Source organism: Thermobia domestica, chromosome 5 (assembly GCF_964235325.1).
Source record: "Thermobia domestica chromosome 5, izTheDome1.hap1.1, whole genome shotgun sequence".
Taxonomy (NCBI): domain Eukaryota; kingdom Metazoa; phylum Arthropoda; class Insecta; order Zygentoma; family Lepismatidae; genus Thermobia; species Thermobia domestica.
The window spans coordinates 92,955,831-93,100,009 of NC_137458.1; positions in this window are offsets into that span (position 1 = coordinate 92,955,831).

Here is a 144,179-nt window from a genome sequence, read left to right on the forward strand (position 1 = left end):
ATTACTTTGCTTGCTTTTAAAGTTTAAGAAATTCCCAAAAAAGTTTAATTTTGATAATGAAATAAATACTTTTTACCATAAAGAGTTGTTAAGAATTTTACGGTTTCATATTATTTATATAATTTTATTGACTTAATAATCAATTTGAAGTTTATTATGAACTTATTTTGGGTCTTCTAAATCTATTTCTAACATATATCCAACTTCGGAATCATCTTCTGTTTGTAATATTTTGCTTATCCAACTATTCTAATTTTTCTTGTTGAGCTTTCCCGTGGCTATGTGGAAAGCGTACGCGTTTTTGACATTGAAGACTTGGGTTAGGTTTCAGGCCCCTTGTTCTTGTGGTTCACATTCCACTATAAGCGGTTGGTCCAGGTAAACTCACTGTTAAAATAATTACTCAAAAATTAGTAAAATTGACTTAAATGTGAGAACATTTCGTTTCCCGGAATAGCTCCGAACACATTATTCTCAAACGTGATAAAGTGTGGATGTTCAAAATATAAGAACAATATTCAATCAATTTGAGTAAATTTTAATCATTTTTGAGCAGAGATTCTCTTAAAAGCGAGATAGAACATTCTTAAATACTAAAATGAGAAACAGCTATTTCTTAAAAAAAAATAATGAGGACATTTATTCTTAAAAATCAGAAAGTTCACCGTAAAATGAAATGAATGCTGTCAACAATGACAAATCTCTGTTCAGAAAAGAGTAATGATCTCCTCACAATTGAAGACATGTATACTCAAAAGTGAGTAGAAAGTATTCGAAATGTTTAGATAGCCAAAAAAATGAGAAACATAGTTTGTCAGAAATTGAGAATATTTCCCCTCAAATTTAAGAAAATCTCTTCTCAAAAATGAGAAGGATTGTGTTTTAGAAATGAGTAAAATAGCACTCAAAAATGATATTACATTAGTATTCAAAAATATGAAAGGAAATATTTATTATACTGTCTTGCTGCCACAGGGAAAATTCTTCGGAACTAGAAAGGCAGTTCTTCTCACATTGCACTAAACAACTTATGGTGAGTACTCCTTTACACATTAATATTGAAGTTACACAATTTTCCTCTTAGAAATTGGAAAATAAAAATCATTTTTTGAAAACTACTAGTACTACAAAAATTACTTCTATTTTACAGCTTTTAAAATGAAAATATCATCATCAATTTTAATGTGTAAAATGAGTACTTACCATGAATTGTTTTTAGTGCAATGTGAAATTAATCTACTTTTGTAATTCCAAGGGATTTTCCCTTAGCCAGCAAGATAGCAGAACAAATACTTTCTTTGGTATTTTTCAATACTAATAAAATCAAATTGTTAAAAGTACTTTTTTTTACTTAAATTTGAATCTGCAAACTTACATTTTTATGCAGAGATATCTTTGTTTCCTTAAATAGCATAGATGATAATTTTATTTAATTAACAAACAAGCTCCCCGTAACTTCAAGTTTTCATTATGTTGATTTGCATAGTAAAAACCAAGTGGGTCTAGATGTGGTTGACAAACTCCATGTGCATGGGTTTCTCGATACATTCTCGTTTTCCCCTACTTTCATCATGGCATTTTTGCAATTGCCTTTTCTTTTATCCTTGAAACATAAACGTGCTACGTTACACTGAAAATAACTTAAATGTATATATATTTGTTTCATTTTGATTAAAAGAAAATATGTTTGTACATTTATTTTTTATTTGTCAAAAAATAAACTAAGTCTATACATTATATACTTCATACACACACACACACACATATGTATATATATATATTCGATTATTTACATTCTTTGGAGAAATTCCTATGTGACTTCGAAACAAATGTATTTGATATTTATAATTAAAAGATTTGCTAAATACTTGACAACAACTTTTATCCTTATTGCATAAAACAATAAGGATACATGAACGTTCCGAATATGCCTACAAAGTACTATGAAAATGCATGTCCACAAACTGTACATAACATGACTACTACTAAATAATTACAGGAATAAAATTGTGTATTCATTACTGTGAAAGCTACAGCCTTGCAAGTTCGTGAAAAACCTAAATTTGAATTCTTGAGTAACAGAATATAGGTGTGCTGTGATGTAATTTTTTTTAAAAAAAGCATTCGTTGGAAAACAATGTGTGGATTGCCAATGGACAATATAAATGGCTGTGTTCGAGATCCTCCCAGAAACGTTTTTTTCTATAAATATGACGTTGACTTGACCTTCCTGGAATCAAAGAGATTATGTAATTAATGACAATATAAATAAAAACAAAATGAAAGACTTGTAAATCTGATTCTTCTATGGCGGTGTGTCGAATAATATTACTATTGCTACGTTCTAATACGAATTAGTATCAATTGAAATAAGAAGATATAAACTCTAATAAAGACAGTAAAGACAATCAAACAATATTTCTTCAATTAGTATTGCAAGCAGAAATTGTACTAGATCTACCACTTAGTGTTTAGCAGTATGATTAGAGTGGAGATGAAATATATTCTAGGAGCTCTTAATTGATTTATACACACACACACACACACATATATATATATATATATATATATATATATATATATATATATATATATATATATATATATATATATATATAATGTGACATTATTGTTTTTGCTCTATAGTGATCAACGTTGAAACCAGAAATGGTTTATTTCTATCACTTCAGGTAGGTGGATCACACCTATTAACGAACTTCTCCATCATAATTATCTTGCCAAGCTATTGATTGCTGAAAACAATTTCAAAATTATCTTTTGTTGAAGGGTTGTTGTGCGGGGTAACAGACGTATTAAGCCAGAGATGTTTACCTTCGCGAGGGAGCCCTCTCGAGGGCATCCTCACCCTCAAATTCTCTAGCCCAGGGCGATGACAAGCTCCGACAGCGAGGGCGAGAGCCAACATTCACTGCGAGGGCGAGAACGAGGAAACATTCCCAACACGATATCGAGGCCGATGAAGAACTCTCTTTGCGAGGATAAGCGTGAATGAGGGCGAGGGCCAACTTAACTGCGAAGATGCGGGTGAGTGATGTCAGAGTAAATTGAACACCTATGGTACTAACATTACAATAGTATATATCGTACTTACGTGACCCTAATAAAAGTCAAATTAAAGACTTGAATACGTGACTCATCTATTGCGATCTTTCGAATAATATTAGTATTGTCACGTCCTGGAACGAATAATGTCAATTGAAATAAGATTATAAAATTGAAACGTAACCAAAAACATTTCGACTTGTTTCATCTATACAAGACAAGGAAACAATAATCCTGGAAATTAGTCATTTCTGCTTATGTGTGTAGGGGAAAAATGAGTGGCGTCTTTTAGGGGACCTCTGAATCAATGCTTGTTCTGCCACACTTATTTCATTTACTCAAAGTCGAACAGTTTTAATAAATCCTATGAGTCACGAACATATGTAAAATCCTCTCGCCAGTTTCCTTCACTGTTTCTCTTAAAGAAAAAAATGAATCACACCTCAAATTGTAACTCCTATAAAATTTCACTGTTATACGGTATCTTCTTTTTAAGCAATTGTTAAACAAAGAATTATTGGAATGATCTAAGAACTGTTGTGTAACAGTTGCCCTCTCCACCGGCGAAAATGTCAAATGGGCTTTTCCTCTTTCCATGTTCATGACACACGTACAGTTTATACAGCAGTAGGATTACTTTCCTATCTAGACAGACACTACTTGCTCATATACAAAAATTGCACACTATTATTATTATTATTATTATTATTATTATTATTATTATTATTATTATTATTATTATTATTATTATTATTATTATTATTATTATTATTAAATAATTACATGGAACTAAACAGTTTCTTAAAAGAAAAATCTAGGAATTAGGAATTGTATTCCTGGGCTGTCGGCATCTAAGGCCATTTAACCCGTCAGATATATGAGGGATGATCTCCCTCGGCGAGCACACTATCCGTTGAAAGGGAAGGAAGTGACCTGGGGCCATTATATTACGTACCATCCCTTCATTTCTCTGGAAAGAATGAGGGAAACTCAGGAAAGACCCCACTCAAGATTGCTGTCCTGAGAATGTTTTATACATTTTCGACCGAGTGTACCCACCGGGAATCGAACCCGGAATCACTCAAACCAAAGGAGGGAGCAGATTTAATTTCTTACAAATGTTCACTAACATATGGAAACTTGTCTAAACGTTTGGAACTCGCACACATATTTCCAACGCGCGTCTATTTTTTCGGAGAGGAATCCGCTGACTACTTTTTCAATATCTACCTGGTGACATTCGTCCCTTTCAGTGCTTAGGATTGGCAAAGGGCTCAACCAGTGCAGTACCCTTTGAAGGGGAATGGGGCAACAGCCCTCCCAATTAAGCTTTCAGTTGTTTGAGAGGACCCATTTGACTTAAAACGTTCTCACTCTTTATGATAGGATATGAACAGGAACGTACAAATAAAGCTTCGAATAGCTTTACCGCATCCCAGAAGGAAAAGAAACTTAAGTGAAACGAAAATGTGTTCTGAGCCTCAGTCAGTAAGACGTGTTCTGTTAGAGCTACCAGATATAACACATATTTAGTAAGGTTTTGAACTGGGTGAAATATTATGTCAATTATTTCACTTGTGAAGCACCATACTATTTCCAAAAGTAATGAAAATAACTTAAGGTGTTCCTGCTCCCCCACTATCTGAACAACATACATTCCTTTAAGATGAAGCAAAAACTTAGTCTGCGTCCTAATTATTAAAACATCATCTGGCGCTCCTAGAAGTACAGAACACGTTTATTAAGGATTTCACTTCAAGGGGCTTCCAAAGAAATCCAAGTTACGGAGCTAAGCTCAATTTCATCTTTGACATTGTGCTACGAATATAGATTTTGATGCTTTTAGTGTACTGAATAATCCCTTAGGATTGGTTTCATCACAGGCAAAGAGAGATACATTTGCAAAGGAGTACACAAATACAGAACACTACTAACATTGGCAGTTCTCTACAACTAAATATTAGGATAATTGATTCCAAGTAAAAATTTATCTAAAAGTTTTGTTTTCACTACTCGTGTTAAACTTGCAAGTCGTAGCAACAAAAGGTGATCAATATTCTGAGTAGAATTCACAAAATCTATTGCAGATCGTTCCGTGATTTCTTTTTCATCTAAGGTACGGAGTACTCTTGGCTGAAGCAGTGAGAATTTTGGGAATTGAGAAGAAAGTATGCAGTAATATAAAACCGGCAAAGTGATTGCAATATTCAAGCATTATAAAGGTATACTCCGAAACCTAAACGCCTACCTTTAGCGGGGATCTGTTAGTTACGCCACTGCTTGAGAATACAGATCATTTATTCATATAAAGCAAATTTTATGACTACGTATACAGATGACGTTAGAAACATCTATTAGTATGCAAACCAAATTATTAAAAAAAGTGTCTTTTATTAAGATATTTCCAAAACTTATAACGTGAAACTTGAATGATTTAACTCTGTAATAACGAAACCATGACTACATTCGAACGATAATGGACATATTCTAATTAGGTAACTATAGCAAACAAATTATATATCTAATGAAATGCATGATACCTCTTACCCCTAGCACTGCAATGAAATGATCGTGGCTTGTGTGAGATATCGGCCTCTCTCTTACTATTTTAGCTCCTTTTGTTACGTGTAATTACAACTTGTGGCAGTAGAAATGGATGGAAATGTAGTGATCAATTTCTATAAATAAAAAGTATGACTAAGTCAGTATATGATAACTTTTGGATTTAGTATATAATGCTATTGTCTACCAAAATCTATTTTTAAGTACAACGTGGATCTTGCTCATCACTCCTTAAGACATAAAGATAATAAGCCTAAGATGTGCGATTTTAATTTCATATACTTTTATCTAAAAGAGATTACAAGTTTCAAAATACTGATTATTGTTTTTACTTCTCAAAGTAAAGCATTATTTGTTGCGAATAAATTATAACAACAAAACACTGTCTGTGAAAAGGCTCTGTAAATAAAAAATATAAAAAATATGGGTGCTTTGCCAGAAGTAGGATTGTGTCGATGACAAGTGTACTGTACATGTTTACTCACGTAACCTGAGATTTGATAAATATACACGAACACTTGAACTTACTTACCAAGAACGTTCTCTAGTAAAAGCCTAAAAGCAGTTGCACTGAAAATTACTTAGGTAGATGACATCGAATACAGATTGATACGTTGAAAGTGCTGATTCTCAAGAAGGAAACTAACTTTCAGTAGCTCTTTTTCAACTTGAAGTACATTATATTATGTTCTGCCCGCCGGTCCAGTACTTAGCACGCGCGCCTTTAGTGTAAACGTTCACGTCTTCGAGTCCCGGGAGAGCGTTGAAAGGGTGGTTCGGATTCGATTTTAAACTGCAGCTTCACATCTCACATAGTCTCGATGCTGAAAAGGAACGCTAAACGGCTCTGTAAACAAAAATAAAACAACACGGGTGCTTTGCCAGAAGTAGGATTGTGTCGATGACAAGTGTACTCTACTTATTTACACATGTAACCTGAAATACATTACTCAAACAATCAATAAACATTATGTTATGGGGAGAAAGACGCACAATGCGAACTAACAGTAAATTGCAAAAAAGTGGAGAAAACACAAAGCTCTCTGCAGATCATATTAATTTTGTTATTCACGTAAAATGTTTCTAAACAGTAGAAACTTATCTTTACCGCATGACTATATACATTAGCATAGCAGACGACCCGTTGCTTGATTTTGAGTTTAATGTTCCTTTTCAGTACTGTGGTGTGGACTTACAGCTTAACTTGGAATGCGATCCACAAGAACTCCTAAACGTAATTGAGGTCGAATCTGTCAAACCAAAGTCTCATACGCTAACCATAATCCCGAAACTCTAAGCATCATAATGTGAAGTATATAACCGATCTTTTTACTAAGAAGATACTTCAATATGTAAGATTAATGTTTCCTGACCGTGCTCCGACAACAGTGATAGTAAAGAATGAAAAATGAATAGAAACACTAAGGAATGAAGGAAGAGGAAATCAGAGAATACATAATACTCTGTGCAAATGTCAATTGCTTATTACAGAAGATAAAATGCTGAAAAACACACACCAGAGATGAGTGTTTTCAACTTAATATCTTGTTGTATTTCTTTCTTTTTAAATAGTGTTTACCAATCAACTTAAATATGTTACTGGCAACGCGCTACTAAATAAAACCCTTTCAAAAGACAAATCATATGGATTAAATGTTACTTTCCATACTACATGTATAATATACTTACTTGCTGCCATAATTTTCTGTGTCAAAGCATGCTTCTGAAGGAAATCTTTAACTGAATCTTCTGCACATTTTCTGCCGCAGTTCCTTGCTTGTAGTAAAATGTAGTCAACTATGAGACCGAACTTTGAACACAAATAGTCCCATGTTGCGCCCAACAACTTTTCAATTCAGCATCGAACTGAAATATAAATATTTAATTGTTATACAAATATATTCTATTAAAATGTATAATTTACCTTCTACTAGTCATGAATTTCTAAAATAGTTCGTCACCATAATGTTTACTGTAATGTTAGAAATGCGTATACATGAAGAATGTGAAGTAGCAATTATACTCTTGTTCAAGCAAATGAAAGTATGATAATTCCAAGGATATCGTTCTATGTTACGGATTGTAAATACAAGTAATAAGGCAGATGTTCTCGAAATTAGTATGGCAAATTTTCACTTAACAATATTTATTTTATATGAATTGGGTATCTGATAAATACTGACATAAGATTCAACTTTCGAGCCAAACGGTTAAACCTTTTCTTCAAAAACTCGGGAAAATTTCAGTTTACTTCGTGTTCTTTAGTATTAAATATTATATTCTTGACATGTAACGTGTATTACTGTCACCACAGCATGGTGTGTCCTCATATTGCGGAACGAGCAGAAGGCCTCTACATATAGAGGTTAGCTGCGAATATACTGAATAAGCAGTAGTGCACAGACAACTAGGAGTGATCCTCCAGCTTGAGGGTTCGGGTAAGGCTAAAAAACTCATCCTGTAAAAAAAGGTACTTGTTCAGAAACATTCACAAAAGCCTCGGACAAGGACTGATTACTTGGCACGACCTCAGCAAAAGAAAATGGACATGAGATTTGAAAGTGTTTATAGGGCAGGCACGTAAAATCCGTAAGGAGTGAGTTAGAGAAATACAGGATGGACCTAGTAGGAGTTCAGGAAGTTAGGTGGGAAGGAAATGGATCTGAGAATTCCGGAAATTTTAAGTTCTTTTACGTAGAAGGAAATTAAAACTACCCATTAGGAACAGGGTTTTCGTCCACAAAAGAATATTACCAGCAATTAAGCAGGTTCAATTTGTTACTGACAGACTTACTTTTTTACTTTTAAGGGTTGGTGGTGAGATATTATTGTTATAAATGTGCATGAACCATCAGAAGATAAGGATGACGATATAAAGACGAAGAAGTGGAAGAAGTTTTTACGAACAAGTGGAACGTATACTTGACCAACTCCCGCGATACCATATGAAAATTATATTAGGGGATTTCAATGCGAAGATAGGACGAGAGGATATTTTCAAACCAATTATAGGGAACGAAAGTCTGCTTAAGAAAAGTAATGAAAACGGTGTTAGACTTGCGAACTTTGGAACATCCAAAAACCTAATCGTGAAGAGTACAAAATTCGCAAATCGTAAAGTTCATAAATACACTTGGCCTCACCAGACGGAGAAACACAAAATCAAATTGATCACGTTTTAGTAGATAGAAGAAGACAATCTAGCATGATTGATGTCCAGTCATTTAGAGGATCTGATTGTGACACTGACCACTACCTGGTACCAGTGATAACTCGAGAGAGATTATCGTCAAATAAAGGAAATATTCAATGTCCGGAAAAGGAGAGATCTAATTTAAAGATAATAGAAGAGAGCCAGGTAAGAGAGGAATACCAGATTGAAGTTCCGAATAGATTCTCTGTTTTAGAAGATTCGGGCTGCACTAGTGTTAAGGATAATTGGATTGAAATTAGAGATAGCATTAGAATTTCAGCAAAAGAGAAACTGGGACACGCGGAAATATGTAGAAACAAACCATGGATCGACCAGGAATGCATTAAACTTGCAGAGAAGAAAAAACAGGCAAAATCATGGTGGCTAAAAATCCGAATGAAATAACTACACAAAATTTCACAGATACTTTCAAAACTTTCAAAACTTTCAAAACTTTTAGAACAAAGCAATGCGATTTTTGAAAGCTGAACCTAAGGTACTTGAAGATAATAGTCAAAATAAAAACATTCGTGACAGGTATAAGAGGATCAACGAATTTAAGAAAGGCTATCAACCCCGTGCTTATATATTAAAGAAAGCTGACGGAACAGTTCTCACTGATACGAATAGCATCTGAAATAGATGGAAAGATTTCTTTGAAGATTTGCTGAACACGCAGCCAAATAGTAATGTGCGTGGTGTTACGTGTCGTAACTTTATATATGTTTAAATAAAAAAAGTAATGAGAATAGTATTAGAGTTGCGTCTTAGTTTCTTTTGTTAAAGGGTTAATCAGCACCGCCAAGTGGTTGGTAGACGAACTATATCAACAGGTATGTGAAATATGTGTGACGCCGCTTCATACTGAAGTTGGTGATAGCAAGGGTAAAATATATCTAGTGCTGAATTGGATTCTAAGTGAAATCTACTTGTTACGACGAGTTTGAGAAGATCTTGTAAAGGAGTTGTGATATTTCGCTCTTCTTGTTAATAGAAACTTGATTATAACATTGATACAAGGTTGTGCAACGAATTGTTAATACTTAATAGGAGGATTTTCAGAAAATTTAATAGATTTTCTGTGACTTTGTGGACGTTTAAATTGAAGGCAGTAACGTTTATTAGAAGCATATGTTTGTGGTGGATAAAGACTCCATTGTTCAAGATTTGTCAAGTTATTGTACATTCGTTGGTTTATTTAATTCCTATAAAGATATTTTCGTTCATAAGAGCTTATCATTTAACCCGAATGTAAAACTTAGTGGTATATTTCTTAGTGATCAGTTTTTTAATCTGCTATTTTGCGGCAAGTAAGTAATTTTCCAAGTGAAAAAAGCTTTATGTTATATATTCTGATAAATTTAGTGAACTATTGTTTGTCTCTCTGCTTCAGTTTCGGTAAGGTCACATGAGCACAGCGTAACAGTAGTGAAAAGGCGATACACACCGCAGAACAGTACAAACCAGAACACAACCGAATGGAAGTAGAAACCGCTATAAAGAAATTAAAGAAACATAAATCACCGGGTGTAGACGAAATTCCGGCTGAGTTAATTTTAACTGGATTCGAAAAATTGTGGAACAAGATACACAAACTCATTCTCCTTATCTTGCACAAGAAACAAATGACACAACAGTGGAAAGAATAGATCATTGTTCCAATTCACAAGAAAGACGACAAAACTGACTGCAATAATTATCGAGGCATTTCTCTTCTGTCAATATCCTATAAAATCATTTCAAATATTCTACTAGCAAGATTGATCTCATGCGCAGGTGAAATTATTGGAGATTATCACTGCGAACTTAGACGAAATCGATCAACTATCGATCAAATATTTACCATTCGACAAATACTCGAAAAGAAGTGAGAATAGAATATTCCGGTACATCAACTGTTTATTGACTTTAGGAAAGCCTGCGACTCGGTTAGGAGAGAAACATTATACAACTTTCTTGCAGAACTTGGGATACAGAGAAAGCTAATTAGATTAATTAATGTTTAAACGAATCCCATAGTAAAGTCCGGATAGGAAAATTTTGGTGTACTAGCTTTCACGTCGAAAATGGTCTGAAACAAGGAGATGCGTTGTCGCCATTGTTATTCAACTTTGTTCTGGAATACGCTATAAGGAAAATCAAAGATAGCAACCAGGGCCTAGTGTTGAACGCTATTCACCAGGTTATGACATATGCTGATGATGTAAATTTAATAGGAGATGATAGGCGAACAATATAAAGAAATACAGGGACATGGGCTTAAAACTAAATTCAGAGAAAACTAAATACATGGAAGTGCGTCGGGACCGTAATACAGCAAAGTATGGATTCCTTAAAATATTAAATAATATTTTTGATAAAAGTGGATACTTTCAAATATCTAGGATCAATATTAACAGACGAAAATAATATTCAGGAAGAAATTAAATGTTGACTAAACGTAGGGAATTCGTTTACTATTCGGTTCAAAATCATTTGTCGACGCGAATTCTGTCGAGGAATTTGAAGCTTAAAATATATAAAACAATAATCATGCCTGTTGTTCTGTATGGTTGCGAAACATGGTCGCTTACTCTGAGGGAAGAACATAGACTGAAAGTATTTGGGAACATGATCCTGAGACGAATATTCTGACCCAAGAGGAAACGGCATGGGGAATGGCGGAAACTTCAAAACAAGGAACTACATAATTTATATGATTTACCCAACAATGTTAGGGTCGTCAAGTGTAGGAGGCTTAGGTGGGCAGGTCATGTAGCTAGAATGGAAGAAAGTAGAAACGCTATCAATGTCTTGACTGGAAGACCAATCGGGGAAAGACCGTTAGCTAGACCTAGGCGCAGATGGGAGGAGAATATTAAGATGGATCTCGCAGAGATATGTATACAAAGTAGAAACTGGCTCCAATTGGCTAAGGATAGAAGTAAGCGGAAAGAGCTTTTGTCAACGCGGCATTGAACCTCACGGTTCCATAGGACATAGAGTTAGTTAGTTTTTTTGTTCTTGACATTTCGGTAAAGTTTCCAACCTTCTAAACTGCACGAGTAAGTCACATGTAAAATATTGCACCTCTCACCATGTCATCGTACAGGTTTACATATATGCTTTGCTTGTAAATTACCTAACTCTACTGAGGAAGGTAGCAGAGGGTCGCGAAACTGCTTGGATTAGGATACTCAATACCATAAGTGATGGAATAAAAGTAAATGCTAGACCTACTTCGTTGCTATTACAAACCTTGCAAAATCATATGGTTGCACAACACTCAAATGAAACTAATGAAATGAAAGTTTCAACATTATGGCCCACATTTATCTCTGTATGCTACAGAGGCGGAAATTCCGAAACAATTGGGTTGTGTGTTTCTAACGCCGTACATGAGAATGTGGTTATTTCGTATTTTGAAGAGAAAGAATGTTAGAAGTTTATTGGCTTCTTCATACTACTCATAAGTATTTAATTTTTTTCAAGGCAGTTTTTAAATTGTAGATTACATTATAGGGAAAACGAAGGTGCTGCTTGTGTAAGAAAATGAAAAAGAAAACTTGAGAAGTTCCAGCACATAATCAAGGTGCCTTTCTACCATTTGTACTCAGAAATAACAACAAAGAATTTGAGAGGTGAATTTGTCACTTGAGAAAAGAAGGAAATAGAAGAATGAAGAATATATGACGAAACGGGAGAACACCCTTAAAACCAACGCACACCGTGTTTGTCCACTACAATGCTCACTTGGCGGAAGCTGAGATGGAACGAAGGACACAATTCAGCACCGCAGCCCCTGAGACGGACTCAAAAGTCGTGTGTTGAAAGATTCGTATCCTGACTGAAATCTACCGGTATGAAATCCCAGTATTGTACGGACAAGACATGAAGCAGGTTGAACAGCACAAAGGCTAAGAATCTAAACACACGGTAAAAACAGACAGTGATGGGTGACACAAATGAATAATAATACAAAAGTAGATAGAATGAAGGAATTGAAATGAATCCTGAAAAAAAACTAACTTTCTGTTCAACTCGCCACTAGGTTCGTCGTGCTCTTACTAGGTTAGATAGTTTTCCTGTTTTTTTGTAGTCACAAAGCACAAGTTGGTTTGGTTTTGGGTTCACTCGAGCAGACAGTTCTACCAAATAGAAAACCTGTAGTAAACTACGACGTGAAACATTCTTTTGTGAAGAAACGAGAGTGCGAATATAAGTGGTTACTGTCAGTGAACAATATATTGAAATGATGTTTGAGTAATAGTGGAAGGATTGAATGTGTATGCTCTCCTTTTTCATGCGTATACTCCCATCTCCTACGCGCCGGGTTTCTACGGACGCACCACCTCGATAACTACTCGAAGCTCCATGCTCCGCTCCTGCCCTGAATCGGTTAGATAGTACTAGTTCTTTATGTCCACCTGGCACAAGTCGATTCGTGTTTTATGCATAGTAGTTTTTATACGATAGGTCAACACAGTATTTACTAGTATGTTTAGCAGAAAAGGTCAACAAGCACATAAAAGATACTACATTTACAGAAGAAATAAATGATGCAAGGACTTAGACGTAACATAGCGTTACCAAATCTAACCTAAACTAACCTAATATTATTAGAAATAAGTGAAATTTTACCATTTTTCGGACAATTATGCTGGACCCCTACACTAACAATATAACATACATACTCTAACCTAATGGGAACAGAAATTACCAAAATTGTAGGCCTAATACTTTTCTGACAATAGAGCTGGACCACTTCTGCTAAACATGGGCCACTAAAAGAAATACAAAGCTTTAACTAACCTGAAAATATAAGAAATGTGTGAAAACTTGATAGAACCGTCTGCTCAAGTAATGCCTGTGTTTTTTGTCATTTTAGCATTTATGCCACAGCCTCGAAAATCGTTTTTATATGGAAATCGTAAAAGAATCGCAAATTTCTGCTAATAGTACTGGTGGTCCCTTTGAAGTTTATATGTGCAAGTGAGTAATTTTCATGTCACCCACCGCAAATCTTTTAGGTGTCAATAAGTAGGAAATTAGTAAAAAGAATGTATTTATCCAACAATTATTTCGAGTTCTGCGCCAGAAGTAAACATCCACGCCCAATTTAGCTAGAAAAAAACGACAATTGTCCAATTCACATATTATATTGGAAAGTCACATATCACTAACAGAGAAATTTGTCTAACATATAGAATGCCCAGAAACACACATTATGTCTCCTGGGCATTTTGTCTGAAAATTAGTGCCTAGAAGCATTACTCATAATTTTCGAAGGAAAATAATGTACTGTTATTCTTATCCGTCAATCAAACACAATGATCGTACATAAATAATGTTGCATCCACTCTTAAAATTACGCACGTATTCCATTATACAAATATTAAAATCAAATTATAAGTAATACTTACTTGCGAAATCTTCTATGTTGTCAGTAACTCGTCTATCTTCTTGTTTTACACATATTACTGATAAACAAACGACAGTATTTTCTATTGCAACCATCTTGCCTTATAGCTGTACCTTTCACTATATCTATCCACTAAGTAGTTCCTACATCAGTCTGAATGAGAACATATAGTTCCAGTATTATGGAGAGTTTCGTGCTCTTATGTTGGCTCGTTCGTACTTGTTATCCATCAGATTGGATTTGCAAACTGTGTCTTATATCTCATGATATTCAATGATATATACATGTCATAAAACAATATTTCTAAGAATAGACTAGCTGAACCTCCGCTCTCTACACAACGCATCATTCATATATGCGCATGAATCTCCTTGTTATTTCTCACATCTGTACACGTCCCTTTGCAAACACAACTAAAAAAACATCTTGATAAAAATCGGCAAGAAATACCGTAAAAGGGAGATCTTTTCGATCACTCTTTCAATATCTCCGTTGGCACCGTTTCGATCACCGTTTGCAAGATTTGAGCCTACTCCAAGTTGGAGTTTTTAATTCATGTTTGATGAGTGTTTTCTTTCTTCTTGCATACATTATGTAATAAGCAAATACACAAATTAACTAACTCTATGGCCTATGGAACCCGGAGGTTCAATGCCGCGTTCACAAAAGGTCTCCACTGACTTCTATCCTTACCCAATTGGATTCAATTTCTACTTTGTATTCCTATCTCTGCGAGATCCATCTTAATATTGTCCTCCCATATGCGCCGTCTTCCAAATGGTCGTTTTCCGATTGGTCTTTCAGTTAAGATCTTAAAAGCGTCCATTCAATCTTCCATCCTGGCTACATGACCTGCCACATGAACCACCTAGATTTGATGAACCTAACAATGTTGGGTAAATCGTATAAATTATATAGTTCTTCGTTATGAAGTTTCCGTAATCCCCTATTCCCGTTTCGCTTGTGTCCGAATATTCGTCTCAGGATCTTGTTCTCAAATACTTTCAACCTATGTTCTTTCTTCCGAGTAAGCTACCATATTTCGCAACCATACAAAACAACAGTCATGATTCTCGTTTTATATATTTTAAAATAAGCTAATACCTTACACATACAATCAATTAAAATGTCTATGATGTATGGTGTTCTTTGGCAAAACACTCGAAACAATAAACATTTAACTTATACTGGAGAATTTGTTATCCTTTAATTTGTTTTCAATTTAATTTGGCCCTGAAACAAACGCTTGAGGTATATGCAGCCCCTATATACAATTATGTGGTGTTGTAATGTATAATGAATAGGGTATGATGTTTTTTTTTTTTCAAAATTTCAACATTTCCAGCGTACCCGTAAAAATGTGATAAAAATAATGCCCATGTTTTTTTTAAAAAAAATATTGAGTTACAACTGGACAATCTACGCAAAAATTGCAATCGATCAGTGGAAACGTCATCTTTCTATAGTCTGGTGTTTCCGAGATCTTACTGTCGAAGGGATTTGCCACAAACATCTAAACGTCCACAAACTTATAGTTTAAAAATTACCAAAGATGGTAGCATGGTTCATTTGCATATATTTTGCAGAACGCTTATTAAAATGCAAATGCTTTGAACAATAATTTAAAAGGATAAACTTCATGGAAAAGACCTTGCTTAAGTAATTTATTTAAAGTACGCATACTTTAAAATATTTGTCTTTGTTACAAACGTTAAATCACAAATAACCATAAATCAAACGGATGAAATTAAAAGTTATAGGTTGGAGCTCGCGCGCTTTTCTTCAGAACTGGCGACATGGAGTTCTCACTAGGTTAAAAAATAGGGTATCCGTAGCTGGCGGAGAAAATAAGCGAGCTTTTTAGGCATTCCATCCCCATTGGTTGAATTTAGTCGCTAACTTCTTATACAGTTGGATTACTTACCTCATCGAGGTGAAGGAACCAATCGTCGAATTATTTTTACACTTGCAAGGAGGTTGGCACACAACATTGATATTATCTGTTGAAGACCTTTTATTTCTCTTGGCTAAACCATTTATTATGTTACTCTCCTTTTCGGAGGGTAGCTTATATTTTTGACATATCATCTTCACTCATCATATCAGCTCCTATGATGGTTATCTCTCATCTCAAGAAAGGATTTACTAGACTTCGGGAAGCCGCGGATCTTGCGTCCAAGGATGCTGTCGTCATAGAGGCATTTGCTGACATGATTCCTGATGGCTGCTTCTAACCAACCACTCATTCGAAACACCATAACTGTTGTAACGTGGAAAGCAGATGGTCTCCTAATTCGTTTTCTAGATGAACATCAGATAGATATCATGCTTATACAAGAAACTCATTTCACTGTCCCGGTTACACACTGGAGACTGCCCAACTACCAATTATTCCGCCTCGATCGAGTTCAAAGACGGATAGGAGGATTACTGATTGCCCTGAAACGAAGTTTCAAGGCTAGACAACTCCTTTTACCCCCGTTACACACAATATAAGCCCTTGCTATAGAAGTCTTCCACCCCGGGATTCCTCTCATATTGGTCACGGGCTATCGTTCTCCACCACATGACTTGGATCCCAATGATTTCGACGCCATCTCGACTTTGGGCCGCAAAATCAGATTGGCAGGGAACTTCAATGCAAAACATGGGGAATGGCACTCCAGACGTTCCAATGAAAACGGACGAATATTACACCGGTATCTGCACACATCTCCATTCATCGCCTATGGACCACCTGATCCAACTCACCATCCTAAAGCAGGCGGAGAACCGGATGTGCAGGACATAGTTCTAAGCAAAGATACCATCTTAGCTACACGTCCGTACGTGATCTCAGCACTGGACACCGATCATGGTCCGGTCGTTTTCAAAATTTCGCATCGTCATATCTTCCGTCCTGCACCCGCTCATATCTCCCGAACTACGAACTGGGATGTCTATAAGCACGAATTAAATTCTTTGCTCGACATAGCCGCTCGTCCAAATTCTCCTGCGGAAATTGATCAAGCAGTCGCCCATCTTACACTTGTTCTACGTGGGGCTGACTCCCTCAGCACATCAATAATTCCTGACTCGCAGTCCGATCCACACTGGGACTCTCCATTACTTCGTCTTTATTTCCATCTCAAACGCTGGGCTCGAAGTACTTGGCAGCGTACCAGACATCCACTCTACAAAACGCTATGGAACACCTTAAGCCGCAAAATCAAGACCATCACTCGACGACAAACCGAGTAGTACTGGAAGACACTTTGTCGTGGAGTCACACTTAATGACACAAAAATTTGGCAGTATTCCCGCTTTTTCCAGCGCCGAGAGACTTCTCGTCACACTCAAATACTGCAAGGTCTGCATGGAGTCATACATGACGACCAAGGGCAAGCAGACTTATTTGATGCATCTCTAGACCGCCAGTTTACACCTAATGCGACTCCTGTCGTTCCTCACATTCGGCAGGACGTTCTGGCCACTATGTGCAGGCTCCATTTTCAACCAATAATTTCCCTGCCTGAGGTCATAACACCAAGGCAAGTTGAGTGTCAGATTTGTCACTTGCCCAACAACAAAGCGCGTGGAATTGATCAGATCCGCCCGGAACTACTGAAACATGGTACACGGAAGCTACTCCTCTATCTTGCTGCTTTATTTACAGGCATCCTTCAGGTTTGTTATTTCCCCGTGCTTGGAAAGGAGCGAAAGTCATTCTTCTCCCTAAACCAGGTAAAAATCCGACTCTCACAGAAAACTATAGACCAATTTGCCTGTTATCTCATTGAGCAAACTCTTCGAACGAGTACTTCTCGCCCGACTTCACGAGCACGTCACCACTTTTGATATACTCCCCCACCAACAATTTGGTTTTCGTGCTAACCACAGCACAACAAGCCAATTAGTAAGGGTAAACAACCACAGGACTACCTCTTTTAATCGACGACTATATGTTCTGGGTGTATACCTTGATATCTCGAAGGCGTTTGATGAAGTGTGGTTACCAGGCCTCATTTATAAACTTCGCTTACAATGCTTCTCTTTACCTTATCTCAAACTCCTCACTTCATAACTCTTTCATCGCTTTTTCCATGTCTCTGTGGGACAGGCCAAGTCTGCTCAGAAACCAATTCAAGCTGGTGTACCTCAAGGCGCGGTTCTTTCACCTCTGCTTTACACCTTATACACCGCAGACTTACCCATTGTACCACACTGTTTTCCTGCAACATACGCCGATGACACTGCTTTCTTCACGAACAGCAGCAATCTTCGTCTTTCCTACCACTACATGCAGCGCCAACTCAATGTCTTTCAACGTTGGGCTACCATCTGGCGCCTAAAAATAACGTGGATAAGAGCGCTGCAGTCTGTTATAGCAAAAGACGCACCAGAGCCATCCATCGTTTATACTATGACAACATTGAACTTCCACAGCGTCTGCATGCAAAATACTTGGGAGTTATCTTAGATCGAGGCCTTACTTTTGGTCTTCATATCAGGGACATTAAACACCGAGCCCTTCGAAAATTGTCTGCCCTCTATACTATTCTGCGTTGCAGTGCCTTATGTCATGAAACAAGACTCCACGACTTTAAATGGTAATTTTGTCCACAATCGCCTACGCATGTCCACCATGGCAACATGCAGCACTCAGTCACTTGGTCACGGTCGAGAGTGTGCACTTAGGGCAGCTAGTATCATAACAGGCCATGACCGATATACGCGTAATCGTCAACTTTTAGAGGACTTAAACATATATCCTATCCGGGACGTGTTACATCAACACCATACTCGTTTTTGGGCCAACCTCCCCCGCCATGTCAACCCCGCTATTGCAGCCATTGACACAGCGCACACACACCGACGAACGTACAGGACGCCACGGTTGTAGCATAACATTTTACCCACAGTCTCCCCCTCACTGCGACAGTTGCAGCTGAAGACCACATGAAGTCGTCGTATCTCATATTCTAACTCACCCACCCCCAAAGTTAATCATTTTCTTTTCTATAGCTGCCATCGAGTCAGGGACTTTCGTTCGATACTCGACACAAAACCACATTTCAATCTGAGCTAGGCTGAGCTTTTCTTCATACCTTACCGAGAAACCTAGCCTCTCTTTTGTCTGTTATTGTGTCAGCGAGGACTAGGTATTGCAAAACGTACTGTACTTGTGAGTATAACACAAATACTACACTTAGAGGATTTTCGAAAGTTAGCGCTTTCGAAGGGTTCCTTGATTTTTGAACTTCATCTAATCATCTTTTCATCTTCTTTAATCCTCGTTTGGGTTTCAGCCCTAGTACTCTTCATCCTTATGACGGACTGAGGCAATGCTCCCGGACAGTCGGATCTGGTTCAAACATCTCCATTAAATATCGGGCCACATGGTCGGCAGAAAACGTAATCGTGTATTGTTACCGGCACTACACGTCTAGTAGAAGCTACCACCACTGTTCCAGCAACTTATGCAACCTGTCTAACTAACGGACAAAGAATTCGTTCGAGACCTCTTTCTGATGATGAGCAAACATTGGATCCGAAGAAACAAGGTCTTATACCAATCGCAGATCCTATTGCTTCTAATAATACGAGCAGGAATATGGATTGGTCATCCACTTCTGCTGAAAATCAAATATTGCTTCACCAAGAAACCATTTATAACTTCTTGTTAACTGATTATGATCCAAAATACGACATAGTGCGCGCTGTCTTTCACCTACTTGTAAAGTACGTTTCTCGTCCAGACACACGTGCAATCATCAAGACGCTTCAGGGTATAATCCTGAAATCGGCCAATTAAAACTTCGCCACTCACGTCCGCAACAAGGCTACTTTCGAAATTTTTGGGTCGAAAGCAAAAATATCTAATTTAAGCTCGAGCGGACGAAAAACACCACCACCACCATGGTCACCCCTAATATTATCAGTTGTCATTCGTGGCGTAGAATCAGACTTCACCGATGAGGAAATCTACTCTGAATTACATCAAGATGGACTACCTGTCAAGCGGTATATAGTATCAGGAACAACCAGGGTCCAACTTACTTAGTTCGCGTTCTTACTGATCAACAACAATTGTTCGACCAACTTCATGGTGCATACATATACCGGCGTCATTACAAAGTGGAACCATCTCGCACACCAGCACATCTACCTGTTAGATGCGAGAAATTTCAACAATACAATTCTCATCCGACATCTCAGTGTCCAAATAACATCAAATGTAGCTACTATTCTCTTGAACATTCTACAAACATTGTTCAAATCTTGAGGAACCACCACACTGTGACTAATGTTCCGAAGGACATCCTACTTATAGCTACAAGTGTAAAGCTAAGCCAAAACCCGACCCAGCTAAGACAGAGCTTGTTTTACCTATACCTTCCGTTGACTCTCCAACCCCTCCAGCAAATTCGTTACGCCATCCAATAATGGTTGAAGACCTATTACACTTCCTTACTATTCTTTTTACAGTATATTCATCCTTTTGATCGCAACAACATCCTGAGCATAATGTCACGACTATTTATTTTCGAGGCCGCACTGCCACTTTTGTCACCATATTTTTTTTTCAGGTAAAGCACTCAACTAAGACTTCTTTCGATACATCGATTTTATTTTAGGCTCTATATTATCATGACAGATCTAAACATTCATAGCCAAAAATAACTTTCTCGTCTTTCTGCATACTGAAACAGTTGCTGAGTTCCATGTTCTACCGAAGCGTGCACGCACCCCATTAGCAACACTTCTTCTGATGTCATCACATCAACATCTCTCTCTCGCAGAGCATTCATATCAATGTGCTTGATTCAATTGGTAGTGATCATGTGCCTATCAAACTTATACTTCCTGCTCTCCTCGCTCTCAATCTAAACTACCTCATCAGAAAGTATTCTGCTACAAACGAGCTAATTAGGAACAATATTGCTCCGATCCGGACACTGCTGTTAATAAATTGCTCATGCCTACTACACAATACGATCTTGATTACACAATTGCTAATCTTACTGAATCTATTCAAGAAGCAGCACAACGTTCTATTCCAACAACAGAATACAACTGCATAAAACAAAATTGCCTCCTCATTATTTACCCCGCTTCCGGTAGAGCGCATCGCGAGTATCTCACTACAGGTAATTTTGAAGCCCTTTGCCATCATTGCCAATATCTTCGGATTACGCATAATTATATTGTTTCATATAAGAAACGCCATTGGATTCAAGCTTGTAACACACTTGCAAGTGAATTCCACCCTAGTAAATATTGGCGCAACTTCCATCAACTCACAGGGGCAGTTACCCTCACACGATACCCCATTGTTCAAAATAATCAGGCAGTTATCTCTGATATTGATAAAGCTAATACATTTGCTTCATTTTTCCTAGATATTTTTACACCTCTTCCAGGTTGCCATACACCGCAAAGCGTACAAAAGTCAATAAACTGAATTACAAATTAATCTTCTACTTTTCTGCGCCCATCTTTCAATCACTCTTTGGAACCCAAAAATACACTTACCCCTCCTATCCAACCAGACGATATTCACCGAACATTATTCCGTAAACACAACACTGCTCCAGGATTTGGTTCTGTTACGTATGTTCTCATCAGGCAAGCTCCACCTTCTTTTTTTCTGTTTCTCAGCACGACATATACTTTTATACTCCGAAATGGATTTTTTCCAATCGACTGGAAATACTCAAAAGTTCTTCTCTTCGAAAAACCTAAGAAACCTCCGTCTAACGTCCAGTCTTATCCATCTATTTACCATACTATTTGCCTCTGTATAATTTTGGAACGAATTCTAGTCCACCGCATGCACGCTCACCTTGCAACTCATAACCTAATCCTATTCACCAAGCCGGTATTCGACCTCATTTTAGTACGCTGGATCATTTATTACGACTATCTATAGCTATTTCTAATCAATACAATACAGGTTTTCCTTCTTGTCTGGTAGCCTTTGATCTAGAGAAAGCTTTCGACAAGACTGGCACCCTGGTTTACTTTACAACGCCATAACTATCTACTACCATCATTATATATCAGGTTCATACATTCGTTCTTATTAGGGAGACTAGGATATATCTCTATTAACGGAACACTCTCTCATCCGATCTTCCTTCAATCTGGTGCTCCTCAAGGTTCGTCACTGTTTCCTCTATTATAGTTATTGTATGTTGCCGACCCTTTTGTCCCACACAACATAAGCATATTTTAGTTTGCTGACAACACCACCTTTTTCACGACGACCCTCACAGTGTAATCAATCAGTAAACATTGCAAACTGCAATTGATGCATTCGTTCACTGGTGTAATATATGGCGGTTAAGTATTAATTCTACGAAAACTCAGGCTATTTTTTCCTGCCACTTAGACCCCGTTCACGAATATACAGGAACCCAAGTCGATTAAACCTTCAAGTATATCATACACCTGTCCTGGCGTCAAATACTCTGACTTATCTTGTTGTCATATTTGACTCCAAACTTACCTGGTATCCACACCTCACCAAGATACGCCAAGCACGAAATCGGCTCATTCTACTCAAGCGCTTAGTCGGTAAAACCTGGGGCTAAAAACGTTAACAGTACTTAACTCTTGCAAAGCCTTTTTGCGTAGTACATTAACATATGGGCACACTGCCTGTACATCTGCACAACCAAAATTATATCAGAAATTGGCTATCCTAGAGCGTCATGCTCTACGCCTAGCATATCGCATCAGCTTACCACACACGACACGGTTACTTTAGGAGCTAATTGATTTTCCATTTTTATTGCATCATCTCGAATAGCTTAGTACTCGATACGTTTGCAAGCGAATTGGCCAGCAGCATCCAATGTTACTTGATATTCTACGGTACGCTCGTATCACGACGCTCGTATCACGACCTTCAACTTACGTCGATACTCCTCTCTAGCACTTCATGACCTTCTATCATTTACAACTAGATGATGCTGTAGTGGATCCTGAAATCTTTCACATCTATGAACAACGTCAGCTTTCATCATTCATCTACCCATCATATGCACCGTAGCTACCTATTAACATGGGCTTCCTCTGTCTTCATCAGTTCTAACAAACCCCTGTGATGTGGCATTCAGAGCACTGTATTCCTTCCTCATCTACTACTCTGTACACTGCATACGCCATAATTCGCCATTTCAGTTTTACATTCGCCATAATTCAGCACGGCATGCTAATAAATGCATTATTTTCTACAATACTATTGTATCACACTTGGCCTCCCATCATATTATGTTTGATCCTCATTACAAGTTCTTTTTCACCCTTCAATCATCTCTCTGTATGTATGTGTACTCAATAAATGAATAAATTAATAAATATTAAATATGTACACCACTTAGACCAACCACATCAACTTTTCTATATATGAAGCACTTACCCGAAGAAAAGGAAAAACCCTGTAAAAGGGACGACGGACAAAAAGGGCGCTTTTGTCCCTATTGTAGCATTTTAACATATAGATAGAGTGTTACTCGTTTTTGAGAACCAGTCTCTGACTCAAATAAGCAACTAAATTTCCTCATTCTCATTTTATGAGTTCCTCAAAATTGAGACAAATTTACTATTTTTCTAGTAGTAAAACGTATTCATTTTTGAATAAATCCTTTTTAACGGCGAGGTTCATGTCTCATATACCTTCACTGCTGATCAGGCTGCTAAACTCAACTTCAATCCACACCTCCTGTGCTTGGGGTCCCGGGTTCAATCCCAACTCGCGCCGTGTGGTTTTTGTGCTGCACAAACGCCGTGCTCATGGGTTTTCTCTGGATTCTTCCACTTTCTTCATACTACCATTTCATTCATTTCTCATAATCAGCGTCTTCTTTATCCTAAGAGGCATACTGTGGGACGTAAAACTTAAAGATTTCATTTTTTCAACTTCAATTCAATCACTATTATTATTAATTTATTTCATCTAGTAATATATATACGGCATATAATAATTCATATCTAAACCATATCTGTTACTCACAGCTACGAATATTATCAGGATTGTAATTTTAGAAATACTAATTATTTTGTACACCATATCCACTTTAATATTAACTAAGTTCTTTTTTTTATAACTTTTTCGATAAAGACTAATTATCATAATAAGTTAATTCTATTTTTTATTTATTTTTGAAATTACATCCAAAAAAACCCGCTCTCGTGAAATACCATGCAAAATTTTACTTATATGTGTTAAGAGCTGTATCTCTAAAATTTTGATAGTCGCGTTAATTGAAGAATATCTGTTTTGTTATAAAATAGTTAATATTTTCTTCAGTCTTTGAAAGTTGAATGTTTTATAAATGCTTATATAATGATTATAATCTTCATCTTCTCTTTCTTCTCTTCGTAGTCTGTTTTTAAACTTGCCTCTGGATAATAAAAAAGCAGTTTCTTCTAACTTAGAAGAGGGAATTAATACATAAATAGAATCTAAGGATAAAAGTAATTACTAAATTTTTATTTATCCCAGTTTCACCCAACACTTCGTCTTAATCTTTTACCAAATTTCCCGATAGTTTACAGTTAGAAATCAACTCATGTCTGCACCTGTAATAGTCTATAATTTCATTTTCACATTTCCGTGTAACGAATAATTTCCTAAATGTCCTTGGTGTTATATCCGAACACTCTATCCTGTATTGCTGAACTAAAAAAGTGCGGACACTATTTATATTGAGGAATTAGCCATTATATTGCCTATCGTAAATGGGATGATCCTTAGTTTTTGAGTTAGGTTAGGTAGAATACACAAGGAATTACTTGGTGGTTTTGGAATCCACCATTGCGCCGCCCCAACATCACGTTCAATTCCACATTAATGATATATATGACTAAAACTAATGATTGCTTCTTAATATCCGACTTCCATTTGACATCTCGTTCTCGAGCTTGCCTGCTTATGCATTTTCCCTATAAAATTTCAACTGGATATAGGCCCAAAAGAAGACATTTCTGCAAGAAGTTTGATCTATATTTTTTTTTAGTTTGTTGTCAGAAATCGTAGCGCCAAAATTCTGTAAAACTTGTTTATCTTCAGAATAATGTTGTTACTTTATTAATATAACAAACATAGGAGTGTGATGACTGAAAGAAATAAATAAAAGTAGGTCCTATGAACATATAGCATATTGCGAATATTGGAAAAGTTAGCAATGACCGAAAAAATGAGAACATAAGGTTCGAAATGGTAGATATCGTGGTGCAGAGAAACACGAACGTACTCTTTGACACATCGCAGGAATGGTTAAAATGTCTAACATGGACAGTAACTCATGCATGACAAAGCCGGATCATGGTTGGGCGAACTTTTTCGAAGACACCTCGGTCATGGCGAACAGTTGCACAGGCATTGTGAATACGCTGTTTCAGCCCTTTGACGTCGTTGTCAGAAGCAACGTACGCCTAAATCTTAACATGTCTCCACAGACAAAAATGCAGTGGATTCATATCCGGAGACCGGGTAGGCCAATGCACTGGACAGCCACGTCCAATCTATTATCTTGGGAAGTTTTTATTTAATCCCCGGCAGACATTCACACTATTGTGTGCAGAAGCTTAATCATGCATGTACCACATATTGCAGTAGATCGTTAGGAGATCATAGTCTAATAATTTTGGCAGTGTATCCTGCAGGAAGGTGAAATATTGTGTTCCATTTAATCTTCGCGGTAGCATATATGAGCTGATCAGTTCATCATAGAGAATACCAGCGATACAATGAGTTCAAATTAGTTTTGAGATGAGTAGCAAACGTACAATAGGGATGTGCATATTTGGACTTGTGTAAGTTATACAAGGTTTGTGAGAAAAGTAATGAGACTGTTAACACTGCAGGCGATCTGCCAACATTGTGTCCACCGGCCTGTAATAGACCGGTTTGCTTATCCCTTCCACTTCTACAGTCCGAGTTACAACTCCGTAAAGCTAACACATTATTTTTTCGAGCTCTATCAGTGAACTTGTGTTTTTGTTGTGTGTTACAGAAATGGAGCATCGGAATTTAGAGCACGTTACGCAATAAAGTTTTGTGTTAAACTTGGTAATCCGCGAGTGTGAGTTTGGAAATGTCGAAACAGGTCTATGGGGGGCATTTATTATCAAGAGCACAAGTTTTCCGCTGCCACGAATTATTTTAGGAAGATCAAGAACACGTTGAAGATTACCTCGCTCAGGCAGATCTTCAACTTTTAAAAACTGACCAAAACGTTGAACGTGAACAGTTAAATATAAGCACTTTCACCGTACATCAAATTTGCCAGACGATTTGAACATGCGAAAGATTTGTGCCAAAATGGTGCCGATAAAAGGTGTCACACGGCCATTTCCATAAGTGAATTTTGACCTCAAGCCGCATTACTGTTGATCCTCAACTCCCTATTCAACTAATTTTAGAACTTGTGAGTTTTTTCCTTTTCCCGAAATTGAAGCATGTCCTAAAAGGACGACATTTTGGAACTATAGACAACATTCACAAGACTGTGACCGACCAGTTAAAAGCCATACCTGTTGAAGACCTCCAGTGCTGCTATCAAGAGTAGAAACAACGACTTAACCGGGGTATAACTCCCCAAGGAATTTACTTTGAATAGGATAACATTGTTCTTTGAAAAACACAAAGACTTTAATTTGCTATAAAATCAGTCTCATTATTTTCCCAACAAAACTCGTACTTGTTAAGATACCATCCCTTCCAAATGTTGCTTCGTTAGTGAACAGTACTCACGACTGAAATACCATGAATGTAGCTGACTGTTGAATGAATCACTGTCAGATTTCTTCATGGGTCTGACTTTCGTTTGTATCAGTAATTGTACTCCTTGCAGGTGATATAGGTACATGTATTTTCATGCAATTCATATCACACAGTAATGTAACTAACACGCATTTTATTGCAAAATTATCTAGTACTCGTATTTGGATCATTGTCCACAGCTTCTAACACTCTTACGTCCGTAACAGGTTTTTGTACACTCCGCATGAAAACAATTGCGACAGCTAACGCCGTGTAGCGAGGCCACTCAATACACAACTTCTTATTCCATAATCGTGTTTGAAAAAGAGGCCCCCTCTCTCTCCTTCTTTCTTCTCTCCCATACTAAAATCAGCTAACAACATGAACGCAATCCTAATTTCAAACTACACATGCAGTAGTGTCAGTGAAATGAAATAACAAAAGCGAGACGAAACAAGATTGATAAGTTGATTTAGGAAGAAACTGAAACACACACAATGAAAAATTTAAACCAATGGATGTCTATTACACAGAGGTTCAGAAATGAGGCAGAGAGAAAGAGAGAGAGAGAAAGTGAGAGGAGAAGAAAAGAAAAGGGAGAAAAAATAAAAATGTGGAATTTTATTCCTAGTAAGAAAACAACGTAACATTATAAATTTCGTTACCAGAAATTCAACAGTAATATAGAAATAACGTTTCTTTTATATATTTTTTCAGGACTATCCGAATGTATAGAGGATGCTTGAAATATCCATTAATTCACTTTCAAAAAGGATATCATACTCAATTTCTAGTAGAACTGTAGATATCACAGACAAAGTTAATATAATGGCAAAAGTTTAACACGCATGCTTTATTTCCGCGTGGATAGGTTGTAAATTCGGTAGTGTTCACTGGACGTACTGATGTAAACCACACTCTAATAAATCCAGTAGGTAGCGTAGGACATATCTTCCATTTCAGACTACTAATGCAAAGTGAACAAAAAAAAAGAAAAAAAGCGAAAAGAAAATGGAAGAATGAAAGAAAGAAAGAAAGAAAGAAAGATAAAATTGAATGAAACAAATTTGTGTTGAAATAGTATAAATAAAATTTTGTTTTCAAATAACCAAAGAAGTTGCCATTTTCTAGTCTCTTCTTAAGATTTATCCGTTCCGAACATCCAGTATCACTTTCATCTCTTGCAGATATAACGTTGTAATTTGCACAGACAGAATGTACACGCTAGAGCTCAAATGGACCATAGTGTCAGTCGGATGATGTTTTTTGGCTTATGGACCACCACTTGGTCGAGGAGTCAAAGCCGTAGTGACCCGGTAATTCGACTGAGACTCGGTAATCCACATTACAAAAAATATATTTTACTTATTCCCTTGCGTTTAAACGGTCCTTTTTCAGAGATGACCAGGACTGGAGATGATATCCCCAGAGCACAAAATACCCACGCTTGAGTTGCCAGTTAATTACATTATCCAGACCAGGTCTATGGGTCTCTTGCTCCGTTTTAACTTTGAAACATGCACACACACATGAAGTGTGTGTGTGAGAGAGAGAGTGGGGAGAAGTGAAAGATGCAAACACAGGATAGCGAAACGTCAAGAAAGAGAAAGAGAGACAGAGGGAGAGAGACGAATATAAATATGAAACATACTTATAATTACAGTGTATGATAAAGAACACACACACTGATTATTCGAATTCTCGCCTGTGATGCTTTGTAAGTTCTACAACAGAAGATAAATCTTTGTTTGCAGCCATTCTTTTATGCAAAAATGTTGTAATTCCAGACGGGGAATCGAACCCAGATTTTCCGCTTGGAAGTCTGGTGCTTTACCACTACACCACCGATTGATTTACCCAAACTTCGTCAAACAATGTTGTAATATTTCTTTCTGAGAACGATAACACAAAAAGTGTTTACTGCAGATCAATGAAGTGTTTCGAATGTCTGGTAAATACCTTGTCCTTTCCCAACCAACTTTCGTAAATCGTCTCTATCATGAAAAAAGTGTTTGCTTCCACATGCTTAAGCATTGCATGTCTAATATGAGAAATCGATTCATCACTATCATTTTGTAAAAAAAATACAACATCGGCGTGAACAGAATTCGAACTTATGTTTGACAGCTCTATTAGTGGTACCTCCATTACGTTAGCGCTACACTGTCATGTAACCTGAAACTAGAACCGAAATATTACTTACTTAGTGTTGATCATTGGAACGATCAAGCTTCTTGTAAGGTTATTTGCACCTAAGTGCACAACGCAATTTATTTATTCGACGACCTAGAGAGAAAGTAATGCCCTCTACTAAAGGAAACCACATTCAATCAAGGAAAAAACATACAGAAATAAAAACATATTATGCAGTAATTTCAACATGCAGATTAAAAAGGACGCGAATAATAATAATAATAATAATAATAATAATAATAATAATAATAATAATAATAATAATAATAATAATAATAATAATAACCTATATTATAAAATTAAAGTGAGTGTGACTTATAGTCTCTTTAACCACCCGACTGATCTCGATCAAATATCCAACTTTGATAACGTTCGGTCCTTGGAGTATTAATATCTACTCGTTTTGATGGTGTTACTTAGGGCAGGGGGAGAATCGAACATATAAAAAATAAAGGAAACTTAATAAGTTTTGAATCAAACGACCAATCTGGATGAAATTTGCATCATAGATTACGTTTGTGCATTGAATGATTTTAACCATTTCACTTTGATGGAGGAATGTAGGGAAGGGAGAAGACGGAGAAATATACAAAAATAATACAAATAAAAATAAATGTGACTATGTTAATAAGTTAATAAGTCTTGAACCACCGGACAGATCTGCATCAAATTTTCAACATGGATGAAGTTCGAGCCTATAATGCTTTTCATCATGTCACTTTGGCGGTAAAACTTAGGGGAGTAGAGGGGATTGTAAAGATATTTAAAAATAAATAAAACTTAGTAACTCTTGAACCACGCGACCTATTCTTGATCAAATTTCTAACATAGATGAGGTTCGGGCCTGATATGGTTTTTATTATTTCACTTTGACGCTAGAAGTTAGAGAAGGGGAATGGGACTTATTAAGTTATATATATATATATTAAGTTATATATATGTGTATAACTTAATAAGTCTTTAACCACCATACCAATCTCGATAAAACTTTCAACCTACATGAAGTTCGAACCAGAGATGGTTTTCCTCATATCATTTTGATGGTGTAACTAAAGGAATGGAGAAGGATAGTAATATTTAAAAGAGAACGAAAAATGACCGATATTAGTATCGAAGCTATAATTTTTGGAGTCACTGAGATGAACAGTGACACATCTGATGCCGTTTAAATCCAAATTCCGTCCCCAACATGGAGGAGGGGCAGACATATAAAAGTGATCAAAATAACCAATATCATTGTCGAGTTCATAGTTTTCCGGGTGGCTGAGATGAACAATGACACAGAAGATGCCGTATTCCGCAACGTGGGAAATATAAAACTCATCGAAAATGAACGGTATCAAAGAGCGCTTTAGTAATAGAAAAAGTGTTGGAATAACTGATCATATTATTGTTTTTTCTCAATTTAGCCCAGCAAAGCTGCCAATTGATGCTAGTAATAATAATAATAATAATAATAATAATAATAATAATAATAATAATAATAATAATAATAATAATAATTATTATTATTATTATTATTATTGTTGTTATTATTATTATTATTCCTGTACTTCTGCACTTGATGGGCGAAATTAATTAATAATATGTTTCTATTTCTGTAATTTTTCCCACATTGTATGTTGTTTCCTTTACCAGTAGGCACTAATTTCTCTCTAGGTCATGAAATTCGTTGTGCACTTATGTGCAAATAACCTTAAAAGAAGCTTGATCGTTAGAATGATCAAGGCTAAGTAAAGAATATTTCGGTTCTAGTTTCAACTGGCATGATAGTTAAGTACTGGCGTAAAATGCAACGTTATTTTCCAACGGATGTTGCGTGGTGGATTACTTATTGTGAACCCAAATTCCGTCGTTTCTTTCAATGGAGAGGGAAATTGTCCCAACAGCACGATCGTCAGCTATATGAGTTTTATTATAGAGCACTATGTGACCTCTGGGCTGCACAGCCTTCTCTACTTAATCTGGCTTGAATTAACGACATTAAACGTAGAATGCGTCAAATCGATTCTCGAGTATCGTTGCAGGCGTATTTTTCAGAAGATATATATAATTGTTTTCCGGAAGAATTGTCTTCCTTGTATCATGTGGATCCCCTGTTTCGACAGCGACGAGCTACATGCATTGAATCGTTAGTATTGGCCAACGGCGATACCATTTCCGACCCTTTACAGATCTTACAAGAATTTACGCAACACTATCGCCTTTACGAGCGCATCGAATTCGGATTTTCTTTTTGCTCCCGAGTTTCTACCAGCCCTTCCCCAGCTACTGCCTGCAGACGCTTGTCAGGATTTATTGCGCCCAATTACTGCTGACGACAACTTTGCGGTTCTCAATAAGTCTAAGGGACGTAGCTCTCCCGGTATAGATCTTTTTACCGTCATTACTGGCCTATTCTTCGTATTACCCTTGTGACACTTTTTTAATTCCTGGTTGTCTAATGTGCCCTTTCATTCTATTACTGCGGTTGTTGCACTTATACCCAAATCGTCCAAGGCGAAGGTTGTGGCGGATTATCGCCCTATCTCTTTATTGCCAGTTGATTTGAAATTATTTACTAAAGTTCTTACAGCCCGATTGCGACCTATCATACAGAAACTTATCAGTCCGTATCAAGCAGCCCTGCACGAATCGAATAACATTCAATTTACCCTTCGTACTCTTCGAGATCTCTTTGCATACTTTCAGTCTCGCAGTGTCCCAGCAGGAGCGTTAGCAGTAGACCTAGAGAAGGCTTATGATAGTGTCGATCACAATTTCCTTCGCCTAACCCTCGACGCTTGGGGTTTTTGCGCAGCTTTCTGTGAAGTAATTTCGAATTTATACACCACGGCCACGTTTCGTCTCCAAATTAATGGGCATCTATCTGACCTCATTCCCTTAAAGCGAGGTTTGCGCCAGGGCTGTAGTTTAAGCTCTATTTTGTTTTCTTTTGTTATAGACCCTCTCCTCTATCGTTTGGCGCTTGTGTCTCCCCCAGGCCCTACCCTCTTTACTTGTCAAAACATCGATTGTTTCGCTGATGATCTGACTATCACAGGGGTCGACGCGGTTGCTCTTCAGTGTGTCTTTCCTGTTCTCAACCGATTCTCGCGTTGCTCTGGCCTTCAGTTTATTGGAAAGAAAACTCAAGTGTTACAATTTCACGGATTTCAGTTACCCTCTCCTACCCCACGTACGCAGCCTATACAGCATATTACATCCTTAACTATTTTAGGCATTCCATTCACGTCACTTTCCACTCCCCATTATGAAGAAGTTTGGCAACCTCTCCTTAAGCAAATTCGTGGGTTGTTCTTCATCCTCCGCTTTCGTCGACTTCATTTATGGCATCGCATTCAATTTATCAATATCTACGTGGCATCTAAGTTGTGCTATAGGGCTTGGGTATTTCCCCTCCCTGAGATTTACGCCAAAAGATTTGAATCTCTGTTCCTTTGGCATATATGGCGGGGTACTATTTTCGCATTCCCAGAAGTGCCATTTACCTCCCACGTTCCCGCGGTGGTCTAGGTTTAGTTCATATCCGTCTCAAATGACAAACTCCCATCATGGCAGATTCCTACGTGGGTCTTTCATCCGACGACTCTATTACGAACCATTGTTTTAGTTGTTTTTGGCCGGAGTACGCTCACCCTGTCAATCCCCCTTTTATTCAATTTGCCGATCAGTGTCCGAAATATGTTTTGATCTTTATTTGATATTGGATTTATGCCGGGGTGCCGTTGGTCCCTCAGCAGCACAATGCTCGCTCATTATATTCTGTTCTCTTCACATTGTCCTCTCAGCCGACTCAGTTACGAGTAGTACAACAGTTTCCACATATAGAGTGGCAGCAAGTGTGGACTCACATTTGGAACCCAATCTTTCCTTCCTATATGCAAGTGTTATGGTTTCAAGTAGTTCATCTACTTATCCCTACACGTGCGCGTCTTTATGTAATACAACGAGCACCAGATGCTTTGTGTACTATATGTCGTTCTGAGGACACTTTGCCTCAACGGTTTACAACATGTGAGGGAGCGCCAGTGATACGGAACGCCTTGCAAGTGATGGTGGGTCGTATCACTCGTCGCCCGAGTGCACAGTTTCACATTGATCATATGCTCCTGCCGGACTTTCATTCTTCCTTTCCACTAAGCATCGTACAGTGCTCTTCCTGCTAGCCAGCACTTTACTATATTTCCAGCGGCATATCACGTTACTGAATGCACGCACTTATTTTGATTTTCTCTGAACGTACACGCCGGAAATGTTATTCTCCGCAGCAGGAAAGGATTTCTTTTAGTATGATTTTGGAAGTACTTTTGTCATGAACTAAAGTTCCTCTCTCGTTTTTTTTTAAATATGCATTTATTTATTTTTAGTTCTCTGCATTTATAGTTGTAGACCCAGAATTGGTGATTTTTACTTTTATGTCTAGTGCTTTTCTTGTATAAACTCAACTAGTTGAGTCCATTTTGTATTTTTGAAGAAGGTAATAATAAAACTGATAGTGTAGCGGTAATGTACTGGAGTTACTATTAATAAAGCTGTCAGGCATAGGTTCAAATCCTGTTCACACCGAAGTTGATTTTTTTTACAAATTGATAGTGAAGAAACGATTTCTCATATTAGAATGCTTAAGAATGTGTAAGAAAACAGCTTTATCACGATAGAAACGATTTACGAATGTTGTTTGGGTAAGGGCAAGGGATTTACCAGACATTCGAAACACTTCATTGATCTTCAGTAAACACTTTTCGTGTTATCGTTCTCAGAAAGATATATTACAGCATTTGCTGCACAAAAACGTGGTGTAGTAAAGCATTCGGTGGTGTAGTGGTAAAGTATAAGACTTCCAAGTGAAAAGTCTGGATTCGATTCCCCGTCAGGAAGTGTTACTTTTTCGCAATAAAATAATGGCTGCAAACAGAGATTTATGTTCTGTTGGAGGAGTTACAAAGCATCACTGGCGAGAATTCGAATAAACTGTGTGTGGGTTCCTCATCATACACTTTAATTTTAAGTATGTTTCATATTTATATTCGTCTCCCCCCTCTCTCTCTCTCTCTTCCTCTTTTTCTCGACGTTTCCCTATCCTGTGTTTGCATCTTTTACTTCTCCCCCTCTCTCTCTGAAACACACGCCCGCACTTCATTTGCGTGTGCATGTTCCAAAGTTAAAACGGAGCAAGAGACTGATGGACCTGGTCTGGAAAATGTAATTAACTGGCAACTTCAGCGTCGAGTTTTTGTGCTCTGGGGATAACATCTCCAGTCCTGGTCATCTCTGGAAGAAATACTGTTTAAATGCAAGTGAATAAGCAAAATATCTTTTTTATCATCTGGGTTACCGAGTCTCACAAGGGAAGTACGATTGAGCTCATATCGAAACCTACTGTAAAATTTCATTCAGAGGAAGGAAGTCTCACAGAAAGTCCACATACAAAAAATCAGCTGCGTTTTCGAAGTGGAATAACCAAAATGGCAGATTGAAATGTCGCGTATCTATGTCGACAATTGCGCAAATTTTCAGTACCAACCCTTGTAAACGGCTTGTTAATAATAAAAAGTAAATAACAACATTTTGGGTACATACTATACCTAAGGGGAGGTCGTACGGTAAGGTGAACCTTGACAGCAGCCATCTTGAAATCCGCCATCTTGAATTCAGGTCGAGTTTTGTAAATAGGAATAGGTAAATTTGATACATGATTTTGGAGTAGAATTTAAGCAGAAAAACAATGGTAGCAATAGTTTTAAGATACGTGCATTTGGTAAAAAGTTACAGTCATATTTATCATGTTTGTTTCCATGTGAACAACACCCGAATGAAACAGCTGTCCAAAAATAAGTTGTTGCTTTTGAAGTGTACTTCCTTCTTGATAGTTCCACAATACATTTCAATGAGGGTAGAAATAAAAGCAGAAATGAGACAGATCGTAGAAAATTGCACATACAGCATTTAATATAAGTATTTTGGTATCAATTGTTTTGCCTAAATTTTCCGCCGCTATTCATCCAATTAGAACCAAATTTGCAGACTAATTTCCTAAGGTATGTAGCTTTGCTCAACAACATCTGGAACAAGTTAGGAAAATATAGAGGGTGTTTCCTATATTTTTGTATTTTACAAATTGTTGGACAGCTGCTTCATTCGGGAGTTGTTCACATGGAAACATACATAATAAATATGCCTGTTAACTTTTTACCAATTACACATATCTTAGTACTATTGTTACCATTGTTTTTCAGCTTAAATTCTACCCCAAAATCATGTATCATATTGCCCTATTCCTATTTACAAACCTTGACCTAAATTCAAGATGGCGGATTTCAAGATGGCTGCTGTCAAGGTTCACCTTACCGTACGACTTCCCCTTACGTATAGTATGTACCCAAATTGTTGTTATTTACTTTTTATTATTAACAGGCGGTCTACAAGGGGTGGTACTGAAGGTATTGTGCAATTGTCGACATGGATACGCGACATTTCAATCTACCATTTTGGTTAATTCCACTTCGAAAACGCAGCTGCTTTTTTGTGTGTGGTCTTTCTGTGGGACTTCGTTCCTCTGAATTAACTTTTACGGTATGTTTCGATATGAGCTCATTCATACTTCCCTTGTCAGTCGAATTACTGGGTCACTACGGCTTTGACTCAGCGACCAAGTGGTGGTCCATAAGGTAACCTACATCATCCGACTGACACTATGGTCCGTTTGAGCTCTAGTGTGTTCATTCTATGTCTATCTGTGCAAATTACAACGTTATATCCGCAAGAGATAAGAGTGATGCTGGATGTTCGGAACGGATAAATCTTCGGAAAAGACTAGGAAATGGCAACATCTTTGGTTATTTGAAAACAAAATTTTATTTATACTAGTTGGACACAAATTTGTTTCCATCCTATAATTCAATGTGATTTATTCATATTGAAATTTGAAAAAAAACTGCAAGGCCTGCAAGGTCTGCTACATCTATAAGGACCATCCATTTTTCCATTTGAACATTTGTAACTTTTCATTACGATACCGTTTGGATTTTAAATATAGGATATTTCTGATAAAAATTTACCAGTAAAATAATACTCATTCAATTTTATCTTTCTTTCTTTCTTTCTTCCTTTTTCTTTTCGTTTTTTTTTGTTCACTTTGCATTAGTAGTCTGGAATGGAAGATATGTCCTACGCTATCCGTCGTTTGCATCGGAACGTCCAATGAACACAATCGAATTTACAACCGAACCACGCGGAAACAAAGCATGTGTGTTAGACTTTTGACATTATCTTAGATGCGTCTGTGGGATCTACACTTCTACTGGAAATTGAGTATGCTATCCTTTATGAAAAAATCTTAATGAATGTTTCAAGCATCCTCTATATATTCGAATAGTCCTGAAGAAATATATAAAAAAACATTATTTCTATATTACTGTTGAATTTTTGCTAGGGGAACTTTATAATGTTACGTTGCTTTGTTACTAAATTTAAACATCCACCTTTTTTTCTGTTCTCCGTTTTCTTTTTCTTCTTCTCTCGCCTTCTCTCTCTCTCTCTCTTTCTCTCTGCCTCATTTCTGAACATCTGTGTAATATACATCCAGTTTTTCAATTTTTCATTGTGTGTGTTTCAGTTTCTCCCTAAATCAACTTATGAATCTTGTTTCGTCTCCGTTTCTTTTAATTTCATTTTATCGATACTAATACATGTGTAGTTTGAAATTAGAATTGTGTTCATGTTGTTAGCTAAATTTAGTATGGGAGAGAAGAAAAGAGGAGAGAGACGGAGTCTCTTTACCAGACCCGATTATGGGATAAGAAGGTGTGTATTGGGTGGCCTAGCTGCACGGTGTTTGCTGTGGCAATTTTTTTTATGCGGAATGTACACGAGGGTATGTTTATCATCTACATGGGCAACTAGCACCGTCCCTGTTTCATACACACACACACACACACACAGAGAGAGAGAGAGAGAGAGATCATTCCTGACAAAGTCTAGCTGCTTCATGACCACTGCGATCACTATGCCCGTATATCAATAGCATGTCGGCCTGTTCGTGGCCTGAGTAACGCATTATGCTTTAAACGAACGTTGTTACTTGCCTCATGCGTAAATGATGTTAAGTAAGCGTAAATGATGTTAATTACACCTATAGAAGGAACAATAACACAATCATAGTATGAATTGTTAATTATTGTAACAGAGATCATGCATTCTTTAATTTAATAACAAGAGAAGGAATAAACGATTTTGAAATCAAACAAAATGCATGCAAAACATTACTGCAAAATATTAATAACATTTACGAACGAGGAATTATTTATGGATTTCCAGTTCGAACAGAAGCTGTTATGGACTGTAGTATTTCATGGATATTTTTGGACCCTTTACGTATGGCTTTCAAGGGGAAACATAGACGATATCGTTATAAAATTAGTGTGAATTATTTAAGCAAGATACGATAGTAGATAAACTACGTCAAAGAGAAATCGCATATATTTTCTTATTCGAATCATGGACCTACATCTGCTAGAAGAAATGAGCAACAGAAATGAAACAAAAGTTAAATGAACATAAACAAGAAATTCATGTGATCTCTTAGACATTCAAAAATTATTTTCCACTCTGTCGAACATTACATCCCGCTGCCAGAGTATTGATAGCTGCATATATTGCTGAACATAAAATGGTAAATAATTCTCTAAACTTTGTATGGTGTGAGTATTCAGAGACTGATGGCAATATAATACATATGTTTTTTTTTCTAAAATTAACTAACATGAAAATTGATGCGCTTTCAAAATTACTTTCACTTTATTTTATTTCTTTAACCTAAATAAATACGTTAGGATCATTAGCCATGAGAAAGGATATTATATTAACAAAGTTTTAATGCACATAAAGAGATGTTCATAGTTCGCTTATTAGAAATAACGCACTTACCCTACATTTCTCACAGCTATGACACTATTTTGCAGACAGTTTCGGTAACAGTTACATTTCAAACCTTCTGTCGAATCCTTATTGTATATTCTGAGTTTATCTGTAAGTAGAAAGAAAGGTAACAACACCTCTCAAAGAGTTCAATCTGAATGTTTTAATGTCTGAATTACCATGCTAATTTGCAGTAGTACTGTTTCTCATATTATTTATATACAATTTTTAATTATCTTTTGTTCTACTTTTGTTTAATGTCTTCCTCTGATTTTTAAAATATTTCCATGTTTACCGCACTTTGTTTCACTTTTAAATTATCAAGTACGATTTTCACTCGTATAATATCATAACGTTTTGATCGGAAACTTCAAACTTTCGGCCAGTAACAATATGAAAATAAATTTGAGTTTATCGCTAAAATATTATCAAGTACACAAGTACGAAATTTAACATACGAGTACTACCCACACATCTACAGTAATTTTGATTATCTGGATTGTTTATCTGTATTTATACAAACGAGTAAATACAGACTGATTCACATCTTCAGTTATGAACAAATCTCAGAAATTATTGCGGCTAGGAAATTAAAATTTAGTATAAATGTCCTCCTTGCACCGTAGGATGTAGATGGGACAGAGTTTTATGAAATATAATCCTTAAGAGGAAATAATGAGCCTAAATTACACTAGTCAACAAGGCTTTTGCCACATGAAAGAAGAATGCTGATCTTCAAGGAACTTCGGCCGCTGAATTCGAATCTGCAATTCGTTTTTCTCTATCACGCACAGTTTTCCCGTGACAGAGGGATTTTTGGGAAATTTCCCCCAAAATTTCCCTTTTTCTACATTTTTGTACCCTTATTCATATAAACATACAAATTATATTCTAGGTTAGCTTGATTTATACTTAGTAAACCCTGAGAGTTTCACCTGAGTCGTATCATTCTTCATTGAGAAATAAATATATTTCTATAAATATATGCTATGTGTAGTGTCCATTTTACTTATTACAATAGGTGCAGAAAAATCACATGTAACTTCCACGGGAATTACAATATAAGCAAGGTTTATACTTCATTGGATTTGTAATGAAACATACTTTACAATGATGTATACACCATGTCCGTCATTTTTATTAGAGGAAAATTCTAGAGGGATTTTTCCGGAAATTCCCTAAAAAAGTAGATTTTTTTGTCTCATGTCACTGTTCATATAGTGATACAGAAACGGGAATTGCGCCAGATTAATCCTATTGAAAAACTGATCTTTAACTCCAAAAGTATACAACAAAATTCTTAGTTTCCACGCCTTTTGAACGTTATTCAAGAAAGTAAACAAAAAATATTATTGACCTACAAAAACAAATATCAATAACTCACAATGGATCAAATGCACAACTGCTTTACAAAGCATGAAAACAAAACATTTGTACTTACAACTAATTCTTTCTTTTGTAGTGCCAGTCAGCTTCTCTAACTAAAAACAAGCAGTAGTCGCCCATCATATGAGGATCCCATTTACCTTGATAACGTTGCTCCATTTTTTGAATGTCCTGATGAAATCGTTCCCCTTGTTCGTCACTTACAGCTCCTAAATTCTCGGGGAAAAATTCCAAGTGGGAATGAAGAAAGTGAATTTTCAGGGACATTCTACATCCTAACCTTTGATAGCTATCCAAAAGCTCTTGAACCAATTGACGGTAATTTTCTGCCTTATGATTTCCCAAAATATCCATACACCACTTTACTGAAAGCTCTCCAGGCGGATAGTTCATCATTATTTAACTTTGTCTCAAAGATGTTGTCCTTTAATAGTTTCCAAATTTGGGGCCCGACGAATATCCATTCTTTTACTTTCGCGTCACTAACTTTTGGAGACTGACTTCTAAGGTACGCAAAACCTTCTCCATTCTTGTCCATGGCCTTAACAAAGTTTTTCATTAAGTCTAATTTTATATGTAAAGGCGGCAGCAGAATTTTTTCTGAATTAACTAAGGGAGATAACTTAACATTGTGTTTCCCTGGCATATATGCTTCTCTTGGGGACCATTCGTTTTGAATGTAGTGTGATTCAGTTGCCCTACTGTCTCACAAGCAAAGAAAACAACAGTATTTTGTAAATCCTCCCTGAAGCCCCAGTAATATAGCAATGACCTTTAAATCACCACAGATTTGCCAACAGTACTTGTTATAATGTATCACAGCTAACATCACAAACTTTCATAAGTTTCCTTCATCTCTATGGAATATGCCATTGGAATTGATGGTTTAGTGTTCCCATTATGTAGCAAAACAGCCTTAAGGCTTGTTTTAGAGGAGTCGATAAACAACCTCCATTCTTCAGGGATGTGTTGGAAACCTAGTACATCCATTAAACCATCTATATTTGTACATGCACAGAGGGAATTTTGCATTATATAGTAACCTGAAAATTGTTCATGTCGGTTTCTGAAAATTGAAATTCTGGTGGTAGGGGCCAGTAAATTCCATTCTTGAAGTCTCGATCCGAGCAACTCAGCTTGTTGCTTACTCAGATTTAGATCCCTTACTAAGTCATTCAGTCTGGACTGGTTAACAAGAAGAGGTGTGTTTTTGTTTGAGCTATAGTTTGGATCAAAGGAGGTTGATGGTTCGGGCAACTCATCTACTTGCTCTTCTGTTGGAGAAGATTCTTCTTACTGTACGTATGGATCATGGATTGGGAGTTCAGGTCCATGTGGTATGGGTTTAGAGCGGATGGAACATTTGGTTACTCAATATTGGATTTTGTTCGTTTAGAATGACCCCAAATTTTTGTTAGACAGAAATAACTGTCTTCAGCATGACTGGTTGGTTCTCGCCAGACCATTGGCACCGCAAAGGCATAGCTCGAGTTTTATCGCCACTTTTCCTCTTAATAAGGGTAGAATAGCATGCTACACAGCACACATCGGGAGCCCACACTTTGTCTTGATCACCCACATGACACCTAAAATAGCTATAATAAGCTTGTTTTAACGTTTCTGTTAATGCACGGCGCTGACTCTTCACAGTATATTTTCCACACACGTAACAGAAAGTGTTCGGTGAGTTTATACACGCACGCTGCGATCTCTTCATAGCGGAGAAAGAAAACAAACACGCACACGCATTTACGATCCCTTGTCACAGGTAAATCCAAATTAAAACTAAACCTACAATATACAACACTTCCTTATCTATTTGCCATGGACCTGACAATTTATCAGTAGAGTTCGATTTTCGCAGCTTTATTGCATCAGCTAAACACGTGTTGTTGTACAGCTGGATCAATGCAATCACATGCCAGGTGGTAGAAAACCACAGACCTCTTACTCCATGTCGTATACTCTCATTTTTCGTATTTGTGCCTCTATGGGTAAATGAAATTGCGTTTTTCTTTCGGTGCAAAGAACGCAACATCACGTCTTAAAATAAGTAGTACAAACAACATACATGCAGCTATATTTATTTCTCTAGAAATAATAATGCGATTGTTCTGAAACTTGCGAGGTTTCTTAACTATAAATCAAAGTTTTATATGGTGTCATTTTTGTATTTATATTTCAATGGTCAGTGGTACGAAAATTTGAAAAAAAAAGGGTATATTTGGGAAAATTTCTCAGCCCCCTCCCCTTGTCACGCAACAAACTGTGGGTGATGGAGAAAAACGGATTGCACTTTCGAATTCAGCGACTAAAGTTCCTTTAGGATCAGATGTTTTCTTTCATGTGGCAAAAACCTTGTTTACTAGTGAGCTATTGATTTATTGAGGTGATTTTGAGTTTTACGTCCCGTTCAGCAGCGAGGCTATATGAGACGTGGACCTACTGATTAACGTGGAATCCGAACCACATGAGCTCCCGCCGGTATTGATTTATTGAATTGATATAAGTCTATATTCTGGCACAATTCCCGCTTCTGTATCACTATATGAACAGTGACTTAAAAATATCACTATAAGAGAAAAACTATAGTTTTTTTAGGGAATTTCCCGAAAAATCCTCTAGAATTTCCCTCTTATAAAAATGGCGGACACGGTGTATACATCATTGTAAAGTATGTTTTATTACAAATCCAATGAAGTATAAACCTTGCTTATATTGTAATTCCCGTGGAAGTTACATGTGATTTTTCTGCACCTATTGTATATGGTAAAATGGACAGTACACATAGCATATATTTATAGAAATATATTTATTTCTCAATGCAGAATGATGCGACTCAGATGAAACTTACAAGGTTTACTAAGTATAAATCAAGCTAATCTAGAATATAATTTGCATGTTTATATACTAAAGGGTAGCGGAGCTAGAGGTACAAAAATGAAGAAAAAGGGAAATTTTGGGAGAAATTTTCCGAAAATCCCTCTGTCCTGGGAAAACTGTGCGTGATAGAGAAAAACCGATTACAGATTCGAATTCAGCGGCCAACGTTCCTTTAAGATCAGGTATTTTCTCTTATGTTGCAGAAGAAAAAGTTAAAATTTGTTGACTAGTTTTATTATAGACTTTTTCATATGTTATCAGGCTCAAACCCTTGAAATGTTGAAGTAACATTCTCCTTGGACCCTAGATTGCAGATAAGACAGGATTTTGCTAGTAGAGGTGATAGGCTGATTTCTTGCTCTTCGCAGTTTTCCGAAATTTCCACGTGAAGATCCACGAAATTTTGGATAAATGCTTTTTTTTTATTCTAGGCACCAAATTTGATGGCATTTGGAAAAATGCGACTACTAAGGGAGAATTACAGTTTTTTTTATTTTTCTAGGTTTCCAGGTATCCGTTAATGTTCAGCCTATAACTGTGAAATTTTGAGTTATTCATGTACTCGCAATTAATACCAAAGATGAATAGGAATTGGACTTATGCAGAGGAAGGGGTGTAAATATAGTCCGGAATAACACGCGGAAGTATAGGATATCATTTTTATAGTTGCTGGAAGAAGAAATAAAGTTTAAGTTATAACATTCCATCCATAATAAAATATTGTAGTTCAAAAAATGTTAGGATTCAATCAAAATACAGGTTGTTTCAAATCAACACCGACAGCGTTTGAGAGGTGATTCCTGACACCAAAATAAGACCGAAAGTACAGACAAACGTGGTACCCAAATGCTTCCTTCCGTAGTTAAAACTACAGAAAACATTTTAAAAAACTGAAGTTTAAAGGTCTATAGATCCGAAACGTGGGGACATAACGCAGTCGGGTCAAGACTTTAATTAGGAACTATCTGCCATATCCAAAAATACATGTTTCAGAATCCTGAGGTACTGGAACAACAATTTTTATAGAGACAGTTTAGCTATGGGCACATAATTTGAAGTACTCACCAACTACCTCTATAAAAATTGTTGTGGAAGTATCGCAAGATTCTGAAACATGGATATTTGGATATAGCACTTGCTAGTTCCTAAATAAAGTCCTGACCCGACTACGCTAGGTCCCGTAATATTGGAGCTATGGACCTTCAAAGTTCATTTTCCCATATTTTCGGCAGCCTATAACTCCGAAGCAAGCATTTGTGCTCCCAGGTTGGTCCATACTTTTCGTCCTATCTTGGTGTCAACGAATAATCTCCCAAACGTTGTCGGTGTTGTTTTGAAGCACCCGGTATATATTACACTTATTAAAAGTAAGGGATCATAACTCGGTTCATACTTATACGTTACCGTATTACACCTGTATTTATTTTTAATGCGTGGAATACTTAAAAATCGTGAAGTATTACTTTCGATTCCTGATGGAATATTCTCTCGTCAGATATACCCAAGTTCCAAGGACTATGGCACGATATACAGTATTATTTGAAAAACTCTAAAAAATTATGAAATCATATATCAATAGTAGTTCTAATGATCTGTGCTGTTCTTTAAACTCTTGTTGTTCAGTGTAGTGTCTCCAGATATAAAGTTACCCTAGCAATAGTAGTATGTGGTGTCTGTCTAAGGTAACAGATCTTTTCAACTGTAATATTTTATTGAAGGTATGACAAATAACGAGATGAAATACATATCCATTAGAATAGACAAAAAGACAAGACTCAAAAACTTAATGTAGCAAGAATTCTCTTTTCGAGTTTTCAATCAATGTTCTTAACATGTATTTGCGAAACTTTTCCACGGCGATACTATAGTTATGTCGACAGAATCACTGGACATCTCAAACGTTATCTATTGTCGATATTCATTAATGAGTTGAGTGCAGTGGCGATATCTATAGTACATTGGATCCCATTATTCGCATGGAAGCGGACTTGTTCGGGCTTTACATTTGTCTGTGCGTGAACGAAAACCTACATGGATTAATGTGGCTTCATATGTCTCGGAAAATAACGCCAAGGTTTATGGTTAGGTAGAACCTCTTTACCTGCGTTTCGGACAGAGGTCGAAACAATGTTCATTACATACTAAAGTAAAATAATTTCTGTTTTCTTATGACAAGGTCTGCAGGCTGGGATCTTTCACCTGTTTCGATATATGACTTTGCAGAATTTGAACAATTTTCCATATTATCAAACAGAATTAGGAGAGAAAAAACTTAGCAGGTGAATCTCACATATTATGCATACATTAACAGCATCGATAGTCTTAACCCAGTTACTTATGAGGGATGACGTTTCTTAACTAATATACTACTCGGGGAAAAGGAATGGAAGGAAGAGACTTGGGATCTTACTTTAGGTACAATTACAGCATTTGACTGCGCAGGGCCACTAAATGATTTTCGATACTTGACTAGTTTTATTAGTTATAATATGGAGTGCGACAATTGTGAAATAAATCATGAATAGGAATGTTGAAACACCTATTTACCAGTAGTAGGTGGAATAATATATTTTGCGGAGAGTTAAGGAAATGATTCATACAACATTTGATGTTGAGTATTGTACTATATAGAACAGAATTATGCACATTATGCACAAGGGATTGAAAAGACTAGAATTCGAATATGCGGTGGAGAATAAAGCAGATAATTAGCTTGGGCGATCGGAAAATAAATGAGAAGATTTTAGAAATTTTGAGCGATGAAAGGGCAATTTTCAATGTAATTGAAAACAGAAAGAAAAACTGGTTGGGCCATTATTTTAGAAGAGTTTGTATCATAAAGGACGTGCTACAAAAAAAATCGTACGTGAAGACAAAAAAGGTTAGCTTAATGCCCTGTTGAATGGAAACTTCTGAGTTGAAGCAAGTGACCTGCGAATGATCATAATATTATCATCGATTTGCGGAGCTTCCAAGTTGGGATTGGGTAAATGATCCGTGTCTGAAACAAGTAGTGAGATTGCGAACTTTTAGAAATACTGAATTAAGTTTTTTCCATATTATGCGAATACCTATCTAGAAACGAAGAAGAAACATTTTACAAGCTTACTGTTCAGATTGATATTTTTTGTATACTACAAAAATTATTTCAGAAGACACAATTTTCTTTATTCAAGGTACGAAAACGTTCCGAAAAAATAGTTATTCGTACTTGATGCTGAGAAAAACTTGCACAAAGCACTTTTATAACATAACTTTGATGATTTATTTATAGTTCGTTCAATATGTAAATTATAACTAACTAAAAACGGTAACATAATACAGAAGTACAGAACATCAATGTATGAATTGAGAATAGTGAAAACAATAGCATGTCATAATAATAATTTTATACTCTTATGATTTAAATCATAATTGTATGTGGTTACGTATTAAAAGAGTTGTCCGTACTTTTTATTAATTAATGTACAGTTATACTGTATCACATAGTGTCTGATGAAGCCAAAGAGTTAGTTGGCGAAACTGTAACATGTGTTTAATTTTAATGAAAATATATAGTTTTGCTCAGCAAATAATTAGTTTATAATTAATTATTGGTATATTAAGGAATTTATTAACAAAGATGTATTCAATGTTTCATTACAATTTCAACTTACGGGACCGGATAGTTTATTTTTAGGGGTAGAATTTGACATTTCCAATATTGGACAAATTAAAAACATGGATATATACTGCTAAAAGTTACTCAACGTTAGTGTGTATAATAGGAAAAGTAATTGGTACTGTACTAATATTTCTTTGGGATATTACTATCAACGTAAACATTTACAATATTTTATATTATAGTGTTTCTGAAATATTAAACCATCCGTTTAAAATTATTACCTCTTCTTTCTTTTCTGCTTCGTTTATAAATTGTGAATCAGTGAAGAGAAACTTACCACCTAGATATAACTTTTAATGTCGTAAGAAAATTTAAAATTCTTAGTTTACATGAGAAGTACACAATCGTAAGTCCCACCTTGATTATCTTTAACACATTGCAATCCTTCAGTATCACACAGTCTTTGCCTATCTGGAATATAAAACAAAATAACTATTATCACTAGAATGCTGAATATACTGTATAGGGTGTTTGAAAAATAACTACCTAGTTTTAAGTATACATTTAATTGGGAAATGAATGAAAACTTACATCAATGAGTACGTGTCATAAAAGAGAATTCCTTCAAGTTTTGTTTAATGTTAGTAGACTTCAACGTGGGATATATTTGTCGCCCTGCGCAAGTGGAGACGATATTCCACTTCTTGCCACGTATTCACCAACAGTTCAGGTGTAACTGTCCCAACCGCCGCGGCGATTTTTCCCGTAAATGATTGATGTCTCTGATCTTTTCACTGTACACAACATTTTTATGTGGCCCCAAAAGAAAAAAAGTCCAGTGGGGTTAAGTCTGGGCTTCGTGTTGACCAAGGTATTGTTCCAACCCTGCCTATCCACCTTCCAGGAAAGTGAGTGTCAAGAGCCTCACTCACATGATTACTGTAATGAGGTGGAGCGCCATCTTGTTGGGAAAATAAAGCCCCTTTTTCGCCTCAATATCGTCCATTTCTATCAAACCGCATCAGATATTAAGTTTGGGAGAGTCACGTTGATGCTGAATAACTTCATGTGGATGCTCTGCCCCCAAAATTCTGCAGTTATGACGATTAACTATTCCACTGACATGAAATGTAGCCTCATCAGAAAAGAGAATCGTTTTTGTTTTAAAATTGACATAATCATCAATTCAGCGTAGAAATCAGCAGCAAACTCATACCTTTCGATTTTATGACTAGGTTTAATTTAATGTAGCTGTTGCAATTTGTAGGCGTGCAACTTAAGTTATTTACGCACAACATAATACACAGTACCTTTAGGCACTCCAAATTGTAGACTACGTCTGGCGAATGACTTCTTCGCGCTACGAACACAAGAAAAACGAGACTGTTCAACAACATCTTCAGAAATGCTTGGTTTACCTGGTGATTTTGCTTTTAAAACACTGCCAGTTTCCTTTAAAGACTTTAGCAAATGACGGATAGTTTTTGCTGTTGGTGGTTCACCATCATAGTGACGTCTAAAATTAAGTGGCACTGTTATAACTGACTTACTTTTCAGAAGCCAAATAACACACTGCGCATTCTGTTGTGGACTACACATTGTTGCTGAGTAGCTCTGCATTGCACGCCTGCCTGGACTGAACTGAGGAAACAGAAAAAAAGTACTAGTGCCTTCTCAAGGTCAAGCACACCTGCCAACTGCAGGGGAGCCAAACTTGGAGAGTGGGTGAATCAAACACCACAAACTAGAATAGTGTATGTCAGTTTGTACAGATTCTAGGATATATTAAAACTAGGTTGTCCGGAAAGTAATGAGACTCGGTAAAAACAATAAAATGTATTGATCCGATTAAGTACAACTTGTTAAAATTCTTCCAAGTATTCTCCTTAGCTATCGATACAATGCAATCAGCACGCAGCGCACCCCTCCTGAAAGTCAGCTTCTGTAAACCCCTTCAGTTCGCTCGCTTCTTTGCTGTTTGGATGGTCTAAACATTGTCAAAATGGCCACATTTTAAGCGTCTGTTCAGCTTAGGAAATATAAAAGTAAGCACTGGGTTCATGTCCGGACTGTACACTAGCGCCTTAAAAATCTTGACATCGTTATTAAACACAATTCGCATGATAAACGACCCTTATTCTACCAAAATTCAGAAGAGAGTCGTCCGGGGAGGGTTCGTGAACTAAGACAAATCACTACCACCAAAAGCCTCTAGTGGCGGAAGCACTGTTGACTACTGGGGTGGCCAATATCATCACTTTCTCAACAAATTCTGTATATAGATAGTTGTTAGAATAATCTTTTTACGATATTTATTAAGTAAATAATCTGTACTTATCTTATTCATCGGTTATATTTTAATACGGAAGATAAACTATGTTATGTAAAATTCTGTATTTACACGAACACACTCACTTTACAATCTGCGTTCTAATGAGCAGACATTTAGCGGTATATTCTTTGGCTGAACTGAGGTATGTTCTTGAAGTTCACTTTTTTTTAAACATGTAAGTGTATATCACTAAGACTATATGAAATGGGGTAAATACATTTCATGATTCGAAAGATATGTGTTTATTGATTGAGGAACATTCGTTATTCGGAAGCGATATATTGTACAAGTATACATATTCCGTAGGTTTATTACTGAAATAGGTACGGAACATACGCTAAGCATATGCTACATACGTACTGATGTATTTTCCGATTATATGTTACATCATGCGCTGCAGGATGTCTTACATCTAACAGTCTTCTGTATACTACATACGTATAGGTATGTTACATATGTCAGCTATATGTAATACGTATATACATTTATCTGGATGTGAGATGCTGACCGTCTTTATACAGTGCTTCTTTTCCTACGAAAAGTGCGTATAGGTGGAACACCTATACAGAAACTATTATAAAACATGCGTTCTCAGTTATACATTTCTTGCACGATGTTACCTATAGTAGTACGTTAAGTCCAAAAAATACAGGATTTACGCATGTAACCTACGATTTAGGTACGTCGCATACGTTTTTTGGCTGTGTGTTCTATTATATTGTTCATTATGCTGTTGGTTGTAACTAAAATTCTGCGTATTAAGCACCGATTGTATATGAGAACACATTTACAGTTTGGACGGGAATTCAAAGATTATTGTGATTCGTATCCCGATCCCATACCTAACCCACAGAGGATACCGAACTAGTCATCACGAGCATTAATACAAGTGTACTATCAATTCAGCAAATAAGGAATATAAACCATATCTTAGATAGAATAGCCATCCCATGAATTAATAGTGAATTTTCCAAAGCCATTAGAGATGCATAAACAAACGTCCAACGTAATTAATTTTTATCATGATATAAATTGTTTCAGAGCACGGCCATTATAATCCGATTTGATGTGTTACAGTATAAATCTTTGCCGATGATAAGTCTTGCTGCAAGGGATTAAATACCATTTTAATGTTCAACTACTGCAGTGGGGTCTCATAGACATCAACTATCAAATGTTCCTTTAAACTTAATTGTGCAGAATAAATTAGTTTTCTTACTTTGGTGTGAACTATTATTGTACAAATTATTGTCCAATACAACTATTATTGTGCAATATTGTACAATATCTTTACAAATATTATTGTACAAATAGAAACAAGTGCAGTGTCGTTTTACCAATATGACTTGCATGGTTCTGAAGTACTGGAAATGATTATAAATGCAAATATTTTTCATTGAATGTTACACTCAATGCACCTATGTACATTTTGAGCTTTTGCTTTTGTAAATTTTGTGTTTTACACAAATACCTTTCATCTCACTGTCCCTCGATAACGTGTTACATTATGTTGCTAGGCCATTATCAAAGGGTGATGAAATTGCATATTTCGATAAAATGGATGAAACTATACAAATATTTGTTGCAGTGTGTGTTTGAGATTTACTTCAAAACACCAAGGCAAGGACTAAATATAAAGATTAATATCCAAGCAGCTGTAAGAGGAAAAAAACGAAGGAAAGAGCTGGAAGTGAAGGTCATTTGGAAGACTGGACATTCAGTCACTAGTGACAAAACTTGTCTTGAAGAAATACATGAGAATGACAATGTGGAGGTAGGAGGTGACAGTTATTTTTCTGCAGATTCGTATTAAAAAAATTGAAAATAAGAATGAGAAAAAACACATAAATACATTCATTGTTTAACTTTTAAACCAATTAAATCGTTCAACAAGTTCATATTTCTTGATAACTTTCCCATATTGGAAACAAAGACAAGAACTCTAACTTAGTCGTGCAATTGAAAAAAAGAACACGCTACAAACTCAACAATCCAGAAAGAATGAATTTTTGTCTGTCAGACTACACCACAGTAATCAAGGAGTGATTGCATAGAAATGACAGATTCAGGAATCTTTTGCTAAATAATTACATTACTCAAAACTACTAAAATATTTCTGCTTAGGTAGATGGCAGATATTTTTCATGTGCTGATGGATTCTCATGTGCATTGATCAATACACGAAGTCCGATTTTTTCTAATAAAGGGAAGAACTTTTAAGATACATCCCACAAGACCGATATTTAAAAAAATGTAAAGAATCGTAGAAGAGTTACATGGCTAACAGAGTTACCCTGCTGGCCATCAATTGCAATAGTCCTAGTCAAAGCAATGGAAAGAAGGGCAGAAAGCTACAGTTGCGAAGCTGATCATTTCTTGATACAATTTAAACGTAAGTTTTACCATATGTTTTCTTGTCGAGTGTGAAGTCATATGATAGTATTTCCCCCCTTTGACCACATAAATATTCTCGTGTATCAAAGATGTGGTATAAATGGTCAAAGGGGGTATTTATGTGGTATGGCACAAGTATAAATATAACATTGTTTTGAAACAATAAATGAGAGGGCCGTTTTCCAGTCTTCTCCGAATATTTGTCTGTTCCGAACATCCGGTGACGATTATATTGACGACTATTGAAGATATAACGTAATTCGCACAGATAGAATGAACACGCTAGAGCTCAAACGGACCATCACAACAGTTTGATATTTATTAGCTTATGGGCAACCACTGGGACGAGGATTCGAATCCTTAGTTACGCGGTGATTCGATTGAGAATTGGTAACCAGAGGATGAGAAAGATAATTTACTTATTCTTTTGCGTTTAAACAGTATTCCTTTCACTGATGACCAGGAATGGAGATGTTATTCCAAGAGCACGAAAAACACAGAGCCGAAGTTACCAGTTAATTAGATTTTCCAGATCGGGTGGGTTGCTCAGATTATCAGAAAACAATATTTTATTTATACTAGTCCCACGAAATTTTGTTTCTATCCTATAATTTAATGTGTTTCATTCACGTTTGAAATTTTAAACATGCACTGTCTGCTATATCTATAAGGAACATCCAATTTTCCTTTTGAATATCTGTAACTTTTTATTATGATACAGTTTGGACTTTTAATATAGAGTACTTCTCATAACATGTACCAGTAAAATAGCACTCATTCCATTTTTCTTTCTTTATCTTCTCTTTTATTTTTTGTTCAGTTTGCATTTGTAGTCTGGGATGGAAGATATTACCTACGCTACCTGCTGGATTTATTAGAATGTATTTTGTCCATTTTTTTAATACTTCCAATGAACACTGCCAAATTGGCAACTGAGCACGCGGAAGCAAAGCATGTGTGTTACACTTTTGACATTATCCTAGATGTGACTCGTAGATCTACAGTTCTACCGAAGATTGTGTATTTTTGAAAGTTACTCAATGAATATTTCAAGCATGAGCAACAGACAACCATCATTTTATCAATTTTTTATTGTGTGTTTTTAAGTTTCTCCCAACATCAACTTACGAATCTCATTTCGTCTCGGTTTTATTCTTTCATTTTATCGATACAAATATATGTCTAGTTTGAAATGAGAATTGCGCTCATACTGTTAACTGATTTTAATATTTCAAATAGGAAAGGAGAGGAGAGATCGGGTCTGTTTATCAGACACGATTATGCGATAAGAAGTTGTATATGTGGTATCTTAGCGGAACGACGTTAGCTGTCGCAATTTTTTACATGCGCAATATAGATTACTAACATGTTGAGAATATTTTTTCTGCAATTCCCGTTACGGATTTAAGTCTATCCTCAACTGCATTACCTGCCCCAATGTGAAATGTAAACATAGTTTCAAGTTATTTCTTCTTGCTAGCATCGTGTAGAAGTTTTGTCAATGATTTCCGAAAACGTATACAGAAAAGACTTCACACGGGTACAACATATAGGTATATCTTGGTAACATGTATGCCAACCGGTGAGTGTAGCCTTCCTCTACACTCCAGCTTATAATAAAGTAAATTTAATGTTTGATCTATATCATCAAACGCACTGCTATATCATCACAGCAAATAAAGTGTGATTATTGAACTCATGTAGCATCTAAAGCAGCGTTTCACAACCGGTTTTCCGCTGTGCCGCGAGGAAATAAAAAAAATAATAATAATTCTGTGTCAACCTAATTGGAAGACATAAGAATACATTTGAATTTGAATTTCACATTACTCCGGAAAAGATTAATTGTAATATATTATTGTAAATACATTATTGTGAGGAACCCTTTTACGCATTCTGTCCTATAGTCAGCAGAATTACATTTCTAGGAGGAAAGCGAATTGGTTGATGTGAGGAATGACTGAGGCTTGAACCTCCAGCACTCACAGCAAGACATGGCGTCATCTGGATTTCTCTCCGGGGAGAATTCTACAAAGGCTGTGAAAAGTTCTCATTCTATTTTCAACATCCTGCTTAAATCAAGCAGGATTTTCTGCAATGAACACAATGAAGTGTAAGCGCATGTCACGACTATTAACTCCGGGACACGATATGAGGGCATGTTTATCAACTATTCGTCCACAATTGACGGATAGTTGCACATTAATTTTGCTTTGTGAACCAACTCGTTTTACTTATTTTTGTAATTTTGTAACTTACAATAGATATTATTGAAAAGTTGTTACATTACTAATATTATTGAACAATTCTAACCTTCATATAATTATTTTAAAAGTTGTAACGTATATTATCCATGTTAATAAATTGTATGTTTCATAATGTGTAACTTTCTGTACATTTTCATGTTGTAAGAAAGTAGTTGTTATCTTTATAAGGACCATCATTGCTTCTTTATTGTTGCAGACTATTTCGTAACTTGAAATTTTCAAATATCATTCAGTTCTTTCGACAAAGCAAACATGCATACAAAATACCTACACTTGCTTCTTAAAAGTACTAGAGATTTGTTTGTTCCTTCGTAATTTAGTGATCTTTCTTCTTGGTTAAAGTTTGGATATAGTTTTCGAAAAAGAAAGTGAATTTTTAAAAACTAGAGTCCTATATTTCATTGCAGTTGTTTTCTATTTTTAAATTAGAATGAAATATAAACATAATGATTTTCCACAGGGAAAAACAGTGATGGAGGTTTCTTTCCTGTGAGAAGATCAGTAATCACAAAACATACTACGGTATTTTATATTTAATAATAATAATAATAATAATAATAATAATAATAATAATAATAATAATAATAATAATAATAGTATCTATAAGTGTGCCGTGAGAATTCAAGTTACACCAGTAGTGTGCCACAAGTTGGAAAAGGTTGAGAAACGCTGATGTAAAGTATCTAACGTTGCGAATACTAATTAGTAGTCTGTTGCAATTGATTGTTGATAGCTGCAATATCTCTATGCAGTATATCAAGATCACTAAAAAGAAATGTTGGGCAACACGTGCAGATTTTCGTTCTTCGTTTTGCGGACGTAACGAGTGAGAAGCAAGTGGTATTGCAGTGCACTAAGCAAGCAGTGCACATATCATTCTTTCTTTCTTTTTGCATATAATTTTTGCTTTCACAACTCTCTCCTACACACAAACTACGAATAAATAAGTAAATAAATGGTTAAGTCGAAAACAAATAGAACATTTTTTAAAAATACAATTGAAGACTTTGGGGCAAAAACGGGTTAAGTCCAAAAAAATGAAAATTCAAAGGAGGTAGCTTCACAACGGTTTCCACTCGTCCGATTTTCTTCAAGGTAAACCGAAAATAAATCGACAAGTATTTTTTTTGTTTCTTTCGGAAAGGAGGTTAAGAGGGCAAAGGCCCCCGTTTCAATTGAGCCCTCTTGATTAAAAGGACCACATTAAAGAAATGAAACTCTCCCGATGCAAAGATGATTTCAAAGTAGGAAATACTGGTTATGTCGTTTTCGCGAGAAAAGAGTTTCAGGGGGCAATGGCTCCCTTCGAAATGACAAAGGACCCCGCACAATTATTACGGAAGTTAGATTTCGGTGGAATTGCTTAAAATCGTGGTATGTTGTAAATATTGTGTATGTGAAAAAAAGTCTCAATGGGCACAACTAAAAATCACTGACCGTTTGGTCACTACAGGGCCACTTTTTTAAAACATCCGAAGATAACGACATTCTCTATTTCAGTAAAAACGACTGAAACTGAGATATGTTGTAGATATTGTGGTCCTTAGAAAAAGTCTTTACGGACATAACCACCAATTACTGACCGTTTGGCCACTGCAGGGCCACTTTTTTGAAAGCAGCCGAAGATAGTGATATTTTGGGTTCCGATGAAAATGGTTGAAACCTGATATGTTGTAGATATTGTGATCGCGAGAAAAAGTCTTATAGACACAACCACAAGTCACTAATCATTTGGTCACAACAGGGTTGCTTTCTTAAAAACAGCCACGCGTAACGATGTTCTGGAGTTCTGTAGGAGTGAGTAGATCTGTGGAACTGAGAAAAAGTCTTAGTGAACACAGCCACCAAGTGTTGACCTTATGGCCACTACAGGTCCAGATTTCTGAAAAGAGCCGAGTATAACGATATTTTTGATTACGGTGTAAATGAATGAAACTGTAATTCGTTGTAAATGTCATGATCCTGAGAAAAATTGTCTAGTGCTTTTCAGGGTTTTCTTTTGTCCCTCAAGATGAACATCGGAATATTGGCTAAGTTTATATGATGTTAGACGCTACTTTCCCATTCTTTTTTCCTGGTTGTTGGTTGTTGGCTTCATACAATTCCACCAAAGTTCCAGAATAACCTTACCTTCTGATGTTTTAAGAAATGTGGCCCCGTAGCTGCCAAATGGTCAGTAATTGATGGTTGTGTCCATTTAGACGTTTTCTCAGGATCACAATATCTACAATATATCACGGTTTCAACCAATTCCACCTTACGTTGTCCTTACGTGGTCAAACGGTCAGTGATGGGTGCTTGTCCCTATTGAATTTTTTTCTCAGGATCCAATAATAACAACATATTATGGCTTCAATCAATTCCACCGAAAACAAGAGTATAGTTACCTGCTACTCTTTTCAAAATATGGGCCTCGTAGTGGCCAAACGGTCAGCAACGTATCACGGTTTCACGTAATTACACCGAAATCCAGAATACCGTTACCTTCTGCTCATTAACCTTTACAGGACGAACGGCTCAACAGTTAAGCCACCAATTTAAACCTCCATCACTTCGCTCCTGATTAATCTAAAGAGACGATTTAGGTGTCTATCTCTTTAGGAAAGATCAAACCTTCCAACGGTGTGCATTTGGTTTACATCCGGAATCCAGTAGCAGAACGGTAGGCGGAGAAGTTAGATTTACTATTTCCCCCTCCCCTCAGCATTTGGGGAAGGGAGACTCTCCCTCCAAAGGAGCTACAAGAATAAAAAGTACTATCAATAAAGACAAATAAACATCCCAGTGAAACTAATGAAACCCAGTGTGTGGCCATTCTTGCGCACGACAAATGACAGTGTTGCCAACATCGAGATAATGTATTTTTATTTCATTTTTAATTTATTCTTCTTCTTCATTTACGGGTTGGGCACGAGGGACGAAAAAGTTACCTCGTTGAAATATGTCTCATAAGCTTTCTAATGAAGTATGGCTTATATCTCTGTGACAATTAGGGACGTCAGGGTAGAGAAAAATATTTCCAAAGTGTGTACAGGGTGATTCTAGTAGGAAATATATTCGAACTTTTTTCTCACTTGGCATTGAACTTTCGCCCTTCATTTCTTTACATGATTGTACCCAATATCTGGCGTAGACGGAAAAATATTTTTTCCTGCGTATGACAAGTAACACTGTTGCCAACATTTGACAAATTACCAAAAACAAAAAATCTCATTTTGTTCAGAATGTTCTTCTTCTTCTACGAGCTTAGAACGAGGGGCACAAAATTTAACTCTTTGGAATCTGAGTTTCATAACCTTTACAACGAGGTATAGTTCATTTCCCTATGACAATTAGAAGGGGTACTAGGGCCGCCAACGTAAAGGTCTACGATTTTCTTGAAATCACTATCCGTCTAGTAAAAAAAATGGCCCTACAGTGGCCAAACGTTCAGTGATGCATGGTTGTACAAATTGAGACTTTTTCTCAGGATCACAATATCTACAGCATATCACAGTTTCAGTCATTTTCATCAAAATACAGAATATTATTATCTTCGGGTGCTTTCAAAAAAGTGGCCATGTAGTGGCCAAACGGTCAGCGATTTTTGGATGAGTCCATTCAGTCTTTTTCTCACGCACACAATATCTACAACATATATCACAATTTCAGGCTATCCCACCGAAATCTGATTTCCGTAATAATTGTGCGTGGTCCTTTGTCATTTCGAAGGGAGCCATTGCCCCCTGAAACTCTTCTCGCAAAAACGACAAAACCCGTATTTCCTACTTTGAAATCATCTTTGCATCGGCAGAGTTTCTTTTCTTTAATGTCGCCCTTTTTGTAAACGGGGTCTTTGGCCCCATTAACCTCTTTTCCGAAAGAAACAAAAAAATACGTGTCGATTTACTTTCGGTTTACTATATGTGTGCCAAGTTTGAAGAAAATCGGAGAAGTGGAAACCGTAGCGAAGCTGCCTCCTTTACATTTTCATTTTTTGGACTTAACCTGTTTTTGCCCCAAAGTCTTCAATTTACATTTTGGGAAATTCACAATGTATATTCCATGAGTAGTTATTCATTTTTTAATGGGCTAGATATTTCTTGTATCATAATTACATTTTAAATTAATTTTTCTCTCCAGTGTTATTATGAATGTATATACGGAAAATGGCAGACAAATATCTGTATTACCAGGGCAATCCCTGTCATTTTTGGGGCTGCAGATGAAATAAGTTTCGGAACCAATGATTAGGTGAGTTCTACATCCGGCATGAAAAAATATTTTGTGATCATTGAAAGGGACATTTCATTAAATTTTTGAAACAATGGGAAATAAAAATAACAATAGATTTCCAATTCATTCAGTTGTGGAAGCCCTTTAATGCTCAGCTGTTTATTTTGTTGAATATACTACATGCACGAGGGAAAGATGTGATGTCACTCAGAGATAATGGCACGATTTTTGATGTAGGAGTAGATAGGGTGGGTAACGAACGTGTAGAAGAATTAGTTTCGCAGACCTTCGGAATGGAAATAATGGGTTCAGCAGTTCTGGAAAAGTATGGTCTGTCAATCATGTACTGATGCTACGGAGTGTTTTCTAGCTGGCAATATTACGGACTTTCCTGAAATATTGCAGTAAATCATTGGCGTTTCTAGTTGCTATAGTGCGTCCAGTAAGAGAACGTCTCTGGCAGCTCGCAGTGACACTGCCACTAATCGCGTGTCAAGATTTTTTTGGTGCAACTGTAGTGGCAATTTAATTAATGGTATAAGACAGAGTGATCGTGGTTCGTAATACTGGTATCAAAGTAGGGGCTGCAATGTCCCACCGCATGTGGTAAGAAACGTCAGAGACCGTGCACCGTAAAAAAATGCAACTGAATTTTTAACCATGTAGCTCCAGCGTTTAGAGCTGGACATATTTTTAAATACAAAATCAGCCACTTAGGACGCAATGTTACTTCCTTTGTTTGGAAATTATTGTTACTGTGACAAACTACTTTCCTACTATTACGCAACATATACGCTAAAAGACATCATTTTAGAAATGTCTTGTATTTTGGGGGGGGGTATTTTGTGATCTTCTAGTTTCTGTAGAACTTCACGAATAGCGTTAACATAGTTTCAGAAAAGAGGCCTTTGTTACATTTTTGTCTTCAGAGAAAGCAAAGAATTTCAATAGCGACTTAATTTTGATGTTGGAGGAAGAATGGCGACAAAGTCATCAAATAAAATGGTGTATATGTGGCTTTACAATGTTACTTTCAAATAAAAATAAATATATTCTTATATCAATACTTCTTAGGCAATCATTTAGTAGCAGTAGTAGTACATAAAAGTACATAGTACGTAGTACGTAGCAGTAGTAGTAGTAGATAAAATCCATCATATATATACGAAAATTTAACTTCAAATGGTATGAGTGTTTACTTATCAACACTATATTAAATACAATACTGTCTTCTTATAAATATATACATTTCAATTACCTGTGTTATTCCCTATAACTGTATCTGTACAGTTACAGATTGACATGCTCTTCTCTACTTTGCACTGCCAGATACAAGCCGTGAAACTATAGTACCTGAAGGCCCAAAGTCCTTCATTCTCTTCCGGAAATCTGCATTGTCTTGACTCTACAGGAAGATTTCGAACATTTTCACTTGCAATCTCTTCTGTCAGAAGAATGTTTACATGCACTTCTATATACAAATATATGAAGGGCACTCCAAGCATATGTGCAGCATCTGTGGGTACTTCGTATAAGTCATGAAAATATATCTGCAAGTAGGAATAATATAAATATAGCAGCATATGATCACAGATCATATCAAGTCTATACCTATTATGAATGTAGTTTAATACAGAAACCAAAGTCTCTATAAAGACAGAAAAAAGTAAGAAAGTTTGTAATGTTTCTGATGAGCACTTTCTTTACGCGGTTGAAATATAATGTTCTTTGTGTATGTATATATTTTGTTATTAATTCATTTAGGTTTTTCAACGCCATTTATTTAATTATTGATATTTTTGTGTAATTCTGTTGTTGTGACAAACTTACGTTTCAATTATAGTTTTAGAATTGTTAATAGTGACATTTTTTATGAACAATCAGCATGAATTAACCACTTCGTTGGGTTAAATTAAGAAAAATGAGTAATATGTTCCGTTAGTCAGTCACTTATTACTATAAGAATCGCTCTTTGATATCGGTTATGTTAAGTGATTTATATATATATATATATATATATATATATATATATATATATATATATATATATATATATATATATATATATATATATATATATATATATACCCATTCTCATGTTACACGGCACAGCACCGGAAGTGTCATTGTTCATCTCAGCGACCCTGAAAACTCTGAATTCGACACGATATTGGTCATTTCGATTATTTTTATATATCTACCCCTCTCCCAAGTTGCGGAGCTAAATTGGACTCAAACAACATTGAACTGTCACTGTTCATCATAGCGACCCCAAAAACTACAGATTCTACACTAATATCGGTTATTTTCGATCATTTTTCGGTGGTTCAAGAGTTTTAAAGTTTCAGTTATTTGTATATATATCTACCCTCTCCTCTCACTCCCCTAAGATCTACCGTTAAAGTGATATGAGAAAAGTATATAAGAAAACACCTAAGGAATTGATGTAGGCCCGTCGGGCTGTTTAAGAGTAATGAAGTCACAAAGCAGTAACTTTCATTTTTATTTTTTTTTCTACATATATCTCTTCCCTCGCCCACCCTTACGTTCAACAGTAAACCGAAATGATGAAAAATCCTAGGCTCAAACATTATCTATGTTGAATGTTTGATCCTTCTTTCACTCCCCCTACCTTAAGTTCTATTGTCATTTGATTGAGATCGATCGGCTGATTCACGATTTATTAACTCATGAACATGGTCACTTTTATATATATATATATATATATATATATATATATATATATATATATATATATATATATATATATATTGATTTTTGCATATCTCCCCCTAGCCCGTCCCCTACGTTGCTCCGAGTAGTAAGGGCACCAGTTGGCCGAAATTTCCATTTTGGACACTGTGCCTCTGGGTCCCTGCCTCAGGTCACATACCAGGTGTCAATGAGCTAGGAGTACCTAGGACAACCACTCTATATTGTGGCAGGGGTACATCCATCACCAAAATTTTGGCAAAGGTACATAGGGTCACCCCCTTAAATTCTGGAAATTGCCAAATCTAAAAATTTGGTGTGGTAGCCTAGGACCACGGTATATAACTCTATCGGTTTCAGGGTCCACCTAGTTCCCTTTTATGGGCAAAAAATGCCAAAAATTCAAACTTAGAAGGGTTCGGACCTAGTCTATCCCCTTTGATCAGATATTCTTACTTTATATGGTTAAATGTTCATGTTAAGGGGGCCGTTCCGTTTTATAAGACATAGGTACATAGATGCACACCTTTAAAATTTTCAGATAGGTACACTAGTTCACTCCTTAAATTTTGGAAATTTCCAAAACTAAGAATTTGGTATAGTAGGATAGGGCCTTAATATATACCACAATAGGTATTGGGGTCCTTCTTCTTCCTTTTCATGGGTAAAACATTTCCCAAAAATTCAAAATTCAAAATGCTTTTAACCTAATTTATTCCCTTACATGAAGCCCTATTACTAATAGGGTCATATAGGTATGCACAAGGGTACATTCTCTATCCTTAGCATGAATATATTTTTGCACCATTTTGAAAATTTGGGAAAATTTGGATTCCTTACCTTGTATTGTTATATTAACGTATACAGTGGTCTGATCTGTTTCTTAAGATGTAGGTACATTGGTGCTGCCCTTTGAAAATTGTAACGGGTACCTTGGCCCATCACTTAAATTTTGGAAATTGTACAATTTAGAAATTCAGTTTAACAGTAGCCTATATGATATTAATATATGCAACTATAAATTTCGGTGGTCCATCTCGTTCCCCTTTACGGTTAAAAAATTGTCAAAATTAGTACGACCATGTGTTCATTTATTGACTCAATTTGTACTCTTTGATGGCATCGTATTACTTTATACGAGGGTCACTACGAAAGTTTTAAGATACGCATTGTTGTGGCACAGTATTTGAATTCTAACAATTGCGTTCGGTAGTGGCATCCAGAGCAAAGAAGCGAAGCAAGTTTCAAGTGAAGGAGTGGCCGTATCGCCTTCACTTGTTTGTTTATGTGAGCAGTATTCAGCTCTCTACAATGGAGCTCGTAAGGGAACATTTTCGGGCATGAACTTTATGATTTCAAAAGTGGTTTGAACGAGACATAAAGCCTTGACCATTTGCAGGGGGCATTTGGGTACCTTGCACCTTCCCGTGTTACTATATATCGGCGGTTTGGAGAATTCAGAAGAGGCCGGACATCGCTTAAATATGAAGAGAGAGCTGGACGTCCGGAAACAGCTGTGTCAGATGAAAACATTGCCGTTGAGGTACAAATAATTCGAGAAACTCTTCGAACAACTTTCAACGACATTGAATCTACAGTGAGCATTGGATCGAAAGCAGTAACAAAAATTCTTCATGATCATCTTAGGCTCAGGAAGGTTTCATCTCGTTGGGTGCCTCACACTTTGACTGAACAGCAGAAGCGCATGCGTGTGGAATGGTGTGAAGAAATGCTTGCAAGATTCGATGGAGGCAATTCTCGACGCGTCTCTGACATTGATATTGGTGATGAGACTTGGATCTATCAATTTTAACCTGAAAATAAAACGCCAGTCTACAGTTTGGATCTTTCCAGACGAAAATCCACCAACGAAAGTAAAGCGACCGCGAAGTGTTAGGAAGAAGATGGTCGCAACTTTCTTCTCCAAATCTGGCCATGATACAACTGTTCCACTTCAAGAACAAAGGAGTCTTACTGCTCAGTGGTACACCACTGTTTGCCTAAGAAAAGTGTTCCAGGAGCTTCGAGAACGGCGTCCAAGAACTGGATTGCGTGGGATCCTGCTTCATCATGACAACGCGTCCGAACACACGGCCAACATCACAATTCAGTTTTTAGAATCTACGGAGGTCAAATTTCCGTGTAACGTGGGTTCCTGTCACCACGGCGTGGCGCGTCCTCATGTTGCGGATCGAGGAGAAGGCCTCTAGATATAGAGGTTAGCTGCGAATATACTGAATAAGCAGTCGCGGACAGACGACTAGGAGTGGTCCTCCAGCCTGGGGGTTTGGGTAAGGCTAACACCCTCATCCTGTAAAAAAAGGTAATTGTTCAGAAACATTCACAAAGGCCTCGGACAAGGACTGATAACTTGGCTCGACCTCAGCAAAAGAAAATGGACATGAGATTTGGAACATGGAATATTAGAAGTCTTTATAGGAAAGCGCGTTAAAATCTGTAACGAGTGAGTTAGAGAAATACAGGATGGATCTAGTAGAAGTTCAGGAAGTTAGGTGGGAAGGAAATGGATCTGAGAATTCCGGAAATTTTACGTTCTTTTACGGGGAAGGATAAAAAAAACACCAGTTAGGAACAGGGTTTTTCGTTCACAAACGAATATTACCAGCAATTAAACAGGTTGAATTTGTTACTGACAGACTTTCTTTTATTACTCTCAAGACGGTGATGTGATATTATTGTTTTAAATGTACATGCTTCAACTGAAGATAAGGGTGACGATATAAAAGATAGATTTTACGAAGAAGTGGAACGGATATTTGACCAACTCCCGCGATACCATATGAAGATTCTATTAGGGGATTTCAATGCGAAGGTTGGACGAGAGGATATTTTCAAACCGATTATAGGGAACGAAAGTTTGCATAAGGAAAGTAAAGACAACGGTGTTCAACTCGTGAACTTTGGAACATCCAGAAACCTAATCGTGAAGAGTACAAAATTCCCACATCCCGACGTTCATAAATACACTTGGACATCACCAGACGGAAAAACACAAAATCAAATTGATCACGTTTTAGCAGATAGAAGAAGGCAATCTAGCATAATTGACGTCCGATCGTTTAGAGGGGCTGATTGTGACACTGATCACTACCTGGTAGTAGCGATAATACGGGAGAGATTATCGTTCAATAAAGGTAATATTCAATGTCCGAAAACGGAGATATTTAATTTAAAGAAATTAGAAGAGAGACAGGTAAGAGAAGAATACCCGATTGAAGTTTCGAATAGATTCTCAGTTTTAGAAGACTCGGAGTGCACTAGTGTTGAGGATACTTGGATTGAAATTAGAGATAGCATTAAAAGTTCAGCAAAAGAGAAACTGGGATACGTGGAAATACGTAGGAACAAACCATGGTTCGACCAAGAATGCATTAAACTAGCAGAGAAGAGAAACCAGGCAAAATTACAATGGCTACAAAATCCGAATTAAATAACTGCACAAAATTTCGCAGATATCAGGCGGGAAACTTCCAAAACTTTTAGAACAAAGAAACGCGATTTTTTGAAACCTAAAATTAAGGAACTTGAAGGTAATATTAAAAATAAAAATATTCGGGACATGTATAAGGGGATCAGCGAATTTAAGAAAGGCTATCAACCTCGATCTTATATATTAAAGAAAGCTGACGGAACAGTTCTCACTGATACGGTTAGCCTCTTAAATAGATGGAAAGATTTCTTTGACGATTTGCTGAACACGCAGCCAAAAACTAATGTGCGTGGAGAAAAGGATATACACACCGCAAAATCGTATATACCTGAACCCAATCGAATAGAAGTAGAAGCCGCTACAAAGAAATTAAAGAAACACAAATCTCCGGGTGTAGATGAAATTCCGGTTGAGTTAATTTTAGCTGGAGGCGAAAAATTGTGGAACAAGATACACAAACTCATTCTCCTTATCTGGAACAAAAACGAATTGCCACAAGAGTGGAAAGAATCAATCATTGTTCCCATTCACAAGGAAGGCGACAAAACTGACTAATAACTATCGAGGCATTTCTCTTCTCTCAAAATCCTATTAAATCCTTTCAAATATTCTATTAGCAAGATTGACCCCATACGCAGATGAAATTATTGGAGATTATCAGTGCGGATTTAGACGAAATCGATCAACTATCGACCAAATATTTACCATTCGCCAAATCCTCGAAAAGAAGTGGGAATACAATACCCCGGTACATCAACTATTTATTGATTTTAGAAAGACTTACGACTCCGTTAGGAGAGAAACATTATGCAACGTTCTTACAGAACTTGGACTACCGAGAAAGCTAATTAGATTAATTAAGATATGTTTAAGTGAATCCCAAAGTATAGTCCGGGTAGGAAAATTTTTGTCCACGAGCCTTCACGTCAAAAATGGCCTGAAACAAGGAGATTATTATTTATTGTCGCGATTATTATTTAACTTTGTGCTGGAATAGGCCATAAGGAAAATCAAAGATAGCAACCAGAGCCTAGAGTTGAACGGCATTCACTAGGTTAAGGCATATGCTGATGATATGAATTTAATAGGGGATGATAGGAGAAAAGTAGAAATAAATGCAGAGATCTTATTAATCGCTTCCAGGGACATGGGTTTAGAAGCAAATGCAGAGAAAACTAAATACATGGAAGTGCGTCGGGATCGTAATACGGCAAATTGTGGAAGCGTTAAAATGTTAAATAATACTTTTGATAAAGTGGATACTTTCAAATATTTAGGATCAATATTAACAGACGAAAATCATATTCACGAAGAAATTAAATGTCGACTAAAAGCAGGGAATTCGTGTTACTATTCGTTTCAAAATCTCTTGTCGTCGCGAATACTGTCGAAGAATTTGAAGCTTAAAATATATAAAACGATAATCATGCCTGTTGTTCTGTATGGTTGCGAAACATGGTCGCTTACTTTGAGGGAAGAACATAGACTGAAAGTATTTGAGAACAGGATCCTGAGAAGAATATTCGGACCCAAGAGGAACGGGAATGGGGAATGGCGGAAACTTCATAACGAGGAACTACATAGTTTATACGGTTTACCCAACATTGTTAGGGTCGTCACGTTTAGGAGGCTTTAGTGGGCAGGTCATGTAGCCATAATGGAATAAAGTAGAAACGCTTTCAAAGTCTTGGTTTAAGACCCATAGGAAAACGGCCATTAGGAAGACCTAGGCGCAGATGGGAGGATAATATTAACATGGAGCTCCAAGAGATAGAAATACAAAGTAGAAACTGGATGCAATTAGCTAAGGATAGAAGTCAGTGGAGAGCTTTTATGAACGCGGCATTGAACCTCCGTTTTCCATAGGTCATAGAGTTAGTTAGTTAGTTATCAGATCATACTTATAACTCATCCGCCGCATAGCCCTGGTCTGGCCCCGTGTTTTATTTCTGTTCCCCAGGATCAAAGATCGCATGCGTCGGAAGAGATTTTGCCTCCCTGAAGAAGCTGTAGTGGCTTACGAGGATGAACTTTCAACACCTCAAATGGTTTACGAGGATGCAAAAGGGTGTACAGTGTAATGGTGAATACTTTGAGAAAATGAAAGTGTTAAATTGATTTTATGCGTGTAAGTTACTTCACATCTCAATACTCACATGAGGGTGGAAAAAATCAATGTTGTTTGATACCTCACATGCCCCTCTTTCTATTTGAAAAAGTTGACGTCGATCCAATATGGCGGATTTCAAGAAGGCGGCCATTATCTGGAATGCCATAAAAACATCCCTCCTAACTCGGTTTACAAAGTTGAAGTCATAGCTATTGTTCCTCCATTTATTTTAAAAAAATATTGGTCTTGCAACTATCAAATTATATTGTATTTGGTTTTCCCAAATTCATGTTTCTATTTCGTTTTCCCATACTTCTAGTGCTCATTAGCAGCTAAAATTTTTGGCAATATCTTATATTCAACCCTACTCTAGGATAGCAGTAATTTCCTTTTGCTAACGCAACAAAGAAGTGGTGAGGTCTACTTGTGAGTCAAGTCTGTATCGAATTAAAATTGTGAGTAGATGACGCACGAAACATTTCTACATTCTGAGATCAATCTCTCTGGTTCAGAGCGTGTTGTCCAATGAACATCATATGTTAATCTCAATATTGCTGTGTATGTAATGTATTTTTCATTATATACTGTATAATCAAAGAAATAAAAGCACTCATCACATATGAATCAGAAAATGCTTGAGAGGAGCTGAAAATATCAAATCTAGAACAACTGCTGGAAATAACTTTGTAAATGATTGCCTCCATCAAGAGACTTTGTCCAATTCTCTTTATTACAAAATCTTATTCTTTCTGGAGGACAGAAGATCTTGCTTATCACACTGAGTACACATTGGAATTGAAACAAGAAAAAGCTTCAGCCTGGCCGGGACTCGAACCCGGGTCTACCAAATAGAACCACTATACGCCAACCACTCACCCACTTCGCTATTTAAACTTCCATACAAACTAATGGCTAGTTAAAATCGTTTCATGGAAAAATATAAACAAGATACTCAAACATAACAAAAACAAACAAATATAAACAAAATGTAAATAAAAATACAAATCAGAAAATATAAGCAACTTGTATCAGTGTGTCAGTGTCTTAATGACTTACTCGAGATTTTCTTGTTTAACTCAAATAAAGCTATATAGACGTTCCTCAATTAGAAAAATATCACGATACGTTCTTCAAGTTGAGGCTACGCCATTGGCAGAAACATAACATGTGGGGGTAGGGGTCAGCCGCCCTTCCCCAGAAAATTTTCCCGGCGTTCGAGGGGGCTCATTTTCAGACAAAAGTTTCTTACTCCATATAAGAAATTAGAAATGAAGCACCAAACAGGGTCGCTGCATTACATAAACAAAACAGCACTCAAAAGGTAAATAGAACAAAAATAAGTCTTGGACCCATTTCAGTAAACAATGTCTACTATTATGGGCACTGGGAGTAATATTTATTCGTGTGGCTTTGAGATTTGTCAATATTGCCCCTTAATAAATTTCTCATGTGTGATATGGGCCTAGGGAGTAACTAACGGAGCCGAAGATCTTGTCGTGCGAGAGGGCCCACAGGCTCCGGGAGGCTTATAAAGATTAAGAGAAAGTTGGAAAGAAGGGACCCAAAAATCAGAAGAACAACTTTTTCTAGGGGGCCCAAATAATATTTTTAATGCTTGCCCCCCTCAGAAAAAATCCAAGTTACGGCGCTGGTCATTGGTTGCAGGGATTTTCCCGATTCACATTACATGTCGTCTTTTACATAACTAATAATTTCCAAAGAAGAAAAGACGACAGAAATTACTTTTACATTCTTTAAATTGCATCAACACGTGTAGAAATAGGCAGTTCTATGTTTATGTTCCATAACTACTAGTTTATTTTCTTATGTTCATATGAGGAGTTTGTGGCGAATTGAGGCCATATGATCATGAGGCTACTGATCATGAGGCGCAATCCACTAGGTGTTCGAATTCCTCTGAAGAGCAAGGTCGGAATTTTAATTGTCCTCAATATTTCGGTGTTCGCGTTCCTGTAGTGTTTGGAATACGTTGAAAGGACATGAGATGCGAGTGGCAAACAATACTCCGGTTGGGGCGATTTGTTTAAAATTAATTGTTAAAGCAGGAAACTCGCATTGTACCTACCTGGGTTCAAATCCCCTCGTAGCAATTATTAATTTCACTTAATGATAAGATGTAACTGGTGAAGTAATTATGTCATTCCTTTATAATAATAATAATAATAGTAATAATAATAATATCATTACCATAGAAGGAAAGAAAATGTAACATAGTCGAAGGTATTCATAGGAACAGAAAACATATAAAGTATGTCAGATGTTTCTTAGGTTTACACATGAACGCAATAATATTATTACATTTATGGATTTACAGATAGAATTATCATTTTATGACAACAAGAAATGGAATATAAAGAGTTGTTAGCTGATAACAGTAAAGCATTTTGTTTTGCCCTTCTTCTAGGTAGAAACGTGAGGTGACATCTGAAATAGGATCATTTTCGTGACTAGCGATTCCTATTGTAAGTTCGATCACTATTAGCAATTTGTGCACAGCTACGAACAATTCCTTGGAACACAGTTTTGCTCCATACTACAGCAGTACGAACGTGTTTAGCCCTTCTGTATTCATCAATTCTTGTCCAAACACGTTACTTGCCAGACGGTTCGAATGAAGTTGATACGGATGATTTAATTTTGTGTTGTTAGCATTTCACCTGTGAAGGAGGTGGTGTCAACTCTTACAGTTAGACCTAGAGAAGTTGAACATTTTTCATGTTAGTATACATCTGAAGTATCAGTTTTGTAGATTGTAAAAAAATTACTAAATTGCCACCCCCAGAATCGATCTCGCGTCCCCAACATTACGAAAATAACGCTTAAGCCACTACCGTAAGACAACACTGTTCTGGGAGAAGGAAAAAATGGAGCTGTAATAAATTCAGTAGTTACACACTTTTACGATTCCAGTGTAATAATGCTAAAACTTTCTGATTTCGGTCGTGATAAAATAGTAAGATATTATGAAGAATAGTCCAGAGAGTCAACTTTAAATTGACAACTCATATGTACGGAGGCGCTGACATATGCCCACGTTCGGGCGATGATTTTTCACGGCATGGCATTGGACAGACACTTATATTGATTGGAATCTAGTGTTTCAGGGCATTCCTTTTAAGTTAAATCAATGAAGAAACCTTCCTGAGTACCTTGTTTCCTATGTTTACGCGTTTTACTCACTTTTACAGTTTTTCCATTAGTTCTTTAAGAAGAGGGACAAAACAGAAAAACACTGAGGAGAGTAAAAATCACAAACACTAGGACTAGCTCAGGAGAGTAATGCTTCCGGAAGTAGGAACGAAAAGCACAGTTCTGATTGGTTGCGTTATCCATTTCTTGCCACGATGTATTCACATTACAGAAATCAAACGACTGTTGTTGTCGGTCTTCGTGGCCCAGTCGGTTGCGCCTGAGTTTTCGCCTGGTAGTAGGAAAGTGTTAGAAGCCCTGTAGGGCTCGTTTTGTTCCCCTTGTACTCCATGATATAGAGATCGTTTTTTCCCCTTTGCTCCATGATATAAATGTTGTGTCCAACCTAAAACAACTGTCTAGGATAGCGAGTAAAACAGCTTGCTAGAGTAGCGCGTTTAGAACTGTTCTTCCGTGAGCATTACTGCCCCAAGTGGGTCGTCAAACACTATTCGCATGTTCTTCCCTTGCCTGAAGTAAAACATTAAAATATAAAGAATATGCAATTTTTGGTCTTCCAATATCTACGTGTTGTCAAATCTGTAAAACCAAACCAACGGAAGAGCAACACTACTACACAAAACGCTCAACATGTTAGCTATTCATGACATAATTATTGCATGATCCGAATAACTCCAGTATATACACAAATCAGGTCTGATGTAGTGCTTTGTGTGAGATTGATTCTAAGTTGCATAAAAGGGCATAAACAAATAATAATAATAATAATAATAATAATAATAATAATAATAATAATAATAATAATAATAATAACATTTATAAAAGAATAACATTAGTGCATCACGCTAACACCTGATAGTAAATCACGTTGATGCTCATTGCAGTAATATAATGCAATAATTTAGATTTAAGCATTTCTATTTATGTATCCGGAAGTTCGTTGGTCGGATAACTAAAAAAAGAAGGAAAAAAGTGAATGCAAACAATTAGAGCTCTTAAGTATTGACTTTAACCTATAATTAGTGTTTGAACTTTTCGGGTAAACTGTACCTGCCAGATTCCCATTGCGTTTGGTTTACTCGATCCTTAGACCTGATAAACCCTTTTGACCCGTACTTGGCCTGTTTGGACCGTTTGACCCGATAGACTCGTTATGAGTTCGTACATGATAATTAGAATTATTTGTGTTATGATAATAAAGTGAAACAACATATCATTTACAATAATAACAGACTAAGCTTGTTTTCTTAAAAACGGGATTATCAGGTCATCCCTATTCATACGGTTCAATCGGGCATACCCGATTCATACGGGTAAAAATACGATATCGGTCCAACGTGCGGTCCAGGATCTATTCTATTTTCCGAGCATTACCGAAAACGGCTCGGACGTAAAAACTATCATATTATTATTATTATTATTATTATTATTATTATATTAATAGGAGAGAAAAAATACTTGTTGAACGTCCTGTACGTATTTTATCCCTATTTTAAATGGTTATTCTGGTTTTATGCATCTGCTTATTCGTTTGCAACACTCAGAAAGAATAGTTCGAGACTTCATTGTTTACACTGGTGACAGGGAGCGGCTAAGCTTTTGTAATACCGGCAACATCCAACTGGTTGACAAACAGCACGTGGCCGCTAACAACCATATGACAGTTTTACTGCTGATAAGAAAACTTGGTTTAGCTTTGAAAACCACTATAAAATGCAACAGGTTGATATTTCCCTCCGCAAAGTCCCCTTCAATGGAGTGTGTTGTTTATTCAACAAAAAGATTTGAAATCCAATCAGAAAATTCATAAAATATAAAATGTCTAGCCAAGTCTCAACTTTGCAATAATAATAATAATAATAATAATAATAATAATAATAATAATAATAATAATAATAATAATAATAATAATAATAATAATAATACAGGAATAACAGAACAACAATATCAATTACGTGAACAATACCTTCTAATCAAGAAAAATAATAAATGCCACAGCGGGATTCAAACACGGGTGACTGCAATGGCAGTTCTCTGTTCTCACACTTTGCCATCAATTCCTCAGCCGAGAATGGAAAATAAACTAGTAGTTATCTTCTATACGCTATAAGGAAAATCAAAGATAGCAACCAGGGCCTAGAGTTGAACGGTATACACCAGGTTATGGCATATGCTGATGATGTAAATTTAATAGGGGATGATAGGAGAACAATAGAAAGAAATGGAAAGATCTTATTAAACGCTTGCAGGGACATGGGTTTAGAAGTAAATGCAGAGAAAACTAAATACATGGAAGTGCGTCGGGACTGGAATACAGCAAATTATGGATACGTTAATATATTAAATAATACTTTTGATAAAGTGGATAGTTTCAAATATCTAGATCAATATTAACACAGGAAAATCATATTCACGAAGATTGTCCACGAAGATTGTCACGATAAATGTCGACTAAAAGCAGGGAATTCGTGTTATTATTCGGTTCAAAATCTCTTGTCTGTCGCGAATTCTGTCGAGGAATTTGAAGCTTAAAATATACGAAACGATAATTATGCCTGTTGTTCTGTATGGCTGCGAAACATGGTCACTTACTCTGTGGGAAGAACATAGACTGAAAGTATTTGAGAACAAGATCCTGAGACGAATATTCGGACCCAAGAGGAACGGGAATGGGGAATGGCGGAAACTTCATAACGAGGAACTACATAGTTTATATGGTCTACCCAACATTGTTAGGGTCATCAAGTCTAGGAGGCTTAGGTGGGCGGGTCATGGAACTAGAATGGAAGAAAGTAGAAACGATTTCAAAGTCTTGACTGGAAAACGACCATTAAGAAGACCTAGGCGCAGATGGGAGGACAATATTAAGATGGATCTCGCAGAGATTGGAATACAAAGTAGAAACTGGATGCAGTTAGCTAAGGATAGAAGTAAGTGTAGAGCTTTTGTGAAAGCGGCATTGAACCTGCGGGTTCCATAGGCCATAGAGTTAGTTTAGTTAGTTATCTTAGATAATCATAGCACACACTATTTCTACACGTGTTGATATAATTCAGAGAATGTGAAAATAATTCCTATCGTCTTTTCTTTTTTGGAAACTAGAAGGTAAAGAAGAATTGTAGGGATGCGCACGAGCGAGCTTTCACTCATACTCGACTCGACTCAAAACAGACATCTTTGAGCTCGACTCGAGAACTCAACTCGAAAAATTTCCTCCAACTTGACTCGAATTTGACTCGAGTTTCGATTCGCTTCGAGTCAAAACGAAGAAAATCAAGCTAAATGCTTTGTGTAGTTTCAAGTACTTTCATAAAGTATCCTACATAAACAATACAATTATTATCAATGATGCTACTACTACTACCAAAACTACTACTACTACTACTTATTATTATTATTATTATTATTATTATTATTATTATTATTATTATTATATTAATAGGAGAGAAAAAATACTTGTTGAACGTCCTGTACGTATTTTATCCCTATTTTAAATGGTTATTCTGGTTTTATGCATCTGCTTATTCGTTTGCAACACTCAGAAAGAATAGTTCGAGACTTCATTGTTTACACTGGTGACAGGGAGCGGCTAAGCTTTTGTAATACCGGCAACATCCAACTGGTTGACAAACAGCACGTGGCCGCTAACAACCATATGACAGTTTTACTGCTGATAAGAAAACTTGGTTTAGCTTTGAAAACCACTATAAAATGCAACAGGTTGATATTTCCCTCCGCCAAGTCCCCTTCAATGGAGTGTGTTGTTTATTCAACAAAAAGATTTGAAATCCAATCAGAAAATTCATAAAATATAAAATGTCTAGCCAAGTCTCAACTTTGCAATAATAATAATAATAATAATAATAATAATAATAATAATAATAATAATAATAATAATACAGGAATAACAGAACAACAATATCAATTACGTGAACAATACCTTCTAATCAAGAAAAATAATAAATGCCACAGCGGGATTCAAACACGGGTGACTGCAATGGCAGTTCTCTGTTCTCACACTTTGCCATCAATTCCTCAGCCGAGAATGGAAAATAAACTAGTAGTTATCTTCTATACGCTATAAGGAAAATCAAAGATAGCAACCAGGGCCTAGAGTTGAACGGTATACACCAGGTTATGGCATATGCTGATGATGTAAATTTAATAGGGGATGATAGGAGAACAATAGAAAGAAATGGAAAGATCTTATTAAACGCTTGCAGGGACATGGGTTTAGAAGTAAATGCAGAGAAAACTAAATACATGGAAGTGCGTCGGGACTGGAATACAGCAAATTATGGATACGTTAATATATTAAATAATACTTTTGATAAAGTGGATAGTTTCAAATATCTAGGATCAATATTAACACAGGAAAATCATATTCACGAAGATTGTCCACGAAGATTGTCACGATAAATGTCGACTAAAAGCAGGGAATTCGTGTTATTATTCGGTTCAAAATCTCTTGTCTGTCGCGAATTCTGTCGAGGAATTTGAAGCTTAAAATATACGAAACGATAATTATGCCTGTTGTTCTGTATGGCTGCGAAACATGGTCACTTACTCTGTGGGAAGAACATAGACTGAAAGTATTTGAGAACAAGATCCTGAGACGAATATTCGGACCCAAGAGGAACGGGAATGGGGAATGGCGGAAACTTCATAACGAGGAACTACATAGTTTATATGGTCTACCCAACATTGTTAGGGTCATCAAGTCTAGGAGGCTTAGGTGGGCGGGTCATGGAACTAGAATGGAAGAAAGTAGAAACGATTTCAAAGTCTTGACTGGAAAACGACCATTAAGAAGACCTAGGCGCAGATGGGAGGACAATATTAAGATGGATCTCGCAGAGATTGGAATACAAAGTAGAAACTGGATGCAGTTAGCTAAGGATAGAAGTCAGTGTAGAGCTTTTGTGAAAACGGCATTGAACCTGCGGGTTCCATAGGCCATAGAGTTAGTTTAGTTAGTTATCTTAGATAATCATAGCACACACTATTTCTACACGTGTTGATATAATTCAGAGAATGTGAAAATAATTCCTATCGTCTTTTCTTTTTTGGAAACTAGAAGGTAAAGAAGAATTGTAGGGATGGGCACGAGCGAGCTTTCACTCATACTCGACTCGACTCAAAACAGACATCTTTGAGCTCGACTCGAGAACTCAACTCGAAAAATTTCCTCCAACTTGACTCGAATTTGACTCGAGTTTCGATTCGCTTCGAGTCAAAACGAAGAAAATCAAGCTAAATGCTTTGTGTAGTTTCAAGTACTTTCATAAAGTATCCTACATAAACAATACAATTATTATCAATGATGCTACTACTACTACCAATACTACTACTACTACTACTACTACTTATTATTATTATTATTATTATTATTATTATTATTATTATTATTATTATTATTATTATTATTATTATTATTTCTTTTACTATGGAGCCGTATAGTAAAACTGCAAGCTTATTTTAATGAAAAAAGTGTTATGAAAATTTAAAAAGATCCTTGGGCAAGATTTGAACCCATGCCAAAAAGTATTTTCATTACTAGAACGTTGGCGTAGAACACTTTAGTATTTATTATAGTGTGACTGATATTATAGGAAAATTACATGGAAACAATATAGGTGTAATCTAGGACCGACAGGCAAGGGGTCTGGGAAGCTTTTCCATGGTGTGGTTCTGAGATAATCTACTCGTCTGTACGATGATGATCGTTATACATCACAACAAGGAAAATGTTCACAAGCACAACTCATTGCCTTTCGGTCCTTCCCGACAGGTGGGACAGAGCCGCTTGCAAAAAGCCACTGAAAGACTGTCTTTGTAGATCGACTGAAAAATATTTGCATCGTTCCCGTTGTAAAAAGTCTAAATATAACCAATCATCATTTCACGGCATGGAACGATGAACATATAACAATGTGGTACCAACTAACCAAAGGACAGTATTATGTTTGGTTTTTGGGTAATACTGAAATGCAGGAAAGAATAGGAGATCTACGGCAAATAAAGGAACAGGTGTTCGGCAGATCAAGGTCAACATACGAAGAAGGAGGTTCCAAATTATATCGGCAGAACATGACGTGTAGGGATGTGGTAGTGTGTCGGAGTGGCCACAAATTTGCAGGTGAGGGTTGTGACACGTCCAATGCGCACAAGTGTGTCTTTTGTGACAGGCAGTTGATGAACTATGGTCGTCCATACTGCTTGTGTGTGCAAAGGGAGAACATTGGTTCGTAGATTTTGCCAAATTTGGCGCCATTGTTTATTGGGGAAAATATCTTGTACCCGGACTCTCACATCTACCAGTGACGCTCTCCATAATTGCCAGTATAAGGTTTGGGGAGTATATGTAGTAGGGGTAGAAAGCTCACCAGAATATGTCCATACTTGAACAAGATTGGTGACATATGTAGGACATAAGTTGCAGAAAGGCGGATTCCTTGCAAATCTGCAGAAAGGCGGATTCCTTGGTTGAGAGTGTTCGGGCCAGAAACATTCGATCCACACTCGTGAATAATCCATGTGGGGCTCAATGTCTTGATACGCATCTAGCATGTATAATACTTGACTTTTAAGACGAATGTTTTCGAGTCCAAGGTCCCCTTTGGGCGAGGAAGATAAATAGTGTTTTGGTGGAGGCGGAAGAAGGAGCCCCGCAAAGAAACCACATAAATACAGATTCAATTTGGCGAGCGTAAACAGAAGGGAGGGAAAAGGCTCGCGCGTAGAACCAAAGTTTAGCAGCAACATAGTGGTTGAGATATTGAATCTTACGTATTATATGACCGTGGAACCGTTGTAAGTATAGCATCTGCTTAATCGGATTAACGATAGGACGCCAGACAGCATCCATTTGTTTGCGTGCATCGCTATGAAAAGTTATCCCGAGTACTGTTAAAGCATCAACTATTGGAATCTGAGAACGTGAATCAGGTAAGGAGGGTAGAGAGAATCCGTGAAATGACAGGAGTTTGGTCTTGTGTTTATTGTATGCCAAGCCGGATAACTGGGTGATCTCGTTAGTTATGCGGATGGCGGTTAGCATATCTTCGAGCTTAGTTCCAATTAAGTTTACGTCATCCGCAAATCCGAAGACGTGTAATTGATGGTATTCCGGTATACCGGGAGAGGTAATCTGAGCCAGAGCCCGGAGATAGGTATCTAGAACTATCACAAAGAGGCTCGTCGAGATACTATCTCCTTGCCTTAATCCACGTTGCATAGCAAATGGTTCGGAAAGATGACCATCGATCTGAACTCGACATTGGGCCGATTGGTAGAGTTGTCTTATGACTTGTTGAAATGCAGGAGGAAGTCCCCAGGCGTCTAAAGTTTGAAGAAGAAAGCCACGATCAATGCAGTCATATGCGGAAGAAAAATATATGCCAAGGACCCCCGCTTTAATGTGCCGAGTTTGCACGTACGCTATGAAATCCCGTATCGAACGTAACACATAATAGATGTTATATTTGGGGTGGGTAGCTGCCTGGTATGGACTAATATACTTTTGTAATATGAGTTTTAAACGTTCCGTCAGAATTTTGGTAAACAGTTTCAAATCAGTAGGCAGTAAAGCGATGGGTCTGTACTCCTGTGCAGTCTGTGAATTGGCGGCTTTCGGGACGAATATTGTGATTCCGACGTTACCGCGGATGGGGCCTCCCGTTAAATATGTATTATATAACTGGACTAGGGTATCTGAAAGAAATGTCCAGTATTGTTTATAGAACACGTACGGCAGACCTTCATATCCTGGCGCTCCCTTTCCTTTTGTTGCCTGGAGGGCCATCCATATTTTCTGAGAAGTTATGGGGCGCATGGGATCACGACCCTCTTCCTGCGTAATCTTTTGGGAATAAGCGACAAAAACTGAGTTGTAACATTGGTGTCAGAAGGTCGGGGTTGGACAAATTTATAGGAATACTCTTGGAAAACGCTTAGAATCTGAATCGAATCACTAGTGATATCACCATTCGGGGACGGAAATATACTGTTCCCGTCGGTGCAACAGACGTGCAACTTCGTAAATAGTGACAGTTTCCTGGGCAAGCCTATAATATATGATCTCATTAATAAAAGGAGGCATGAGTGTAGAAGCCTGGAGATTTTGTAGTCGTAGTTTGAGCTGTTGCACGGCGCGTTTATTCTGTAGTGAAGGGGCCGCGCACTATGCCTGACGCAATTCCAGATAGGGAATTCAAACATCAACTGCCGATCTTGTCGTGTTTCGCGTCCTTTGCCTTGGAAGAACCGAGCAATCTTAGGTTTAAGAAATGTCGTCCACCAAGAGGCGAGATCTGGAAAATATTGTTGCATCCGTTTCCAATAGGAATATTGTTGTGCCAGTTCCTCCTGATAAACGTCGTGTTGAAGTAAGGATGTATTTTACTTCCAGTATCCTCACCTGCTAAGGGCAGGCAGGGTTTGATCTGTTTTTATGTACAGCTTGATCGCTGCATGATCAGTGAAAAATGGTATAATAGTTTGTACGTCAATAATAGTGTGAAACAAGTTAGGAGTGACATATATTTTGTCACTCCTACTTTACGAATTGAAAGTGCAATGGGGATACATCCTCGGTGAATTGGAAACAATGGCTACATCCCTTAAGTGATAAGCCCTCAAAAATTCCAAAAATTCGGGACAAGGGGGGATGGGCGGAATTAAATCTGCGCTGGTTTCAGTGGTATTTCAATCGGCCATGATTACCATACGAGAAATATGAGGGAGTAGGAATTGTGGCAAACTTTTGCCGTAAAATACAGCCCGTTCCTTCTTAGCTGTATAGAATATAGTTCGACGACCAGGTGCCCCTGTATGACACAATGAATAATACGTCCGTCACGGGAGAGAGTAAGATTGGTATGACCCAATCCTTTTCTGATAAGCATCCCTACTCCAGTGGTGGGTCGTAAATTAGCAAACACATCATAGTCCAGCATATTGTGAAATGTATCATGTATAAGCTCTTGCACACCAACCAGATCCGATTTATGGCATGAGAGAAATTGTTTTAAATATGCACTTTTTATTGTCACTACTTGCGCGATTTAAATTTATCGTGAGAAAGTATAAAGAGTTTATCACAGTCATATAGAGGACAATTTCGTAGTATAAAACTTCTGTGCAATGTCGAGATCTACGTAAGTTTGTTCCGCTGAAATTTAATATGAGTCTTAAAACTAAGAATGGAAGCAAAAAAATAACTTACAAAATCCATGATAGATGTTAATAAATAGGCTAAGCGCTGCAATTAAAGTAAAACACATACGTCGATGGTAGATTTAAACACAACTAACACTCAAGGATTTCCTGGTTGTAGAAGTGATAGCTATCGCTATTTCACTCTGCACACTTGCACTATTAGAATCTAGGACACTTGTATTGTACACACGTGACGTAGAGAAAGTACAAAAACAAACAAAAAGGTGGCACACACCACACTAGTTGGGGCTGTTTCGTTTCCATTGATCTTGAAGACCAATAGCTTATGTATCTGTGTCGAACACCTGTTTTGTGCGAGTACGTGGATCTCGTTCGCAAGACAGAGAGACTTGGCTGCCTTCCAAGTGACAATTCAGTTCTTCCTTCCGGGATAATTTTCGTCGTTTTTGTTCAGCAATAATATCGCTAAATTTAATTCCTTGTGCCACATGCTGGAGAACACCTCCTCCAAGGGGTTCAAGATTCCCTTCCTCTGTCTCTTGCGGGACCTCCCTATCCTCAAAAGGTGACGGGTTGGGTTCAACCTCCATGGTTTGTGAGGTGATATGCTGCTCAACCGGAGGCCTCCGATGCAGTCGATAAAGGCACTCGTTTACTGGGAAGTTTGGTATCTTCCTTCGCTTTCTCAATCGACTTTATTGTAAGTGTAGGGAACTCCTTTGGGTCTGGTACCGAGGGTCGATGCTGAAGAACATCTTCTTGGTCACTAAATTTCGTAGAAAAAACCGGTGGGCCTAATTTGTACGATGTCATAGTAGTCACTTTTCCGAGTTCTGTCATGCGAGGAAGGGAAGTGGTCGGGATTGCACTCGCTCCCCCTGGGGTTGAGCCCCCAGTTTCATTATACAGTTCGCTACTGTGTGCGTAGAGCTGTGGCAGCGAAAACATGTAATCGGTTCTTCACTGTATGATACACCTACTTTATAACCATGGACTAGAAGTCGGGATGGCACATGAGACGTCAGTTTAATTTGTACATGGCGAGTTCCAGTTTTAATACCAGGTGGATAAGCAGGGGCCCATTCCTGATCTTCTATTTTAATCACTGAACCATTTGCACTAAGAGCCTCACTCAATAAGTTATTCGGTGCCTCGATAGGGAACTCAAACACACGGAGGAGGGTAGTCGGATCTGCGGCGGAAATGATTCGAACTAAACTCACTTCCTTATTTGAATGAGTGAATGGGACCTCACTAGGGGTCGGAGCTGCAACGTCATCGTATACTTGTTGCGTTTACAATTTTAGAAAAACACAAAAATTGTCACTATTTAACTGCATGGCACTGATGTGATCAAAAATATCTGGGAAAGTGGAGTTCATCCAATGGTAGATTTCCAGGGGGACTGGTCGAACTGCACAAAACTTCTTGTCAAATTCCAGTTTAAATTGAAGATCTTTCTAATATTCCATATTCACTTTTGCACTGATACACCGACACTACGCAGAAACGGCAATAATTTAGAGTACGGAGTATAACTTCTAATTCAGCAGAATTGCTTCGATATAGAAAGGGAAGCAATGAAATACACCTAACGTATATATGGTCCACTCTACTATAGGCTATAGTACACTGGGTAAGCACCAGGGCACCCGTGTTGTCTCGACGCCGGCTTGATGCGAACTTTGTGGAACACTCGGCCACGAGGGCCGGCAGCAGTTTGCCTTAATTTCCGCATATTTTATATCCTATGGATTTTCTGATTGGATTTCAAGTCTTTTTGTTGAATAATCGACACATTTCACTTCAGGGGGTTTGGAGGAGGGAAATATTATCCTGTTGCTTTTCATTGGTTACCTGCACGTTACACCAAGTTTGCATACTACATTTCACCTTTCTATATCTACGGGAAGTACCCTAAAGGTTGTGATGATCATAAGGGAATAAGTGATTAAGGGATGAGATCAATGAACTTTGCGTATTAACAACATTTAAAGTATCAGGTTGTCAAAAAATTCATGACATATTTCCTTAAAATATGACAAATAATGGTTTGTGAATATACTAGTGTTATTCGGATCATGCAATAGTTCCTCCTGAATAGCTACCATGTTGCGCATTTTGTTTAGTAGTATTGATTTTTGTTTGGTTTGGATTTACTGATTTCATCACAGATGGCGTGGGTCAATGAAAACTTGACCCACCGCGACCCACTCTGATTCATGGTTCACCACCCAACTTGGCCCTCTCTGACCCACTACCCACCATGACCCACTCCGACCTATCATCCACAATGAACCACTGATCCACTAAAACACATTCTCATCAACTTTGACACATGATCCACGTCCTCTTTTCTACCGACTAAAGAGTTTATACTTGTAGGTTGTCAAATTGTATCTAATCGGACTTTAAATTAATACGGTCAATTCCTCAAGAACCGCTCTGTTACAATATTGATGGACCTGACCTTTACGATATAAACTGGTAAAGTGTTTGTCATGGGCAAATGTACGATAAATATCAATTAAATTATCATGATCATTTCTTTGTTGAAATTATTCGATACTAACTAACTAACTAACTCTATGGTCTATGACTTATGGAACCCGGAAGTCCAATGCCGCGTTCACAAAAGCTCTACACTGACTTCTATACTTAGCTAACTGCATACAGTTTCTACTTTGTATTCCAATCTCTGGACCCAACTTAATGTTGTCCTCCCATCTGCCTCTAGGTCTTCCTAATCGTCGTTTTCGATTGGTCTTCCAGTCAAGACTTTGAAAGCGTTTCTACTTTCTTCCATTCTAGCTACATGACCCGCCCACTTAAGCCTCCTAGACTTGACGACCCTAACAATGTTGGGTAAACTATAGAAATTATGTAGTTCCTCGATACGAAGTCTCCGCCATTCCCCATTCCCGTTACTCTTGGGTCCGAATATTTGTCTCAGGATCTTGTTAACAAATAGTTTCAGTCTATGCTCTTCCATCAGAGTAACTGACCATGTTTCACAGCCATACAGAACAACAGGCATGATTATCGTTTTATATATTTTAAGCTTCAAATTCCTCGACAGAATTCGCGACGACAAGAGATTTTGAACTGAATAATAACACGAATTCCCTGCTTTTAGTCGACATTTAATTTCTCCGTGAATACGATTTTAGTTTATTAATATTCATCCTATATATTTGAAACTATCCACTTTATCAAAAGTATTATTTAATATATCAATGCATCCATAATTTGATGTATTCCGGTCCCGACGCACTTCCACGTATTTAGTTTTCTTTGCATTTACTTCTAAACCCATGTCCCTGCAAGCGTTTAATAAGATTTCTGCATTTCTTTCTATTGTTGTCCAATCATCCCCTATTAAATGTACATCATTAGCATATGCCATAACCTGGTTAATACCGTTCAACTGTAAGCCCTGGTTGCTATCTTTGATTTTCCTTATTGCGTATTCCAGAACGAAGTTAAATGATAATGGCGACAACGCATCTGCTAGTTTCAGGCCATTTTCGACGTGAAAGCTCGCGGACAAAAATTTTCCTGCCCGGACTTTACAATGGGATTCATTTAAACATACCTTAATTAATCTTATTCAAAATTAGTTTTCTCGGTATTCAAAATTCTGTAAGATTGTTGTATAATGTTTCTCTCCTAACCGAGTCGTACTCCTTTCTAAAATCAATAAATAGTTGATTTACCGCGGTATTGTATTTCCACTTTTTTCGAGTATTTGGCGAAATATTTGGTAAATATTGGTCGATAGTTGATCGATTTCGTCTAAATCCGCAGTGATGATCTCCAATAATTTCATCTGCGGATGGGGTGAGTCTTGCTAATAAAATATTTGAAAGGATTTTATAGGAATTTAACAGAAGAGAAATGCCTCGATAATTATTACAGTCAGTTTTGTCGCCTTTGTTGTGAATTGGAACAATGATTGATTCTTTCCACTCTTGTGGCAATTCTTCCTTGTTCCAGATAAGGAGAATGAGTTTCTGTATCTTCTTGCAAAATTTTTCGCCTCCAGCTAAAATTAACTCAGCCAGAATTTCATCTACACCCGGAGATTCGTGTTTCTTTAATTTCTTTATTGCGGTTTCTACTTCTATTCGGTTGGGTTCTGCGGTGTGTATATCCTTTTCTGCACGCACACTAGTTTTTGATTGCGTGTTAAGCAAATCGTCAAAGAAATCTTACGAGCTATTTCAGATGCTATCCGTGTCAGTGAGAACTGTACCGTCAGCTTTCTTTAATATATAAAAAAAAAGTTGATAGCATTTTTTAAATTCGTCGATTCCCTTACAAATGTAACAGATGTTTTTATTTTTACTATTATCTTCACGTTCCTTAATTTTAGCTTTCAAAACATCACGTATCAACGCATTTCCGCATGTATCAACGACAACCTCTCTCGTATTATCACTGCTACCAGGTAGTGGTCAGTATCACAACCAGCCCCTCTAAACGATCGGACATCAATTATGCTATGTTGTTTTGGACTCTTGTTTGAATAATTTTGTTTTGAAAATATTTTAGTTTAAAACTTTTTGTTTGACAATTTTTTAAATGTGAAATTTTTGTCTTTTGAATTTTTTGTTTAAAAATTTTACATTCAAAATCTGGTTTGGATTCTTTTTTGTTTCCAAATATTTTGTTTGAATTTCTTTAGGGTTGTGAACAATTGCGCTCATTGATAAAGAGCTGTTTCGAAAAGAATCGCGTCTGTTTAGAACTAGATAATCTGGCAACAGTGTTCTCATCACGATGCAGTAGTACATGTCTGAACATGTTAAAGCAACGTCACTAATTTTGCGCCATATCCACTTATATATAAGTGTTCATTATAACGTCATTATGACTACTAGTCTACAGTTTCTGAACTCACGTGATGTAATGAAATCGTTACTAATTTACAACAATATATCCCTTATCCAATCTTAGCTAGCCGTATTATTACTACAAATTTGTATATCGTAGTAAAGCTTAAATATGATAAGAATATAATTTTCTCAGCTTGATATTTAACCACGGAGATTACAAAACAAGAAGAAGTACTCCCTTTATTAAACAATGGATCTGTATCTTCATGCTACAATGGATTCGTGGCTCGTAATCATCCATTCGAATTTTGTACACAGCTTGATCTTCTTGTTTAGTAGATTTGGTTTGGTCAGCAAATGTCATTCCAATGACGTGTTAACATGCAAGCAATAACCCTAAGATTTGTCTTAAAATCATTCGAGCAATTGCGCTTTTACATGTAACGATAATGGATTCCTGTTTGCAAGTTATTATCCAATAAATATATTTAAAACAAAACATGTTATGGTATCAGTGCTACAAAGTTTGAATCTGTTATTCGATTGGGCGAAGCATAACAATTTGGTATACAAATGATCTTTAAAGAATGGAACATATTATGAACAAGAATCGACCAAAAGAATGATTTTCTTTCATGATGAGCTAAATTTATTTATTTATTTATTGAACAATTTCCCAGATACAGCATAACTTTGCCATTTTACACAGGGACATGCTAACAAAAGAAAGAAAAAAACAAGACAACAATAACAACAACATAGAAAAAAAGAGTGTAAAAGTAAAACTATTCCGTCAAAGCTCGTTTAATTGCTCTTTCAAACACTGGGTAGCTCGAAAAAATGTCCACATCAGTTGTTACTTGATTATAACTATTTGGTATTCTATAAAAAAGAGACCTCTGTATAACAGCCAACCTAGGACGGGCAAGATGGAATAGGTGGGTATTCCGAGTGATGCGGGAAGGGACACGTAAGGATAGTTCCTGAAGTAATATTTCCCATCTTAAGGTTCCATTAACTATTTTATGTAGATATTTCAGGTCAGAGATAATTCTGCGTACTTCAGGAGTCTGAATATTAAGATGTCGCAAGAGCTCCTTCTTAGATAATATTCGAAGTGCAGGAACACGGAATCGGACTATAGCAATGAAGAAATTGAGAACAGAATCAAGTCTGGAGAGATGTGTAGGTGCTGCCATGGCCCATATGGGAGAGCAGTATTCGATCTTGGGAGCTATTAAAGTCTTATAAAAAGTTGCTAATTAAGAAACAGTGCGTAGTTCGGTGAATCGATAAAGAAGTCCCAACATGCGCATTGAATTCTTTAGTATTGAGGAGATGTGGTCAGAGAAGGTGAGTTTTGAATCAAAGATGACACCAAGATCGTTACGACTAGCAGAATGTGTGATAGGGGAATCGTTGATATGGTATGTGGAGGGAACAGGAGACTTTTTCAAAGTAATAGTAATACTGTCACATTTCTTACTGTTGAGTTTCAAGTGCCACATTTCACACCAGCCTGTAAGGTAATTTATGTCTTCCTGTAGAGCAATTGTGTCATGGAAACACGATATTTCTCTGTATAACTTACAATCGTCAGCAAAAAGCAGAAGGCCACTAGATTGAGCTGATAAGTGCGTGTAGAGATCATCCATATACAGGACAAACAGTAGAGGCCCAAGTACACTCCCCTGAGGCACCCCTGAGATCACGGGTTGGGGGTTAGAAGTCGCCCCTGAAAGAACAACTCTGTGTTTACGGTCCTTCAAGTAGCTTGTGATTAGAGAGAGAAATTTGCCATGTACATTAAATCTATTGGAGAGTTTATGAAGAAGATGAATGTGACTGACAGAATCAAAGGCCTTCGAGAGATCAAAGTAGATAACATCTAATTGAGTATTGTTATTCATACATTTGACTGCACAGGAAAGAAGAGTACTTAAGTTTGAGAGACTTGAGCTTTTCGGTAGAAAGCCGTGTTGAGAACTATGGATGTAAGGTGAGGTGAATTTAAGTAGCCTGTCTTTAATTATTTTTTCGCAGATAATTGATATTACAGAAAGAAGAGATATTGGCCTATAGGAGGATACATGATCTTTAAGTCCTGATTTATATATTGGGGTCACGTGAGCCAGTTTCCAACTGGTGGGATAATACCCTTCCTTGAAGCATCTATTGAATAAGATAGATAGAGGAACCGCAATAACTGAAGCAGTTTTGTTGAGAAAGAGAGGACTAATTTTATCAGGTCCAAGTGATCTATGTGGAGATAACGATAGCAAGAGAGCCAGAACTTCGCCCGGGGTGGTAGAGAGAATGGATAAGGTGTCCGAACAGATGGGGTGGAGAGGGGGGAGATGGGTTGTAGAGGGAAGGGAAGTAAATGTTTTGCAGAAGTAGTTATTGAAGAGGTCTGGTCTTTGATCATCACTCGCTTCAGTATTTTCATCTTGAATTGTTGCCGGTATGCCCGGAGATTTTGTTCTAGATTTAATTACAGACCAAAAGACTTTAGGGTTACTAACAGTAAAATCACCAATAGAGTCCATGTATTCAAAATATTTACGTCGCTGTACCTTCTTGGCAAGACTTCTAATTCTAGCAAAGTTTTTATATGTGTAGTCACTCGGATGTGATTTCCATAGAGTCCAGGCAAGCTTTTTGTTTTTAAGAAGGTCACGAAGTTCATTGTCGTACCAGACCGGAAACCTGTTCGATTTTGATGCTTTCACCGGCACAAAGTCCTTTATGGCTGAGTGGACAACGGATGTAAATAAGTCCACAGCGTCGTCAACAGTTCCTACCTCTAACAAACACCAAGTAAACAGTTCAATAGCCCGGCAGATGTCACCCCAGGGGGCTTTCTTCCATAGAAGTTGTGACCTACTTTTGAGGGGCTGGTTTGTAGTAGTGGAGGGGAGGAAATAGAAAGAAACATCCAAGGAATCGTGAAATGTGACCATAATCAAATCATTAGGCTGAAATCATAAGGTGGTTCTACGTATAGTCCTCGAGGAGAAAATGGTGCTCCTACGTAAAAATGTACATTACATGTTCCATGCAACATGGTGTATCTAACGCAATCGAAATGGAACAAATTCATCAATATATTCCAGTGTGTAAAAGATTCCGTTAAAATGTGTAAAAAGATGTATTCCTGAGAAAGTACTATTTTATTAAAATGTGTGTTATGCATATTGTATAACATGTGTATAGATGGTGTTACGGTTGTCAACACCGTTCATGGGTTCATACTTGTATTGGTATACAGTTTATTTGTGATAATGTGGACATTGAGTTTCCACCTATCGATATTGCAATAGACTTTAGAGGACTTCGATTGGAATTAAAATTATGCGCTGAAGACTAATTAGTGCAAGAAACACAAAACACATTTTATAAACAATATCCATATTCTTTATCTGGTATGGATGTATGTAATTAATGAGTTCAATGTAATAAAACGATCAACTTCAGTGATTTGTGGTTTTCACTTCAAGCACAGCCACAAGAAAATATGTTCTTACGTTTACTATTGCATCATGATGAAAAGAGTTTTGCCAGAATTTTTACTCTAAACCGATCCGATTCATTTCGAAACGGTTCTTTATCAATGAGTGGAACACTTTAAAAATTTTAAAATCGAACAAAAATGTTAAAGCAAAAATTTACAAAACAAAATATTGATACTAAAAATTTTCAAACAAAATTTTAAAACCAAAAATTTTAGAAAAAGTTTCTCAAATTTAACATTTTAAAACAATATTTTCAAAGAAAAATATTGAATCAAAAAATATGAAACAAACATTTTCAAACTAATATTTTCAAAACAAAATTTTTCTAACAACATTTCAAATAAAAATTTTGAACTAAAATGCATCAAAAATAACTTTTACGTTTCACGGTTAACCGTCGAGCTTTATCCAGATTTAATTATTCAATTAACAAACAAACGATTTTTATCATATTTATCAGTTAATATTCAAACCAAGATTTTTAAATCAATATTTAATCAGTAATCGATAAATCTTAACCAAAGCTTAAAACTCTTTGCAGCAAATTTTTAGGTCATCACCCAAGCTGATTCCTTGAAAGATAGTGATCAGCGAATGACAAAGATTTGAAAGTTATAAACTAATCAGATTGCTGATCAGCCAATCAAATGGCATCAACAATAACTTTACCAGTGATTATCCAATCAGATTGCATCACCGTAGACAGTGGGTTATGACTAAAATTCAAAGTATTGTTGAATATCAGGTATCATGGAACATTGCATTTAGATAATAAGTCGTAACAACAACACTAAAGATTTAAAAAGGTTACCTATCAGTTTTAAAGTTCATAACTTAAAGCTTAAGAGGAAAATCAAGCAATGAGATTTCAGTAAAATAACTTTCCCCCAATGATCTTAGACTACGAGTTGCGACGAAAGTTCAAAGTATTGTTTCATATTAATCGAGTATTTAACGTTAACAATATCATTCAAACTTCGTGTCTCACACTGAAAATTCTGTTTATTACAATTCCCAAATATAATAAATGGTCTTACGTACCTCTCCCAAAGTGCACAATATATCTAATTCTTAGAATTAACCACATAAATATATTTGTTGTAGTAATGTCTCAATTAGGTCGATAACCTCCGACACTTTTTCACCCTAGAAATAAATATAGGGAACCACCTGCGGTCTAGAAACTTAAGAAATGATCCTGTGTACCGCAACAACCTTTGAAAGGAGCATTAAAGGAAATAAAGCCCTGTATACTATCATATATAGCATGTTACACCTCAATAAGGTCAATAACACCTTTCATGTGGTACAACCTATTGGTTAAGTTTTAATATTGATATTTGTTTTACCAATAGGCAGGAATAATCAAGACCAATGAGATGTATCGTGGCGGACATAAGTCTTTGACTAGTTAGTGACAACTGCTTTGAAACAAATGAAGAGTATGATAATTAAATCTGTCATATCTGTAGTTCCGTGTGGAGACGAAAAAACTTGTGAACCAAAAGTTTAACACCAACTCGTGTTATTAATATAAACTTTGCCCAACATTATTAACTTATATCATCATAAAATTAATGCGAAAGACTTTCTGAAACGAAGGAAAATAACATACAACTTTGCAAGAAGAGGCAAGGAAACCTACCGTAACCAGAAGAAAGACGAATCATTTACAGCGTAGTGATCGTGGTTCAGTGATCAAGACGCTTGACCAATAAACTGAGGTTCTTGGATCGAATCCACGTCGGGCATTTTTTTTACTTTCGGAATTTCGATGGTGATTGATCGGCGATGTTTCAATACTTGAACTATCAAATCTTCAGAAATAATAATAGTAACAATAATAATAATCTTTATCTCGTAGAAGATTAAAAATTAGAAACTTATTATCACTCAGGTCATACCATTACAACCAGAAACGTGATATTAGGTAAAAATATTTCGGTTTTGTTTAATGTTGCCCATGAAAAGAGGAATTTCTCATCTCGATTCTAAAACAAAAAGGTCGGGTTGAGAACATTTTACATTCAAGACGGGACAAGGCTAAATCAAATTATCGTCTCGCTTTAGAGATGAGAATCGAAGCGAGGAGAAAAGTATCGTAAATATTTCTCGTCTTATCTTGATTCTCGAAATAGTATATGCCACTTTTTAAGTAACAATTGCTGTAGTCTGAATCTTATACGTTATTTTCACATTGTATCTCAGAACTCACTGAACTATGGTCTGTGTATATATATTTGTAGCAAACCTTTTATAATTACATCAGTATATTCTATAAGTCAGTTTATTATTAGTATGAAACTTTTAATACTATATTATTATTATTATTATTATTATTATTATTATTATTATTATTATTATTATTACTGAAGTGTTGTTAATTTGATAGTGCTGAACAAACAACGTGTATATAGGTTTTCTCCGGGATCCGGTTCCTCCCACTTGCTTCATGTCAAAATTTCTTTCATTCTCATCATCGACGTCTTCTGTAGCTAAGCCGGGATAACCATTACTTAAAAAACAAATTTTCTTACGGCTCTTGTGAGTTCAGTATCTCTACTTTCTACATGAAATTTGCGTGGAAACTTTCCGTTTAAAATTTAGCTAGTTGTAGGGACGTATGCACAGGGTATATCCTGATGGTCCTGACAGTTCTCTCCAATCCCAACAATTTTGTAACTTTTGCCTAAAGCTAGGGGCGATTTTAAAGATTTTAATACAGTGTGTCCTCACATGGAATTTATCTTCTTTATTGTTATTATTATTATTATTGCTGTTATTATTATTATTATTATTATTATTATTATTATTATTATCATCATCATTATTACTATTATTATTATTATTATTATTATTATTATTATTATTATTATTATTATTATTATTACTGAATATTTGAGACTTCAATATTAAGCCCTATTCCATTAGAAATAAGCATACTGAAGTTAACAAAATTTGGACCCTCCATAGGGATGAATAGCCTTATAAGAGATACATTGGAAGGAAAAGAGTTGGAAAAAGAAGGTGTCAGCTACTGGAGAATATGATAATCGAACCTTCGGAAACTAAGTAGGATTTGTCTTAATCACGATACATAGTAACACCTTTCTTTGGGTAATAGATATTGGATTATGTAGGAGTTATATAAATACTTTAACAAAATATACAAACAAATATAGAAAAAGAATAGTTCCTATTTACCTTTTTTATTTAACGACTATATGGAACATGTTGAAAATGACGGAGGAAAATATTATTATTTTTTCTAGTAAGAGGGGTAAAACTTATAAAAATTCCACAATGACGTTTCAGACAAATTTATGATCCATACCAGAGGGCTTCCAGTAAGATATAGTCTCTGACATTTTTACCACGTGCAGAGGGAAACCACAGGCTCTAGTTTGACACTAGTGTTGCCAACCACGATCAGTCTATTTCACTCCATTAAAGAAAATACTGCCATTGCAGATGAAACGAAAATGAAGATGTTTCTTCCCTTATTTATTTATTCTCTCTTTATATGTCCTTTGTTTCTGTTTTAACATTTACCATTTCTTTTCACATTGTCAGATTTTTTTCTTTTTGACATTCGATGTGAACCGGCGGGAGCTCACGTGGTTCGGATTACTTGTTAATCAGTTGATCCCGTCTCATATAGCCTCGCTGCTAAAAAGGACGTTAAACTCAATCTCAACTCAATACATAAATAGATCTATTATGTAAAATTAAATGTTAGTTTGTCTAATCGATCACGCAACAACTATTTAAAACATTAAAATGATATTTTGCATGATTATCAATCTTCGGATCTTTCGACATTAAATTGATTAAAATGCATATCCTAAGTGAACAGTGGGATGGCATTATATATACATATATATACTATGAAAAATGGAGTGATAACTTAAAAATAATCAAAAATGAAAAATATTAATGTGGAATCCATTCGTTTTGACATGGTGCCCCTCATCGACCCTGGGATTTGCGACAGTGTACACGACAGTACAGGAACCCAATTCCACATCTTCCAAAGATGAAGAACCAATGCATCAATCTGCTACCTGGCTGCCATTATGACTTGCTTGGAAACAAACTTTGCTTAAAATAAGCTTTCATTCAGAATTAGGAAAAGGACAAGAGTGGAAGAGAAATAATCCAGCAGTGGAGCTTTGAAAACAATACCAAGCCAAGTTTCTGGACCATCCCTCAAGTTCCGCTGGTCTTTTTTAAATATATATTGCTGAAATAAATGTACAACGATAATTTAGAAAACAGCTATAATTTGCTACTGGCTGATTTGAGTACAGTAAAACATACTCATTTTCAGTTTAGTACGAAGTCGTGTGCCATCTGATTCTAGAATTAGTATGTTTATTGTGTCTATGGCAACACTTTGGTAAGAGCTTTTTTAATGAAAAATAACAAAATATGTGTTACAACGTTGCCGGTTTTGAAATCTGTCTTTCTCGCTGTCATTTGCATCTAAGTCTTCAAGTTGATAAGTTCTGAAAGTGAAGTGAAAAAGATATAGCTGTCTATCCTGTGTTGTTATATTCAATACTCAAATATTTATACAATATTATTTTAAATGACTATGTTACTTTGTGATTATCTACCAGTGTTTTTGTGTGAGACTAATTCCCTCCCACTAGTGTGTTTTTGTATGTATTACCATTTTCAGTGTCTTATCAGGTTTGTGTTAGTTTTACTTTCGCTTTTATATTTTCTAGTGGTCTATAATAATAATAATAATAATAATAATAATAATAATAATAATAATAATAATAATAATAATAATAATAATAATAATAAAGTAAATTTGACAGAGACGCTACCTTGAACAGCCAAAGTCGAGAGTTGGTATTTAATTTGCGGACGTATTTGGAGCAAGAAAGTCATATTTGTTCATTTTTTCCCACTAACGAAAGTAGTTGAAAGAGCTGAAGGTGTATTCAAAATCACCACAACAATGATGAAAAGAATAAGAAGGGAGAAATATCAACACAATCTCGACATTCATATTGTAGATGTGCTCCGAACGTCCGGGAGGACCTTACCAAAACCATGTACCAAAGACCGCTTTGGACGTCTTGCAAGAGGATGCGATTCGACGGCGTATTTATGAATATTATTCGAGAAAGAAACATCCCATCCGACACAGAAGTGTCAAGCAAGTAAATCAGCAGCAATAAAAACTTCTCTTTATTTGCTTTAACACAAAAAATGTTTTACACCGAGCGCCCCTGCTCAGTGGTAAAGTATTGGCTTAACATTCGGGAGGTTCTGGGTTCAAAATCAGGTCTAGCCAACGTGACTAGGTTTCAGCAAACCACGTGACACTACCAATTGATAAAAGTATGTGACCCCATATTTCTTATACCGTGTCTGCACCTTTCCTACTCATAAGCATTAGCAGCCAATATATGAATGTTATATATTCATATCGATTTTTTTTTCCAAGATAAAATTGACGGGAGATGTTGAGACGCTTTTTGTTTTAAATAATAACAATAGACTGTGTGGCGATGGGTATTATTGTATTTGAGTACCTCCTCAGGATTTATCTTTCATTTTGGGAATATTATAATCACGTATTGTACATAAATCTTTTTCATTCTGCAGTAACAATTTCATAGTCTTGGTGATGTGAACCTCATATTTGTGTAGATAGATAAGGTATTTATTTTTGACGTCTTTTTCGCTCGATCCCAAAGCACTGAGATGTGAGCAGTGGCAACACCGCTGTGAACTGTCAGAGACTTTCTCTTACTGTTAGCCCTATAGGCCTGAAGGATGACCTTTTTGCATGCATTAATTGTATGCGAAACACGCGAAGTTTTCAGACAGTAGGAATCGAGGTTGTAGATTGTGACGTAATGTTGTTAGTTTTTCCCCTGTGAAGGAAGTCTTTTCAACTCTACTTTATAAGAACCAGAGAATTTTCCTGTTATTATACACCAGAAATATCAACATAATAAATTATATTTTTTTTAAATATCCTTGTAGGGAGTCGAACCACGGACCCGTAGCTCATGAAACGAATGTGCAAGCCACTACCCTGAGATATATTGTACTCAAACAACACAATAAATTAACAACAATCGGACAACTGAAGTAACAAATTAACTCAAGAGAGCAGCTCTAACAATAGCTGAACTTATTAAACATCAACACATACGGAAAAAGGAATAATGAAAAAGAAAAAAAGAAAGGAAAAATCAAACAAAACTTAACTAAACCAGGCACACTGAAGGTGGCTCTTACATACCTAGTTTTCAGACGTACTGGAAGAAAAGAGTCTATAGGAACACCTCCTCTAAAAACCTACTGAAAAGACGCCGGTCCAACTCGGGAGAGAAGAGCTTAATGCGAGTGCGTATAGGCATCTAACAAAGGCATGTAGCGCTGAACATAAACTATCGTACAGGCAATTAGGAAGGGAACCGCATGATGTTTCGCTGGTGAGAAAAAACGAAAATTTGTAAAAAGCAAGTAATCAACAGTGAAGTAATGCGGTGGACGGCGACTAATACTACCTAACATCGCCTTCAGACTTCTCCAAATTGAGGAAGCATCTACGCACTGCAATAACGGTGGTCTAATGATCCTTCCTTATTGCATCTTTCACAAATTGCATCAGGTCCGCATTGAACAGCAAATAAACGCGCACGAGTAGGAATGAGCTGGTGGACAACTTTAAACCAGGCCTCTTGTGTGTAAGAAGGTAACACTCACTCAAAAATATTGACCCAGACTTGTGACCAAATCACCTGCGGGAAATGGTGGAGTACACTAAGGTGCGTCTGAGAATATGTTAGCTCTAAATGTGACGATATAATGTACGCGCATTGTGACCGACGGGGTCTATGATCATCCCAGCGTAGGATTTGAACCTACGTTGTCAGTTACAAACCACAAGCTTTATGGAACCGCGCGCTAACCAATTGAGCTACAGACTAGCGCTGTATAATGGAGAGAAAATTCACTCTCTTATTCACAAGAAGAATCCGATACATAGACAGAGCCATCTGCTAGATAAGCATATAACTATTTGAAGACCTTGGCAACAGGAAAAGACATCTATTAGCAAAGTGATAAAATTAATGACATGTAACGCCATCTAATGAGTAAGTGAGTGACTGCTTGATAATGTTCTAGCCGGCAAACTCAAAACAAAAAATATGAAAATTGTAAATATCTTGGTTCCTTTGAGAGATAGAGGGTTCATATTTAATTTTTGGCAATTAGCCTTTGGCAAGCCCAGTAGCGTTGCCCACCCATAAAATTAAAAAATCACTAAGTATAGTAACAAATTTGATCCTAAGATACTGCAAAATCATAACATTGAGATATTTGAAAAATAAAATATTAAGACTTTTCAAGAATAACATTTTCCCGAAAACTCAAAGATAAGCTCATAAAAAATTCCCTAAGTTATGATTTTGTTATAACTTCGCCAAATATTCATCGATTTTAAAAATTCAAACGAAGATCAATACAAAAGGAATTACTATCTTTTGAATGTATGGTATTTGGCATTACTCTAAAGGTATTATTACAAAAAACTCAAAAATCTCTCTTATTTCTACATGGAACCTTAAAATTCAAATGGCATTCGAAAGTACTGCTTTTCTTTATGCGTTGTGAATGTCTCAGTTTTTATGAGTTTATAACCATAGAAACACTTAAACATACTCAATATTACAAGCTTGGATACTGGTAATGGAATATTCTGCTAACTTCGTTCTCTATGGGAAGCAATGATTTCTTAAACTCAGTCATTAGTCATAGTTCAAGCTGAATAAGCATCCATTAATTTTAAATAACACTTGCGATACGTTTTGAACATTTTTCACAATTACATTGAAATTATTAGTAAGAATGAATTTCTCTTGAGGTTCCATACTAACTACTCAATTTATTATTTAAAAAAATTTTAAATCATTTTTCTTACTTTTTAGATTCATTTTTGAAGATCAGTTGATGCATTTTATAACCATTACAAAGATATTTCATTGCATCATACCTCATAAGCAGTTTCTTAGTTTCCATCTCTTTGAAAAACCTGATCAGTATTTTCATTATATATTTGGGGCAATATAGTTTTGTACTTTTCCTTTAAATGTACTAATACTCTTTCACCAGTGTATGTTGTTGGTATCAATTTTCATAAGGTTATTTTGCATGATTTACCTTTCTCCAGATCTTGCAATTTAACAAGCTCTAAATCGGTTATATTGTTTTTCTTTTTTAACTGTGATGAAATTTTCTACTTATTGTACAAAAAATTGAAAATGTTCGTTTTTGTAAAGACCTTATCTTGTTATATATATGTAGTTAATTCTATCAACAATGTCTTTTATATCTTCGTCTGTTAATTCTCCATTCATTATTTTAATAACATTAAGCTTATCCTTAAACATACCAATTTGAGTAACTATACTTTTATACTACTCTTCCTTCTAATCTATATTAAATCGTGTTGCTAGGCCAGTGATAACGGCGGAAGTAGATGCAAATGATGTTGTAATAATCAAATAGACTGTAACACAATAAATATATTTACAAATCCTGTTGAAGCAGAAAGTAGCATCGAAAATTCAATAAGAGTAACATAAATACATTTTAATCTCTTAAATTTCCTCTTATTTTTTGCTAGTAAGTTCTTCCGTGTTAATATAATATCCTGTTAACGCAATTAGATTCTCTCGTGGAATGTTATCTGGAATATTTATTTTTATTATATAAGTTTTTATAGTATTGCCATAAAAACATTTACAGATTAAACAAATCTAATAAACATATAATTGATTTATATTTTCTCAATCATTTTTTTCTTTTTGCACATCATGTTAAAAGTATTTCTTACCACTCATTACAACATAACAAATCGTTTTATCTAGTAAATCTCTTTCAAAATTAACAGTCAATTTCAAATTAGTACCATCAATTAGAGTTACTGATTTATGCTTGCTTGTTTTAATTACAAACATTGGTCTATTTTCTAAAAACTCTTTAGGGTAATAAAACACCTCAGTGTTTCCAATTGTGACTCTCTTATATATCGTATACATTTTGTAAGCTTTGAGATATTTATGCTTTTCAAAATCTAAGTTCAAAAATTCTAAAGGAAGAGACTCATTTCTAGTATTACGAAAATGGATATTCTGAACTTTACAATAATCAAAATAGCTTGAATCTCTTTCTTGGTTATCATTCCTATCAGTTTGGAAAAATGCAATTACGAAATTAGGTATATCAAATTCACTTGAGTTAAATTGCCTGGTTGGATCGAATTCTAAATATTTGCCTGTAACTGATTTCTGTAAACATTAATATGTGTTGATGGAAATGGGAATCTTACCGTCTTTTAACATGTTAGATCTTGGCAAGGTAGCATAGTTAGGTTCATAATTAACGATAGTCATTCTCAACTTCATATTTGTAATATTAGCTTTCCCCGGATGTGGTTGGTCATTCTCATACGCTCCATCCTCCTTTTTTGTTTTCCAAATAGCATATGCATTATCATCAGAACCATTTCTTTTAAATGTATATTTCAATCCTCCTTTCCAGATAATATCTTTATAATCAGAACAAAATCCTGCTAAAAGTCTTAGTAAAAATACTATTTCTACATCTGTTCTTCGCCATGTAATTCCTTCCCATGCACATTCATCATAATGACTTGCTTCTGTTTTGAAATCGTACATGTGTTTACAGCTGTTGAAGTTAAACCAGGATAATCTATAATATTCATATATGTCCATGCTTACTAACTTGTATTTGAGAAAACAGATGTGGGAAATTCACCATTGGCATCTCTACCTCTAATTTCAAAAGTTACATAAAATTCAGCATAATAAGGATGAACAAACCCATCCCCAACATCTATGTCAAACTCAATAGATCTGTTTGGTTTATTTAAATTTTCGATTGCCTTTCAATTATGTTTAGAGGACTTAATTCATATCACTCTATTTTATCCATATTTGTTATAAAAAAGATACTATCGTTTTATGGATTAAACCGATAAAACAAACTTCAATATAACTTCTCCCAATATCCTTATTCCTATTCACCTGACTAATGATTTATGAAAAGCTATATCCATCTATAAACATTTTTAATACTACAATACATATATGCCCACATGTTACCTCGTTAAAATGTTGTATACGATTGCTACTGTACTCTATATTATAACCAAGATATTTTACAAGTGCTTTCTCGGTGGATTACCTCCGAATAAATTAAATACATACTTTCTATTTTCTTCTTTCCAATAAAAAATCCAATGTGTTCCAATATTTTTATACGTATCAAAATTAACAATGGCACACTCATTCTTTTCTGGCTCTTTAGGTAATTCATCACTCATAAATAAACTTCTAAAGTTTCTTCTCTTAAGATGAATTAGATCCAAGTTACTTTAAGGTTTAATTTCTTCGTGTTTACTCTTTGAGGCTTTACGTTTTTTGGAAGCTTACAACCTTGTTTTTCTTCCATTGCTAAGTTATGTCTCTTTTGTTCTTCTAATTCATTTTTATTCGTTTTCGTATCATTTACCGTTTTGGCTATAGCAGCAGCTCCGGTAGCAGCAGAACCTACAGCACCTATTATAGCTAAAATTGTTGGAATAGTAAATATAAAACCGGCATAGTGAATATTGCCTTTAGTTTTCATTTCTTTGTTTATTTTCTGCACTTGTGGTGTAAAAAGAGATAACTGCATTTCTCTACCTTCTTTAATCTTCCTTGCTTTATCATTTAACTGTTTCTTTGTTAAAAAGAGCTCAACATTTAATTTTTTAAGTTCTTCGTTAGGTATTGCAAACGAAAACTACTTAACTTCATACTTATATTTATTATAAAACTTAAAAACTTATGGAAAATCCATAAAAATTAAACACAATACTTATAAACTTAAACCAAACCTTACTTTTGCACTCATAGCTAAAGCAGTTCCAAAAGCTGGTAATCGTTCTGTTATCAAGTTTCCATCTTTATCAAACTCTTTCCCATGTTTTATTTTCTAATTCTTTTTCTGCAATATGTCTAGAAGCTGTCTTTATTATCTCTGTAGTAAATATCATGTTCTCTGCAAGCTTCCTCTAATGGGTTAGTACCTTTGTCTCCTCTTTCTAACCTTTCCTGTAGCTTTGTGTAAGGACCACAAAATGCGTAGCCTTGAATATGTAACTCTGGTATTCCCTTCATGTTTAAAATCCTATTCATTAATCCTTTTCCACACTTCTCACTATTCCAAAATTTTGGTGGTAACGCATTCAATATCTTTATCAAATAACTTATAACCGGTGGATCATTAGGAATAAATTGCTAGAGTTTAAAATTAATTGTATCCATTATGCCTACTTTCTCATAAAAGTTATCATTTCCAGATTTTTTATCTCCGTCAATAACTATTAATCGATCAATTAACTTTCTCACAATATCCATAGTAGAGAGGGGTCACTTGGTGCTGTTTTTTTCCTACTGCGCATGCGCAAACCCTTGACGCTGATTGGCTGGCGCAGGTCACGTGACCCCGCCCCCTTGGCCACGCCCCTTGACGCTGATTGGTCCGTTCCGCTTACGCCCCCAGCCACGCCCCTTGACGCTGATTGGTCACGCACTTTTACGACCTCCATTTTAGGAGTATCTACTGCGCTGACTGGCTGGCAGCGGACCCCCGCTCCGTTCACGCCGATTGGCTGGCACCGGACCACGCCCCCTTAACGCCGATTGGCGGACCACGCGCACGGTCTTTTAGGAGTACCGCGCTGATCGGCCGGCGCCGGATCCCCGTCTACGCACATGTCACATAAGATTCGTTCCCTTTTTTGAGCACTTTACGAACACACAGCAGAGCAGATCGGTAACACAGCAGAGCTAAAGCAGATATTACACAGAGACTACGAACACATAGCAGAAATTACATAAGACTAGCAGAGCTAATAAAAGACTATGGCTTATTTAACATAACATAGCGAAGATTCGTTCCCTTTTATGAGCACTCTTTTTAAACATAGCAGAGAATAATGGGGGTGTATTCGCCCTCCATTTTGAGACCAATTTTTGACCTACTGCGCATATGTGCAGAAACATAAAATAAGACATAACACCCCCGTTCTCTTTTACGAGCATTTTATAGCAACATAATAGAGCAGAGAATAAAAAATAACAACACACACACAAACACACACATACACACACACTTGATTGCTTATGCGCAGTAAAATTATATTTCCAATTAATTACACATTGCACGCATGCGCAGAAAAATTACACTAGACTACAGACTGTTCCAGTTGCAGTGCTGGTTCCGGTTCAATAGAGCAGACTACGTACAACGAGCAGGTCATAAAAGACTATGACCTATTTTTCATCCCCTAAATAACATAGTATACACACACTTGGTTGCGTATGCCAAATCAGATTTAGTACAAATAACACGCATGCGCAGAAACATTTACATTTCCGATTCGACCACGCTGGTAAAGAATACAACACTTATTACTACCTGGGTTTTATAGTTTATGTGGGATACGCCCTTTCTATGGCACTTAAAAACCTAATAACTCAAAAACGAAACAACATATTGAGTTGGTGTTTCCACATTTAGTAATGGGCCACCAGCAACTACACGTTCCAAATAATAACCATCGAGGTCAAAGGTCAAAATACTTAAAACCTAATAACTCGAAAACGGAGCCAAATATTGAGGTCGTTTTTCCACATTTAGTAATCGGTCATCAGGTACTACAAGTTCCAAAATAATGACCATCGAAGTCAAAGGTCAACATACTTAAAACCTAATCCCTCGAAAACGGCGCCACATATTGAGATGGTGTTTCCACATTTAGTAATTGGTCATCAGGTACTAAAAGTTCCAAAATAATGACCATCGAAGTCAAAGGTCAACATACTTAAAACCTAATCACTCGGAAACGGAGCCACATATTGAGATGGTGTTTCCACATTTAGTAATTGGTCATCAGGTAATACAAGTTAAAAAATAATGACCATCGAGGTCAAAGGTCAACATACTTTAAACCTAATCACTCCAAAACGGAGCCAAATATTGAGGTCGTGTTTCCACATTTAGTAATTGGTCATCAGGTACTACAAGTTCCAAAATAATGACCATCGAAGTCAAAGGTCAACATACTTAAAACCTAATCCCTCGAAAACGGCGCCACATATTGAGATGGTATTTCCTCATTTAGTAATTGGTCATCAGGTACTACAAGTTCCAAAATAATGACCAGCGAAGTCAAAGGTCAACATACTTAAAACCTAATAACACGAAAACGGAGCCACATATTGAGATGGTGTTTCCACGTTTAGTAATTGGTCATCAGGTACTACAAGTTCCAAAATAATGACCATCGAGGTCAAAGGTCAACATACTTAAAACCTAATCACGCGTAAACGGCACCACATATTGAGATGGTGTTTCCACATTTAGTAATTGTTCATCAGGTACTACAAGTTCCAAAATAATGACCATCGAGGTCAAAGGTCAACATAGTTTAAACCTAATCACTCGAAAACGGAGCCAAATATTGAGGTCGTGTTTCCACGTTTAGTAATTGGTCATCAGGTACTACAAGTTCCAAAATAATGACCATCGAAGTCAAAGGTCAACATACTTAAAACCTAAATACTCGAAAACGGGGCAACATAGTGAGATGGTGTTTCCACTTTTAGTAATTGGTCATCAGGTACTACAAGTTCCAAAATAATGACCTCGAGGTCAAAGGTCAACATACTTAAAACCTAATAACACGAAAACGGAGCCACATATTGAGATGGTGTTTCCACGTTTAGTAATTGGTCATCAGGTACTACAAGTTCCAAAATAATGACCATCGAGGTCAAAGGTCAACATACTTAAAACCTAATCACGCGTAAACGGCGCCACATATTGAGATGGTGTTTCCACATTTAGTAATTGGTCATCAGGTACTACAAGTTCCAAAGTAATGACCATGGATGTCAAAGGTCAACATACTTAAAACCTAATAACACGAAAACGGAGCCACATATTGAGATGGTGTTTCCAAATCTAGTAATTGGTCATCAGGTACTACAAGTTCCAAAATAATGACCATCGAGGTCAAAGGTCAACATACTTAAAACCTAATAACTCGTAAACAGCCCCACATATTGAGGTGGTGTTTCCACATTTAGTAATCGGTCACCAGCAACTACATGCCCCAAGAAAACGGGGAAGGGCCATTTTATTTAATTTTGTAGTACTCAAAATATACAAAGATATAAATCTGTGTGACCCATCCAGTTTTGTACTAAGCAGAAAATTTGTTGGCTTTTTTAGAAAGACCATTTTATCTTTTGTATTCAGATTTTCCGGCTACTTTTTGTGCTCTACAAATAAACGGAGGAAAAGCAAAGAGAGACAATTTTATGTGCTTTTCGTAACGAAGAAACAAATTTGAAGGAGGTTCATTTTAACTAATCCTGCTGCGAGTAGATCAATTAGTACATAGTAAAAAAATAAAACAATATGGCATTATTGCGACTTTTCATTTTCGAATACATACCAATTAAGCCACTATGGCAAAAAATTCTACTCTCTCCTTATGCTTATTTGGAGCAGACTTAAGAGGACCAAGCATTAGAAACCCGCTAGTAGGGCGTCGATTCAGTAATCCATATTGGAGTATACCTTTTATACAACAAACAAGCTTCTTAGCCCCACTCCAGAAATTAGAAAACAAATTCTTTCTTCTACGGTCTTCGGCACGCATTTTAGACCAAGGGCAGCAAGACACTATATTAAATAACACTTCTGCTGGATAGAAATTCGATTCTCTCGATCTTCTGCTTTATCCGGCAACTTTACTTGGAAATTATCCACATCTTACAATTTATCAGGTTACATCTAGTAAAAGAAAACGGATAGATAATTTTGAGACAGTTCCATATGGGTAAATAGAGTATTAGTAGAAATGATAGTTTTTAATTAAGTAGAGATAAGGAGAGAGTGAAAAAAATGGAAAATTATTTTTTAAATCATTATTATTATTATTTTAGAGGTCAAAAGGAAGAATAAATGAATTTGAGTGGCATATGTACGGAATTTAGTTTTGTAAAGGGCAAAAAAAGAGAAGTGAAGAATTAATAAAATTTGAATGGAATATTTTATTTTGCACCAGCTGGGAATTTATTGTTATACCATTGTACCAATTTAAGTATTTTGTACTATTTAGTACCACCGAGAAGGTGTAGAATATTTAGTTTTGTACCAAGCAGAAATTTGTTGGCTTCTTTATTTTGTATTAACGAGTAAAACCTTTAACACATACTTGGTTGTGTGCATTACAATGGCCGAAGTTTTTCATTTCCCTGTGGTACAACGTAATGGTCGCCCCGCTTATTCTAGGTCTACAGTTAGATATTTTCGATTGGATAATGGTATACAGCCATGTTTTGTTGAGCACAATGCCCACTATAACGATGTGGTAGACAATTATTTGATGGATAGATATTTGTTTAATAGTCGCTATAACAAATGGTATATGGTAGAATTTTTTAAGCATTTATCGCAGGTAGATATTAAGATAGACTTGTCTTTTCCAATCAGCTACCTTTTTTGCCATGAAAACTAAGGGTAATAGTTATACTGTGACAGCTTTCTTTCGCTATGGGGGAACGCAGGACACTTTGGATGAGTTATTAAAGTTTTGGAATCATGTGTGCGAGTTCAGGCCAAGTATCCAGATTGCAGATTTACTTGGTTGCTTTACACGATGTGGTAAAACTGGCCTTTTTGCGGTATCTCCTGATACCTATCTGTTGGACCTCGCGGTATTTGGAAACTAGGTGAAAAAGAATAACAAATGTTTTTTCTCACAATAAAGCTATACATACAGAATAATCCATTATGGCAAAAAAATACTACTTTCTCCTTATGCTTAGTTGGAGTAGACTTCGATAACAAGAACGATACATTGTGTAAGAATTTCCAATTAATAGCGGAATTGCACTGTACTTATAATAGTCTGTAATAGTCCAGTTTATTTTTCGAATGAGAGTAGATTTTAAAGGTGTATTGTAGTCTACCAGCAATAATGATCTCTAAGAGAGTTATTAGGTAAAGATAACAATTACACCGCCATTCTGCGAACACATTTATACGATCCAATTTCTCAGATTTAAACAAAGAAAGACCATCCAGCGCCGGCCGATCAGCGCGGTACTCCTAAAAGACCGTGCGCGTGGTCCGCCAATCGGCGTTAAGGGGGCGGGGTCCGGTGCCAGCCAATCGGCGTGAACGGAGCGGGGTTCCGCTGCCAGCCAGTCAGCGCAGTAGATACTCCTAAAATGGAGGTCGTAAAAGTGCGTGACCAATCAGCGTCAAGGGGCGTGGCTGGCACCGACCAATCAGCGTCAAGGGACGTGGCCGAGGGCGTGTCCAGCCAATCAGCGTCAAGGGGCGTGGCTGGGGGCGTGGCCGGAACCGACCAATCAGCGTCAAGGGGCGGGGCTAAGGGGGCGGGGCCAAGGGGGCGGGGCCAAGGGTCCGGGGTCAGGTGACCTGCGCCAGCCAATCAGCGTCAAGGGTTTGCGCATGCGCAGTAGGAAAAAAACACGCTCAAGTGACCCCTCTCTACTTCCATCCATGTGTATTTTTTGGTAATTCGTTATATATTTTGATTCCCTCTCCTGTTTTCTTTCTTGTTGTGTTGGACCCAAAGTTTTTTATATATTTATCCCAAAGAGGTTTGATAATTTCTTTATATTTTTCGCTTCTACTAGATTGTTGTTTTGTTGTATTTGGATCATTGTTATGAAATACTACATAAGAGTCAATGACTATTTGTGTATATTTTTCTAGATCATCTTCTTTATAGTTTTTTTCATTATGTTTTGTTAGTAACTCCCATAAACCTTATGTTCCTGTGTAATGTCAATTATTAATAACTAAAACATCACCATGAATTTTAACGTCTGTATCGCCTATCATATGTATGATTTTTCCATCTTCATCATATGGTTGTATTACCAAAACTTTTATCATCTGTATGTGCATAATACCTCGAAGCAATGTTACCAAAATGGGTAGTTGCTAAAGATTCTATTCCTTCTACTTTATACTTAATTTGCTTTTTCATGTGTTATTTCTTGTGTTATAGGCGTATCGCTTTCACTTATTGAACTCTCATATGTAAGTGGTGTCTCTAATTAGCTTGAATCTACTTTCGCGCTTTTATGTACAACGGCAACTAACTCTTGAATTATTTTTCTATTTTCTTCTGCTACTTTTGATATATCTTGTCCTAAATCTTTAATTGCATCGATATCAGGTCGATCTTTTTCTTTATATTTCTCATATTTACTTCGATTAGCCTGTTTTATTTCCTTAAATATTTTAGCACGTTCTTCTTTTAACTTTATGTATTTCTTAGCTTTATTAACATCCATTTACTATATAAAGAAAAAACAAAAAACAAGACAACATAACACAACGTAACATATCCGTTTGTTTGCGTTTGTTTACTCTGGTTTGATTTGACCTCATAATGAGATAGTTACGTTCGAGGTTCGTTAATAAAACTCTGTAAGGATGTATGTTTGATAAGGGAGGCATTTCATCCCCCTTGATTTACTATACTTTTAAAATGTCTTTAATTTTATTTCTATATTTACCATTATTTGCTTTTCCTAGCCATATCTATTGTTAAAAAAACATGCTCTTCTTCCCAACACTTATTACATAAAGATTCTAATTTTCCAAACGACATATCAGATCCAAAAAATCATCATATATGTGCTTTAGATTTACATTCTCCTGTCTAAAGATACAAAGAAAGTTTTAGTTATTTCTAATTAATTGTTTTGGTACTTCAGAATATGTTTATCCGAGATAGAAACAGTTTAAACCCTTATGACGACATCGAGCAAATATTCTCGAACGTGGTTGTGTTGTTCTAAAATGAAGTCATCAAACACTACCGCAGAATTATTCTCATATACATGTAATGGAATAACGTCTTCGTTGTTTCCTCTTCCTACTGCTATTGTATCTTTAATGTTATAATCTATATCTAGAAAAAGTTGTATTAGCTGTTGGTATTTAGGTGATGTAGGCTTTTAGAATAGATATAAACATTTGCATATTTTAACCATTCAGGTGCTAACAAGAAATTATCAATCATTAGCGTTGTTTTTCCATTAACACTAGATCCAACTATTAAGCATCTTATATCAGGTAGCAACACACCGGGCCTTTTTTCTTTGTGGCTTTTTCTGTTAACCTTACTTTAATATCCCAATTATCTATTTCATTATTTATTATATAATAAATAAAAGTATTTAATTTCAATGATTATTCATCTGTATTAAACATGTCTTTACATTACCCATTTGAAAAGAACTTAGAAATAGCTCTTGCAGAATTTTGCACAACATACTTAATTCCAAACATCACATAAAGACAAAATAAATTAACATTTTGTATTAACTTTTCAACTTTCCTCAATTTTCAAATAACTCATAGTTCAACCTCGTCAATATAATTTAAAAGAATTAAAATAATATATTAAATCAGATCTTCCATACACCACCGATACTTTTAAAAATATTAAATTTACTGAGGATATAGAGAAAAATAGAGTTAAAATATTTAACGAGCATTGTAACATAATCTTAGATACTACTAATACCGTTTTAGGTTTTAGTGAGAAAAACTTGGTTGAAAACATGGAACATGTCGGAGATAAGGTGCCAACGTTTCTTCCATTCGATACTATAAATATTCACTGTGATTTAGCAGAAGGTATGATTTTAAAACATAATGATAAAACACATAGCGAAACAGATTTAATTGCAACACTTAGAACAAATGCAGAATTTAGAGAACCAATTATATACGAGCCTAAAGAAAATATATTTTTCCCAATTTATCACAACAAATTTAATAATTTTAAAGTTTCAATTCGAGATGAGAATGGGGATTTGATTGATTTTGGTGGAGCTCGTATAACTGTTCTTCTCGCTGTTAAATAGTTAAAACTTTGTATGTAATAAATATGGATATCTCTGGTAATGTTAAAAGTCGGATAAGTCATATTAATATTAGTGAAGATAAATTAAAACTATTAGAGAATTTAAATAATGTTGTTAACGTAAAACAACATAAATCATTACAAGCCGTTATTAATAGTCAATTAGAGAACGATAGAAAGCGATCTGAAGATGTGTTTAAAACGTTAAAAAACTAATATATCAGGAAAAATGCGATTGATGCTAAAATGTATGCTACACAAGAACACTTTCAAATGTTGAAGAAAGGCACTGAAAAATTAATAATACAAAAAGAAACTATACCTGTATTATACCGATTGAGAGCTAAAACGTCAAGGAGCCAATCTTTAGAATATTTAATCTCTCTAATGGTTACAAATTTCTCTATAATGGCAAAATAATGCACGTAGAATGAAGCTTTGACAGATATTTTCTAGATATATATTTAGGTGATACTTTAATTGGAGTTACTTTTAGCTTTAGCAAGAACGATATAATTACGATTAAACCAAATAAATATTCTGCTATGGAAGAAGGACAATTATTGTTTGTTGTAATGTACATAGAAAGAGACCTTTCGTAAAAAAGCATTTGGTATAGAAAAAATATGGATATTTTTGGTAACATTAAAAGTAGAAAAGAAGTTTTTTGCATCCAATTGTACAGCCCGGGATGATTTTAAGAATAAAAGATTGGTCAATGCATCTAATGCTATCTATAAACAAGATGTTGTAACATTAGAACAGCTTGAATCAGCGAAAGAAGAGTTTACACGAAAAGAAACTGTAGAATTACCATATCGATTGGCAGAAGATGATGTTGTCTTTTTTGTATATAATTTAGCTGCTGCCTACAAATTTCTTTATAGAGATAGGTTAATGCATATAGAATCAAGTCTCAATTATATCTTATGGACATATTTTTAAATGAAATTCTAGTTGAAACTTTCCCATTACACTTTAATATAAATGATCAGTTAACAATTAGACCATCCAAAGATTCTGGTCTGAAACAAGGCTAATTATTAATGCTTATTATGTATATAGAAAGAGACGATGAAGATGAAAACGAATCAAGTGATGATGATAATGTTAGGAGTGTAGTATTAGGTAATGATGAATTTTAAATTTTTATATAATAAACAGGATGTATTGTTAACTGTAAGAAATGAACAGGTACGAAGAAAAATACCATTAGAATAGAGCGAACAAAGAATGAAAGATATGACAAGAAAGGTATTTGTTCTGTATGTGTTGTTACTACATCTCGATTTGCTAAAAGGAAAGATTGACTAGAAGAAGGTAAATGTATTAGAGAAGACATTATAGAAGAAATTCACAAACCTTCCAGAAAGAATTATCCTATATCAAGTGTTATTGTTAAAGGTATAGATGATTTATGGCAAGCATATTTTGTAGAAATGGATAGTGGAGTACTAAAAGGTGTTTCCGAGTTAAACAAAGGATATAAGTATTTCCTAACGATTATAGACGTATTCTCAAAATATGCGTTTGCTTTTTCTGTTAAAGATAAGAGTGAAAGAATCATACAGAAGCGTTTGAATCAATATTAAAAATTAGAAAACCTTGTAACTTACAAACAGATTAAGGCAAAGAGTTTTACAATGAAGAATTTAAGAAGTTGATGGACAAAAATAAGATTAATCATTACTCAACCTATAGTGATAAGAAAGCTTCTATTGTTTAGAGATTCAATAGAACACTTAAACAAAACATGTGGAAAAAGTTTACAACACAAGGAAATTATAAATGGATAGATATATTACCAACACATGTTAGCGAATATAATAATCAAATTCGTAGAACAATTGGTTCGAGGCGTGTGGAAGTTAATAAAAATAATGTGCAAACAATATTGAATAAACTGTATAAAAAAGAATATAAGCATGTTAAGCCGAAGTATAAGATTGGCGATTATGTTCGTATAAGTAAACCGAAAAGATTATTTGACAAAGGATATACACCTAATTGGTCAAGAGAATTATCTGTTATTAGCGATGTTATTTCATCTAATCCACCTACGTATGGAACAAAAGATTTAGAAGATGAAGATGTGCAGGGTAGATTTTACAAACCAGAACTACTAAAGACAAAACATAAAGATGATTACTTGGTGGAAGAGGTTTAGAGAATGAAAGGTGACAAAGTATATGTTAAATGGTTAGGATTTGATGATTCACATAATAGCTAGATAGATAAAAGTAATGTTGTAATATAAATATAAATGTTGTCTTTTATGGAATAATAACCATAAAAGGTTAGTAGGAATCAAAGTTTGAATGAGATATGTTACGCACAGATTAAAGATAACTTTTGGTATGGAAAGTTATTACGATCTAAAAATGAGCGCTTCCTCTACTCATAGGAGCCGCTCTAAAAGGATTGATCGCTGATTACAAAATAAGCATTCAAAAGAGTTATTAGGTTACTACAACAAACTTTGAAGTTCTCGGGATTCCGGCCACTTCAGAAACTCATCTTCCACAGTAAAACTAGCTGGTAACGAAATAAAGTTAAAAATATTTTTAACTCTATAAGTACGAGTACTATGGATAGTTTAAACGATATTTGCTACGAACAGGTTAAATATAACTATTGGTATGGTATCTTTGGTGAATTTAAACTGATTACAGTTAAGGACAAAGGTTACTTCAATGCTACTAAGTTATGTACAAGTGGTGGTAAAAGGTTTGATCACTGATTAGAAAATAAACAATCAAAAGAACTAATAACGTACTATGATGAGTAATCCGACTCCCGGAATTCAAGGAGTCGCTCTAAGTATCTAGAAAAGGGTGGAGGGGATACAGAAAAAATGTCTTTATCTTCGGAACATATGTTTAGAAAAAGATATTTCTCGCTATCTCCGTATGGATATCACAAGACTTCTATAACAAGTGCTATGATATCATCGAAGACTATTATGTTTCTAGTTTTGAACGCATTCGAGAAGACCAAGAAGAGATGCAAAGAAGTGTAGAAGAAATAGAACAAACAATGGAGAGATTAAGAATTCAAAACGAGAGCTTAAAGGAAATAGCAACACCATATACAGATGATGTTTCAAAAGATAATTGTCTAATCATGTACACAAAGAACAAACTTAATGATGCTTTCCCTTATTATGCTATCAGATATCAAAAGAAAAGTCTATATAAACCTCTTAATCAAGCAGAAGAAAAATATCCAGATAATGAGATAATATACGAAACGTTTAGTGATCCTAACAGTATTAAGTTATTCCACCTAGTGCAGCAAGAACTAGATATTCGCAAATGTAAGGGTAATGAGTATTGGAGATCCCTATCAGAAAAAGATTTGATTAAAGAAATTGATTGTTTATATGATCGGTTAATATCTTATCCCATGTAAAACTTTTATGATTATTTCATAAAAGTTTAACATCAATCTTCACTGTTGTTAGTTCCATTGTTCCTCAGAAAAAATGGATTATCAAAATCGGGATTTTCTTCAGGATATTCTTCAGAATATTCATTGTTGTTACTATTGCTGCTGTTGTTGTTAAGTATAATAACTGTTCTACACAAAGGACAAGTGTTATTATCTCTTAACCAGATAAGCATACACTCAACACAGAACACATGATTACGCCTCGTTTTACACAATTCAGTTTTGTTTCTTTACATATTAGGCATTCTTCTGAGTTCTCTATTAAACGTAAACCTGTTAAGAGTAGCATTAGTTTGTTACTGAGGGAATCGTGAATATACTTATTTACTCTTAAGAATTTAAACATATCGATCTTGCCTCTGATTTTTATTAGAAAGTCTTCTGAGAGCATCCTATCGCAACAAGTGTATATTATCTTGTTTAATTCTAAACCTTTGCTTTCAAACTCAAGAATGGATTTTTCGCTTTTATTGTCTAAACTAACATTTGGCTAATGAACTTTATTTTGATATTTTCTCACGTGTGTTTCACCTAACTATGACGTAATAGCTTGCCAATCAATTCTCTCAAGAGGGCTGTTCTTTTCCTGTGGTGCACCAACTTTTAGAAACTATATTACAACTGAGTTTGTCTTTAAAGGTTTATTGGAACTTAAGATTGACCAAATCTGTTTTGTAAGAGAGTATACCCCAATATAAATATTCCCTTAGTTGTGTGCAAACCTCAATAGCTCGTTTTTGCGAATACTTTCCCCAGGTATTTTTTTCACTGAACGCAAACCAATCAACCTCTTCTTTAAACTCATTAAGAAAATCTTCAGTCATTTGCCGAGCATATTCATACGTGTAGTAATCCCAATGAATAAGTTGTCTTGTATGTTCTTTATGGTTTAATACGAATTCTGGCTTTAGATGGTGATAACACCTTGAACCATACTGTCGTTCACACAATCTGTCCCAGGAAAGTTTATCACCATACTTATAAATAATGATTTCATGTTTAAGCAAGTCTTTTCTGTTTGATAATCTGACCCAATTGATGTGTTCTTCAAAACGTTCAAGAAAAGAAAGTTATAGTTTATGGGTTTATGTAACTGAACACCAATTTATCTTGTTTTTAAAGATATGTAGAAAGTAATCGGGTAAGTTCTTTTTTCTGAAATTTGTTTCAGTCTTCGAATTTTAAACTATTAAGTACATCTATAACTATATTTCTACAAGGCGGATTTTGAAAGTAGTTTACGATATGTTGAGGATTTAATTTTTGAATCATGTCTTTTTTAAGTTTACTTGGTTGCTGTGAATTTGTGGTAGTTGTTTTATCTTGTTCACTTGGTTGTTGTGAATTTGTGTTGCTTGATTTATCTTGTTCACTTGGTTGTTGTGAATTTGTGGTAGTTGTTGCTAAAGACTTATTCCTTCCCTCGTTGATTAAGACTATTATTTCTGCCTTCCTAAGCTTTGAATAACAATGTATTCCGTTCTCTCTGAAGTATTGTTTAAGTTGTGGGATAGTTTTCCTTTCCATAACCTCGTTTTTTATGAAATTTAAAAAAATAATATTCATTTTTGTTAAATTTTCTATAATAAATATGGAAACACATTGTAATTTGATACAGAATAAAATTAACCTTATTCATCAAGATCTTAACCCCATAATAGCACCACTAGAAAAACAAATATTATTAAAAGAACAAGAAATATTATTAAAAGGAAAAGAGAGTGGAGTACTAGATATATATATACACCTAGAGATATATACCAGAATCAAATTGGGATAGTGACAAAGAACTTCAGCCTACAAATGGTAGTTATTGACCATGATGAGGCAGATTTTTAAAAAGAATAGCAAAAATGAATTAGTTTTCATTAGATCATTAGTAACTTTGATGGGTTATTCCTATGAAAACCATTTCTAATACAATATGCTAATAGACATCGAGAATTCCTACGTCACATGAATATTTGCTGTTGTATTAGATAAAGAAAATTATTAAAATTATTTTTTGTATAATAAAAACGAGAAAGTAATTATGAATTTAATTAAGCTCACTGTAGTTGAATTGAAAAACTTATGTAAATGAAAGAGGTTAAAAGATTATTCTCGATTAAGAAAAGCAGAACTTATTTCCGTATTAAAGAGCATGAAGATGAACAAAACAAATTAAACTTTGGGCGAACATTTCCGTTTCAAGAAGACATCTTTGGAAAACCAAAATCTAAAAGATTAGGTAGGAAGAGAGCTTTAAAACTGTTTTCATTTAAAGAAGAAGTATTTGAAGAACCCAGAGTGAAACCTAAATCAGCACCAATTAATGTAAAGCTCAAAGAAACGGAAATTAAATCAAGATTAGAAACATGGAGCTTCAAAACAGATTATAAGGAACGTGATCCTCTAGAACAATATATCACTTCAACATCAAAGGCTTTAATAAATAGACTAAAATCAGCTTACAAAACATGGTTCGTTAAAGGTTAATCTCATGATAAACTGTTAATATAAGGAAGGTAAAGAAATTCAGAACTTTTACTTCAACAGTAGCAACAAAGAAGTATTCCAATCAAGCAATCTAAAATAGCTCATAAATGATGGTAAAGAAATATTACAAGCAAGAATGGATGAGTTCCAAGCTAGATGTTTTGGATGGGCTCTTACAAATATAAACTACTTAGAGTTAGCTCTTAATAAATATGCACCATATAGAGGATCATCATATATAGAACGACCAAATGAAATCAAAAGAGAAAATTCTGTTATCAATGTACAGAATAAAGATGAAAAATGTTTCTTGTATTCCATTCCGTCTGCATTGCATCCTTTTGAAAAAGATTCGCAACGACCACCAAACTACAAGCTTGTTATTGAAGACTTGGAAATATATTAAAAGGTATCGATTATCCTGTAAAACTAAGAGATATCCCAAAAATGAAAGATGACTTCATATATCGTTTAACGTTTATACATATGATGACGAAAAATATATAGTGAACGTTATATATCATACTAAAAACCAAAAAGACACCCATGTGAATTTATTATATGTAAAAAAGAAAATAAAACACACTATTGTTGGTTAAAGACCTAAGAAGATTAGTTAGCACCCAAATAACAAAAAAGACAGCTCGAAAATATTGTGTGATCGATGTTTATTATACTTTTACTCTCAAAGTGCATTAGATTAACACGACGAAGATTGTTCTAGTCACGAAGCTGTTAACATAGAAATGCCACCAGAAGATACATACGTTGAATTTCAGAACTATCAATATACAATGAAGATGCCATTTGTGATTTATGCTGATTGTAATGTCTATTGCATAAGATTATGAGTTGCGAAGAATGTTATCCAGAAGATGAATCATATACCAAAAAATATCAGCATATTTTTCAATCAGCATAAAATCAGCTGATATCAAAAAATATCAGCATAAATCCATAAGCCATTTGGATTCTGTTACTATATTGTAAAAAGTGATGGAAGTAAAATAAGATTGTTAAAGGCGTGACTTGAGGTAAGGGTGGTGTACCGGGAGCACTTGTGGGTAAGTGAAAACCATGAAACTGTAAAACATGTGTCTTACTTATATTATAGTGGAGACCGGAACAACGCGAAAATCACTGCAAAACTGAAAACATTCCATCATAGCTGCCGGATACACTCCGGTGATATTTTGGCTGCGAAACATAGACGGGCCAGGAGACGATAATGTTGTCAATCGCGTAAGTAAAGGGTGTAGCACCAATGCAAAGAAGGTGAAAGAAAAATTACAACCCTGGCGCAAGCATCGTTTTAACTGAATAACGGGGTATAAATGGCCATTAATCTGAATACGAAAGTTCGCTGTAACATATCGACGCTATCATACGCTTTTTCCAGGTCCTCCCCCAGTGCTCTCGCTGGCACATAACTGGAGTGAAAAGAATATGCAGCAAGATCTCTGAGTGAACGTAGAGTATACCGGAGGTTATGGGTCTCGTGGAGTGCCGCCTGAAATTGGCTGATATATCGACGAATAATTGGCCATAGCCGCGAGGTGAGAGCCTTTGTGAAGAGTTTTAGGTCGACCGGCACTAAAAGATAGGTCGTAAGTCTGAAACCTCACGTGCGGAAGAAGATTTAGGAATAAGTACAATAATAGCGGTGTTGTGCAAAAATGATAGTGACTCTCGATAATAAATCGTTAAAGATAGTGACGGGTGTTACTATAATGTCTGTAAAATGTTATGTTCAAGCCATCGATTCCAGGGGCACTACATCTTTAGCTTTCTTGAGAACATTGAAAATTTCATTTCCGGTGGTGGGACTCATTAAATGTGACCTTCTTGATTTGTGGGTAGGTGGGTTGACGTGGACAAGAATTCCGGTTCATAAGCATTATCCATCGACTTTGCATTCGCAAGATCAGTATAATAGCGTGTAAATTAATTTAAAATCTGGAGAGCATCGTTGGGAGTCGTCCCGTCACGTAAAACAAGGGAAGGGATGAAAGTCGAACGACTTTTCCATAGAAAACGGTGCGTGATATATATATATACGCAGTTTCCGCTGGGAAACAATGGTAGAAATCCTCAGAAAAATAAGCTTGCAGCGTTGAATGTGTGTAACTCTGATTCTACCGGAATTTAAGATCATTAATGAGTGCTAAATTTTCCAGATAATCAGATGCAGTCAAAGTTCACAAAAAGCACTATTAAAAAATTCGTGCAACTGACGATACTCTTCAAGTGCAATTCTACCGCGCTATTCAAAAAACTACGGCTTTTGGGCTTAGAAAATCAGTTCCACCATGATCCGACAATCGCGTAATATTTTTGCATACTACAGAAATATACAAACCGAGTAGAAAACAACTGCACCACTTCCTCTCGTGACAAACTTCAGTATTAAAGAACCACGTGATGAAAATATGAAAAACGGCAAATTAAAATGCCAATTCAATTGCTGCATAGACCGAAAAAGACAAGTGAAGAGTCAACAAATGGACCACTGTTGAACTTAAAGGTGCCGTTACGTATACGCTGACAATTATGCTCTTAGTTGTCGAAGCATACGTCAAATTGGATACACAAAGCGAATCATGTAGCTGCATAGCTCGCACAAGCTCCACCAACGCATAACATGGAGGTGTGGGGTGAGAGAATCTTGAGGATTAATTACCTCATTAAAATCACCTATCAAAATACACTGATTATTGCCGAGCAGAATTAAAGAAAGGATGGTGTGTGCATAAAACTGTTCCCTCTCTCGTACCATGAGATAGCCAGACGGAGAATACAATAGAATTGAACAAATATTTTGAATGAAACAACAAATGGCCTTCACATCAGGACATATCAACACTCTATCATACGTAACATCCTTTCTTACCAAAAGTGCCACCCCTGTCGATGAATCACAGTTAATTATTGCGTGGTAATCACTAAGAAAGTCTAACGATGGAAAAGTCAGTTCAACTATGATACATACGTCGGGGTAACGGTACTCAATAAATTGTTTAAGGAAGGCCTTATTAGACACAAAACTGATTCGATCTATATTAAGAGCTAACACTGTAAATGAATTTAAAGCTGACATATCGTTACAATAGAAGAAAAATTAACTAAAATAACATACTCACTACGAAAATAAGAATCGTTTTCTTCGCATCTGATTGAGAATGCATGAGACACCCATGTCACTTCGTGTAATATAGAACTCTGTTGTCCCGTACCACAGAAGGTAAACATAACCATACAGTTATATAACAAACCTGTTGCCCCAAAAAATGCTCACTCTTAGAATAAAGATTCCAAGGACAGGTACACCTACAGTCACGTGAGTTCCGTATCAGAAATAGCATGCACTGGGGATCTGGGGTCACGTGAGTCTGTTTTTTATCTGTCCCTTTAACTGCACCAAGAAGTAAACTCAATTCTGTTTCCTTGATACTCGTCGCCATTTTTGTTGCGATGCGGGATCAGGAAAAACAGAAATATCACCTTGAAGAGCTGTAGGAGAAATAAAGACTTCTGCCTGTACTAGGGAGGAGTCACTCGACCCCGGAGGATTATCAGACAACGAAACACTAGATGACACTGAGCACACAACATCCAGTGGCGGCTCTTGTATTGTCCGGGGTTGTAAATTTGATACTGACTCCGCCGAAACTGTTGGTTCTGGTGCTAACGCCGATACTGGGCGTGATTTTGGTAACTCAAAAAACTCACTCGCATCGTTCAGAAGATAAACTTCTGGAGTGTCCCGAACAGAATTCTGGTGGACTTCTGCTCGAACCTCCAAACACCGTCAAGACGGAATGGATCGTTGAACTTTTCCCAGTTCAGTTATTTGAACAGAGACGGGGAGGATTGATTTCTTCAACACAGGTTTTGATTTCTTTAACGGACAAATGGGAATCATATGTAAATGGGTTTGGCAAAAAAAATAATAATAATAGTTTGACCATCATAGGATACACCTACTTTATAGCCTGTACGGGCTATGTTTCTGTAGTTCCATATGAATAATCCAGATACAACTATGAATCCTCGGGGGGAAAGGAACTGCTCAAGACTGGGGTTCCACTTGACGCACCTTGCCATAAGCACTAAACCGTTCTTCAAGTAACTGCAATGGCGCCTCCAAAGGCAAGCCATATATTCTAATTTGCCTTATTGAAGTTTTCACTGCTAAATCCTTACAGTGCTAGAAATTCCATCGTCATGATGAAAGAGCACCGAATCAGAGGTACTAGAAGCAAACTACTCATACGCTTGTACATTCTTAAACTTCAGATAAATATTATAAGACTCTGCTTCTAACTGAAGGGCACAAATATTGTAAAAAATGATCGGAAAAGTCTCATTTAAAGACTGATATAGTTGACTGGATGCCGGGCGTGAACTTAGAAATTTTTTATCAAAGAGAAATTTAAATTGCAGGTTTTTTCTGTAAGCCATAAAAACTCAGATATACGTAAATATTAAAAAAGGCACTGAACTCACACAGCACCAAGCATTAATAGGCCAAACACAATAAGCACTAGTAGTAGAATAAACAGACCTAACACACCCACCCCTGAGACTGCTCTTTCAAGTAAGAGTTAAGAAACACTCGTCTATGTAGCAAATTGCAAAATTTTGCGTTTCCAATCTTTTATTAACGATGAAACACTGATTTCGATCATGATATAATAATATATTCCAGAGAATTTAAGTTTAAATTTTAAAAAACACCCAAAGTATTTCCGCAACTTATCTCTATTATATTCGGTTATTCTCGTTGTACAGTTATTTCCAATAACCTTGTACAGTTATTTCCAATAACCTTGAACGACAGGGTTACGAACACAGCTATATCGAGGAGATTTAATATTTCAAAAGCACTCCCACCGGAAATCCAAACTGGGACCCCGCCTAATGAACTATCTGATAGGTGGGGTGCCTGGTTTGTTTCCATGGTAATTAAGGTTGAGAGGGACAACATTGTGATCGTGGGATTTCTCGACACACTACCACTTTCTCATTCCACCAATTCGTTAGCATACTTCACTTTCTTTAATCATTGTCTTCTTCAACCTAACAGGCATAATCGTTTGACATTAAACGTAAAGATTTCATTTTCATGCTGTTAACCCAAAGGAATCAGAACCTGAAAACAGTTGTATTTTCAATTGCTCATTAGCGTGTTTTCACAAAAAAACATGGAGAGCAAAAAACATGGGGAATCGTGATTCTATTAAGAAGTGAAACAGCAGACTCATAACACCTCAACCTGATACGAAATATCGTATGGAACGTTTCCAAAATATATTGGATATTCTGAAAAGTAGCAATATAGTATCTGTTTTCAAACAAAACTCAACCAAATTACGGTTCGTTTTCTGAAAGAAGCGGACACATTCTTTTTTAAGTTTAAACCGAACCCAAACCAGTTAACCCAGAGATTGCGTGGGTCAATAAAAACTTGACCCACGACCCACCGCGACCCACTCTGACCCATCCACCTTCTCGACCCACTCTGGCCCACCACTCAAAATGACCCACTGCGAAACAACATCCACCATGTACCACTGACCCACCAAAACGCATCGCCATCAACTCTGGCACATGATCCATGGCTCTTTACCGACTAAAGAATTTAAACTTGTAATACAACCAGGTTGTAAAATTCTAACTAATCGGAGTTTGAATTTTTACCGTCAATCGCTCAAGAACCGCACTGTTACAATAAGGATGGATCTGACACTTACGATAAAAATTGGTTTAGTCTTTGTCTTGGATAAAATTACGATGAATTTCAATCAAACTATCATGGTCTAATTATTTCCGTGTTGAATTATCGATATTTTCAGTAGAAAACGGATGAAATTTTTAGACCGAAATCAAAGTAAGTAGACCAACGTACAAAGCTTACATTACAAATTGTATGTCTATTTTTCTCACAACTTTATGGGATGATTGCCCTGTGCTCCAAGTGCTCCATATAACAAACAAGCTTTAGCAATTATACGACGCGTGTTTTTAGTAAGGTCCGTTGTGTTGTAGATAGAGATGCAAAAAGCCGGTTTTTTGAAAAAAACGAGAATTTTGGAAATTTTGGCTTTTTTCATTTTCATGATTTTTTTTATCTAAATAGCTTTCTTATAGTATGTTCTATAGTTAGATAAGAATTCCATACTTTGCTTTGAAATTCATATCAAGGTGGATGGAACATATGTTTTACCAATTAAAGCTAAGATGAACAATGTAGTATTTGAGGGAAATTTTAGAAGTTATTTAACTTTATTTTAACTTTTGAGTTATCGACAATTTTTCTTCTCTAGATCATTTTAGTTTATCATCCGTGTTTCATTTCTAAGAGCTGAGTACTCTAGCTTCAAGCGCAAAAGTTAAATTTACGTTTTTCAATATATCCGTCAAACCGTACTTCCACATTTGTGTTATAGTGTAGCTGTGCAATGATTTAGCAATAATTTTCCGGATACAATCTTGAATACAATTTACACAAATAATCAGTAGCGGATTTAGAAAAGTACTTTGGGAGGGGTTTCTCTGATTGTTTCGTTTTCTAAAATGTCATAATTTTATTTGGGAGGTGCTTTAGTTTATGAGTACAGACATAATTAATATTTCGTTTCGTTTATATGTTTAGCAATAATCTTCCAGATACAACCTTGAAGATCATTTTATACTGAGAATCATTGGCAGAGGAAACCAAATTGTATATTTCTGCATGCGTGAATGCCTGTTGTTTTATAAAGAAGCCAACGTTCCTTAAATATATAGATAGCAATTGGCAAAATTTATCGATTGCCTACGTAGCTTCCAACATTAGCTTCGATTGAACTTTCAATGATATCTACATACTAAATTTGTAATTTAATATGTACTGACTATGATACTTTGACCTTTAAATTTCACATGCAAAGCAATAACAGGATTTTCCCGTTATTGTTTTACATATAAAGTAATGACGTGATAGTAGTTACCTACATGGATCTATTCAGGATATCCTGTTGATAACATTTTAATTCCGATATTAAAACCTATAGTATACATGGGAAATTATCACTGTTATTTCCAGCTATTGGGGGAGATTAGAACGGAAGTGATAAAAATTATCAATTTTGATTAATTTTGTGAGTCGATAATTTTTAATTGGAGCGGAAGAAAGTTTGATACTTTGAATCTTTATGATAATTTTAATTAGAGCGGAAGAGGGTGTGATATGATTTCTTTTCTCCCCTTTTTAGCGGAAACTGAATATTAGATAATAATAAGAATATATGAATGAAGTCACGTATAATTTGATAATTAGGGAAAGCAATATATGCTTTGATTCACGTAACTTGTGTGTTTGATTGGAAAATCAAAAAATGTAGTGATATGTATATCGAACTTGTTGGTGGAAATTGTACTATGATCGAGTGAGATGTAGCAGACTTCCTGAAAAATGTTGATTTGATAGTTAGAAACTGAATGATCCCCTTTTCCCTCCTTTGCGTGGGCAAAAGGGGAAGTTTTAGATAATAAATATTGATTTCGTTTTTGCATGGAGAAGCGGAAGTTTTTTTGGATAATATGAACGTGGGATGAAATACATGGGTTTGGAATATAAGATAAATCCCTCTGCCTTTTCTCGATAAGAAGCAAAATTGATTTATAAATAAATTATATTGCCTTACACGATTTTAATTTTGTGTTTTTAAGTTCTTAGCTGGTTGTGGCAATAGTTGGTGTTATTTGAACTTTTGGATTTATCGTTGAATGTATGGAATTTTATTTATATGAATGAATATTAAAAATATAAGATGAGATAAATGCTCTGTTATTAGGTATAATTGTAGAATAATATATGATTAATTTAGCGTCCCTTATTGGCAGCGAGGCTATGTTGTTGTATATGCTTAGAAGACTTTGCTTGTAATGATTATATTAACAATTTGAAAGACATAGGCTTCCGTCGGGTATTGAATCCGGGCTTATTACGTGAAAGACACGTACGCTAATCGCTCTGCCACGAAGGATGTTTATTTTGGTGCTGGAACAAATGGGTTTTAAAGCCAAGCGTTTTAAGATAAAATGAAAACTTAGTTTATATAGGATGTATTATTTGAAAAGAAAAAAAATGAATTTATTTCCTTATTTTGAAACAGAATTACAAAAATAAAGAACAGACTTTGCTTGATTTTTAAAATGGCTGAAGGAGTCTTCGTAACTAGCAAAAGCTGTTGAATGGCAGGAGGGCGGGGTTGAGGACAATAGTGTCTTGCAGGGGTCTTGAAAATTGACAGAAGGCGGGGCTGAAAACAGTGGTATCTTGCAGGGGTGTTGATAATTGACAGAAGGCGGGGCTGAAAACAGTGGTATCTTGCAGGGGTTTTGAAAATTGACAGAAGGGTTGACTTTTTGTTTGAAATGAAGGGACAGGATGGGGCGGGGCTTTGATTAGTTGTTAAGTAGGGGTAGCCATTGGAAACTTATTGAAATATTGGTGGTTTTCCACCATTTTGTTTTTTGTTTAGCAGAGTAATTACAACAAGCAGAGATTAATGGCGAAAAGAAAGATTTCTTGTTGTTATTTTTGAATGAATAAATGCTGTATAAATACACTAGTTTTAAATGACATTGCCTCATTTAAATATGTAGTAAAAAAGACTGCTTTACCATACAAAGTGTGCTACATTTAGGAAATGCAAGTTTTAGTTTAATGATTATTAGACGTATAATTAAAGTAATTTAATGGTGATTGGTAGAATGAGAACGTGAGAGAAAACTTTATAGTTACTATACTTTGAAGCGTATATATGTGTTGGAATTTATGAATTTTATGAGTATTAGCTATTGGTGACTTGTTTCAAAATTGCGTTTTATTTGTTTTTTTTTTTTTGTGGCGCGTACGGGGAACCGCTTTTTTTATTTTTTGTGTGTTAGCGGCACGGGGGATAAAGGATAGGCGAGCCGCTTTTGCTGCGGTGCGATGAAGAAACGCAGGCATTGCGTATAGGGCTGTAGTATATTAAAAAGATGGCTTTTGACGGTACCGTATTATGTTGAAGCGCACGTGGTCGATATTTGTACAAATGGCCGCTTATAGTATGCAAAGTAGCAGATTGCCAAGTTTTATGCACAGTGAATATTAATGGCAATAAATGATTACGATAATGGATGTTATATTGTAAAAAGTATACTATACTGCGTATAGGACCATAATGAGTAGTATTAATAATGAGTAATAGCGACATCAAGTGATGATGTATATAGCATATGGAAATGCAAAATACATGTGCAATGGATAGTTAACGTGTTGGGTGACAGCGGTATTAATTGATGACGTATATAGCGTACGGAATGGCAAAATAGATGGATAGCAACTAGTACATGCAATGGGTGGCAGCGGCATGAACTGATGGCGTATATAGCGTACGGAAGAGCAAAATAGATACATAGGAAGTAGTAAGGATATTGGATAAGAAAAAAACAGTGACAAGGGTGACGCAGAATACACAGCGTACACTATTGCTTAAGATAGATGCATAGGAAGAACTAAACGCGATGGGTGACAAAAGCATGAACTGATGGCGTATATAGCTTACGAAAATGCAAAATAGATTCAAAGCAAGCAGTAAACGCGATGGGTGAGAATGGTATTAAGTGATGGCCTATATAATAATATTTATGAATATGTAACTTCGTTGTATAGCGGGTGATAGCGACATGAAGTGATGCCTTATATAATATTGTATCTGAACGCACGTTGGTGGTATGAAAGATACAGCATTAGCTGAAAGCCATGTTATGTTATACACATAGCAGAATAATGCATAGAGTTGTGGAAAATAGACTGAGTGCGCTTAGTATACGCAGTAGGCACCACATTATTGATGTTAGCAACTGGTATTTTGTACACAGTATACATTAGATTGCATGGCTGCGGAAAATAGACGCAATGCGCGTAGTAAGCGCAGTAGGTGCCACATTATTGGTGTTAGCGACTGCTATTGTGTACACAGTATACATTAAGTTCTATGAATAGTAAAAATAGACGGAGAGCGCTTAGTATACGCAGTAGGTAACACATTATTGATGTTAGCGACTGCTATCGTGTACACAGTATATATTAGATCCTATGGATGTAGAAAGTACACGCATAGCGCATATTAAGCGCAGCAGGAGGCACATTATTTATGTTAGCGACTGCTATTGTGTACACTGTATATATTTTAGATCCTATGAATGGTGAAAGTAGACGCAAAGCGCGTAGTAAGCGCAGTAGGTACCACATTATTGATGTTAGTGACTTGTATTATGTACATAGTATACATTATTGCTAATGGATGATCAGTAAATGTACTGCAAAAGAAAACAATAGCGTCAGGGATTTCCTTAAATACATTATGTGTAACAAACATGGCGATCTTGGAAATATAAGCATTGGCGTGCACCGGGTGGCATGGCTACCATATAGTTAATTTGATTTTGTTTATGTATAACAAATAGGCGCAAAGGTTCCGAACTTATAAATAAGTCGTATGCCAGAGCATTTTTAATTGGATCGCTTCCATAGGAAGCTCATAAAGAGAAACTTGTTTCGAACTTGTAAACAAATCGCTTGCTGTGCGAACTCAGCTTATTTATTGGATCGTTGCTATGCAAACCCCTTGTTAAAATAGATTGTGAAAATATTAAGAGCTCGTTGTGAAATGTGTGTGTATGTGTGTGTGTGTTTGTGTGAATAGTTGTGTATATAAAGTAAGGTATTTGTTGTTTGCATTCAGTTTAAAACAAAATGTTAAAGTTTCAACATCCATCTACTATCTTAATTGCTGTTCCTTCACGTGCAGGTAAAACTTGTTTTGTGAACCGTTTATTAAATGAACGCAATGAAATGTTTACTATAAAGTTTAATGAAATTGTATGGTGTTATGGTGCAGTAATACCAAATTTGGAAGCAAGTGCACAAATTCGATTCGTAGAAGGAATTCTAGATATGAAGAATTTTGAAATACAAGAAAATTCATTATTAATATTAGATGACTTAATGTCTGAAACCAATGGCGATGTTGCAAAATTATTCACCAAATAAGCACATCATAAAAATTAACTGTTATATTTATTGTACAAAATTTATTTCCAAAAGGAAAACATGCACGTTTAAATGCACATTAGTTTAAATGCACATTATATTACAGTATTTAAAAATCCACGTGATAAAGTACAAATACAATATTTAGCTAGACAAATTATGCCCCGATATAGTAAACAAGTTGTAAATGTGTTTGAACATGTAACACGTCAACCTCACACTTATTTGTTATTTGATTTAACGCGAAAACAAGTGATGCATTACGATTACGTACAAATATTTTTCCTGGTGAAACACTGCACGTATATGCAAATGTAAAAGACAGTAATTCTGTAGTTTACGTTTAGTTTAGTTCAAGATGTTGAAGGTGAAACAACACATTGATAGTCTCCGTGCTTTGTGCAAATGCAAAAGTGCAAAGCGGAAACAAATTATTCAACATGCGTCTGGTGATTTAATACGTACTATTTCACAACTTGCTAAAAATACAATAAAGGGAAACCTTCCGTTAAATTCAATTGCGTCAGAAGCTACGTTTACGTATACATCTTGCGTGCTTGCGTGCCTTGTCTGCTTTATCTGCGCAACGTACATCACTTTAGAAGAAAAAGGAAATTTTATTAGAAAAAGGTGGTGCATTTTTACCATTAATCTTAGGACCATTACTTGGCGCAGTAGCAAGTAGTTTATTTGAAGGTAGTTATGTCAGAATTTCGTAAAATGATATAAGTTCCTGAAAATGCAATGCAACAAATGGATGCAAATATGAAATCAATAGATTCACATTAATCTCGTTTAGATGAAGAAATGAATAATATTTTATAACGTAATGATCTTAGTATTGATGAACAATCGAAATTGTATTAACAAGCATTGCAACAGTACTTAAATTATACTTCAAAAGTTTCACAAAATCCTATCACATTACCTATTATTGAAAAAAATGTTGAAACAACTGCAAGTGAAAAAAGAATAATTCTATTTTACCCTTTGTATCTCATATTTTACAATCAGTACCGAAAACGCAACGAAGGGAAAGAGATCTATTATTAAAACAGTTAACAAGTTCCAATAAAATTCATTGGGATCAATCCGGAACAGTGCGCATTCAAGGAAAAACAATACCTTGTTCTAATATTGTAGATTAAATAAATGATGTGCGTACACGGAATTATTCTAGAAATCCAATAGGCATTCATGAATTTAAAAGTTTATTAGATGATCTTAATGTACCACGTGAATTTATTCTACTCCTATAGAAAAATCACATAGCAAAATTAAAAAATCACGAAGTCCGTCAATAGTAGCAAATATATTTAAAAATTGGAAAGATTATAAAATGTGAAGATGGTAAAATTATCAAAATTATATCATGATTATACAAATCCTGCTTCTTTATCTAGTATTAAAACAATACAACAGAAAACCAAATTATCACAAAAAATTAAAGATTGGTTAGCATCTCAAGATGCCTATACATTACATGCACCAGCACGTAAAGTATTTCAACGTAAACAATATAATGTTAGTGCACCAAATGAAATATTACAAATGCATTTACCAGATACGCAAAATATTGCAAAGTATAACAACAATTATAAATATATTTTGTGTTGTATAGATATTTTGCACGATATGCGTATTGCGTTCCCTTAAAAACAAAAACAGGTCCTGAAATGGTAAAAGCAATCACAATTAAAAAAAACCTTTAAACTACCCGTGTTTAATGTACAAACTGATTTAGGTACAGAATTTTATAATCGTCATGTAAAACGGCTATTTAAAGAACATGAAATTAATCATTATAGTGTATATTCAGAAAGTAAATGTGCATTAGCAGAACGGTTTATAAGAACATTAAAAATGTTTCGTTATTTTACTGCTAAAAATACATATCGTTATATAGATGTTTTAGATCAATTTGTAAAAAAAATTATAATCATACGTATCATAGAAGTATTAAAATAGTACCTGGTAAAGTAAATGATTCTAATGTAGATCAAATTATTCTAATGTGGAAAACGTTATACGGAGATAATATGAATAAAAAGAAAATAATATGTAAATTTCATGCAGGTGATTATGTACGTGTTAGTAAATATAAACATGAGTTTGAAAAAAAAATATTTACCAAAATGGTAACAGGAAATTTTTATCATTGATAAATTTATTCCGACAAATCCTATTACGTATAAATTAAAAGATTTGAATGGGGAAGAATTTAAAGGTATATTTTATACACAAGAGTTACAAAAAGTAAATCTTAATTCAAACAAAATATTTTTAATTGAAAAAGTCTTAAAACGATGTATGTAAAATGGTTAGGTTATCCGTCAAGTATGAATTCATGGATTAAAACAAGTTCTGTTCAGTCTTGAAAATGAGTTCAAGATAAAACATGATTTCTATGTTACTCTTCCTGCAAATGCTAGTAGTGATAAATTAGTAATAATACAACGTCATCATTTATAGTAAAGCTTGCACAACCTATTCACTTAAGTGAGGGAGAATGGTATGTTGCATTAACACAACTTCATATACCATTTAGCTTTTATAATGTTCGTGAAAAGGAAAAAATTGTAATTCAAAGCATCATTGATGATGAACTTGAAATTAATGATATTGATATAACACCAGGATATTATTCTTCCGTTCAGTCTAAATTTAGATATGATTTCGGAACATCTACGCACGTTAAAATATGATAAAAATAAAAATCAAATTAACATTAACCATTATTTAAAATTAAAAGATCAAATATATAATTGGTATAACAGAAGGATTACAACATATCCTTGGATTTATAAATGAAAATACAAGCTATGTTCACGATACGGTTTTTCTAAAGCCTTCTAATGTAGAACTTCCATTAATAACACGAGCAAAATTTCCATGTAATTTAGAGTATAATATACCAAACATTATTAATGTTTGTGTTGATACTGTGAAACAGCAAGAAAATATTGGTCCGATACTTCGTAATGTTAGTGCGTATAATATTGAACATGGGCATGTAAAATGTTTTCTATTTCACACACCACATTATGTAAAAGTAGGAAAAACATATTTTAACACGATTGAAGTAAACTTAAAAGATGAACACGTTTAAATATTGCCATTTCAATTTGGAACTTCAAACTCTACACTTCACTTTAAACGAAAATAATTTCTGAAAGTATAGATGATAGTTTTTACATCACACTAGTTTCAAATGCTAGTACCGATGTGGATCTTAAAAATAATCTATCACATTTTATAAATCAACTAAAAAATAATATTCAATTATCAGAAACCGATTGGTATGTAGGATTAACAGAATTACACGTTCCTTTAACATGCTATAATGTTACCGTTGGTGAAAATGTTATTTGGTATAAACTAAAGAATGGTGAACCGCAAAAAAGTAAAATTGTACTTGGATATTATCCATCCGTACATCATATCATTGATGAATTAAATAAAGTATCAAAAGATGTAAAATTTTCTTTATCAACTAGTATGCAAGTAGATTGTAGTGAAGGCGTTGAATCGGTTACTTTGTCACCAACATTAGCTATACAATTAGGGTTTCCTGAAAATAAAAATCTTGTAATTCACTCTCGCGGAATTAAACAACCGTACGTTGATATTGTTTATCCACATCAAATTTTTATTTATACTGATATCATACAATATCAGTTTTTAGGTGATACAAAAGCACCTTTTTTACGTATTAGAACAATGTCAAATATTAAATAAGGTAAAGTGCGAACATTAACATTTCAAGATATTCATTATTTGACACTTACAAAATTTTCCTTCAACACTATTGAAATACTACTAAAAGACCATGCAGGGCGAAATTTGCCATTTCGATCTGGGATGCTGAGTGTAACACTTCATTTTAAGCGCGCTCCTAATAAAATATAATTTATTTAAAACTTGAAATTTAGGCGACATTACGGACATGGTATCCCATACTTTTCAGGACCTGTATATCAATGGGGACATGGCATAGATAGTTTTTCCAAGGCTTATTTCGATTTGCATTACCATTTCTTAAACAAATGCAAAAACGATAGGTCGTCAAGCATTACAAACGGGAATACAAGTAGCGGGTGATGTATTACAAGATAAACCGTTTAAAGAGTCTGTCCGCGCACGTGTAAAACAAGCTGGTGAAATATTATAGACAAAAGCTGCTAACAAAGTTGGTCAGTTATTAACTGGAAGTGGTAAGAGACGGGCACGCAAACGTAAAGCTCCGACCATTGTTCGATTTGGACCTCCAACAAAACATAAACGCACAAACAAAAGTAAAAGCAAACAAAAAAGGTAAATAAATCGTGTTAAAAATATATTTTCATAATAGCATTACTTAATTCAAGCATTGTAGAATGTTGCACCAATGATTTTGATTTATTTAGTACTCCAATGACACAAACTGCAATTGAGTCTTCAATCAATGCTGAATATCGTCCTATTTCTACATTAACTTCTTATGGTCCTATTGAATTTTTTATTCCGGGTGAAACAGGTGAATTTATTCATACTGCATATCTTTATCTTTATGTTCGTTGTAAATTTACAAAACCCGATGATACACGTTTAGGTGAAAATGATAGGGTGGTACCAACCAATAACTTTTTACATTCATTATTTACTCAAATTGACATTTTATTAAATGATAAGTTAATTACTTCATCATCAGGATTTTATCCTTATCGTGCATACACTGAAACATTATTAAAAAATTCTCGTGATGCTACTGATACACATTTAAAATTAGGTATGTGGTACAGGGTGCGGCACGTAAAACTGTCCCGTAAAGTGAACACATAAAATGAAATGTAATGTATTGAATATGATTAACTACAACACATAAATGAAATATAATGTATTGAATATGACTACTCACCTTCACAGCTAGTGCTGAAAGTGTCCTCCGCCCACTTCAACACACATGTGAGCACGATTGAAGAGATTAATATATGCCCTTGTCAGTTCTTGTGTTGTAATGCTATTGGTGACATCCTGGATTCTGATCTTGAGTTCTTCAATTGTGTGTGGATTTATTTCGTATACTCTTCCCTTTAACAGTCCCCATAAGTAAAAGACACACGTGGACAAGTCTGGTGACCGAGGAGGCCACAAGCCTTTGCTGATTTTCCTCCCTGGTGTAAACATCTTATGCACAAGGGACAATGATGCAGCTGATGTGTGGCATGTTGCACCGTCCTGCAGAAAGTAACATAACTAAGGCTCCTCTTCGGTCAAGCGTGTATAAAACTCCTCCAGGATTCCCATATACAAGTCACTGTTCACTGTCGTCTCAAAGAATATGGGCCCAATAATGCATGTGGCGGAAATGGCACACCAAACACCAATCTTCTCATCATGCAAGGTACCTGGTGGATAGCGTGTGGATTTTCTGTCGACCAATACCGGTTGTTTTGGCAATTTACGTACCCAGACAGGTGAAACCACGCCTCGTCACTCATGATGAGCATTAGTAGATAAAAGAAACCACTGGCAACATTGCTCAACAGCCATGAACAGAAATGCATCCTCTTCTGCAGGTCAGGCTCCTTCAGTTCTTGCACAACACTTATCTGGTACGGTTTTAACTTCAGTCCCCTTAAAACACGTCTGCAACTTCTCTCACTCGCATGAATCTGTTGACTCAATCTCCTGTTTGACTTTCGAGGACTTCTTGTCACTATCTCCTCCACCTGCATCTTTAATGCAGGTGTGAAGACAGATGGTCGTCTGTTCCTGGGAGCATTTTGAACCGATCCTGTACGCCGCCATTTTTCAATCAATTCCTGAATGGTGCTTTTTGCTGGCACAGAACGTCCTGGAAATGTCTCCCGAAACATATTCTTTGTTTTCATAAAAGATCCAGGGAGAATGACCCTTCAACAATGGTAACACGCTCGGGTATCGAATACGGCATTATCACACACTGACACTTACCCGGCTTAACACAACGACGCCTTTTTCTAAACTGGTTTCGACAAGTTTCACTGGCTGCGGCTGAATGTTACTGCTGCAGGTCACGTAAGTCGACCCGACCTCGACAAGCCATCTCTTGGTAGGAAGGTAGATTATTTAAGTATTGCCAAAAACACAATATACCAGAATATTACGACGGGCCGGTTTTACGTGCCGCACCCTGTACAAAGATACCGCGAAACAATTCGATACATTAACTGCTGATAATACAGGTTTTCAACAACCTGCTAATTATGTTAAAAATAGTAAATCGTTTGAAATGTATGGTCGTCTGTATAGAGATATTCCTGGATTGCCACGAGCAGTTGTAAATAGAATAGGTCTTCGTATAAAGTTGCATCGTACTTAAGATGCTTTTTGTTTAATGTCTTCTGCAAATACTTCTTATAAAGTAAAACTTGAAGATGTAACTTTACATATTTGACGTATAGATGTTGCACCCCATTTAGCAATGGAAATTAATACTAACATGGTTCGGGAAACAACGAAATATACTCTCACAAGAGTTCAAACCAGAGCTTATACTATTCCTGCAAATGTTAATTTATACAATCTTGATAATATTTTCTTGGGTAACGTACCTAAAGGTCTCGTTATTGGGTTCGTTCCTAATTCGGCATTTAATGGAAAATCTGAACTGAATCCAATTCATTTTCAACACTTTAACGTTAACGAACTGCAGCTACAGGTTGGATCAAAATCTTTTTCTCCCAAACCCCTTTCCCCTGATTTTAAAAATGATTTGTACCTTCTGAGTTACCATTCTCTGTTTTACGGTACTGGTTTATATTATAAAGATGATGCACATACTATTACTCCTGAAGAATATCCACACGGCTATACTCTTTTTGCATTTATCCTATCACCTACAGCAATATTAGATGATTGCACTTGGGACCTTGTGCATGATGCACCTGTAAATGTCAAAGTTTCTTTTTCTGAAAATTTAACAGAACCTATAACTTGTATTGTATATGCACAGTTCGATTCCCAAATTCAAATTGATAAAGATAGGAATATATATATACCGATAATACTTTTTAAAATTATCAATTTACTAAAAGAAGTATAACTGTAAACTTCTAATTAATCAATCAAATTACATGTGTACTACTGGTACAAAGTTGGCGCTAAACATTCTATATTGTAATATACTGCCTGATTATTAAGAGTTTGCAAGGCGTCATATCATGAAGTGTGTCAAAAGTAGTTTCTTGTCGTTAGCACCATTTATAATTGTTGGTAAAGTTATAAAAATATCTGTCAACAATATTTTCAACATGTTAATTGAATTCATGAGAATATTTCATATACGTCACTAACATATACGCACTTGTGTATAAAATGTGATGTGCTCCAGAAAAAAAGTCATGTACACAAACGATATAATAAAAGTGTTACTTCGTGATAAACTCACTGGTGCAAGTGTTACTGGAATATATGCAATTGATAGAATATCTAAAAATGTGCAAGCACCGGGTGGACTTATCATAAACTTGGACAGTTCTGCTTCTACTGGTTCACCTTGGGTGTCTGTATTCATTGATGAAAATCAAAGAGGCTATTACTTTGATAGCCTGGCATTACCAATTCCAAAAGAAATAAAAACGTTTTAAATAAAAGTTGTAAAATATATTTTACAAACAGTTCCGCATATCAAGATGGACATTCAATCTTGTGTGGATATTTTGTTTTATACTTTCTTCATCATATTGTACGCAAGAAAAGTTTTGAAGCATGTTTAAATTTATTCAATAAAAATAATCTTAAAAATATATAAAATTGTATTTAACCATGTAAGCAGAATATTAAAAAGAAAAAAAACAAGTAGATTAGATTAAAAATTTTTTTATTTACAATTTTAAATCTTGTGTTTTTATTTACAACAACAATAAAAAATTACATTCTTGCAAATGCATTAGTTAATGATGTTGATCTTACATGTTTCCACCAAAAACATAATTGTTGTGCCTTACGAAATGCACATCCTGATTTTTTCTCAAGTTTAATATTTTGTTCATGAAACGCACACAAAACATTAAATACGTTAGCATGCGATGTGTTTAATGATGGAAATTGTTTACTTTCTAAATCAATAACATTATATAATGCAAAAATCTTTTTAATCCAAACTGATTTTTCTTCGCCTTTGCAATAAAAGGTTGCATCCTGTTTACAAAGTTGATTTACAAGGTTACGTATGTGTGATACTGTATAACCGCATTTATCATTCCAACTTAGTCCATGTAAGTGTAATGTTAACCAATCAATTTCTTTTTGACAACCTATCGGTAGTAAATTATATTCTACTGGTGATTTTATTAAGCAATGGAACTTTACTGTATCATCACATGCAGTTAAACAAAATTCACGAGCAATAAATTCATGATTTGAAATCTTAAAATCTTGTATGTCAATAATGTATTCATTAGCACATGGTGAAATTTTATGTTTACGTTGCAATTAAAATGGAATAATTTGTCCAGCAAATTAAGTGTTCTTTAAACATTCACGCGTTTTTCGTATAAAGTTTATACTTGAGATTTCACTGTCTTTCTTCAAACACTTCAAACAAATCAATAAGAATTACTTCATTAGATAAATACTGTACTGCAAAATCACCAACGTTCTCAGGATTCAGTACAATTGGATTAAACAGTAAGTATATGTTTATAGTTTTCAAAACACATTGTTCACTAATTTCATCATCACTACAATATACACATATACTATTTTCGCAAGACATTTTGTTAACACAGTTCAATCACATTCACTGTCAGGATTAAATCTGTCTTTTTTAAGTAATATACGTACAAGATCTTCTCGTGCATTCATATCAACCGTCAGTTCACCATATGTGATATTAAAATAGTATCTTGTTAATGGACCAATGGCATGAGCTAATCCGTAAATATAAAACAATTCATCTTCTACACGAGGAGTCGTCAACACAGACCATGCACGTATACCTAAAATGTCATCCTCACAATAAAAAGATTCATGAGCTCAGTGAAATGTTTCATTCCAATAACATGCATAACATATCACATAACCATCAGGAATCCATTTCACAATACAATCCCTAATACAGTTTACATCCACCTGGTTATAACTACATTCACAATTCCAAGCTTATTCTGATGCAGCAGGTGATGGTGCTAACGTATGAACTTTTGATACCACGGCTTCGTGTGATTTCGCCTCCGAATCCAATTGATCCTCCGAAAACTCGTACACTTCGTCATCGGATAAATCATTTGTTTCTTCACTATCTGATGATAAGCAAGGATAAACTTCTACATTATTTGCATATCTTTCTAACAACGTTTCATGAAATGATGAATCGGGAGAATCTGGATAATCTTCTATCTTTGCTTTCTTTTTACAAGATGTATCATTCTCATCGTCAGACTTTCCATTCTTAACAAGTTCTTCAATCAACTGATGCTTGTCCATGGCTGACAAAACTATACACTCAAATTTTAACAGTAATATTTAAACAAAAATTTTCAATGACCGCGGATATTTCCCATCGCGCCCCTGCGCCCGCACCCCGCGTCGCGTTGTGTTTTACGGAAATTATCTTGTACATAATTTATTATTATCATGTATATGATGCTCATTCCTCTTCCACTACATCCTGTTCTTATTTATCATTTTCTACTTATCTAGCAACATACCTCTCACCCCCTTTCACTACATCCAATTAACGTTTATCATTATCAACATTCGGAATACATTGATATCAAAACATAAGGCGTCTATAACATTGTGGAAACCAACAGCGGAAATACATTGATAAATCAGTGTCCATACCGGATATCCTGAATAGATCCATGTAGGTAACTACTCAGGCTTTTCCCAATGGCTACGACGGGAGTTTCTCTATTTAAGAAATTTACTGACCCGACTTCTTTAAGCTCGTGGGACCTCTTCCAACATAACCCCGTTGTTCCATAATAACACTAAGGCGAAACAAACTTATTTCTGCGAATATGTAATATAAATAAACAAAGCAAAATATCTAAATCAAAAAACCTGGTTTAAACCAAAAAAACCTGGTTTAAACAACAAAAAAACTGGTTTAAACTTCACCCCCAAAACGGGTTTTTGGCATTTTCAAAAACAACACTGCTTATTTTGCCAACCATGCTTACTTTTGTATATAGGAGGTTAAAAAATTCTTATTATATACATTGGTTAATCATTTGGAATTCATAATTTAAATATGTTGAAGTAAAATTGTTTGAAATATCTTTTCAAAATTCATGGTTTATTTTCGAGGTTTTATATTATTATCAGCATCAACCACTAATTAAATAATTTTTGTGTTATATAGAAGCGAAACAAAGTCTGCTTTATCAATTTAAAGCAGAATTTTGAAAAAAGCCGAAAATTTCCCAAGCAAAAAAGCGAAGCAGAAAAAAACGAGTTTTTTTCAAAAAAAGCAGTATTTTCCCCATCCCTTGTATCTATAGTTTAGACACTAGTAGTTCGCGCGCATACACGAGCATGTGCGTCGTGTATCGGCATATCTCGGGAACAACTGTGCTCAGTTTCAGCTCTGTAGCTGACCTGCACCGTTGTGTTCTGTGCTTTCACAATTTTTAAGAATATCGAGTCTCCCGCCGGGTGTGAGGTTCACTCAATTAGACGGTTTTTGTCACCAAGAAACCTGTCTGCTGCAGAAATTCATCGAAAGATTTGGGAAGTGTACGGTGATACTGTTATGAGAGCAAGCAAAGTGCGTAAGTTGGTACGAGAATTCAAAAATTGCCGTGACAACGTCCATGATGAGGACCGCTCCGGTCGGCCTTCTTCGATTACAAACGATTTGGTGGCTTCAGTTGAAGCGAGGTTCGTGAGAACAAGCGCTTCACAATAACAGGTCTCTCAAACGAATTTCCTGACGTGTCGAGATCAGTGCTTTACAAAATTGTTTCTGAGCACCTAAAGTTTAGGAAACTCTGCTCCCGTTGGGTCCCGAAACTCCTAACAGAGAACCACAAAAGCCAAAGTTTTGAGTGTGCGATGAAGTTCTTGACTGGTTATCACGAAGAAGCTGACGGCTTTTTGAGTCACATCGTAACTGGAGACGATCGCACATCACGCCAGAATCGAAGCAGCAGAGCATGGGATGGAGACACACACACACACACCTCTGTAAAGTTGAAGGCCCAACCGACTCTGTCAAAGCGCAAAACCATGGCTTCGGTTTTTTGGGATAGGGATGGTGTTTTGTTGGTCGACTTTATGCAAAGAGGAACAACTATCAATGCAGTAGCATACTGCAAACCCTGAGAAAGCTGCGCAGAGCTATTGAAAACAAAAGACGGGCATGCTGACAAAGGGCATTGTCCTTCTCCATGACAGTGCAAGATCTCACACTGCAGGTCAGCCCCGCGATTTGCTGGACAGTCTCGACTGGAAAGTTTAATAAAACCCACCCTACCGTCCTGATCTTGCGCTGAGCGATTACCATCTGTTCCTCCACCTCAAACAACACCTCAGTGGCAACCGTTACAATGATGACGACGATGTGAAAACGGCAGTGAGCTCTTGGTAATCAGAGCAGGCGGCAAGTTCTTATGAAGAGGGTATTGGTTGAAGAGGGTATTGAGGGAGTGAAATTGGTTGAGAGGTATGATAACTGTTTGAACAAACTTGGCAACTATGTCGAAAAATAGAGTAAAGTGTGTACTTTCTGAAAAAAAACATTTACTTGTTTGAAATAACCTTTCGTTGTGTATTTATGTCCAAACGGACCTTACTTAAAAACACTTCGTAGTAGGAAGTGCATGTTAAACAGGGGCGGACACAGAGACGCGATCGCACTTCAGAAGAGAAAACTTTCTTATTTTATAAATAAATAAAGCCCAGAGTTCGGAGCTCTTAAAATTATCTCTAAGTAGCAGTATTACAACCCACCTGCCCCGCAGAAGTGCATCCTGGATTCGCAGCTGATAGTAAGCATATATGGATATATGATGCGAAGCACTGTATTCTTTGTGTCTCATCTAACATCGATCGTTTTCGATTATGTTTACAAACTAACCCACTATCATCTTACCATACAGAAAGTGTCACTCCTTTTCATAAAGGAGAAGTTTAAAATATGCTAGGAGACGTTCTGTTCATTATCAATAAACAGTTAATATACCGAATTTCGGCTCCGTAAGTTGAACGGCTTGTGAGATACTTTTTTCGCAAAAATTGGGATCTCCACTATCCCTTAGGATATTGCTATATTGAAAGAAATATGATAATATCCAATTTTGAATTAAGATATAACTATATATCAAAATTCATTTCATTTGACTACAATTTAGCTGTAATGCTTAGGGACACATAATTACTCCTTTTTGTATATAATAATTTCTATACTACAGTGATTCAAAAATGTTTTTTCCTGTAATTAGCTCCTCTAAAAATTCATAGTCTCGAAAACCAAGTAGTAGTGTAAGTCCTATTGCTATTTTTACAATTACAAATATCAATATCCAAAAATGACTCAAGTTTTGTTCACCCAGAAATACTCATCTCAGGTACGTAAATATAACAGAAATAAATGAAAAAACGGAATTGGAGGTCTTGCAAGCAAAACGTAGGAAAATTCATCATTCAAAAGTGTTCAGAAGCATATTTTGAAACCACGCTCGACCCTACTCATAGGAGCTAAACACGCGGTTCTGCTTAGTTGCAGTTAAACAGCTTCTCGCTCGTAGCATATATAAATACAGCAGAAATGAAGAAACTGTTACTGGCGGTCTTCGCGACCGTGCGTACTAGCGCAATACGCTAGTAATTTATAATTGCTTTTGGCGTTGTTTCAAACCCGGGCCAAGGATTTTTTTCTATTTTTATAAAAAATAATGCCCAAAAATTGATTTACTTACGTTACGTTTACAGGTTTGCTATACGATTCCAATGTATAAGAAGAAGAAGATGAAGAAGTTGTAGTAGTAGTATGAACGGATTAAAAACCCCGCAGGACTCGTTTTGTTCCACCTTGACTGCCATGATATAAATTTAACCTCAAATACTTCTTCAATCTTCTTCTTCAACTTCCACAAAGTGATAATTTTTCTCTGTTACAACTATAATACACAATACATACACCAGAAGGTTTGGACCAACTACCCACGGGGGTTTAGAGGGGTCTTAAATATGTTAATGATACAAGTGATTAAAAATTCTCTTACACATATGTAAAGTGTGTTTTCTGTGTTGAGGTCTGGAGGTTCTACGAACATTTTAGGGAGGCAGCCCCCTAGCCCCTCTCTGGCTGCGGGGCTGGTTTGGACAATCGCAAATTGGAAACAATCAGAAACGCGTTTTTAGTTTTTATGACTAGGGTTGAGTGTTAAAAGAAACATACTGTTCATAAGATGCTATCTACAATGCAGTGAGCAGAGTGGGTAGGAGCGTGATGGGTCGCAGTGACCCACAATCCACTGACACTCAGAAAACTCGACCCACTTGACCCACTGACCCACCGATTCAGTGACCCAATAAAACTCTGATTGGCAGTTTCCAGATACCCGTACATATTTAGGAAAAGTTACAAACGATATGTAGTTGTTTCGTTTTAGGTCAAGATATTATGAGTCTGATGTTTCACTTTTGAATGGAATTACGATTCCCTATGTTTTTTCTTTATATATATATATTTGTGAAAACACGTTACTGAACAACAAAAAATACAACTGTTTTCAATTCTTATAGTTTGAGATAACAGATTGAAAATGAAATCTTTACGTTTAATGTTCAACAATTATGCCTGCTAGGTTGATGAAGACTATGATTGAAGCAAGGGAATTGTAATGGACGAAATAGTGGAATACGAAAGTGGGAGTGTCCCGAAAAAAAACACGAGCATTGCGTTGTCCGTCTCGAGATTACTAGCCTTGCAAACGAACTACGCACCCCACCCATAAGATAGTTCAGTACTTTGCGATGACCGAAATGAGCGTTTCATCTTTAATAAAATATTGGTATCGTAAACGTTTGCAATTTGCTACATAGACGAATGTTTCTTGACTCCTAGTTAAAAAGCGCTTTAAGGGTAGTGGCTTCAGCATTCTTTTCGTGAGCTAGGGGTCCGCGGTTCCATTTCCTACGAGGGTATTCAGAAAAATTTTATAATATACAATGTTGATATCTCTTATGTATAATAACATGAAAAATAGTCAATTTCTCTCTTTCTTACAAGTTAGAGTTGAAACCACTTCCTTCAAAGGGGAAAAACTAACAACATGACCTAACAGTCTACAACCACGATTCATACTGTCTGAAAACTTCGCATGTTTCGCAAACAATTCATACATACAAAACGGTCATCCTTCAGGTATAGTATGAGTCATAAATTTGTCGGAAACATCAGAATATAGAAGATAATTCCGTATGAGGGCAGATTGTATTAAAACCTGCTAATTCGCCTATAGACTTAGGCAAAAGTTACAAAATGTCGGGATTGGAGAGAAGTGTGAGGACCATCAGGACATACCCTCTCCATAGGGTCCCTAAAACTAGATAAATGTTGAAATGGAACGTTCCCAGGGAAATTTCATGTAGAAAGTAGGAATACTGCACTCACAAGAGCCGTAAGAAAAATTGCTTTTAAGTAATGGTTATGCCAGCTATGCTACAGAAGACGTCGTTGTTGAGGATGAAAGAAATATTGGAATAAAGGTAGTGGGAGTAACCGGATTCCAGAGGAAACCTAGACACACGGTGTTTGTTCAGCTCAACGCCCAGTAGGCGGGAGCTGGATGGAACAAGGTGTACCATTAAATTAACAACACTTTAGTAGTAATACTACTACTACTACTACTACTACTACTACTACTACTACTAATAATAATAATAATAATAATAATAATAATAATAATAATAATAATAATAATAATAATGGTATAAAAAGTTTTCAAGTTGCTCTAAAATATGGCAAAAACTTACTTAAACGTAGAGATTTCGGGGAAGGGGTTTCGGCCCTTCATGAGACACCTCTGCATCTACCCAAATTTAAACGAAAGTTTCATGTAGAAAGTATTGTCTTGTACATTTTAAGAAAAATAACTGTAATAAAAATAACTGAATATTAATGAACAGTAAGGCATATAATAAACTAACGTGTAGAATATGCAGATGTAATTATAAAGGCTTTGCTACAAAAATATAAACACAAACCATAATTCAGTGATCTCCGGAATTCTAAATAACTAAATAACGTATAAGATTCAGTCTAGAGAGCAATTGTTACTTAAAGAGTGGTATACAATATTTCGAGAATCGAGATATGACGAGAAATATTTACGAGACCTTTCGTCTCGTCTCGATTCTCATCTCCAAACCGAGACCATAGTTTGATTTAGCCTTGGCCTGTCTCGAATGTAAGACGTTAAGTATCATCGGTTTTTTGTTTTGTTTTAGAATCGAGATTAGAAATTCCTCTTTTTATGAGCAACATTAAGAAAACTGGATTTTTTGCCTAATGTCACGTTTCTGCTTGTAACGGTATAACCTGAGTGATAATAAGTTTCTAATTTTAATCTTCTACACGATAATAATAATTATTATTATTATCATTATTATTACTATTACTATTCCTGAAGATTTGATAGTTCAAGAATTGAAACATCGAAGTATTCAAATATTTGAACATAATAAGACGTGTGTCATCGCCGATCAATGACAATCAAAATTCCTAAAGTAAAAAAAATACCTGACGTAGATTCAATCCAAGAACCTCCAGATTACTGTCCAAGACCCTTGTCCACTGAACCACGATAACTGCACTGTAAATGATTCATGTTTACTCTGGTTACGTTAGGTTTCTTTGCCCTGCTTGTTATTTTAGTATGTTATTTTTCTTCGTTTCAAAAAGCCTTTGTTGTTTCTTTTATGACGATATAAGTGAACAATCTTCGTCAAAGTTTATATTAATAGCATGAGTTGGTCTTAAACCTTTGGTTCACAAGTTTGTTTCTTGTACACACGAAACTACAGATATGACAGATTTAATTCCCATACTCTGCATTTGTTTCAAAGTAGTCGCCATTACCTGGTCAAAGACTTATGTCCGCCACGATACCAAAATGTGTATTACGCAATGCATTTTAACAATTCTCAAATTTAAGCAGAGTAATACTAAGTAATCGTCCCAAAATTTAAGAGGAACGTATCAGTATACCAATGCCATGGACACATATTTAAGATAATACAATCCCATCATACGTGATAACTTACCACGTCAATATACTAATGTTTGACAATTACTTACCAAAGAATGGAATAAGCTGAATCGCCAAATTTTCTACAATGATACATATTCATATTCTAAGAACAATTACCAATTATTGATTTGACAATTCCCAAAACTTAATGGTGAAGAAATATATCCTTATCAAAATTTAAGATTTTGGTACAAATACACCTGTGTCTTGTGAAAAGTAATAAACCCTGTAGTCATTCATTTAATCATATATTGTAATAAAGCCGTACCAAAGAAGATAAAATAGGTTAATAACCTTAAAAATTATAATATTTGGCCATTTTATACCCATAAGTGGTACAATATAAACACCAAAAATTTACAATGGGTCGCAGAGAACGTTTACCAAATTTAGTCATTTAGTAATTCCAAAATTTAATAAATTGTCCTATGTACCCCAACAAAATATTAAAAATAAGCTTCAAACTGTATATGTGCTATAAGGGAAATGAATCCCTGCACACACCCATATAACGCGTTAAATCTTTACCAAGGGGAACAAATTCGGTTAAGCACTTCCAAAATTTACATTTTGACAATTTTCATCCATAAAAGGGACCGGGATAAACCACCAAAATTCATAATGGTATTTATTAGTTCTCTATACTAAATGTTTAAATCAAGGAATTTTCAATATTTAATTGGTGGACTAATAACAATTACCTCGTAAATTTTTGAATGTACCTATATCTGAATAAAGCAAATAGACCTTAGTATACATTCATATAACCATATAAGGTAATAAAACCCCATCAAAGTTAATAAATTGGTTCAATAACCGAACATGCGGTGATACTAATTTTGGCAATTTTTTAATCGTAAAATGGAACAAGATTGAGCACCGAAATTTATAATGGCATATATTAATAGTATATACTATTATACTGAATTTTTAAAGTAGACAGCTTCCAAACTTTAAGAGGTGGGCCAAGGTATCCCTCCCAAATTTTAAAATGGGTACACCAATGTATCCATGTCTTATGAAAAAGAATGGGCCACTGTAAACACACTTACAAACATAACGTAATATAACCTCATCAAAGGGAATAAAGTAGTCCAAAAACCGAACAAGTGGTACAAGTATTGCTTACGTTCATTTCTTGCCAATTGTTTACCTATGAAAGGGAACGAGATGGACCACCCAAATTTATAGTGATACATATTAGGTCTTGTTCTATTATACCAAATATTTAAATTTGGTAATATCGACCCCCAAAACTAATAGATGTACATACCGTTATCCTAGGCTACCATATCATTTTTTTAGATTTGACAATTTTCAAAAATTTAAGGAGTGGTCCTATATAACCCCTGCAAAAGTTTAGTATGTGAGCCAAAGTACCCCTACGAAAATGTAGAAAGGGTTGTCCTAGGTCATTGACCCCGGGTGAAGGACCATGGGTTCTGAGGCAGGGACCCAGGAGCACAGAGATCAAAGTCCAATCTTCGGCCAACTGGCACCCTTACTACTACCTTCAGTCAATAGAAACTGACAAAATCTGTCACGAACCCCGTGCATGTTGAAACTGTGATCGAGATTGGTCGTTTGGTTTAAGAAGTATTGAATTTTATATATTTTTCATAAACCTCTCTCCCCTCCCCTAACTTCTACCGTCTAAGTGAAATTATAAAAACACACCCAGGCGCAAAAGTCATGAATTTTTGAAAATTTGATCTAGATTGGTCGGATTATTCAAGACATTAAGCGTCACAGACATAGTCACTTTCAATTTTAAATATAGATAAATGTCGGCACGAACATTACCTTGACCTTCCCGTTGACGTCTCTACTAAACCGTAATTTGTGAATCAAATAATTACTGAAATAATAATCAAACACTGAAAGGTTACTAATTTTATACAAATAAATTCTTACGAAATGCTTGTGTGTAGAAAAAGGGCACCCTTCCTTTAGTGACTACAAACTACACATTAAAATAATATGTCCAACGTCATCAGACAAATACAGTTGATGATAATATACTAATATTAGTCACATAGTAGCAGTATTTCAAATTGTTCGAATTAAAATTGTTGCAGAAATCATTATGGAACAATTGTATTTTTGCCTGTAATAAGTCCGATTCCCTAGCTATTTCTACATACGTTGGGTTCCTTTGGATATTTCATCAGTCTATGCAATAAATCATGTCTTAATCCCACTTATAATTTTGATATTTTTGGTAGCCATATGTAATATCCTAATATACTTTTTCTATTCATAATTTTACATTATTTAATAATTAAAATCTTAGAGTAATTTTAAGATGAAAGTAAATTAGGAAACGATATTAAAATATTACGTTTCTAGCTTTTAAATTACTGTGGTTCTAAAACTTTATTTGACTATTGATATTTAAGATTAATCTATTACCTGTAAGTATGTGTCCATCGTTAACATCTTTACTTTAAGTTCGATGTCCTTGTCGTCATCTAGCAGAATACCATAGAAAGCTTTTTCTCTAAAATAGAATATGTATGACATTAGTGAGTACACTTAAATATATTCATCTGTTAAAGCAACATAGCAGATCAGAATTGTTAAAATAAAACCACACAAATATTTTATTTTTTGCAAATATCTTTGTAGATATTGCGACCAGGCATAAACAATAGAAATAGCAAAAACAGTAACGATAACATTAGATGGTATTCCAATTGAGTGTTGAAGCTGCACTAATGAACGTATTGCTTTTTATCAGGAGTAGGAAACTGAAGTACTAAATTGAGAGCTCTTTATCTTACTCAATCCTCAAAATTGGTGAACCAAAAAAGTTTGACAGTTGGAACGGTGAGAATAAAATCTTATAATAAGTGAATATTAAATAGTTTTGTCCTTAGAAATTTGTTATTGCTGACTATAAATCTTCCATTATCGAGATGCTGATAAAACCTAGAGGTAGGAATATCTTTACCAGAAACCTCGAGGGACGGAATCTCGCTTTGCTAAAATCTTGCCACATGAAAATTCCCTCTTAGATTCTTATAAAATGCAGATTTCTCTAAATATTACTATACTGTAAATATTACTATAAATTTTCTTTCCCTCAGATGAATTTTATGGTCTTACTTTTGATCTTATGCATTTTAGTGCCAGATGTGCAGAATATTCAAGTTATAATTTGCAAATAAGAATCACTATAGCAACTGTGATTTCTCTATTGTATATTTTCTGACAATTTCTTTCAACGACATTGCTTTCCCATGACTCACTTCGTTCTTTTGTCTCTTTTCGTACATCAACTAAGTGTGTAACGTCGTACACGTGAATTGGGTGTATTCGTGATTTTATTGTATACCGTAGTTTTTGCACCTTACGTAATAAAGGATGTTATAACTTTACCAATCACATGTTACCCTAAATTAGTCATTTTAAAAATGCATCTCATTTCCATATCACATGCTACCTAAAATTAGTCATTTTAAAATTGCATCTCATTTGTATATACTTAATAACTGAAGATCAACGCAGTTAATACTGCGACTCATGATTTGTATAGTCCTTGTTTCAACGCAAAGTGGATTATTTTAAATAATAGACAATCTTACATATAATATTCCAGTTCATTTTAATAGGTGTCAACTGTGATTCTAAGGTCTTTCTTAATCACTATATGAGCTTAAACCATATTCTAACAAACGATATTATAACAAATGACTTTCAAACTTATCATTTCGTTGTGAGTGATATCAGCTTTTGATAATAAAATTTTAATCCGTATGAATGTCTCGTAAGAAATAAATGCTAAATGCATAAATTTAAGTTATTTTATTATTCTGTCGTATTTGGGGAAATATTATATTAATACATATCTTCGTAATTGTTCACAAAGTACAACAAATGCTAATACTAGATACACCATTGTATACTCAAATTTCATCTCAATTGTTATATATAAATTGTTATTCCCTTATGAAGGAACAATAGCATGTTGATCACAGGCGAAGTCAAATAATTTACCCCCACTAAGTACTAAGCGGTCAATTTGACCGCTACATCATATTTGAAGGTTATGAAGGTGAAGCAGGTTATTGGTCATTTATTGGATATCTGTTGTGGTATTATGTTATGGGATCCGATTTTTAATTTGCTAATTATAATTTTTATGCTTTAATTATCTCATAATAAGGAACTAGAAATAAAATTTATTACATAACACAGTAAAATTTACTTCATGCTGCAGTGTTATAATTATCTAATATATACAGATATGTTATATATTTCTACGATAAGGAATATAAATGTAAAAAATCTATCTTTACGCTGCGTATTTATCTTAGAATAAATTTTGAAGTATCATTTAAAATAGTACTTTGCAAAGGACATTTGGAGGTAAATGTTTTAGGTTACCGCAGTGTCCTGTATTGCCTGCAAAATTATAACAGTCATATCCAAGAAACTATTTTTTTCACTATAAGAGCACAACTATATTTGAATAAATTTTCAAATACTTTCATTCACTACTGAATATATATTGCGTAGTGATTGATATCAGTTTTTGTTTTATACAGAAACAGTTTACACATAAACTTGTCATGCTCAGTTTTAGTCAAATATTCTGCGAGCTGACTCAGGAATTTCATTCTTCTTATAAAACTTTCCGTTACATTCTTATAAACAACCCAGGAGATGAGACATGCTGTCATATGCATCACACATTCATCATATCACATCATATCCATCACATTATAAAACACATGAACCGGCCAGCTCCTACTGGGTGGTTTTACAGAATATTTCCGAAGCATCTGGTCAACGACATCGACACCAAATTTTGTTTTCTTGTAATAAAGTATAGTCTCAGTTTTCTTCTTATCTTGTGACATACGAACTGCATTGTGCATAGTAGTAAAAATAGCTACACTCTTATTCCTCTTGAATTTATATACAGTTAGAGTGTGTGATCGCTACTGTTTTTGTAAATGTCAGTGGTATACCAGAAATGTTAGTAACAAGGACATCTAGTGCTAAACTTTTCATTATATCAGGAAACTTGGATCGCAGTAACTACAAAGCATGCAAACATATATAATGTGTGTGTACCCCCCGCGCGCGCAAAGTGTTATTCCAATTTCAATGACTTCACACACCCCAATTGCAACGAAATTACGGACCATTAATTGCAAATAAGATGTTTCTGTGCCAGTATAAGCAAGTGGTGAAAATGACCGCTTCGTCCCTCTGGGGGTATTGGGACATAGCGCCCCCCTATGGCGTGACAGTCTCTAAAATTTTTACACATAGTCTACTCTATAAATAATAAAATGTCAAGGACTTTGGGATATCTCAGTAAAATGGTTAGAGGAGAGCAATATGAAAAGTTAGAAAAAAACGGTCAAATTGTCCGTCCCGTCCTTCTAGTGTTAAAAATAGGAACACAAGTTGGAAAATGCATCATTTTGGAGATAGAGACAATCGAAAATTTGTTACAAAGGGACAAAAATGGCCATAGCTTTTAAATGAAATTTTGGATTTTGGTCCGGTCAAATGCAATAACTGGATTATCTAGTGTTCAAATATTTCATTATTGTAGGAATGAATTAGAAGTACACTTACTGCCTATCTGAGTGTAGTCTGCAAAGGAAAGTAGGATATTTCGTTCATGTAAACATCAAATAGTTTACTATAAACATATTAATTTTATGAAATAAAATTTTTTCATGTAAAAAATAATCAAATAAGGTCAAATCATTAAGCTGTGGAAGCATATTATAA